The sequence below is a fragment of the Staurois parvus genome, unplaced genomic scaffold (genome assembly GCF_062004578.1).
Source record: "Staurois parvus isolate SC_StPar_1 unplaced genomic scaffold, SC_StPar_1.0 ptg001302l, whole genome shotgun sequence".
Lineage (NCBI taxonomy): Eukaryota > Metazoa > Chordata > Amphibia > Anura > Ranidae > Staurois > Staurois parvus.
Window position 1 is genome coordinate 10,470,642 of NW_028319098.1, and position 131,793 is coordinate 10,602,434.

General features: G+C 42.8%; 2 protein-coding genes across 2 annotated transcripts; one reads left to right on the forward strand and one right to left on the reverse strand.

The window, feature by feature from the left end:
• Nucleotides 1–16,308: 16,308 nt before the first annotated feature.
• On the reverse strand, nt 16,309–66,928 carry RDH10 (retinol dehydrogenase 10). The gene is made up of 6 exons (XM_089661037.1): nt 66,322–66,928; nt 63,041–63,279; nt 30,494–30,592; nt 29,101–29,246; nt 23,026–23,157; nt 16,309–20,507 (listed from the first exon to the last, which is right to left on the reverse strand). The coding sequence occupies exons 1-6, from the start codon at nt 66,602–66,604 to the stop codon at nt 20,384–20,386; spliced, it is 1,023 nt and encodes a 340-aa protein (XP_089517163.1). The 5' UTR covers nt 66,605–66,928; the 3' UTR covers nt 16,309–20,383.
• A 35,591-nt stretch (nt 66,929–102,519) lies between these two features.
• Nucleotides 102,520–116,926, forward strand: RPL7 (ribosomal protein L7). The gene is made up of 7 exons (XM_089661038.1): nt 102,520–102,575; nt 104,823–104,925; nt 105,053–105,219; nt 107,355–107,492; nt 108,283–108,392; nt 110,300–110,511; nt 116,872–116,926. Exons 1-6 carry the CDS (start codon nt 102,562–102,564, stop codon nt 110,506–110,508), a joined length of 741 nt encoding a protein of 246 aa, XP_089517164.1. The 5' UTR covers nt 102,520–102,561; the 3' UTR covers nt 110,509–110,511; nt 116,872–116,926.
• Nucleotides 116,927–131,793: the final 14,867 nt, after the last annotated feature.

Here is a 131,793-nt window from a genome sequence, read left to right on the forward strand (position 1 = left end):
ACAAAAAAGTAGTGAGGTGGACTACTCAGCAGATCCCAGTAGGCATCGCATGGTTTTAATTTTAGAATTGAATGTAGTGTACCTTTAAGCAGAGCTTAACAGGGCTATTAATATTATCCAGTCTGAATGCAAGAGGCCCGGAAAATGAAACATATAGGAAGGTCTGTTAAAATAAGCTGAGTACTGGCACTTAGAGCCTATCATGGGCTGCTGCTTTAGAAGAACACACCAATTGTTATGAATACTCGACAGCATTATGAGCAAGTAAAAAAAAACGACAGGGATCCCATCATCTCTCACACACACTGTCTTTTGTCTCCCCCTGAAAGATGAAGAGTGGATGCACACAGACAGTCTCTGATAGCCTCTCATAGATGCTTTTGATCTTTGCAATTACAGGTGGGGATTTCTCAAGCCATCCGCTGACTGGAGGCAAAAGGCACAAATGATGTTCCCCAGAAACAAAAGACTCTCAAAACTAGTGTAATGGGATCTATCAAAATCCCTGGCAATTTGTAGACATCAAGAGACAAGGTTCTCATAAAGCTGATTATCTACCAGTCAGCCATTTTGGCAGATATTCCCATTTCCTTTCCTATAAATGGAGGCCTGCTTCAAAAGGATGGGCAAATCCAAGCAGATCCACCTGTATATACCTACAACATTCTTCAGCATTTGTATATCTGAATGGAAAATATCTGCAGTAAATGCTGTAAAGTTATTGGACAAAATTAATCTGTGAAGAATGTAATTGTATTCAGCAGCTTGCCTTGGCCCTATAGTTGCCAGCATAATTAATTACTTCCAGAATCAAATGGCTGAATGATTCTGCTCCTTCCATAAGGAACATTCACACTATTAGATTATTCTGTTCTCCACATTTACACCCAATCTTCAGATATTAATACCAAGTTTCAATGTCCATGGGTTTACAACATATTTTAATTATTTTTGTTATTACAATACAATTCAATACGGCAGGAATCAGGGGGCCCTGCTCCTTAGAGCTTACAATCTAAAAGGAAGGATCAAATTATATGATACAAATGGTAATAACTGGGGATGTGCTGATGGAGATAGTGGACACAGAGTTCTTAGGAGGAGGCAGGGTAGGCTTCTTTTAAGAGAAGGGTTTTCAGGAATCTCCGAAAAGTTGACAGAGTAGGAGATAGGCGGACAGATTAGGGTAGGAGAAGTGAGAGTGATATATACAGATTGTAGGGTAGAGAAGAGGAGTAAAGGAAACAGAGTTTAAGGAGAGAGGTCACAACTGTAAAAAGGAGAGGCAGAGAACACATGATATAGAGAGGAAGCATTGCTGAATGGAGAAATTAGTTCACCTGCAATTTGTATGGTATTTTGCAAAGTAGTTTGCTGTAGATTTTCGCTTTGTGCAATTGTGAAGTACAAAAGTGGAAGTGCTACTTAATTAAAGAACTTCACTTCATTGAAAGACCTCCAACATGTGCCACCCTAGAATGTGCCCCCCTAGCATATGCTCTTCCATAAAGGTGGTCTAGCTTCATACTGGGGTAGGTGTGGGTGGAATTTGACAATTAATTGAATTATTGTATAAATGCTGAGTTATTCACTGCTGCCTTATTTTACCTCATGGTGACATCAGCAATGAGGTACCCCTGTCAGAATTCTGGGTTCTACCTCCTTCCACCCACACATCATGGGAATCTTAATTCTGCATTGTGCATTCAATTAATATTTTGAGGAAACCTGAGACTCCATGATGCTGAGAATGGAGTCAGGAGCTGGCTAGCTACAGTGCACATGGACAGAAATAACATCATTAGTGAACACCCAATGGCTGAAGTAAGATGTCAGTCTGGAAGAAGTGCCAAAGAAAATAGCAGAGGTGGAGCAGTGACAGTGAACATGGATCTGTAAGTGCTGAAGCAGAGCAGACTGATGGCAAGATGCAAGATGTCAATTTCTACTTTAAAATCAGGGCCAAAATTAATCAAAATAATCCTATTCTGGCTAGTTCTTACTATAGCTTACAAAAAAATGCATGTGAAGAGGATCAGGTCCAGAGATATGGGTGAAGTTTTATGCATATCTTTTTTTTTTTAAACTGATCTTTTTCTAAACTGATCTTGGCCAAACCCCTCCCACCTCCAGATTCATTCTATTTGTAAATGTTCAGTAATAATAGCCTCCTTTCTTTACTTTCTTAGCACAAGTTTCCATTGAATTATATATCTTTTTTGAAATGTTTCTTTTTCTTTTTAAATAAAAACTACACTTCTGGCCTTAACCCCACTCTTCCAATAGTTGAGTTAGTTGTAAAATAAAATACCATTATAATCCTTGTTCCTGTGACATGCTGGGTCCTGAATCATCTATCTTCTTCACTGCAGAGAAGTAGAGCTATTGGCTGGCCAGCTGTGGGCTCCTCTAAGGCTGCATAGCATGATTGTGGGAGGGGCCCATAGATTGTTACCCAAGCTGGAAGAACGACACAGGAAATCCAAAGAAAGATTGAAGAGTTATTATTTTGTTGAGTGGCAGGTAAAACAGATAACAAGTTGAGCAATAATTAGCAATCACTAGCACTAGTAATAGGACTGTAGCAATTTTGACTGGACACTTGAGATAACAGTTCCAGATACTGTTGGAGTAATAGACATAAGTTCCATACACATGGGACAAAAACTGGGTGGTAACGGTGGGATCAATAGAAACCAGCTAACACTCCACAGCCGGTCTGACAGAAGCTGGCTGAATGTCTGGCTTCTGTCGAAGGGGCATGACCGAAAAAGGTCTGCCAATCAACATCTAGTCATCCCCTTGTCAGAACACAATAGATCAGCGGGGAGATCGCTGTATTAACATCAGATTGTTAGCACAGGATCTCCACCAGACCTCTTCAGTTTTGTTTTGTTCAACCTGCTGAGCTGAACAAAAAAAATGTTATTGTGTACTAGGCTTTAGCAGCATTGACAACACAAGTGCAGGAATGCTGATAGTGGAAGTAACAAGAATCAGTACATCAGGAGATTTATTTATTTATTTATTTCAGGTACTTATATACTTATGTCAATTTACGCAGCACTTTACATATATATTGAACATTCACATCAGTCCCTAACCCTCAAGGGGTGTACAATCTAAGGTCCCTTATGTACATTCATACATACACATATTAGGGCCAATTTAGACAGGATCCAATTAACCTACCAGCATGTCTTTGGTGTGTGGGAGGAAACCCACGCAAGCACAGGGAGAACATGCAAACTCCATGCAGGAGGCGCCATGGTCGGTAATTGAACCCATGAACCCATTGAACTTATGAGGAGATCCTTAGTATCACATATATTACACTGGCATTGTCTACATTACCAGAGCAGCATTTGCCAGCGGTCTGGTTGATAGGTAGAGTGGCAGAACAGATGGCACTTGGAAGATCTGTGCAGGTCTAATGAAGTAATACCAAGGACTGGAGAATAGTAGAGCAGTCAGTGGTGTCCCTAATCTCTCTTTCTTGAACAGAGATTCCTCTCCCTACACTAGTCACTCACAACTGTGCACCAAATGCAGAGAGGCACTGCTAATTATTAGCACTGCTCACACTAAAGATGGCTGCCAAGGTCACCTAGTGTTGCAGTGTCCATTCGAACCACTGCTCCCCTGGTGACAACTATGGAGTCTGCACAGAAAAAATGTTCCTTCAATACTCCACTCCATCTGTACAGTGGCACAGCAACACAGCAACACCTACAGAATGGAGGATAAACTGCACCTGCCTACATGATGACCTAAAAAAAAAATTAACTGCATCACTGAATCCACCAATGGTCCCTCATGGGACAGCACCAGCAAATGGGCAAGAACAGAAGATTTAGATAAGCAAAATAAAAAACTAATCAGAAGGGTTTTTTTTAAGCTGCTAAATAAGTAAGGGGAGTGAGTTACACTTAAAAGCAATTTGTTGATAGAATATACAAATGTTAATAAATTGCAACACCTAAATGTACAAAAAAAATGATTTGTTGGTATTGTTGATCATTACAGAACATGGGACACATTTTTCAAGCTGGGACTGACTTGTCAGTAGAAAACAAGGGAAGCTGACAACTATGCCCATATACTGCAGGCTATTGTTAGATCCCACTGGGGCTCCGTTTTGGCTTGGTTGCAATGGCTTGCTAAAGCCAGTGATAAAATATACAAAAGTATATTTTTTCATCTTATGTTTACTAAGGCATTAGCACATGCTTCCCAGACTGCTTAAACGGCAAAAACTTCAGTTACACTGCTGTGAAAACAGACCAGTAGTTCCTTTTAAACTGAGCCAATGCTTCATTTGTCATATCAGATGGGAATAACAAACCATATAAACAATAATCTAAAATTACCAAGATTTAAGGATTTTAACAATCTCTCCATCAGTAATATATAACAAGAGGCAACTTTTGTTTATGCTTGTTTAAGGTGCAGAAGAATACTATAGCTATAAATAACTGTACACTATAGCAAAATCTATAAATGGCTCACATTCCTCCTACTATTAAAAAAGCCCTGTCTCATCTTGCAACAGTTAAAGATCCCATACTACACCTTAAAAGAATAAGGATTGTGTGAGTTTGAAGTAAATTAAATTACACTCTGACTCTTTATATCATTCAGGGTTGGAATTTGTAAAAGAACAAAAAAATCAGTCATCAGGTGTGTGTTGGGTTGCATGATGTCTAAATGCAGCCCTGATAAGGGTTATTGATCATACTGTATATAACATTCTTATAGCTTTCTTTAAATCCCACACAGTTATCCTTAGAGTGATACTAAGAGAATTCTGTACAAGTACAGTATGTATTCTTAGCTCAGAAAGGTACAGCACCTTCTATTGCTCTCAGCCTCCGCCAAATCTCCAAATTCTTGTTTTTTTTTTTTTTGCTGCTGTGATGCAACTTTCTATTAGAGGGAGGCTATTTGTGTTCTCCATGATTCCACTGTAAGTACGAATTTAGCTACTCTTTCTTGCATGCTTCAGAGCTGCCAGTTTGTTCCATGCACAGAGCAGTGCACATGACCGCAAGTAACATGAACTGCTCATTCCAAACAAAGGAACTAAGAGGTTCGGAGTGTCAGGACACCATAGTGTGCGCCAATATGCATGCCAGTATTCTGCGTGGGCAAGCTCCATTGCATGACCCTCTTGTATTGAACTGTATTGTTGCTGTATTCTCTCCCGTTATATTGTAAAGCGCTGAGCAAACTGTCGCGCTATATAAATCCTATATAATAATAATAATGAAAATCAGGCACATTGTGTGGACATCTGCGCATCCAATTCTAGAACTGACACCTAATTTAAAAGAAGGAGTAGTGACAGATGGTTGCTGGATGATCTTCAGCTACTCCATGATATCTGTTCCTTGGTATCTTGATTTCATGCTTATGCTGATTTCCTTTTACCGACTGAAAACTTTCTCTGTACACAACTGTCATCTCTCCCTACCACACTAACACTATGGCTACTATGAGTCCACCCTTTGATAAAAGGGAGCTGAGTGTTCCATTCCTTCACATTTATTGGCCCTTATGAATTAGCTGACCATGAACAAAGGCTATGAACTGCATTGTAGGTTATTCCTTATTTCTTTCTGCAACCTTGTAAAATTTTTAGCCAAAAGGATAAGATTTACAAAATCAAGGAATGCTATGGGTTCACCATGAATTCATGGTATCCGCAAACCCAAACCTCGTCCCTATGTATCAGGTGTTTAATATGATAGATGAGCTATGAGCAACAGGTGATACTTTTCAAACAATCTTTTCTATTATCCGGCTATTCTCTCCGATCTCCCTGAGGATTGCAGTGATCTACAGGCCTCCTGGACCCGTATCCCGCTTTCTTGATGACTTTGCCGCCTGGCTACCCTACTTTTTTTCCTCTGACCTACCCACTATCATCCTCGGAGACTTCAACATCCCTATCAACGTCAATAACCCGGCTACATCCCAACTCCTCCACATAACCTCTTCTTTTGAACTAGCACAGTGTATACAGTCCTCCACTCACTCCGACGGGAATACCTTAGACCTTGTCTTCTCTCACCAATGTACTCCCTATAACCTCACAAACACCCCTTTCCCCTCTCTGATCACAATCTCATCACCTTCAAAGTCTCCTCTTCCTCTAACACCTTTCCCACCAAACAGCAAACAATTACCAGCAGAAATCTCCGAAACCTAAACCCGGCTCCCTTCCACACTGCAACTGACCAACTTTATGACAGCATCAACCCCCTGTCCTGCCCCGACCTGGCCACTGCTGTCTACAACAACTCGCTTTCATCCACTCTAGAGTCGCTTGCTCCCCTAACAACACGAAGCATCAGGCCCCGACCTCTACAACCTTGGCAGACTGACCACACCAGGAATCTCAAACGACACAGTCGCGCGCTGGGGCGAATATGGCGTAAAACCAAATCCCACCAAGCGTTCACCCGTTATAAATCTGCCTTCCTAACATACACTTCCTCCCTTCACGCTGCTAAACAAGCCTACTTTGTCACTCTCATCAATACCTTCTCTTCGAGTCCTCGTCGGCTCTTCTCTACCTTTAACTCTCTACTTTCTCCGCCCCCACCGCCACCCAGCGCCTCACTCACTGCCCACGAGATTGCAAACCACTTCCAAAACAAGATTGACGCAATTCGTAGGGACATCGCCACTACACGGACACCCACCCCACTTAGCATTCCTCATATCATACCTCCCTCAACACTCTCCTCCTTTGACCTCGCTACCACCGAAGAGGTCCTCAAGGTCTTCTCAGAATCCCGCCTCACCACCTGCCCCCTGGACCCTGTCCCCTCACAACTCCTTCGGTCACCCTCCTCCTCCATCCTATGCTCCCTCACTCACATCTTCAATCTTTCCTTCTCTTCAGGTGCCTTCCCCTCCCCTCTAAAGCACGCGCACATCACTCCCATACTTAAAAAATCCTCCCTAGACCCCACCAACCTGAACAACCTAAGACCTATCTCCCTGCTGCCATTGACCTCTAAACTCCTAGAACGCTTATAATAATCCAATATGTGACGAAACACGTAGAGTACACCGACGTCAAGCTGCAAACCAGAAGTGCACGTGCCACCATTTTGGATAAGGGAATCCTGCACTTCATCCTACAGTTACACAGTATAGTGAGTTTTTACCCTGCGGTGTCCCAGGTGGACACTTTTAAATGTGAGTGTATTGGATTATTTTAATAAAGTCAGTTTTATTTGGCAATACTTCACTCTATGGATCATTTTTTTCATATGTCTGTGGAGCGTTCTGGAGATTTTAAGTGCTGACAGCGGTGAAGATCTTGGTACCATTATACCCTCCCGGGTTAAAGGGAAAAGCGTAGTTTGACCTGGTATTTCAGGTCAAACTTGAAGGTGAGCACAATAGTGTGTCAGAGGTGGATGAGCACTAAGGGGTGACACAGGAGCACTTTACATGTGTACACAGTAGTGTGATCACACCGACTCACCTGGAGTACAGTGGATTTAAAGGGACAGTTCACCATTATTTTGAAATTATAATTGTGGGACACTTATTGATGGTATATTTGGTATACGATGCACAGGAGATATACCGTACAAGCACATGTGAAGATATTGGAGTGTTAAAGGGACAGTTCACTATTTAGAACAGTTCATTTGATATTTGTGTACACTATTCGTTCTGCACTGTTATATGCAGTTTTATGGGTATTCATATGTATGTGTTGATATATATTTGATGCAGCACACATTATTGTCACTAAGCACAATTGGTTTTACTATTTGTTTATACACGTTGGATATTAGTAGCACCGTATTTGAGTTTATAGTACTGCATTTTTTTGATTTATGGTTTACATGTGGGAACACATTACATGCTAGCTGCAATATTTGTCTCGTAGGAGGTCCATTGCGCTGAGGGTTTTTTTTATACACATATGGGTTCCAGAGTTGTTGTTTCACTTGATGCTGCTAAGGATTTTGACTCGGTGGAGTGGGGGTATTTATGGGAATGTTTATGTAGATTTGGATTTGGGCCTGGTTGGCGGGCGGATGTCTGATTCCTTTCCCCTTTCCAGGGGCACATGCCAGTTATGCCCTTTTCCCCCTTGTTGTATGCGCTGGCGGTGGAACCCCTAGCCATAGCTCTCCGACTGCACCCCGATATTCGAGGTTTGTGCTCTGCTAAACTAACCGAAACATTAACCTAAAGCAGATGACATGCTCTTGTACCTGGAGGATGCGGACCCCTCTCTAAGGGCCACTCTTGACCTTATAGACCACTTTGGACGCTTTTCCGGTCTTAGAAGAAACTGAGGGAAGTCCCAGATTCTCCCTCTGGACATTAGTGCTCCTACTGAATAACAGGCCCCTCTCCCTCTAGTTAGAGTCAACACTATTACATATCTTGGGGTTGTGGTTTCTCGCGTAGCCGAGGATTATCTTCGGCTTAACCTGGAACCTCTATACCCTATGCTGAAATCCAAATTACAGTCATGGGCTCGTCTTCCTTTAGGGGTTATTGGTGTATGAATTTGATCAAGATGGTGCTCCTACTTAAACTTCTTTATATACTTTGGCATGCACCATAATATTTACCGTTGCAGGTTTTTAAATCTCTTGATTCAATGTTCAAGTTCTTTATATGGGGCAATATGAGACATAAACTGTTGTGGCGTGCTCTTACAAATCCCATGCATTTGGGGGGGGGGGGGGACAACGCTTCCAGATTTTAGCCTCTATTATTTAGCAGCCCAATTGTCTCATTTTTTTTCACTTAGACAAAGGGGATAGAGACCGATATCTTGCTTTGGTATGCGCTTCAGTCTTCTCTTGGGCTACTCACCCCTTTCAACTTTTACTAAAGGGCATGCGGGACCCCTCAATTATGGGCGGCCACAGGGGATTGCTGTACCACCACTGGAAGATCTTGTCGTTGGCCTCCAGTAAGTTGCGGGTTCCCTGCATACATGCCCACACCCCATTATGGGACAGCCCGAACCTCCCTGAATTGCTTACCCTCCCCAACTTTCATCTATAGATCAATAGGGGGGTTTTGTATGTTTCCCAGGTGTTCACCAGTGCTGATATCAAGCCCTTTCAGGATCTTAAGTCGGAACTTGACCTCCCCAACTTTATGCTCTTCCACTATCTCCAGCTTCATCATGCGTTGCATGCCCAGTTTGGTGACTCCATCCCGCAGCTGGACTCTACATGCCTTATGGATGTGATTCTGGGTACGGAGGTTAAAAAAACTTAGATCCGCATTTTACAATGCCCTCCTTCTACCCCCTACATCGGATTATAATTTAAAGAGCAAAAGCCTGACCCTTGATAGTGCTGAAATGAAAACACTGGTTTAGATTTCTTCTCAGGATGGAGATTTGTCTCAAAAAGAAACTCCTGGGGTGGAAATTAAGTGAAGTATGCCTTCCATGTCAAATTATAGATTTTGCAGAAAGTGGACTTCCTAGTTTTTAGTAGTGTACATATCACAGACTCAGAGATGCCCCTCTGCCTCAAAACCTGGGCTTCAACAGCCATGCCAGTTAAAGCCAGAGACTGCGATGCAGGATTGCAAATTGGTCCTTGGAGCAGAAAATCCTGATTATATGGCTGTGCTCTCAATTCATCGGGCAGGAGTTTTACCAAGTTGGCATACCACATCTGCCTAGGCCAGTTTGGAGCAATGAGCATAACCAGCATGCCCTTCTTCTCAATCCTGTGAAGCAGACAAGACGTTTCAGGAGAGGAGATCGGGAGATCATAGATCAGGTTGCGCTGACCCCACAGAGCCCCTAGAACATCCACTGCTTAGAGGACCCATGTACCTGGAAACAAACCTGTCCTTTTTTTAATGTTAAACTTAGGAGGCCAAGAGGGACATTTGCCCCACCCCCCCACCTGCAACACAGCTCCTGGAACACCTCCTGGTATAGGGACCACTGAGAAATTATGCTGATAATTGGCTACTCCTGAAATATACACAGCTAACAAGGCTGGAATACAAAGCTCTTCCCAGGACAGAATTGGTTCTACCAATCTTCTGGTCCCTCACTGTATATCCACCAGCCCCCCCCCCCCCCCCATCCTGATGGAGAGTTAGAAACTCCAGACTTTCTGGTCTCAGATTCACGATGGAAGAAACAATCTGGCCTGTCCCGTGTGCAAATCTAGACCTAAATACTCCAAATGATGAGTCAGTCCCAGCAATGATTTTTAAAGGTTCAGGATCCATCTAATTTGCTGTAACATTTGGACAGTCAAATTTACATTATCTGACAGAGCCTGTGCCAACTGTTTTGCCTACAAGAGAGGCTGAAAAGGCAGAGCCACAAGCTGGAGCCCAACAAGAAAACATAGGAAATATTGATGCACTGCAAAGAAGGGGATATGAATTCCATGTGGAATTTCTGGACCCAAAATTAACTCCTAGTTTTATTGAAAGTATAACTAAAGGCAAAACTGTTTTTGTTTTGGATAGAGTGGGGAGGGATTAGAACACCTGCCAGATTTTATTGCTGCCATCTACCCCCAATAAGGATATTCACCCTATTTGTCCTGTTTACCATTGAAGTGAAAATAAAATCCCATTTTGGGTTGCACCAGAGAATAGTAACAGAGGGGCAATCATCAAATAGGGAAACTAGTTCTGGTAACCTGGGTGACTATCCCCCCCCCCCAAAAACAAAACCAAAAAAACCTCACGACGGGGGCATGGCGACTGGTAAACAATATGGCTGCATGAAGCAAAAGCTTCATGTTGATACCAAGGACTGCAGCTCATACAGGAGCCTTCCCATCAAGCCACCTATCCTGCCACCTACCTCACACCCTGCTGAATGTGTAGACATGCCCTGAAGTTACAGAGATCAATCGCAACTGAAGAAACTCTCGGGTTTCTTTCCGACATTACTGAAGGGGCTTAAAAAAATGGCGGTGGGTCCCATTTTGCCATGGCTGCCGGCTGACCTCTAGTGGCAAAACAGCTTTGACCCATTCCACTGTCATTCCATATGGCTCACTCTGTCTCCCAATTCCTACATTTCAGCTCTGTATTGATGCAAGTCAACATGTAAATCAGATTGCATGGACGCCCTCCGTGACAAAAGCATGTCTTTAAGAGTGCTATCAGAGATTGGTTGGCCAGTTGTGGGAAAGGCAGCAATGGGTTCTGAAACAGTAGTGTCCATTAATGGGGTATACTGTGACTTGCTCACCACATTCAGGTCCTCTTCTCCACTGGCTGCATGAGAGTCTCCCCTGGACTTTGATTTTACTGGGCTCCTAGTAGTGGGTGTAGATTGTCCAGATGCTGGAGGTATAGCACCTCCAGCATCTGGACAATCTACACCCAATACTAGGAGCCCAGTAAAATCAAAGTCCAGGGGAGACTCTCATGCAGCCAGTGGAGAAGAGGACCTGAATGTGGTGAGCAAGTCACAGTAGGAATTGGGAGACAGAGTGAGCCATATGGAGAACAAGATGACCAAGTTTTTCTTCATTTAACACAATGGTAGATGCACATGATGCTCAAGTTGATGAGATTTCCTGAATTAATCTAAACTTAGAGACATGGAGGATAGATCCAGGTGTACTAATCTCAAAATACAGGGGATCCTCATATCAATCTCTCTCTCTGTCTCTCAACTGCCTTACTTTGTCCATGAGATCTTTCTTACTGCACTTCCAAACCTCTCCTCTGCTGAACTCATTATCAAATCTCCAGCATCCCAAGAGATGTCTTCCTCAGAGTGCATTTCTACCACATCAAGGAAAAACTTCTGGAAACCTTCAGATGTGTTGATCAACTCCCCAAGATCTCAAATCTCCCAACTCTTTCCACATTTCTCACAATATATTCTGCAAAGACGCAACAATCTTTAGTGACAAAAGCTCTCTGTAACCACAACAATATCTACAAGTGGAAATACCCAGACAAGCCGATGATTACCCACCAAGGGACTTCAATGACTGTCCTCACTCTAGAAGATGGGTTGCACTTGCTGAGGAGTTGGGATATTCTGGCAGCCACTGCGCCTGACCTAGATCATTTCTCATGTCCTACGGTTTCACCTGAATGGTTGCAAGTGCTGTCAAGATTGCAGTCTCCGCAGTTTACTCTGCTCTAGGTTTTTTTACTGCAGGTCCTTCCTTTTTTAAGTGACCCTGTTTAGGGTGCTTGCTGTTCCTTTGTCCTACTTTTGATTGAACTGCTGTTCTGTATGCAGGTAATGCTCTCTACTTCTCACAAGTTCATACATGTTTCCCAGATTATACCATTTTACCTTCAAGCTCCATTCAACCTTACCAAGTTGTACGATCTCTTCTTTATGTAATTCAAGATATCCACCTATGACTATGCTTGCAGCTTACCCCAATGGCTACTACATATCCTTTGAACCATATCTGCCCTGGATTGATCTTTGTTGATGGGTATTTAACTACTGTCCCTTAAAGCTAACAGACTTAACCATCCTGCCAAATGCATGTCAATGTGGTCAGAAGCCCAGAAACACAAGGCGGACATTATAACAATACAAGAAACTAATTCCCAGAAAGGTGCAGTTCCTACTTGCACACAAGAACTGTGAAAAGTTCTGCCATAAGAGACTCTTTATCCTTTGCTTTACAGCATTCCAGCCTTGTTCCAGAAGGTAGATTTGTTATCTTCAAAATGTACTAATAACATACCTTTCACTTTCATCTCTGTATATGCCCCTAATTTGCACCAACTGAGATTCTTTCATAGGCTCTTTAAACAGATTTCTAAGGTGCGACAGGGTAATTTGATTATGTGTCGTGATTTCAACCTAGTGCTGAATATGCAACTCGATTCTACCATTTTGAGAAGAGGCATCCCTGAATGACCTGTCTCATAAAGAAGAGGTTTATGATGTGTTGTGCTGTCAACACACAAATGAAAGATCATACCTTTTATTCACATAGACATCATTCTTACTACCACTTAGATCTTTTTCTGGGCAACAAGTGGCTATTGCACCAGACCTCCTCTTCTTCAATCCATGAAATAACCTGGTCTGACCATGAGGTGGTCACTATCACCTTGGAAGAGAAAGGTCCCCGTTCTCCAATATCCACTTGGCAAAGTAACAACTCCATTATTCAAGCCCCTCATACCAATGGGTTACTTTCCCAGCATTTAAAAAAAACTTCTCCTGTAATGATACCAAGGATGTTTCTGCTTCCACATTATGGAATGCCCGCAAAGCCTATATGAGAGATTCTTATCCAATTAGGGGTTAGAGCAAACTTTTGTTGCCAGCGGTTTAGACATTAATGGCTGTGTGTTGTTATTTTGAGGGGACAGCAAATTTACACTGTTTATACAAGCTGTACACTCACTACTTTACACTGTAGCAAGTGTCATTTTTCAGTGTAGTCACATGAAAAGATATAAAATAAATATTTACAAAAATGTGAGGGGTGTACTCACTTCTGTGAGATACTGTAAAACTCCAAGCCCTCTCTGACTCACAACTCACTAACTTGAACTCCCTGTTTACTGCAGTAGAAATCAAAAAATCTATAACTTCTTTGCCAAATTGTAAATCACCTGGACCCAACCGTTTTACAAATTAATATTTCAAGTCCTTTAAGAATATAACCCCATACCCTCTCTCTTTTGTGAAGCTTTTACCCAAGCCCCCTTCACATCAGAAATGCTACAAGCCCACACAGTGACCCTCCCCAAACCCAGACACACCAGCCAACTTTCACCCTAGCTCCTTGCTAAATTCTGATATTAAGCAGATCAGATGCTATGCAACACACTGAATATTTTACACCATGCTGAGACCAGTCAGACGCCTTCTCTGCTCCTTTCAATAGATGCAGAGAAGGTGTTCAACTGGGTACATTAGTCATACATGGATGTAGTGCCCCGATCATTTGGTTTTCAGAGCCCTATTTTTCCTCAATTCTGGCCCTGTACTCCGCTTCATCAGCCCAAGTATTTACATTGGGTCTTCACTCAAAATCCTTCCAAATCACCAAACGGAACCCAGCAAAGATGTCCCCTTTCTCTCTCAATCTTTAATTTGATAATAAAACCCTTAGCAGAATCTATTAGGTTACACCCACACCTCTCAGGTTTTCATTTTCACAACTGGTCCTGCGTTACGAATCTTTTTTGCAGATGACATTTTTCTAATTAAACCATTGATATTCTTTTCTTTTGTACTTCAACTACTTAACTTCAGCACTTTATCATACTATAAAGTCAACTTCACCAGGTCATCGATTCTGGACTTGAGGGTACAAGAACATACAAAGAAACATCTGAAACAGCACCTAACATATTCCTGGACTAGTGAAGGTATCCCTTTATCTAGGTATCATTCTGACTTCATCAATATCATTGGCTGAGGCAAAAATTATAAACCTCTTATTGCTAAAATTTGCAAAGATCTAACCTAATACGCTCAATATGAGCTGTCTTGGGCAGGTAGACTGGTGGCATACAAAATGATAATCTTACCACAGATATATATCTTTCTAACCTTATCTCTCCCAATCCCGCATTATATCTGACCTCTTAATTCTCTTCTCAGACAATAGGTTTGGCAACAAAAATGCACCAGATGTTCCCTCACACACACTTAATCTCGTGAGTTAACCATACCAAAGCCACCTATTCGGTTGTTGTTCATTATTACTTGGCAACACAATTGGCTCATCTCAGACAATGGTTCCTCCTCTCATCTGATAGCCCATGGGTTCACCTAGAATCTACACTTGTGAAGTCACCTCACCTACATCCCCTCCTAGTGGATCTCTGGAAACCAATTCCACTAATAAACTTTACCAGTTACTGTTAAAGCCTCCATTGTGGCATGGAGAGCATTATTTGGTCAAACTCACAATCTCTAATGCCCAATGTATTTGCATGGCAATGTTGAAAATCCATACACCTTATCTGTCACAAAGTGACTTGGACAAGGCATTCAATGGGTTGATGGATTACTTGAGAGCCACTCATCCAGACTTTTCTCTGAGTTGACAAAATTGTATGATATACCCATCTCAGAATTCGATTCCTACAAATTGCACGAATTCTATCCAACAACCCCCTTTCCATCACATCAACTTCCACCTTCAATATGGAAATGTTTTCATGTCCCTTCTCTACCATGAAAGGGATATCCCTTTTCTACAATACACTGAACCAAAAACATGTGATCTGTAAAACTAATCCATTAGTCAAATGGGAAAATGATCTTAATTTCTCCTTCACTCCATTGCAATGGTCTGCAGCACTTAAATATCTGCCACTATGCCAATCACTGGAAGTTAGCACAAAAAAATAAATAAAAAATATATATCTATATATCTCTCTCTTACATTAGTATAACACTACCTTACAGCTGGCAGAATTTTGCCCTACCCAATCCTCTGTGCTGGCAAAATTGTGGCATATCACATTCTGGCCTTCCAAAAATATTACAAGTTTTTGGAACCAAGTATTCCACCTTATATCCATGGTTAATGATATCTTGACTCTACTTAATCCAGCCTTGATCTTGGTATTGGAAAGTTCCATCCAGCATACAGAGTAGTAGCCGCACATATTCTTCTAGCACCCTTGTCTGGTATAGCAAGACACTGGGAGGGAAGACCTAACTCCTAACCTGATGTTATTGCCTTTAGAATAACTCACAAATATGAACATTCCCTGTCATTATGTCTGGCACACAGCCCGAATTTGGACTATGTGGAAAGCATGGATTACTTGGCTTAATACTTGACCTCATATTAGTGCCTATTTTTACACTCACGATTTCTGATTCTTTTGCATGCATTGAATGGAAGCCCTATGTGGCTATGGTAATATGCTAATTTGTATTTTTTTTCTGTGCCATTTGGTTACTCATAACTTCATGGCTTTTCTTTACGTAAACGTTCTCGTTGTTAAAAATATCCATAAAATAACAAAACAATTCAAAGGATCCCCCCCCCCCCCCCAAACAACTCACAGGGGTTATAACCCTCCCTTATTCTATCCAAGAATGGAGAAAAAAAAAAGTTTTCTATAATTCTACTTTAAATCATTTTTTGGACCAAGCTGGCCCAAATGAACTATTCCATTCACTAACAGGTAATTAGCTGAGGTGGAGAGAGCGACATCTGCCCACATGTCCATCTCAACCAGTCAAGGCAACAGCGAGAGGAAGAGTCTGCATGCAGCTCATTACATCTCAATCATCACAGTTATACAGACAGGCACACATGCTACCAATCCACAGGCATACCCAAAGCTTGGCTGACAAACCACTTTCTTCAGTAAGGTAGTTTGCTTTAATAAAACCAGACACTGGTCAATATTTAAGACGTCCAAATGATAATAAAAAATGTAAAATCACAGAAGTCTGATAGTAATTTACAAGAAAAATTGAATATAGATACAGAGGTAGAAAGTCGCTATACAATGTTTTCTAACTATATTTTTACTTCATTCAAGGCACAACTGTAAAATGTTTTCTATACAAAAGAAACATAAAAAAGTAGTTTTATTTTGCAGCACACTCACAAAAAGAAATCTTTACAACTCTACATATTTCACATGTACAAGTACAGGGAGAAGAAGCTGATGTCCGTCTGCAAAACAGATTATGCAAAGTTTTCTATAGCATCAAGTGGTACATTACTATTCCATTCATTTTGTGCAAGTTCTGTCACCTTTACTGAGGCATGGTAACCATGACAGCAGCTATTTTGGATTGGACATAAGCAGACTAAAAGCCTATGGACTTACTGGTAATCAGGGACAATCACTGGAGCCCTTCCTAAGAAACAGCCAAAAGTCCTCATGAACAAACTTAGCTTTATTAAAGTGGACCTTTTGGTAATGTTAGCAGTCTGTAGGAATACATTCCTGTACATGTTCCAATATACAGTAAGTATAATTTTTCAAAATTCCTATTCCTTTACCATTAAACAGTAGTCCCTAAGCTCTGGTTAGATTACTTTGCTGCAGGTGGGAGGAAGCATTTCCTCAGTCTCATCTACCACAGTGATTAGACTGCATTACTCTAAGGGCTTGTAGACAGGTATTGCAGTTAAGGCCCTGTTCACACTTGCATCAGAAACAGGTGTTTGGGGAGCATATTTGCACCTCCCTAAATGCCTAGCAAAAGTAGCCTATAATGGATAACATGAACAGCAGACAGAGCTGTTCACATTTTTAAAAATGTACGCTTCCTGGCAAAAATGAAGCTACCAGTCTGGGAGGAGCTGAATCTGTTCGACTCCTTCCAATCAAGTCTAAGGTAATGCACAGTAAACGTGCTGGACAAGTGTTTATCAAATATCAGTGAGGTGGGGGGGGAAAAAAAAAAAAAAAAAAAAAAATTGTCACTTGGAGGGTGCCTGGAGTATATTTTTAAAATGCACCTTAAAACCGCATTAAAAATGTGTGATAACACTATAGGCGCATTGGTTCATTTTATTTTCAGCATTAGATTGTTTTATTTATTTATTTTTTTTGCAAATGTGAACTTAGCCTAAAAGCTGCCTTCTGCATTTGAACATAATGCTTCTCAAAGCATGTGTTTGATTGCAAACCGCAGCAAAAGGTTGTGTTGGTACTGCTTTGATTGCAATGCAAAAACGCATCTCAAAAAGACCTTCTGCATCCAAAGACACCCAACACAAAGCAGTCTCGGAATGGTCATCAATACCAAAATATTCAGGGAATGTGTAGTCTGTCGTGCATTTCAAAAACATATCAAATGCAGCAAACCCATGAGCACGAACATTGTAGTAAGTCACTAGGTGAAAGGCTGCAGCAGGGACTGATCTGTGTCACACATTTGTGATCACACAAAGAACTGTACAGGCACCAGGATTAACATGATTGTGTCCTCTCCAAGCAGATCAACACATTGTTAGGGGGAATATTCAGTGAGTGATTATAAATACCTACATGTCGTACAAACATATTACCATTTTACTTAACATGCATGGATCATAAAAAAAAAAAATATGATCCTAGGTCCACTTTAATAATACAGCAACACTACAGAGCAAAAACCTAAAGCAACCAATCACAGCTCAACTTTCAAGTAGAACAGCAAAGAAAGGAGAAAAAAAAAAAAAAGGTTTAGACTGGCTGCCATTGGTTACAGCACACCACTGAACCATGGGCATAAATGTCTCTGACATTAAAGCATAGTGCCCCTAGCAAGTAGATGCCAGTAATTACTTTTCTAGTTGAGGTTGAAAATGAAAGTATGAATAAAAGTTATTGCTACAGGAAAAAAACAAAAACCACATTCTTATAATTGTGTCATTATGTTAAAAAAAAAAAAAGTAATACAATTATTAAAAAAATAAATAAAATTAGCAGACAGACAGTCTTGTCCACTGTCCTTAAGCCTAGGTTCACACATATGCAGTGTGGGAAAATCAGCAATCCCTGCACATTTCCCACAACGCATTGCAATGGTGTCAATACAGTTAATGATACCCCAAAACACATTGCCTGCATTGGATTGCATGGTACAAAATGACCATGTGATGCGGTTGCAGTGTGGCTCAGGAAGAAGGAAAAAAAAAAAAGTGCCTGCACGTCTTCGGTGCGATTGCGATTTGAGCCCATTCAAAATGAATGGGCTCATTCATTCCACACATAAAATGCATATGAATTGCACAGAAATGTGGTGCAGTTACTGTACAATTCATATGCAAGCTATAGTGTGCACTGGGGCTTACTGTGTGCCCAAAGCTTACATACTTAACATGTATGAAATGCCCGAATGATTACAATTCAACATACAATACTCAATACACTGTTAAAAACAGACTTTTTTTTTTTTTAAACCACTGAACTCTGTAAATCTCTTCTGTTATAATTGCTTCTCCATGTTTTTACGCTGAAGTGCTCATGCACAACTTGGTGTACAAAGTCTGGACATGTTTCTGTGCCGAGAAATAGAACTCCTGAGCATGCCTGTGAAAGTTACTATCACCCTGGCAAGCATGAGGCTGAATGAAAGCTAGGAACTCAGAAGATGACTGGGAAAAGATGGAAATGCAAGCAATGGAGGGGATTGCTTGCAATGTAAGTCTGTCATAATGCAGCACACTGGCACCTTATTGCAAACCCCTCCTGAAGGCCCAACATTATTTTGTTATAGCAGATCATGTCTGCTAAAGTTTTGTGGGTATCATTACCATGAAGTTACATTTTTTTCTGATTTATATACCAGGTTAGCTGGTAAATATGTAAATATGTGTGGTACGTACATGGCCATTCAAAAAACTATCCCACAGTGTAATATATCTATCTCAAACATACAGACTCCTTTAGCTGTAGGTAGTGGATTTTAGATCATCTTCACACATAATTTTCTCAGTGATGACAAGACGGAAGCAGACATAAGAACAGTTACTGATTTGTCCTTTACTATTATAAAGGAGCCAGAAACCACACTGGGGTTGATTTATTAAACTGGAGAGTGCAAAATCTGGTGCAGTTCAGCATAAAAACCAATCAGCTTCCAGGTTTTTGTCAAAGCCTAATTGAACAAGCTGAAGTTAGAAGCCGATTGGCTACCATGCATAGCTGCACCAGATTTTGCGCTCTCTAATCTTAGTAAATCAACTCCATTATTCTTTAAGACCAGAATGGGAGAATCTGACTGCTAAATAGGACAAGTTTTCCTGCATGGCAATTCAATTCAGCAGATAAGGAATTACAAACATACGCCCAGAACAACCACATTTCTCGTTTCATTTCTTAAAGGAAATGAAAGCCGAGGCATGATTGGTTGCTTTGGATAAATGCTCTGGTTTTGCTCTGCAATTCTTTTCTTCAGTTTCTATAAAAGACCCAACTCAGTGTTTTACAGGTACACTTTGACAAGTTAAACAATAAACAAAAAGGTCTATATACTGTCAAGCAGCATATTGCTATACAGACATCTGAATTTGATCTAGGTTTTATATCTGCAGTTTTATTATTCATCTGTTTTCTTTAAAGCAAGCTAATGTAACAGTGCATTTGTAGAAAACTGGTTGTACAGTAGCTCTACAGAAACGGTTTATTGCTACATTTAAGCTCATCGTATGTCTTTAGTTGGTCACATTTTCAAAACTCTTGCCACATTTACAGTGTGTAAAACAAGCTGAAGAACCACGTATAAATTCAGAGTCCAGCCACGTGTTAAAGTATAAGTTGAGACGTAGTGTACGGGGGGAAAAAAAAAAGGGGAAGAAGTAGTCCCATATGTAAATCTGTTGCACAAGTGCCTTTTCTGAATCAGTCTTAAAATGTGTTGACTGTTCAACAATAAAAGTCAGTCTAATCACGAGACGAAAAAAAAAATACACTAAATAATTAAGGGAAATTATATTCCATTTTTAGCTTCATTGTTGTTTGTGGCTTGTTTCCGCTGAGCAATGAAAGGGTACATGCACTTGTCTGCTCCGAGGAACCGGTACATACAGACCACGGCTTCAAATGGCAGGATGCTGAAAAGAAAAAAAAAAAAAAAAAAAATGAAAAAAAGAGCTCATCACTAAAAGCAAAATAAACCATATTAATAAATATATACATAAAATTATATTTTCATTCCAATAAAACAGTTTAAAGGGCAACATGGAGTAGCACATAACCAAACTTTTGCTCAATAGACAGCTCCTACTTGGTCTGATTGGTGGCTATGGCATACTGTATGTTGAACTGCTTTGACTATGAATGAACAAGCCGACCAGATCACCTTTAAGAAAAGAAAAAAAAAAAAAATGTACACAAAAACCTAAAAAAGTATCCTGAGGTCACCTAATAGTGGCACTCAGTCAGAAAATATTGAAAGCAGACACACTGAGGCGACTACATGTATGTTCACATACACTGTAGAGTCCATCGGTAACCTGGGAATCTAGTATGCTCCATTATAGTAATCTCAACCAGCAACTGTTGTAGAAAGCTCAGAGCAACCCCTCAATCCCTCCTGCACATCACTACTGGCTCATAACTACGAATGGCAGCCTTACTGGAATATTTTAATAAAAAGTACAGGCTAAGGTCTTGACTACAGGAGCTCATTAAGGGTCTGATCACATTATGGAGTCGATTTACTAAAACTGGAGAGTGCAAAATCTGGTGCAGGTCTGCATAGAAACCAATCAGCTTCCAGGTTGTTTTGTCAAAAGCTTAACAAGTTGAAGTTTGGTGCAGCTGTGCACGGTTGCCAGTCAGCATCTGATTTTGCACTCTACAATTTTAGTAAATCAATCCCCTGTGCGTGGTGACTGGCATTTTATTATGACCGGGAAAATTATTATAATTATCAACTTGTAATCAAAAGTGCCTAGAATTTACAAAAGATTTTCCTAGTTTGCAAATTTAATTCAAGTTGATGGGTGGAACAGCATCAAGCCCAGAGGTTTAAAAAGATAAAGTTCACCTATCGTAACATGTAAAACCCTTATTCAGGGTGTAACAGGTTACAGTCTGACTAGCCCCTGCTGTGAAATCTAGTGGGGGATCATTTCCTCCCTGTAGCTGTCAGAGTTAAAAAAAAACAAAAAACGTGGCCGTGTGTGGCTCCACCCGCGTCATTAATTTACAGTATTTTGTGAATGAGAGAACTACAAGTCCCAGCAGCCATTTGCAGCTGTCGTCTTGTAGTTTTCAATGAATTACCATGGCACACTGCGCCATGGTAGTTCACTGAGGCTTCCTGTCAGAGACATATGCTTGCTGGTACTTGATGTACGAGGAAGCAGATATATTGACAGGTCGGGGAGACCTGGATGATACCAGCGATCTGCTTATCGCTGGTGAAATGCTTTAAAGGCTCCACAAACAAAAAAATATATAAAATGCACATTTTTTTTTAACTGCAAAAAAAAAAAAAAAAAAAAAATGTGCATTTATTTTTGGTTAAAAGGTAAACTTATCCTTTAAAATAATGGGAAACTAGCATTGTAGAAAGGTTTTCAGGAGCGCACATCTCTATTTCTCTTATGACAGGCATTCTTTAAAACACCTAAAGCTCCCACACTGGAGAAGGTGGCTTTGAGGCTTAGTTTACACTTATTATGGGGTCTGAAAAGTGATCTGCAGTGGATCACTTTTAAGAGAGTAGCACATGACAGTGGAGGTTTGTAGAACAAAGCAACTGGTCCACTTTAACGCAGCCCTTTCCAGGAGCATTTACAGTTCCTTTCATTCCCCTGTTGCTCCATTCAGCCAAGTCCTATGTGTGAATAAATAAATATTATACAGAAAAATGTATTTATTTTTACACAGGGCCATAGACTCCCATGTGACAGCACCAATTGGCTAGAAGTGTTATCACAGGAGCAAGTCACATGCTCCTCCATAGCCAGAAGTACTGGATTTTCTCCTTGGCTCCCAGCAATGACCTGTCATAAGAGAAATAGAGACATGTGCTCCTGAAAACCTTACAATGCTAGTTTCCCATTTTAAAGGATAAGTTCACAGAAGGGGAGCAAAGGAAAGGTACGTATAACTGGGAAGGATGCGGAATGGGCAAAGAAAAAATTTGTTTAGTCTGAAGTATATAGAACAGGGTGCAAGGCCAGGCACTTTTTATATGAAAAAAAAATCAAAAAACTCTACATTTGAACATAAGAATTTCAGCTGCCTATATTTCTGGATCAATTGGTTTGTGGCAGTTTTTCCCATATACAACCTCTGTATTTCAATCACATCCTCGCTTGGAACTGTCCATCTTTACACTAAAGATAGCCATATAAGAGAAGAATTTCACAAAAAAAAAAACAAACAAAAAAAAAAAAAAAGAGTCTTTTTTTAAATAGGTTTGTTGATTAATGTTTAACCGAGACAAATCCACAATCGTTTAACTCAAACAAGAGAAAATTTTCCATCCCTTTTGCCTTTAATTTTTCCCGTCACTATGATTATTCCTAACAGGGCTTTGAGGCCAGCAGCATGCTGGGTAAGCTGTCAATACGTTTCCAGAAAGCACAATGCACTGGGTGAGGATAGCCCCATTACCTTTTCATGCAGGTCACAATGTACATGAGACGAGGCGTGCAGATCATCGGCTGGTCTGTAAGGATGGCTCTCATGGCCTGCTTCACACAGTAATCTGGTTTCAAGGGCGGGAGAAAAGGCTCGATTTCTTTCCTGAAAAGATAAATGTTTCAGTGAGTTTTATTTACACATTCCATCTCCAGGTCTGTTTCAATCCTTCATAACAGCACAGAATAATGAGGTGCACCTGGATGAAAGCTGGTTGGCTGCCCATTAGGCATTGTCTGGTTTTGCTCAGCAAAAGATAAATTGGAAAATATTATATAGATAACATCCCCTGCTAACCAATTTAGAAATAAACTGTACATTTGTAGCGAACTAACATAACATACATTAAAGTGACAGATGCTTGGGAAATATGAGCTGCTGCTTAGTTTTCAGGTACAGTAAAATCTATAACAACCAAACACGTGCACAAGATAGAAGGAAGTATTGAAATTTTGATACATGCGGTGTAGATAAGGGGAGCTTTGCCTAGAATTGGTTGCATATTAGTTCCAGAGCAACAAAGCTGAAGATCTTCTGGGGCTTCACTCATGGAAGCAGCATAGGCACTGAAAGCCGCTGAATTATTATAACACAGGCTGTGGCTTCACCATTTTTGGGCAGAGGTGATGCAAGGAAAGAGCAAGACTTTGCAAGAATCAGCACTTTTGTGAACTGTGGCAATTACAGTCTCATTACCAGCATCTGTGTGGAAAACCCTTCACTCATACACAAATGCCAAACAGTATCTTGGCAGTAGATTAGTAATTGGCAAGGGAGTTTGGCCACCAAAATGTCAACACACCGAAGCACATATTATGATTTATATAGCGCCAACGGTTTGCTCAGCGTTTTACATTATAGTGGGAGACAATACAGTAACAATACAAGAGGGAATTGAGAGCCCTGCTCCTCGGAGCTTACAATCTAGGAGGGAGGGGCGAGTGGTACAATAGGTAAAAAATTGTGGGGGATGGAGTGGTTGGAAGCGTAGAGGATTCCAGTATTAGCAGAGGGCGGAATAGGCTTCCCTGAAGAGATAGGTTTTCAATGATCGCCTAAAAGGTAAGTAGAGTAGGTGATAGTCTGACAGATTGGGGTAGGGAGTTCCAGAGGATGGGTGACGCCCTGGAGAAGTCTTGGAGATGAGCATGAGAGGAGGAGATAAGAGAGCTAGAGAGTGGGAGGTCTTGCGAGGAGCAGAGAGTACGGTTTGTGTGATATTTAGAAATAAGATCGGATATGTAAATTGGGGCAGTGTTGTGGATGGCTTTGTATGCCATAGTTAGTGTTTTGAATTTTATCCGTTGGGCAACTGGGAGCCAGTGGAGGGATTGGCAGAGAGGGGTAGCAGATACAGAACGGTTAGTAAGGTGGATGAGTCTGGCAGCAGCGTTCATGATAGACTGAAGAGGGGATAGCCTGCGATGAGGTAGGCCAATGAGGAGGGAGTTACAATAGTCGAGGCGTGCTATGACAAGGGAGTGAATAAGTTGCTTAGGGGTTTCCAAGGTTAGGAACAGTCGTATCTTGGAGATGTTGCGGAGGTGAAGTCTACATGATTTTGTCAGCGATTGGATCTGGAAGGACAGATGGGAGTCTAGGATTACACCTAGTACCCTGGCGTGAGGGGATGGACTAATGATTGTGTTATCGATATTTAAGGTGAAGTCAGTGGAGGGGGCACGGGCTGGGGGGAATACTAGGAGCTCAGTTTTGGAAGGGTTGAGTTTGAGGAAGTAAAGTGAAATCCAAGCCGATATGTCACACAGTACGCTAGCGATGCGGGTGGAGACTGAAGGGCTGAGGTGAGGGGTAGACAGATAGATTTGCGTGTCATCAGCATAGAGATGGTAACTGAAGCCATGGGAGTTTATCAAGTGATCAAGGGAGGAGGTGTAGATGGAGAAGAGAAGGGGTCCAAGGACAGAACCTTGCGGAACCCCTACAGAGAGAAGGAGTGAAGAGGAGGTGGCTGCGTTATAGGCAACACTGAACGAGCACTGCGATAGATAGGAGGAGAACTAGGAGAGAGCAGAGTCTGAGGCCAAGAGAGTGTCATTTTTTTGAGGAGGAGGGGATGGTCAACCATGTCAAAAGCCGTGGAGAGGTCGAGTAGTAGGAGTATTGAATAGTGGCCGTTGGTTTTAGCAGTTAGTAGGTCATTAGAGAGTTTTAGTAGGGCAGTTTCAGTGGAGTGTACAGGGTGAAAGTCAGACTGTAAAGGGTCGAGAAGGTTGTTGTCGGTGAGGTGGGAGCTCAGATGATTGTAGACCAAGCGTTCTAGGAGTTTAGAGGTAAATGGCAGCAGGGAGATGTCTTTACGCATTACCTGAAGATAAAGCAGAGTTTGACAAAAAAAAAAAAAAAGGGTAGAGCCGCATGGTAGGCTGACTGAAGTTCTGCCTTAAATACACACAAAAAGTGCTTGAAATACACTCCTCAGCCACTTATACACACACACACACACGTAAAATACAAACAATAAAAATGCCTGAAAATAGCTTTGCTCAGGTGTGAATGCAGCTTTAATGTGGACAAAGGCGGTTATCCTTAAAAATGTAGGCACTCTTCCAACCAACCCCCCGCACTCCCAGATTTATAGTACGATTTCTGGAGGACCTGGGTGTGAGTTAGAAGTGAACTGTAGTGAAGAGGCATCAAAAGTGTACAGACTAGGTAGGCATGTGGTGATAAGACAACTATAGGGTGTGCCACATTTTACTCCTTTGCATTTGAGATACAGAAGCTGGCAGCCCAGATCAAAATGGCTTGCACCCATGGTGAAATTTTCTTGCCAACAAGTCAATGCCCAGCACGTATACATGTAAAGCAGCTCAGTCATTGCATACTGGGAGACTGATGCTGTCTGCCATTGCTGACCTCCTGAAAATGCTTGGTTGGCCGATGCTGGTTACAGTAGAGAAAGCAGTGTTCGGTCAGTCATTCAGAAAGCTCAATCAGCATGACAACCAGTCAACAAGCATTTTGAGAAGTAGAGGTAATCCATGGCATTTAAATGTGAACCTTTACCAACACCAAACACTTAGCCCTTAATGTGGTTGTAAAGATAACTTTTTTTGTTTTAATTTAATCCCAACCAGAGCACCACCTGCCTGGAGATTGCATGTTCTCCCTGTGCCTGCGATTCTTCTGCGTACTCCGGTTTCTTCCCACACTACAAAGACATGCTGGGAGGTTAATTGGATCCTGTCTAAATTGGCCCTAGTATGTGTATGCAAGTTAGGGACTTTAGATTGTACGCCCCTTGAGGGTTAGGGACTGATGTGAATGTACAATATATATGTAAATTGATGGAGCTATACAAGTGTAATAAATAAATAATGCATGCCCTGCATTAAAAGACAAAAAAAAAAAAAAACCACACACCTTTCAAAGGCTTCTCCCTCAGCTCCTCAAACACTTATCTGAGCCTGATACTGATCCAGCACCGTGCCCATCTGCACCAGCTCTCCTTCCTGCTCACCAGAGACTCAGCAGCTGAGGGAGCCATTGGCTCTTGCTGCTGTCAGTCAAAACATGGGAGGAGGGAGTGGAGCCGAGCTGGGTGTGTCTATGAACGCACACAGGCCAGCTCAAGATCAGGCCCACACAAGTGCCTCCACAGCAAGCAGCTTGCTATGGAACACTCGAAAAAGATGCGGAGCCAAGAGAACCGGCAGTCGACCCCAGAAGAGGATATTTGGGGCTGCCCTGTGCAAAACCATTGCACAGAGCAGGCAAGTATACCATTTTTGTTTTTGTTTTTTTAAACATAAGCCTTTACAATCAATCACTTTAATTGCAACTTGAAATGAAGGTGGAATTTACTGAAAATGAAAGCACTATATTCTAGAAATACACATTACCACTGTCATGGTAGCAGCAACAATACCATCATCCTAAAATCATCACTCAGTAGTCTGGGGACTGAAATCCTCACTCTTCTCCATGCAGTGCTTCCGGGACAGACCAGATTGATTCACTGTTACGGCACGGACCAGTCAGAATCAATATGATCAACCCTGGAAATATTGCAGGAAGAAGAGGGAGAAAAGTGGGCATTTCAAATCCTTAAACAGCTGGACAGGCTATAGGGGGTGTGGACAGCTCAGCAACCCTAGGAGGTAAGTGCAACGGGGACTGGGGGTGTGTGTCTGGTTTTATTGCATCTTTACATTTTTTCTTTTCTGTAAAAAGTGAACACTTTAGCGCATTTATGCGTCCATGGCAACTGAGGTTTCTATGTGGACAACAGGCTCGCTGCATGCTCCCAGCACACCGACAGCTGTCCCAGACAGCTCCTGGTCCCAGTTTGTGATCAGAAGCTGACAGGATGGGCTCCAGATCATGTGACCACTATGCAGGGTGGATAAAAATCAATGAACTTAAAAAAAACAAAAAACATTTTTTTTATTTAAAATCTGATTTTTTTTTAAATAAAATGCTTTGAGGAAAATATATTACCATCCAAAGGTTATTCCATCATGAAATAAAGATTCGTTTTTTAATTATGTAGAATAAGGCTGTATATGTTTAATTTGTTTGGTAAATAAATTCCATGAATCCATCCACAATGTCATGCTCTTCCAGAGGTTTTTGTAAGATTATTGGTCAGTTTCTCTGCCTACAAGATATTATCACAGATGTTTGGTTTACTTTTGCAGTTTTCAAAACTGAATTTGACTCAGCGGAGATCACATGCCTCTTCTTCACAGCAAAAATGTTATAACATGAACAGAGTTAAGAAAAAGACCTTAATCCTAACTTCTACAAACCTATGAATACAGAATCAACCCCTTCAGTGCTAAATTTCAAGAAGTTCAGTGAATAGAATAGAAACAATATTTTTCTGATTGTTTGGAGTGGAATAGATCTGCACAAGAAGAAAGTGAAACTAAGTGTGAGGAGGAAGGGGCTGACAGTCTAAGTTTCTTAAAAAATATATATATTTTGTTTAGCCAAATTAGTTAACAAATATGGATGTTTGTTTAAGCAAATAACATATGCTGGAATGTTATTGTTTCAGTTGAATAAATCTATTTAAATTGTTATTATTAAGGTAATGATTATTTTTCTCCTTCCTAAGTACAACAGAAAAGTTGTCCAAATATGAATGATTAACCTATTAAACTGGAGATAAAAAAAACTAATATGAAAAGTTGTGATTCTAAAAATCTTCATCTACTTGCATATTAAAGTTATACCAGCAAGAATTAGTCTATGTAGAAAACTATGATTTAAATCAAGCCTTAATGACTAGTGATTTAAATCAAACCCACCCTGCCAATATGTGAGCCAATCACAGTGATCAAGTGATAGGAAAGTTTGACCCGGCTCCTGGGGAGAAGACGAAGTTAAAAAAGGTTGCCAGGAGGGGGTGGGAAGGGGTTAAAATTGAACTCCAGGCAGAGATTAATGCTGCCCTGTAATCATTAAATGCAAGGAAAGTAGGCCACCTAATTTTTTTTGATGACCTCACTAGAGACTGCTCCTCCTTTCACTGTGAAGCCACAGGTTGGGGAGAAAACCTGCAAGTGAAAAATTCAACTGCAGTAGGAAAAAAAAAAAAAAAAAAAAAAAAAAAAAAAAGGAAAGGAAGATCAGGTCCCCTTTCCTGCAAAACAGGGCTGTGGGGAATCTCTTTATATCTCAGGACGGGATAGACAAATAGATATCCTTTGGCAAGTAAAGCCACCCTCATTTGTGTATTTAGCGGTTATCCTGGAGTTCAGCTTTAAAGATTTCCACCACATAAATGGGTTATTTGTCATGAGAACTAGAATAATCATCCTTTCACCCTATGTGTGGGTACCTCTGGTTACTAAAGTTCTTTGTTGGCAGCTCTCAATTGTGCTAAAATGAGAAAATTTTCTACAGAACATATTGTCATTCAGAGAGACACATGTAATCTAGACGTATTCATATGTCTGCAATGAAGGACACACGGCTTAGTCTGCTTTACGTTTCAAAATCATTTCCTAGGACAGATAGACACACAACACAACTACATCAAGGACATATTACTGAAAGGCTTCTATATGAACTAACCTGATTCTGCAACCCCGAAACATGCCCGTGTCCACCAGATAGGGACAAACTAAAGTAGTTTTAATCCCATCTTTGTCTGCAGCTTTCAGTTCATGGCTGAGAGACTCGTGGAAACCCACAGCGCCGAACTTGCTAGCGCAGTAATCCTGTGTTGTAGAGAGAGTGAGATATACATAAAAATTCATGCGTTGGCATATACATATATAAATTCGTGTTAAGGAGATAAAGACAAAGATAATCCATACGTGGCAATAAGAGACAAGATTATAAAAGAATCAAACAAAAACAAATATAAAAGAATCAAACAAAAACAAACAAAAAAAAAACCAAACAAACAAAAGCAAAAAAACCACTCCACTGTATATGGGGTACTTCACAGTTCTGCGGACACCCTTGGGCAAAAAGAATTTCTGGCACAGCCTACTGCCTGCCTCAAATGACAAGGTAAGATCAGAAACGTGGATGGTCACATAGATGTGTAGGTGTGTGTGTAATGGCTAGGATGTTTCGGTAACCATAAAATTTAAAACTACTATCAATTCTATAAGAGGGATTCCATACACATTTGAAAACCATTAGCCCCCCAATCACACCTTAGTATCTTTTTGCTCAATTCCCTACACCTGACTATGCGGAATCCTATGGTTTTGAATTGTCCCTTTTAACTTTTAAGCTGCCCATAGATGGATTGAAATTTGATTGGTTCAGCAGGGTCTGGCTAAATTTTTGATCCATTTATGTCCATTCCTGGTCAAATGTGACTGTTGGCAAACTCTTGCCCTTGGAACTTGCAGCCAATGTGTTTCAGCCACTGATCAGTGTATTCTGGACAGCGGAGAAGTCCCAATGTCAGAATACATTGGGAAAGCTGGGAGGACTCCTCCATCCACCTTGTATGTGTTGATGGGGAAATCCATTCATTTTGTTTTTTGGATCAGTCTGGTGGCTCTCTGTCAGCTCATTCCCAGACCATTATTACCTTTAGTATCACTTAAGCCAGCCATAGCTGGATCAAATCTTGGCCAGTTCAGCAAGGACCGGCTGAGCTTTGATCCATCTGTGGGCAGACTGGTTGTACCAAAGTTGATCCATTGATTGACCTGGGTACAACCAGCCTGTTAGATTGTTTTTTTTTTTTTAGCATGTGATTACGGCTGACTGCTATAGCCACTAGCAGTAATCATTGTGTCCTGCTGTCTGGGAAGGCTTCCCACCAGCAGAACACAATAGCACTGTGGGAAGGATTCCCCCATTAACACTGACTCATGAGCAGGGCCCACCTAATTCTCTTGTCTTGAATTGTAATGTAACTGTACGGTCTCCTTTTAATTTGTGATGCATTGAGCAAACTGTTGGCACTATAATAATAATAACAACAACAACAACAACTTACCTCTACACCTGCGGTACTAAATAACCCCAGCGAACTGGCCACAGTAACAATGTGTCCATGGTTCATGTCCATCATTTTAGGAAGAAATGCCTTTGTGGTCTGAAAAAGAAAAAACACCAACTGGAGTCAGGACAATTCCTCATTTACACTATTATCTAAGACACCACAGGCAGTCAAAAGGAGATTAGCTTAACACCCACTATCAATGTATTTACCATCTGTCAACTATACAACAATAGCCAGTAAAGTGACAGTGCCAACCAGCACAGTCAGCAGTGTTCCATATAAACCAGTTTCCTGGCACAGCACAAGTGGAGGCATAGAGCACAATGTTACAGGTAACAGAAAAAACAAGTGTCTTTTGCAATGTTTAATCACTTCGCTGCCTTCCTACGCCTAATTTGCAACAATTAAATGTCTGCTATAAATCTCCACTCATCTGGAGACGACCAGAACATAAAATAGCTTCATAATAGACTGACTGTTGATGGATTTTTAACATCTGAGAATTTTTTCCATTTGCTTTCCAGTTTTGGTTCTATTAAATATAAGATCTGATCAGTTACATCCATTGGTTGGAGGAAAGAGTCTACAAAATGCTGGGCTTTGCAAAGTACCGGTATTAAAGGGCTCCCCATGTAAATACTAATACATCCATTAAGGCTCACTCACACCATAGAGCACATGTAATTCACTTGTGCTGGCATACAGTTTTTAAAGTATATGTAAAGCCATACTTTTGGATTGAGTGGGAAGGGATTAGAAAAGGTTTTAAATTTGACAAACTAATGCTGAACCACATTTTCAAAAAGCACTGCAACGTGTTTCTAAATTTATTTTGTTTTCACCGCATGCTATTAAACTTGTGCTGTAGTGCACTGCAACACATTATAGTACGTTGGAATGTGCTGCAGCCCAATGCTGCTGGTGTGAACAAGCTCTTAGGCTTACCATACACTACAATTTTCTGTCCAATTTCCTTTAGATTTACCTTCAACCATGTAGTGCGAGAGCCTGCCTAATAGGAGGAGGTCAAACCAAAAAACACTTTCAATCGTATCCAATTATATGGTCTTTGGTAAATCTAAACCACAAATCTCAAGAAAATTGTATAATGTATGGCCAGCCTTAGGCTCTATGCACTAGCTTTTTTAAACAGGAAAAAAAAAAAATAAAAAAAAAAATACCCACCATTTTATTCTCCAGGGACTTTGCGTTCAGAAAATATATATTGTTTGGGGGTTCCAAGTAATTTTCCTAGCAAAAAAGCAAACTACTACATGTATGCGAGAAATATCAGGATATTTTTATTACACACATACACATTGCTGTTAAAGTGGTAGTAAAGTCTGCTTTATGACTTGAACATGCAGGTAAGTCTATGATAAAGCTTACCTGTAGATACAGTGAACATCTCCTATATGTGCACCGTTTAGGAGATATTCACATTTGAAGCAGCTCATGACGTCACCAGCGCATGCACACTGTGCTCTGAATGGACGGCATACTAGCGTATACTGTCCGCTTTGAGTGTTGTGTCATGACCACGACTCCCATACACATGCAAGGGAGTGACATCAACACGGCACAGCAAAACGGCCGGAGCACATGAAACCGGAAGAAACACCAGGTGAAGAAGGAAGCGCCAACAGCAGGCCGATTGAGACTTTTGTTTTAAGGCAAGTCTTTCAAAATGTGCTAGTATGCGGTGCATTCAAGCACACTATGACTAACAGCCCAGGGGCACCAATTTTTTTTGTCTGGGCTTTACTACCGCTTTAATAGCAGCCTCTTGCAGTCCCTGCACAGCAGAGCTATGTCTGGACAGGGAGAAGCAGCACAAGGCCAGTCAATTGGTGCTGCAGTTCTCATGTACTATCAAGGAACATGCTGGTCCAGTAAAACGTATTTGATTTGGACACAATAGGGATTTTAAACATGAGATTATGCATGCTGGGACTGCCTGAATAGAACAACCAGCATTGGAGATTCTTACATCCTCGGTCTAGTGTGGATAGAGCAATCTGTTAGATTTCTCTTCAGCCTATGGAGAACAAAAAAAAATGTAATAGTGTATGGCTAGCCTAAGGCTAGGTTCATATCTATGCAGTTAGAATTTGATCCGTTTCTGCAGTGTGTTATGTTGGGTAGATGGGTATAATTTTTTTTTTTTTTTTTTTTATTAGGGTGCATTTCCACACCAAAGCTGATTTTCTGAACCGGCACAGGGACTGTATTGAAGCGGAGTTCCACCCAATTTCACACTTTACCTGATCATGTTGTCCCTGTGAAATAAACAAGGTGTGTGTATATATATATATATATATATATATATATATATATATATATATATATAATATTTTTTTTTAATATACATACCTTTAAATCCACTGCAAGACTGCAGTTCCGGTCCCGGCTGCCTAGGCGATGATGTCGTAAGGCGATTTGCAAGGTCTCCTGGGATGTCGTTTCCTGTATCCCAGGAGTCCTTTGGTTTCCTGTAATCGTGGGACTTGGAAACTGAAAATGGATCAAATGGGAGGTATTTTGTGCCATTTTACTGGAGTTCAGATTACAGGAAGACGTGGATGCAGTATCCTGCTGCATCCTACGCTGTGCTCTATGCTGGAATTGCAGAGTGTGTATATCGCGTCTATTTAATGTGTATACTTTGTGTGGTAATCGACTTTTAATTGGATGTGGTGACTCTTGATGGGCTAACTTTCTGTACTGCGCAGACGTGAGAACGAGTGGTGCATGCTGGGATAGCTAGCAGCACCGATTCCTAGAAATAAATACCTGCGGGCTTCAGATGCCCACAGCCATCATGGCACCTGTGCTTCCAAGATCATGGTACATTTTTAATAATTACTAAGTAATTACAATGCTTTTACTATTGAATTATTCCAATTGTTAATGCTATTTGAAAGGTCATTGTGGATCTGCTTTTACTAAAAATGTATTAGGGGGGACTGGAGCTCCGCTTTAAGGAGGCAAAAATAGGCAAGTATAAAATTTTATTAAAATGGAGCCCTCTGCTAAAACATCCAGAAGAGGAATGGCTGCAAGAACCACCAGCTATACACAAAGAGGGTTTATCTTGTTTGCTTGTCTCAAGCCCTTTAAAAAGGAACTGTCGAAAAAAAAAATTTACTAAAATGTTCTTCTGGCTGGGCCAAGAAAAACAGGTAGTTTTCGGATCTCCTTGCACTTTTAAAAAGGATTTCCAAGTAATTCTTTGAAGCATTCTTAATTTCTGTCTAACAAGATTATCACTGCGTCCCCTGAAATCAAATCTGCTGTAATTTCTGACTTTGTTGGTGCCAACTGCTGAGCACAGAGTAATCATTGTAATTTAATCAACAAACTCCTGAGAACCATCTTGTGTTTGTTTAAGATCTAAAAAAATTCTGTGATCGCGCCATGTCCTTCCTTCCAGCACAGCTTCATTACAACACTTGCCAATTCAGAGAAACAAAGCACTAGAGAAGAGGGGGCTGCATGAAGATGGATCTTATATTAAAAATACATTGACACAAAAAGGATTTCATCCAAAGTGGGAACAAAATAAACATATTTGTACTCTACAGGATGATGACTAATACGAGATCTGCTGCATGCATTCCAAAATGCCATTTTCTCTCTAAACAGCCCCACATGTCCTTTTTTGCTCAGTGGGTTTGCAGGTGTTAAGCAACTAATCCATGCTGGCTAGCAGTGCTGAAAACGGAGAGAAGGCAGTTGTACAGATAGCTGGCTGCCAAAGGCAGGATTAGCAGAGATCTACAAAATGTTTTTTTCTTCTCCTTTTCATAGGGGCTGTTTAGACAGTTTAACAAATTAAACCCCCAAAACTCGATATTGCTGTAAAGTTAACCCACCCTAAAGTAAAAGTAATGGGAGATACCATGTTTAAATACCCATTTAGACTTTTGCAGACCACTATTGTTCACATGCGGATTTTCTGCTCATTAAATGTTGGATTAAAAGCAAACTACTTATTTTGAATGAGTCGTCAAGGCACCTCAATAGTGGATACATTGGACTGCTTTTGTTTTAACGTCTGAAACATGGAACTGGGTTTTCTACTTGTGTTAATTCTCAAATGCCCTGCACAACTTCCCATGTCTGCTGGACATCTTTAATGTGATTAATTTTTAAAGTTTATATCTTTATAGCAATTTTCTCTTTGGGGACTCAAAGGGCAAATGGTGAGACAGCCATGCTAGGCACACTCCATAGACTTGCATACCAAGACCAGTTTTACACAGTAGTCAATTAACCTACCAGCATGTCTTAGGAGAATGGAAGGAGGGAAAAAAAAAAAAAAAAAAAAAAAAAAAAAAAAAAAAAAGAGGAAGGAGTATACCTAGTACATATGAGTACCAGAGTGTCCAGAGTTGGAGAAGACCTCCAAGGCTAAACTGCTATCCACTAAGCCACAACTGCAAGTCCTCTTTTTTCTGTGCACTGTAGACCACATTCCTTTGTAAAACCTACTCACACCCATTTTTTGCCACAGTACGTGCCACCATCCTTATCCTGCATACCTGAAAAATATTCCAGGTTAATATCTCAAACATTGAGATGCTGTCGTCCTCCCCCCCCCAGATATGACTAGCAAAAGGATGTCACGTTAGTTTGGTGGTTAGCAATGCTGTCACTTGGCATTCTAGGTTTTTATGTTCAGATTCCATTTGCAACAATATCTTGCACATTTCCTGATACTAATGCTCAACAGAACTTGCTGCATTTTCCCTGAAAGATATTAGGCCTAGAACAAGGGGAGCTGGCTTTTTTTCATCAATGGTTGAGAGTTTGGTATATGTGGAGGTCTACCTTATTTCCAACAAAGTTCTTTATACCCATTGAAATGCAATCAAATAACACAGCATAAGCATAAAACTTTAGCGCAGCCTCTCGCCCTATTCAGCATGGAAGAACCCTTGAAATATTTACTATAGCAAAAGGTTCATAGTGAATTGGTGTGGTGGTCACTTAGAAGAATGTTCCTTACATTGGTGGTCCCTGGGAAGATTCCCCTCTAAAAATCGCTAAAAAGATAATTGCCAATTGTGGTTACTCATCTAATAGGGAGACTGTGCTCTCTGCCCATGAAACCCCTAGCAACCTCAGGGTGAACCCTAGTGGAGAAGAAAAAAAAAAAAAAAAAAAAAAAAAAAAATGCTCTACAGGCTCTTTTTCCCCTCCATAATACTCTTGAACTTGTCTATTTCATAGATTAAATGTTCAGTAGAGTACACAAGTTTCATTGCGGTGTGGATATTATTCTGGACAAAAAAAAATAAAATAAAAAATTTAAGCAAAAAGTGCATTTATTATTTTTGTTCAAAGAAGCCTGGAAAGCTTTGTACCAGCGATCAGCACTGATGCCATGCAGGTCTCCTGCAGACCTGTCAGATTATCTGCTAGCCGTACAGGATATATGAGCAAGCAGATATTCTGACAAGAAGCTTCAATGAACTACCATGGTGCTCCACAGCGCAAAACCTTAGCAGCGGTTGGGATTTGAAGTTCATTCATTCATGGAAGTCCATAAATGAATGATGCGGCCGTGTGGGCTGAGCCCTACGGCCACGCAGTTTTCAAATTTGACTGATAGCACGGGGAGAAGCCTGCAGCTGCAGGTATGGGAACGTGTTACACCCTAAAAACGGGAGGAACATGGAACCTGATCCCAAAGGTGAACTATCACATTCCGGAGAGCGGGATGTTGCCTGAACCATACTGCTTTGGATATAGTGGAATCCGGTTTAACATGTAAATCGGGTATGATGGTATGGAGAAATTTTTTTTTTTTTTTTTTTAAACAGAAAAAGGGAGGATTAGTGTCATAGCTAAGCATGCCTGTGGCAAGCTCTTGTTCAATGCACAACCATAAGGTGGCCCATAAAAAGGGGTTCAATTGTTAGAGAAGTTTAAATCAAATAAATTTCAACCCGTCTTGATCAGAACATGGAAAAAAAAAAAAAAAAAAAAAAAAAAAAGAAAAAAAAGGGAGAAGTATAGCCAAAGCTATTTTTTTTTTTTTTTTTTCTTTGCACTTCTGTAGGTCACAGGAGTACAGTTCATTCTGCACTTCTGGGACACTTTTTCAGCAAACAGTGGGCTAAAGTCACTCAGCCAGTTTGGGATCTGAACAGATCTCGACCATATGGTCGGGATCCACCCAGAAGCCTGGACTGGCACCTGGCTCAGCCTCTCAGCAATCCGCCGAGAACCGAATAAACTCCTCCCACCCACTGTACAGCCCAGTGCTGGAGCGGTGGTGAGAACAGAGTGATCAGTGGAGTTTGACTGCTCAGTTCTCACTGCAGAGCTGGCGGGGGAGAGATGCAGCATCAAATTGGCGCTCCATTTACATAGGCAAATATATATATATATATATTTTTTTTTTTTTTTTTAAGACCACACTTTTTAAAATTGATTAGGGCACCCACAACAGATTGTAGGTTCACTAGAAAATACTGGGGGAAAGTCATGGCGATTGTGAAAATGGCTATAGCTAGTTGAAAGTGCTTTGAATAGTGCTGTGCATGTGGCTAATGTTTTGGTATGGCAAAGATTTGTTTTTTATTCTTTATACTGCGGTAAATATGCACAAGCTCAGCTTTCTCTTTATAGGATGTTTCAAAACAGACTTGGCCCGGCTACCTAGAAATTGCACAGTTTAGGATGGCATTCATATGAACACACTGACCAGCAATTACTTATTAGGCACAAAATGTGTGAAAGTGGACAAGCATTTACATGTCACTTCATAGCTTTAGTAATTGGTTCTCAACGTCCTTGTTTATGGCAAATTAACTTCTAACAGTCTAGCACTTCTTCCCACCCAGTTCCAGAATTCTTTAGTGCTTTTCATGAAAACACAACAGAGGAAAGGTTTAGCCGCACAAAGGGCCGCCACAGCTGCGGTGTCAAGACAAATTAAGCAAAAGTAAAGCAAATGTGGAAAACAAGGAAATAACGCATTGTGAGCTACAGGCAGTGTCATAATTACATTTTAGGATAATGACTTTTACAGACAGATTAGCAGGGTTTTTATTTTCCTTCTTTTCAGCTTAACCCCTTACAGAATGCTTGTGGTAGTGAAGCGTTCCCATCATGTCTCCCCCCCCCCCCCACTCCCGTTTAGGAGACCCTATTTTCATACAGGTACAAACCAGCCCAAGCTGATCAGAGATCCAAGAACTTATTCACACTAACATGCGCGTTTAGGCACTCGTGTGTTGAGTTAAAGCAGAACCAAGGCCCCTTTTAACAAAATATATATATACACAGCGCTCAGCATAAAATGAGTACGCCACTTTTGAAAAGTAAGATTTTAATCAATATCTCAATGCACACAACAAAAAAAATTTCCAAAATTTTGACAAAAAAAAAAAAAAAAAAAAAAAGGAGTTTTATAGAACATTTGTTTAAATTATATATATTCTTTACCTTTCATGTAATGAGCTAGATTACAAAATCTTCAGTTTTACTAAAATTAGTTGATGCAAAAATGAATACACCCCACAACAAAAACTACTACATCTAGTATTTTGTATGACCTCCGTGATTTGTAAAGGACAGCATCAAGTCTTCTAGGCATGGAATGAACAAGTTGGCTACTTATTGCAACATCTATCTTTCTCCATTCTTCAAGAACGACCTCTTTTAAAGCCTGGATGCTGAATGGAGAGTGATGCTCACCTGGTTTCTTCAGAATTCCCCATAGGTATTCGATCGGGTTCAGATCAGGAGACATACTTGGCCACTGAATCACTTCATCACCCTGGTCTTCAGAAATGCAACAGTGGCCTTAGAAGTGAGTTTTAGATCGTCAAGTTGGAAAAGTGCAAAATGACCAAGGACATAGAGTGATGATAGCATCATACAGTCAGGTCCATAAATATTGGGACAATCGACACAATTCTAACATTTTTGGCTCTATACACCACCACAATGGATTTGAAATGAAACAAAAAGTTGTGCTTTAACTGCAGACTGTCAGCTTTAATTTGAGGGAATTTACATCCAAATCAGGTGAACGGTGTAGGAATTACAACAGTTTGCATATGTGTCTTCCACTTGTTAAGGGACCAAAAGTAATGGGACAATTGGCTTCTCAGCTGTTCCATGGCCAGGTGTGTGTTATTCCCTCATTCCAATTACAATGAGCAGATAAAAGGTTCAGAGTTCATTTGAAGTGTGCTATTTGCATTTGGAATCTGTTGCTGTCAACTCTCAAGATGAGATCCAAAGAGCTGTCACTATCAGTGAAGCAAGCCATCATTAGGCTGAAAAAAACAAAACAAACCCATCAGAGAGATAGCAAAAACATTAGGTGTGGCCAAAACAACTGTTTGGAACATTCTTAAAAAGAAGGAACGCACCGGTGAGCTCAGCAATACCAAAAGATCCGGAAGACCACAGAAAACAACTGTGGTGGATGAGCGAAGAATTCTTTCCCTGGTGAAGAAAACACCCTTCACAACAGTTGGCAGATCAAGAACACTCTCCAGGAGGTAGGTGTATGTGTGTCAAAGTCAACAATCAAGAGAAGACTTCACCAGAGTGAATACAGAGGGTTCACCACAAGATGTAAACCATTGGTGAGCCTCAAAAACAGGAAGGCCAGATTAGAGTTTGCCAAACGACATCTAAAAAAGCCTTCACAGTTCTGGAACAACATCCTATGGACAGATGAGACCAAGATCAACTTGTACCAGAGTGATGGGAAGAGAAGAGTATGGAGAAGGAAAGGAGCTGCTCATGATCCTAAGCATACCACCTCATCAGTGAAGCATGGTGGTGGTAGTGTCATGGCGTGGGCATGTATGGCTGCCAATGGAACTGGTTCTCTTGCATTTATTGATGATGCGACTGCTGACAAAAGCAGCAGGATGAATTCTGAAGTGTTTCGGGCAATATTATCTGCTCATATTCAGCCAAATGCTTCAGAACTCATTGGACGCCGCTTCACAGTGCAGATGGACAATGACCCAAAGCATACTGCAAAAGCAACCAGAGTTTTTTAAGGGATAGAAGTGGAATGTTATGCAATGGCCAAGTCAATCACCTGACCTGAATCCGATTGAGCATGCATTTCACTTGCTGAAGACAAAACTGAAGGGAAAATGCCCCAAGAACAAGCAGGAACTGAAGACAGTTTCAGTAGAGGCCTGGCAGAGCATCACCAGGGATGAAACCCAGTGTCTGGTGATGTCTATGTGTTCCAGACTTCAGGCTGTAATTGACTGCAAAAGATTTGCAACCAAGTATTAAAAAGTGAAAGTTTGATTTATGATTATTATTCTGTCCCATTACTTTTGGTCCCTTAACAAGTGGGAGGCACATATGCAAACTGTTGTAATTCCTACACCGTTCACCTGATTTGGATGTAAATACCCTCAAATTAAAGCTGACAGTCTGCAGTTAAAGCACATCTTGTTTATTTCATTTCACATCCATTGTGGTGGTGTATAGAGCCAAAAATGTTAGAATTGTGTCGATGTCCCAATATTTATGGACCCGACTGTATGTATATGTATATATATATATATATATATATATATATATATATATATATATATATATATACACACATATACACACATACATACATACATACCTATCTATATATACACACACGCAATCAGTGAAATGCAGCTCCCCGACACCAGCAGCACTCATGCAGCCCAACAGAAGGACACTACCGCCACGTTTCACTGTAGGCCCCAAGCTTTTTCCTTTGTACATCTCACCTTTGCAACACTATACAGTTTTGAAGCCATCAGTTCCAAAACATTTATCTTGATCTGGCAAATTCTAGGTGGGCTTCTTTGTACAAAGGCTTTTAGGAGAGGCTTCCTTTGTGGAAGACACCCATGTGTGCCATTCCTCTGCAGTGTACACAATCTATTGTGTCACGGGAAACATGAAATGGGAAGGGGTTCTCTTAAGCAACGCCTTTTTATAATCTACTGTCTGCTGGACACCGGTTTATTGAATAATTAGACTCACCTGTAGTTGAATTAGGATTTTGTCGTCTAAAATTTAGCCTTTAATGCTGGCCATACATTATACAAGTTTTCCTGAGATTTTTGCTTTAGATTTACCAAAAACCATATAATAGGAGATCAAACCTAAACAACACTTTCAATTGCATCTAATTATGCGGGCCCTTGCACTACATAGTGGAAGGTAAATCGAAAGGAAATTGGACAGAAAACTAAGAAATTGTATAATGTATGGCCAGCCTTAGACTTTCATTGGGGTGTATTAATTTTTGCAACATGGTCTTGAATGAATTTGTTAGGAAAAATACTTGTGTGTGCAAATTAACAAATCTTGTTCGCAATCAATGGCCCGCATTTGTAGTGTCCCATAGAAAATGTTGATTCTGAAAGGAAAGTAAAAGGTTTTCTGACAAATTTGTTGGGGTGTACTCATTTATGCTGACAGAGAACACAAAACACACTTTTTTTTTAATAAATTCCTAGAAGCTTCGTTATTAGCTTCTTTTTTTTATGGCCTACAGGCTAAATAGTGTTATCCTATGTGTTGATACACACTATTTTAGGCTATTAGTGGTTTTTGAGCTTCAGGGGGAAGAAGAAGAAAAAGTTTTTTTTGCAGAGTTTTTTTTGGTGCATTATCAGGTATGATCAGCATTTTTTTATCCAGTGTTTTTTGAGCGCAACAAAAAAAAAAAAAAACTGCTAGTGTGCATGGTGCCTAAGGCAGCCCATTAATTTTCAATAGGGTGGCAGGAAAACAAAAAAGCCACACCCACCCACACACCATATTGTCCCCAATGCAATGCATTGTCTATTTTTCTCTTTTATTACTACAGTATTCTGTAGGATCTCTCACAAGTCACTTCACCCATAACACCATAGCCAATAACCCAAGACTTACAGACCCCTCTACAGCATCCCCAATTTTCTTTATACTTACCTATTGGGCAAAATCTTCTTTGAAGTACAGATGAGGCACACATTCCCTACAACTCAGATTAGATGTAAATTACAGTTGTACTCTTGGAAGTTTTTATTTATGAGAATTTTAGTATCTGTGGTACAAGGACATGTCACGGAGTTGCTGTATTGCACTATTAGCTCCCCTCTTTTCTTCACCGCCATTATTGAGGTATGATTATTAACTTTATTTTTCTATTCGCGCTAAACTAATGGGATGCACAGGTGTAGTCTTGGTATCCTATCCCTTTTCATAGAATTCTACACTGCAAACTCTTGGCACCTCAGGTTATATTGCTGCTGCATATTTGTATTTTCTTGTCCCATATGCCCCCATGTGGGCTTTCAGCTGAGCTTTCCCCAATAGGCAATGCCTGTTTATTTTTATTCCTTTATATTATGATTTGTATGCATAGCCTGTTTTCTAAAACTTGTGTCAATAAAAAGTTTGAACAAGAAGATGTTAGTATAATCTGTAACATGCCATTAAACAGGTCTATCCCTCTACCATTATACCCCTTCACATACAGGTGCTTTACAAGGATTTTGGCATCAGTTACAGTGATGTTCTGAGAAGCTTAGAGTGGAACTTCACTCTCTCAATCAGCATGGACCATTTCTAATCCTTATGCAGCTAGCATTAGTAAATATGATATACTTTCCCATTTTAACCTTTTTTGTGCATTACTTCTTTACTTCCTGGTTTCCATGCCTAGGCCAATGACATCATACATTCCAGGAGTCTTCAGGGAGAGGAGGGAGGGTTCTCAGCTCAGCCAAAGCCTGAGCCAAGGACAGATAGATTCCAGGAAGAAACTGCTACATGCATCATCTGCCCTTACTCAAGATGGCCACTGCCAGAAGGTATTTTTCAAACTGAGTTGTCAGCAAAATAAAGCATGGGAGACATGGATGGATGTATGGAGGAGTTTGTTTTGAATATTAAAAATTACATAGCATTTTTGGTACCCAGATAAAGTGCAGTTCCACTTTAATGATGCTGGAGTCTCATGGATATAAAAAGAATGCTTGCTTGATGTGGCTCATTACTGGAGTGCCATATCAGCACAAGTGTTTACCGATCTGACAGTAAACAGTAACATTGGACTTCAAATAGGCATACTGGTTTCTTCTCTACATTTTGGATTTACAGTATCTCATAGAAGCGAGTACACCACTCACATTTCTGTAAATATTTTATTATATCTTTTCATGTGACAACACTGAAGAAATGACACTTTGCTATAATGTAAAGTAGTGAGTGTACAGCTTGTATAACAGTGTAAATTTGCTGTCCCCTCACCTTGCGCTCCTCCACCTTCTGTTTGAGGATGCCCCACAGATGCTCAATAGGGTTTAGGTCTGGAGAAATGCTTGGCCAGTCCACCACCTTTACCCTCAGCTTCTTTAGCAAGGCAGTGGTCGTCTTGGAGGTGTGTTTGGGGTTATGTTGGAATACTGCCCTGCAGCCCAGTCTCCGAAGGGAGGGGATCATGCTCTGATGTTACAGTACATGTTGGCATTCATGATTCCCTCAATGGACTTTAGTTCCCCAGGGCTGGCAGCACTCACGCAGCCCACGACTATGACACTCCCACCACCACGCTTGACTGTAAGCAAGACCCGCTTGTCTTTGAACTCCTCACCTGGTTGCCGCAGCACACGCTTGACACCATCTGAACCAAGTTCATCTTGGGTCTCATCAGACCACAGGACATAGTTCCAGTAATCCATGTCCTTAGTCTACTTGTCTTCAGCAAGCTGTTTTTGGGCTTTCTTGTGCATCATCTTTAGAAGAGGCTTCCTTCTGGGACGACAGCCATGCAGACCAATTTGATGCAGTGTACGGCATATGGTCTGAGCACTGACAAGCTGACCCCCCACCCCTTCAACCTCTGCACCAATGCTGGCAGCACTCATACGTCTATTTCCCAAAGACAACCTCTGGATATGACACTGAACATGTGCACTTAACCTCTTTGGTCGACCATGGCGAGGCCTGTTCTGAGTGGAACCTGTCCTGTTAACCCGCTGTATGGTCTTGGCCACCGTGCTGCAGCTCAGTTTTAGGGTCTTGGCAATCATATAGCCTAGGCCTTCTTTATGCAGAGCAACAATTCTTTTCAGATCTTCAGAGGAGTTTTGCCATGCTGAACTGCCAGTGACCAATAACACCAAATTTAACATCTGTTCCCCATTCACACCTGAAACCTTGTACCACTAACAAATCGCATGACACTGGGGAGGGAAAATAGCTAATTGGGCCCAATGTGGACATTTTCACTTAGGGGTACTCACTTTTGTTGCCAGTGGTTTAGACATTAATGGCTGTGTGTTGAGTTATTTTGAGGGGACAGCAAATTTACACTGTTATACAAGCTGTACACTCACTACCTAACATTGTAGCAAAGTGTCATTTCTTCAATGTTGTCACATGAAAAGATAGAATAAAATATATACAAAAATGTGAGGGGTGTACTCACTTCTGTGAGTTACTGTATATGATGTCAACATCTAGCTATACACTCGCCCTACAGATGGGTATATATGAAGTTTGTGTTTTGAGCTTAGATATGGTTCAGCTTTGTGATCCAGACACCTACAGCAACACATTCTGGTTAAGAGCGCTAGGTACAACACAGGTCAGTGAATGGACAATGATGCAGCAGCAATGCTAAGGCCACACCACTGCTCACTCCTCCTGTCAGAATGTACACTGCCTGTACATGCATGCAAAATCACCTGATTGGAAGAAGAGCCAGGACTAAAGCCAGCCATACATGGATCGAATCTTTGCTAGTTCAACAGGGACCGACTGAGATTAAACTGATCGAATAGGCGGGCTGGAAGTTAATCTAGCGATAGACTTTAGTACAACCAACGTGTTGATTTTTTTTTTTACATACAATAACTGCTGGCGGCTATAGCCACTAGCAGTAAGCATTGTGTTTTGCTGGCTGGGAAGGCTCCTCGCCAGCAGAACACAGTAGTGCTGCGGTAGGGATTCCTGGCTGTGTTGAATGGGGGGGGGAGACCCACATACTTTGGTGCACACCAATGGTTGCAGGAAATAAAATAGCATCATCTATGGCCTGCTTAACATCCAATGTCAGCATTATTATGCACATATAAGATATCAAATTCAAGCCACCAACAGCTGTTTGATGAACCCCTTTCACCATTCACAGGCCAGCCTGTATACTACTTGGTTCCCTGAAATCAGCCCAGTGCCATAGTCCAAGATTCTGCTCTTTCCCCACTATAATCCTCCATCCAAATAACAGGCTGCACACCGAAGATGTTCAGCGCCAGCCAAGGTTTTTTTTTCTTCCCCCCCAATGACAGCACTCCGCTCACTCCCATCCAAAGCCATACCCCTAATGCGTTACACTCACAGCAAGGTATAATCATGGGGAACCTACAACTGTTGCTTTCAAAAAAATACATTGAGTGTCTGTTCACACCAGAAACTGCATGTTAAGCACAGCAACGATTTGTGGTTCTTGTGCAATTCAAATGCAGTTCTGTGCAGTGCAACTTCAGCCCATTCATTTTGAATGGGCTAAAACTGCACCACACTAAAAGTATACATGCACTACTTTTTAAAACGTACTGTAACCAGATTGCATTTGCAACCTGTGTTTGGGGTCTCATTAAATTGACAAATGGAAATCGCAAATGGAGTGCATCTTGTATGTGGTGTGAATTGCACAGTGCAGTCCTATGAGGGCAAGGTGTGAACCGGCCCTTAGGTTAAATTCACACCCATGTAGGTTGCGTTTGAGCCATTTCTGCATTGTGCGCCCCCCCCTCCTCAATTCAAAAAACCACACACGCTTAGGTGTGATCCCAGGGTAACAGAATTGGAGCACTACAGAGTTATTAGCAGGCAGTGAGAATGTTAGCCTAGGTTCACACCTTTGCAGTTTGTGTTTGATCTGTTTCTGCATTGAGTTTTGCATTGCATTTTTTTCTTGTGGCTAGGCAGATTTAAAATGCATTAAAAAAATGCACTACATGCTTTTCCATTGAAGTCTATAGAACCAAAAACGCAACTTTCTGCGTTCAAAAAAGTCCCTGACCCTTTCCAAAAATCACACCGGGTGAAAACGTGGAGATGTGAACGTGTCCCATAGGAAAATCATGTTAAATGGACTACTGCGTTTCTGCAAAACACTGCGGAAAATGCTTAAGTGTGAACCTAGGGTTAAGGAATTTTAAAAGGAAATGTGACTATATTAATTGGCATTTTATATCTAGCATTCAGCATTATTAGCCTAGAATGATGCTGTAAACAAGACTGGAAAACAGGTTTCCTACCCAGAATATCTAGGTAGTACCATGTTAGGGCCCCAAAAAAGGTTTGCTGGTACTTGCAATTCAATAACTAACCGCAAGTCAAAGACTGGATGCAACAGAATGTCCCCTGAAGTGTCCCGTGTCACCCTGAGCTAGAACGTGCAGGCTACACCACCTGAGTGCTTCTGTCAATGAATGAACGAGCAGCCCTGAACTAGAAATCCTGTGCTACTGCCAAGAAATGACTAAGATAGCTGCTACTAGAGCCAAGGCATGCTCACAAGCAAGCATTATTCTATGACAAAATGCAGGAATAATGTAAAGCATCAGAAATGTGCAGATTGGATATGCTACAGGAGGCCAGCTATGACTGAACAGAGTTCCATAAATAAAACGGAATAGAAAAAGGGGGAAAAAGGGTGGCATGCTAAACCATTTATTGCTTCCATGGCAAAGCTATATGCTTATAGGAGAACTCCATCATGACCCAGGATGAAGGGACTACTGGGGTGTTGTACAATTCAGGACTCATCCCAAAAATCGGAAGCTGTGGTTACGTAACAATAGCACACCTCGTCCTTATCTAGTAGATTTCAACTAACATTACAGCACAACTCGCAGCTGCCGGGAGAAAACAATTCACTGTATGAAATAAACTAGTTACCACTGAAATTGGCTGCCTCCGTCCTACAGATGGCTCTCGTCATTGGAGGTGCTAGATGACATCAAGAGATGCTTGGAGACATCTGTTCTTTGCCCAGCGGAGCACATTCATTGTATTTCACAAATTTACGTCAATTTCCTTTCATTTGGGAGAATGCAGCCCTTAAAAGGCCATTGCTAAAAGTGACATATGTTTTGCAGTCATGGGACAAAATCTGGGGAAAAGATCAATTATTGCACAGCAACTCCAGCTCGTAAAAATGTTGCCCCTTTATCAGCAATAAATATCTCGGGCTTAGTTAGAAGTTTAATAAAGAGCAACTAAACCACGCGGCTTGTAAAGAAAAGGGAAGTAGGCCATTTGCCATCCGCAGTCATTAAAACTACAACAATAAGTATGCTCACAGCAAAACTACTCAACTGTGAAATACATTCACTGTAGTATATTGTTAAACATAGAAGGTCATAACAAGAGAAAACAGCAGATTGTTTTAAAGGCAAACTGCTGGTTCATTAAGTGCTCGGCACCATGGATATGAGGGGCTCCTTTAGGGTAAAGAGGCACTGCCTATTTTACTCGCTTTTCATACAGTACAACTGCCGTATTCCATGGAAACTCTCGCAGGTTACTTCACCCAGAACATGGATCGAACTTCAGCCGGTTCAGCAGGGAACATCTGAATTTTAATCCATGTGTGGCCACTGTGGTTGAAAATAAGTCGGTCTACAGATTGACTTCTGTTCAACTACCCTGTTGGTATATTTTTGATCGACCAACACTACAAGTAATAAGCTGCAGCGCTGAGCTGCGTATTCTGATGGCAGGGGAGTACTGCTGTCAGAATGTAATGACACAGTGGGGAGGATTACCGCATCCATATCAAAAGTGTGGGAGGGAATCGGGTAATTTTTTCCCCCAATCAACCCACTGGTTGGGTGGGGGGGGGGGAACAAAACAAAAAAGGAAGAAGTGTACTCCTTGCAATCAGCATGTTCTGCACACAGAGGACACCCATATAAAAGTCTTGGATTCCATTCCAAGTGGCAGATCTGGATGAAATTAAGGGGTTTGTATGAAGTTCAATGATGGCAAGACTGAATGCTCTGGAATTTTTTTTTTCATAGAATTTCTGTATGAACATTTGAATGAAATTTTACTGGCCAATTAAACAAATGCAGCATAAAAACCATGCAAGAAAATGCTTTTTTTTCTCTTTTTTTTTTTTTTTTTTTTTTTTTTTTTTTAAAACCGATAGACAAATATTATTGCTTCCCAGATTGGCCAGCAATATATTCTAAAAGGACAACTTATCGTTCGCTTTTTGTTGCATGCTAGTCTCATATCAAAAAGGAAGAGGTTACTAAAGTTATGAAAATTCTCGTACGACAAAAATTACAACTTCAGTAGTGATGTAATGCAGGGCTTGAAAAAGCCACTCGCCTGCTCGCCAAATGCGAGGAGAAATTCCTCTGTGGCGAGCACAGATGAAGCATGGAGCAACTGCACCTGCGCTCCAAGCCTCATTGTGAAGCCAAGTTCCGGTTTACAACTTCCAGTTTCCAGCTTCTGTGGCACCGCCGCCGAGGGGACAAGTGCAGGAGAGGTCCGCTCTCCTCCGCTGAGAGAAGACACCCTCTCCACTGCCGCGGGGGACTCGGGGGGACAGTAAGTACTGTATACAACATGTCCTATCACTATATTGGAATACAGGGGAGCTGGGATATACATTACCCTTTGGAAAGGGTCAGGGACTTTTTTGAACGCAGAAAGTTGCGTTTTTGGTTCTATAGACTTCAATGGAAAAGCATGTAGTGCATTTTTTAATGCATTTTAAATCTGCCTAGCAACAAGAAAAAAAATGCAATGCAAAACTCAATGCAGAAACAGATCATTACTGTATACATGTCATATAATGGAGTACAGGGGAGCTGGGATATACATTACTGTGTACATGTCCTATCACTATAATGGAGTACAGGGGAGCTGGGATATACATTACTGTATACATGTCATATCACTATAATGGAGTACAGGGGAGCTGGGATATACATTACTGTATACATGTCATATCACTATAATGGAGTACAGGGGAGCTGGGATATACATTACTGTGTACATGTCATATCACTATAATGGAGTACAGGGGAGCTGGGATATACATTACTGTGTACAGTTTTATATTTCGGACGATTTATTCTAAAGAAAAAATGTAATTTCATAAGCTTTAAGGGGGCGTGGTTGGAGGCGGGCCTGGGCAAGGTTGGGTGGGGCAACTGGTGGAGAGTAAGTTTTGTGACTGGCTAAGTCTGGACTCGAAATTCTAACCCCTGATGTAATGTATTCTTTTGTTTCCGAGCATGCTGATGAAAACAAAAACAGTTTGCGCTGTTATCATACGAGAAACATTTTCATGATTGTTACTTTGTATATTGTCACATGAACTGTCGTGATCGGCTGTTGAAAGCGGTGTAACAATCAGATTATTGTACGATCCCTCTGAATGCGATTTTTGTGATCAGACTTTCTGATCGTGTGTATGGGGCATTAGGCACAATGGAGACCTGGCCAGGTTGTAAACAAAAACTTGACACAAGTCTAGTGAGTGGCCCATACCGAGCTCCCTGTTCGTAACTAGGCTGGCCATTATTCTTTACCAGACACATGTGCGCTGGCTTAGATATGTAGCGAGGGAGGACTAGGTCCTAAAAGAACAGTTTGTCTGGTTCTGAGGTTTGCCATGTGATGTACTATTTACAAGCAAAAGGCGAGGTGGGACATAGTGATTTATAAATTCAGTTAATCTTAGGAACATTTGGGATGTTGCTAGCTGTTGTGCACCCTGTTGTTTTATTTACTTACTGACATCTGTAGGACAACTATAAATCCTCTGTAAAAAAGATGGTTCTACCATAAGAAATCTGCCCTGCAGTTACAACCAACATTCACAATGCATACAGAAATCTTGGCTAGATGCCTGCCTAGCGACAGGCATGCACAAAAAGGACAATTTGTGATCTCAATTGGGATTTTCTAGTGTGGAGCATCACTCTCAAAAGTGCAGCGCTAAAAAACAATAAAAGAAATCTTATCAGGCAGATGAACATAAATAGCAGATGCATTAAAATCATGAAATGCCTAAAAACACATGGAAATATAGTCCCTCAAGGGGAAAAAAAACCAAAAAACGCACAGGCACCTCTAATGCGTTTTGAAACAAATTGTCATAAAAATCTTAGTAAAATATTCCAGATAACTGTCAGGATAATCGTCAGGTGATTATGTAAATTCCCAGTGTATTGATCCTCTGATGAGTGTGCTAATAGATATATGAAATGCGCACTCACCAGAAGCGCATAAATATAGAAGCGTTGTATCGTGTACTGTGTGGAACAGTCAGGGATCCCTTCTTAGGGTGGTCTGGACTGCAGCCTGGGAGTGGATGGCCTTCCTTGGGTTACAAGATATTGGCAAGCCAGGGTAAATAGATCAACCTCGTCCAGGCTCTGGGACGTTCACCGGGGATTGCTGGGAAGTTAAAATGCAGTCCTTAGATGTGGTGACTGCATTCATTTTAAAGGCATTTTTTATTTTATATTTAGCGGTCACCTTTATTTGAGGGGCCCATTCCCCCAAGCGAACTATAGGACTCTCTCCGGGTTAAAGCTGCACAGGATGAGCATCACTCTGCTATCAGCTCCATTCAACACACTGAATACATGAAAATAGACTCTACTACAATGAGCACTATAGGGAGCATAGAACATCCAGAACTGCACTCACATTTTTTTCTACAATTTAGAGTGGAGAAGTGGTAAAATCATGTGGTTCTATTGTAACGTTGCCACTGAAATGTCCCCTACTTTCCGGTCTTGTTGACACCCTGTGACAGGTTCAGATCCTTACCCATTCCCTGTAGCCAATCTGTCAGTGCACCTTCCCAAAACAGATCTAAAGGCAAAGAGATACTGAAGCAAGAACAACTCAAGCATCTTATAGTGGCAGTACACACTTTGATAAGAGTGATGGGAGGAATAAATAGATATTGATCACTTCTCTGTTTTCACCATGTAAGATCATAATCTGCTCATGAATAGGATTGTATTTCAGTCGAAAAAAGTATCCCAGTGCTTGATAATTTTTCCCATCTGGCCAATTGACTCAGTTTAAGTAAATGCAATCTAAAAACTGGAGTCTAAAGCGATCAGGTTATGGCTAGTTGATTGTCTGCATGTCTTTAAAAAGGGAAATAAATGAGAGAGACACACACACACACACACACACCACTCTTTTTCCCTGCAGGAGGAAATTGGATCGTGCTTTGCTGGGGGTTTTTTTGCCTTCCTCTGGATCAATTGTGGGTGTAGGATTATAACTTTTTTTTTCTATGGTTGAATTGGATGGACTTTTGTCTTTTTTCTGCCAGACTATGTAACGATGCACTTGCAGTGCAGTGTAAAAACTCCTGCTTGCAGCATGTTTGGCGAGTAAAAAGACCCAAAAACTCCTCTTCCCATTGAAATCAATGGAAAGCGCCTGAAAAGTGCCTCAAAAATACCTCTAGGAAGTGGTTTTTAGTGCAGTTAAAAGTCACATGTCCTTTAAAAGCTCGGGAAAAATGCCTGTGCATTTTTGCAGTGATCAGTGTGAAAGTATCCCTAATGTAACCTATAAACTGTACAGCTCAGTTGAACAACAAACTGAAATCTTTTTTTTAGGTGGAAGTAAAAGTAAACTAAAATAATATGGTTGCATAAGTGTGCACACCCTTAAATACTTTGTTGAAGCACCTGTTGATTTGATTCCAGCACTCAGTCTTTCTGGGTATGAGTCTATCAGCATGGCACATCTTGACTTGGCAATATTTGTCCACTCTTCCTTGCAAAAACACTCCAAATCTGTCAGATTGCGAGGGCGTCTCCTGTGCACAACCCTCTTCAGATCACCCCAAAGATTTTCAAATCCTATTCAGGTCTGGCCTCTGGATGGGCCATTCCAAAACTTTCATCTTCTTCTGGTGAAGCCATTCCTTTGTGGATTTGGATGTATGCTTTGGGTCATAGTCATGCTGAAAGAAGTTCCTCTTCATGTTCAGCTTTCTAGCAGAAGCCTGAAGGTTTTGTGCCAATATTGACTGGTATTTGGAACTGTTCACAATTCCCTCTACCTTAAGGCCCCAGTTCCAGCTTAAGAAAAACAGCCCCAAAGCATGATGCTGCCACCACCATGCTTCACTGTGGGTATGACGTTCTTTTGGTGATGTGCAGTGTTTTTATGCCAAACATATCTTTTGGAATTATGCCCCCCCAAATGATTTCAGTTTGCTTTTAAATTGATTTGTACAGTTTATAGGTCACATTAAAAGGTGGGGGAAGTTCTGAAACGATTTATCTTGTGTGTGTGTATATCGATCTCTGTATATCTATATAGTGTGTAGGCATGTGCGTGCATGGCCACCTTTACTCAATATCTACATTTTTTGTGCAGATCAAAGCTGCTCATTAATTACTGCATAATATATGTATAGCCTTCATCTATAGAATGTAAAGCAGGCAACAGAACAATTGACTGTGCAACCTGAAAATGGTAGTGAGGGTTGATTTGACACTTGTCTATACAGGTAAGATAATAAGTCTTGAACCGTTTAGGAGATAGTCACAATGCAAGCAGCCATTGATGTCACTGTCACATGCGCAGTGCACTTATGGTACACCGAGTGTGCCATCCATGCAGAGTGTCGCAGTCGTAACTCCCATGCATACGAACGTATATGACAGAATCACAGCTCGACCATTCAAATGGCTGGAGCGTGCAGACCCGGTGAAGAGGGAAGTGTCTGCAGTAGTTACAGCACACCACTGGAGAACTCCATTTAAAAAAAGGCAAGTCTGTTATAATGTGCAGTATGTACTGGCACAGTATGACATGAACCTGCTGGGGGGCAGCAATTTATTTTTTTTTTTTTTTTGTTTTTACTACCACTTCTAAAATGGTCAATGACAAACCAGCTCCTGGACCATGTCTGAGCACATTCTAGCTGTGCAAAGAAAGGGGTCAATGCACCAAGATATATACACCGCATGGATTTTTGAGTTAATTTCAGAAGTAGTCAATTCACAAAAAAAAAAAAAAAAAAAAAGGGAAGAGATCACCTCTGATAAAATGTTACAATTTATTTTCATTCCTGAGCTCAGAGGAGACCATTTTTACACTGATACATTGTATATTTCCCACTTTCTGACCAGTGTAAAGTTTCTCTAATTGTTATTTTGTACATTTCTAACATACCGCCAGAAAACACCAGGCAATAAATAATGTGTGTGTTTAATGAATTGACTGATTTCTCTTTTTTTTTTGCAGTATTTGCCTCACCATTTTAGCAAATGTGCAGTATTTACCTTAGATTCGGTATTTTACTTTGATGAATTGACTCTTATTATCTCATGCGATAATTTATGAAATTGAGTCACATGACCATGTTATCGCATGTAGTAACCTTTAGTGAACTGACCCCAACACCCTGGTCACACCGATCCAGACTTTGAAAATCACACGACTTCACTGTAAGTCACATGATTTCAAAGTCGGGGGACATGCCGATTTGAGGTGTGATTTGCAAGACATCTGACACGGTTGTCTATGCAAATTGCACCTGAAGTAGTGCATGTATTACTTTAAAAATCAGTGCAGCTCCAAAAAAGTCAGAACCGCACCGATATGACCGCTGAAAATGCAGACAATAAGGTGCGACTTGCAAGTCATGTGGCATGTAAATCGCATGGCAAGTTGCACCCAGTGTGACTGGGGACTTAAGTAAGTTAAAGAGTATGCAAACCCCAACAATGAATGTCTCTCGCTGCCTTTTGGGCTGTTAAATATACTGCTGATATTTTGGGATATCGACTAAAAGAAAACACACACACACACACACACACACACACACACCCCCCCCCCCCCCCCCCAGAGAGCAGACATCTTCCTGTACACTCAGCCTTTGCTGAACGTCCCTCCCCCCCAAACAGTTTATAGAAATAATAAAAAAAAAAAAAAAGGGAAGAGCAAATCAGTGGGTTTAGTGTCAGAACACACATGATCGCACAAAAGGGTTACACGTTATAAAGATGTACGAAAAAGGGAAGGACCTTTATGATCAAAAAAAATTAAAAAGGTAAAATTACACCCATCAGTAAAACAGTATCAAATAGAAAAATGGCACATCATAGTATCCAAGCAGTCTAGAAAAAGTAAACGTGTTCTGTCAGGAACATGCAAGGGCGGGTATACACCGTCAAGGAGCCCGCAGCCTCTCTTGGATCCCACCCAGTCCCCATGCCACGTGTGTCCCTTCTTCTGTCTCTTCTTCCAAGGGGCAGTGCTGCCCCCCCTGAAAAATGCCACCCTAGGCAAATGCCTTGTGGTAAATACACCCCTGGGTCTCTGTGGTTGCTTCCTTGTGCAAAGAGTCTAGAATGGGGTTAAAGGCTTAGTCCAGGTTGTTGGCGGGCCATGGGATCTCAAGAAGTGTGATATTTGGGCATAGGTCCAGAATGAGATGTGCGGGGTGAGAGGCATTGGAGGGCCAAAAGGGGGAGAAGAAAAAAAAAAAAAAAAGTGTTCCCCACCTGAAGAACTAAGGCACCCAAATTTCTTCATGCGGCCAGATGGATGCCAGAAAAGGTAGGAGGCATGCCGAAGAAATCTGGGCTAAGGTGAAGGGGAGTTATTGGGCTGAACTGTTATCAGTTACCATTCTCCCCCCTTAAATTTTATCTGAACTACAAAATACCTCCGCTCGTAAGGACTACAGAACACATCTCCTTCTCTGCCTCTTCCAGGGCGAAGAAAAAAATAAAAAATTATATATATATATATTTTTTTTTTTTTATTAAATTTTAATAAAATGCTTTTGGAGTAAAAATGTATCTAAAAGATAGTTTTCTATTTACGATAGAATAATAATTTAGTGTATTCAGCATGAAATGCAGCCTAGTTATGTAGGATGAGATGTATATTCTGCAATATTTACATTTTTGGTAAACTCATTTATTGAATCCAAGCTCTGCAAGCTGAGATAACATGCACTGCATTGATGCATTCACACAAATTTCACAGTAACCGTGGAGCAAAAATAAATAAATAAATAAATAAATAAATGGTAGTAGTTTAACTGTGTGATTAACCTAAAATCGGTTCGGATATCGCTGTTTTACTAACCTTACAGCTTATTATTCTAAAAATGAAACCTTCATTTGGTTTGCAAATATTATTAGATTCTAACGATTAGCAAGAATGAGTGGGATTCCTTACATTTAAAGAGCACCTGTCATTTTAGATCCATCATGGCAGCGCCTGTTAGCGAGCATCCACTCACCTGCTGCCACCATGTCCCTCACTTTGTGTCACTGCCGCATCACCAGTCATCCCATTAAAGTGAATGAGCTGTCAGTGAGTCAACAGTGGGTCAGAGGAGGAGCCGCTGCAGTTGCTTCTTAAAAGTTATTATTTAAAGCAAGCCTTTCCACTAGTGATTTCAATCAAATCCACCTTGGCCTCTTCAGAACACTTTCTGTCCTATGGCAACATTCCCCCAGTACAGGAAGTGAATGTTGTCACCGTAGGACAGGAAGTGTTACTATCAGCATCACCAGAAACAAAACCAAAAAACCCATAACACCACACACACACGCTCCAACATATCCAATGACTAGTAAACTGCAGATTAATGTTTGCTCTTGGTTTGGATACACGGTCTTTAAATCTGACTTCATGACAACCACTAAGATGTAAAATACCATACATCACTATAGTGTTAGAAATAAAGGAGGAAAACTGCAGCTTTGAATTACAGATGATCAGTGTGTTGGTGTAATCCCAGCTACATCTCACGGACTCTGTTCACATTTTTCTCTCTAGCCAGTTTGTAAATTACTGTTGGGCTTGCAGCCAGCTGTAGTATTCTAGTCCTAACCTTCCTGAAAAAGTAATTGAAGCAAAAATAACCTTTGACATATTCTCAGAAATTCAGACAATAAGTCCTCTTCTACCCAGGAGATGTCACCAGCTTTCATTCATTAAAAGGTGGAACAAAGACAATGCAGTGCCGGAATATGACAAGCTCTCCAAGTTTCAAGGACAGCTGGGTACTCAATGAGCAGACATCCTTCACCGACAACCACTGCCTATGAAGGAAGGCACGCATTTTAGTCTTGAGGGTTGAACAGAGAACTTTACCTTCTAGAAGGCTAGGCTCACACCTATGCAATTTGCGTTTGATCCGTTTCTGCAGTGCTTTTTGCATTTTTTTTTTCTTGTTGCTAAGCAGATTAAAAATGTGCCAAAAAAGCAGCAAAAAACACACATGCTTTTTTGCAGCATTAACATTGAAGTCTATAGAACCAAAAATTCAACTTTTTGCATTTAAAAAAGTCCCTGACCCTTTCCAAAAAAAACGCACCAGGTGAAAACGCAGATGTGAAACATGTCCCATAGGAAATAATGTTAAATGGACTGTAGCATGTTTCTGCAAACCCAAAACACTGCGGAGAACAATTAGGTGTGAACCTAGACTTAAAACAGGATTAAGCTCCCTTTGTGAAGTCATGGCCATACCTGTCCTCTCACTGGAAAAAAAAAAACAAAAAAAACCCAAACAAACAAAAACTGGAAGACGTCAGGTTAAGCCATATTGTATGGTAAATAGGAGAACCGACATGTTTCTACTTATTCCAAATACTTCTATCCAAGCAGGTGCAGGGATGCAATACCATCAGTGAACACAGGGGACAGAATGACAGCACAATGTATTCAACTATCACTAGGGGACTTGAATGGCTGGATAAAAAAAAAATTGAAGCTGAGCTGGCCATTTATTTTATTGAATTTGGATTATGTGTACAAATCACAGTATTGAGAGACCAGTTTTGTGCAGATTTTCCACCTAAAATGTCAAATTCCAGGTATGGATATTTTTGCATCTTTACTTTGTTCCAGCTTGGACCAAATAAAAATGATTATGCCATAACTGGCCTAACCATGGGGAAGCAGAGAATCACTTTAGTAGCTACCACTACTTCAGCAATCCACTCTTCTGAATCCCACGTGGGACAGCTGCCCTGCTGCATAGCAACTACCAGGGATCGCTCACTCGGCACAAGCCCCGCTTCTCCACCTCGTCCAATCAGAGAACCTCTTGCCTAAATTGGAGGGTCTCTGAATGATGTCCATGCCAAAACAAGCAAGTGACCCCCTGTGATTACCATGTAGAATGCAGCTGCTTGGCACAAGAGCCAGAGGACAGCGAGGATCGCTGTAGTAGCAGAAACTACTACAGGGATTGTCAGCTTCCACAGGAGTCGCCCAGGTACAGAAGAATGTATACCTATAATCGTCCAAGACAGACCAATGGAACTAATCAAAAACATACATACCTAGACTTAACCCTTTAACCCCTAAAGAGTAACACCCCTTTCATTAACCACTAGCCTACAGGGCACTTATACCCCCTTCCTGCCCAGGCCAATTTCCAGCTTTCAGTGCTGTCACACTTTGAATGACAATTGCGCGGTCAAAAAACATTGTACCCATAATACATTTTTATCATTTTTTTGTGACAGATAGAGCTTTATTTTGATGGTATTTAATCACCTCTGGGTTTTTTATTTTTTCTTAAACCAAAAACCACTGAAAGTTTTGAAAAAAAAAAAAAAAAATGTTTTTCTTAGTTTGTTATAAAAATTTTGTAAATAAGCGATTTTTCTCCTTCACTGATGTGCACTAATGGGCATCACTGATGGGCACTGATACATGGTACTGATAGGCAGCACTAGTAGGCGGCACTCATAGGCAGCACTGACGCACACTGATAGGTGGCACTGAAAGGCAGCTCAGATGGGCACTGACATGTGGCATTGATGTGCACTGGTAGGCACTGATATGTGGCACTGCTGGGGCTACACTGATCATCAGTGCCCTGATGATCAGTGTACATGTCCCCTCCGTGGAAAGCAAATTACCAGCTTGAGAGGAGAGAAATGCAGATAACCAGCATTTCCCTGTTTACATGTGATTAGCTGTGATTGGACACAGCTGATCACACGACCGAAAAAACATCTTTGGCTCTTTCCGTGATCCGCTATGTCCGAGGGACACAGCGCACCGCTGATCGCCGCACGCTCCCTGAGCCGCGCATGCGCAGTGAGAATGGGAGGACGTCATATGATGTCCTCCCAGAACGAGAGAACCACCTTGCGCCCTTCATATTACTATATGGCGGGCGGGAGGTGGTTAAGGAAGGAAAAAATAAATAAAAAAATAAATATATATATATATATATATATATATATATATATATATATATATTAGTCCCACACCCCTTCCTCTCTAGGTCATCAATGTACATTGCAAGGATTTTAAAATTTGTTGCAGATACAGCCGTTTGTTTCTCTGTAACTATGTACAGAGTGAATATGTATGGGAGCGATTTTAGAATTGTCGTCAATCAGCTGCTGCAACTGCAGCGTTCTAATGAGGAAAGTGCAGGGTCTGCAACCCTTTAGACATGATTTCCCTAGCTCACCAAATATACAATTTTTGTTGCAGGGGATGCCAAAAAAAAAAAAAAAATATAATAATATATATCTGACTTGCATCTTAGTGCAGATTTCTGGGAAAATCAGTGAGCCAATCACACAAGTAGTAAATGACGTTTGTTGGGTGTTCTGTATACCATCTGAGTACAAAATGCCTCCAGGTAGCCATATTGAACATTACAGCGCCGTGAATTGAAAAGTAGTTTTTAACCTCTTAGTGCGCACGTCTCCCAGCCCTTTAAGGGCCTTTCCATGAGGCACCAGTATACGTGCTCGGAGCATTCACACTCTGGCACTCAAATATACAGCAAGTTGGAGTCAAGACCCAGCCACTGAGAGGCTGCATATTTGTGTAGAGTCGGCGTCAACAGGTTAATTACAATATGACTTGTTACAATTGCATATACTGCACCTTTAATTATGATTTGCCATTTTCTTCCCCACAAAAGTGGAGTTGCCCTTTAAGTGACAAATTAAAGTGGAACTAAAGTCAAAAAATTGCAAACAGGCTCCTTATTGCAGAAGAGACATGCAAAGTCTCTAAAATACACTTACCTGCCAGTTCGCAATCTGCTGTAGAATGTACACTGAGCTGCAAATGCACAGCTCCATTTACATCCAGGCACAGTGCCTGTGCTGGGATGACAGCACTCCTGCGCATGCATGGGAATAATGCCATCCAATCAGGACAGTTAAAGATTGGCACCTGGAAGAAATTGCAGCGCTAGTGAGGGACCTCATGGGCAGCAGATCGTTGGAACAAAAAGGTAAAGCATTTCTGACTTTAGTTCTACTTTAATAAAACCTGTGGTCTCTCTAATCGTAGCTGTGAGAATCACTCCACTACATCCTCTAGAATACAGAGTAGTCACCATTGTCCTAGAAGCATCACAGGCAAGTACTTGTAAAGCATCCATTGACCAGGAGTCCAGATAATGGAGGGGTCCCAACATATTTTTAATAGGGAAATAGGAGGAGCCGAACATTTAACATCCCTTACAGCACATTCACACCACACAGAAAAATGCAGACGTTGATGTGGTTTTGAAACAAACTCTGTATTTTAAATGCATGGTAAACTGCTCAAAATGTTACTAAGAGCCCATTCACACTTGAATCCCATTTTTCCCAATCAGTACCATTCATATATGACACAGCGACTTGAAAAGTGGTTCCTGCACTACTTTGGTCTGATTTCATGTGACTTGAGGGTCATAGACTTCAATTTAAACCCTCCGAAGTCACACTAGAATGATATAAAATGTGACTTGTGTGCGTGTTTGTACAGTACAATCATCCGTGGTCAAAGCCAAAGTCACACTGAAATACTATTTATTTTTTTTTTTGGTAGCACAAGTGTGAATGGAGCCTTTACCCAGGATCCTGCATTCGCAATATCTGGTCACCCAGAGTACACAACACATGAAAATGCAATTATTTTTAGTAAATATGAACTGCTAAATACTTTTTTTTTTTTTAAACCAGCAGTATATAGCAGTAATATGACTTCTATCAGTGTCCAGCCGAGCACTGGTTAAAGCTTGTAAGAGGAGTTCTCATTCTCCTCTCAGTTCTCTATGAGATTGCATAACCTCTGACCCTCTGTCTTGACAGCGCTGACTGGCCCTGTGCTGATTACATACACCCTTGACTCAACCCTCTAACTGCCACTTTGTCTGGACAGATTTGAAGTATAAAACTTCTTTTATTTTCACCTTGTGAACAAAAGCCAAAACAGAAAAACCAATGCAGCAATCACATCTAAGAACTGGCAATTTGATGAAATGTTTGTTTTGGGGTTTAATACCACTTTAAGACTTGAACTACAGAAAGAATGATTAAATATGAAGTCTGACCTCTCACCTCTGACTGGCAAACACCAGGCTCAGACATAGATATAACTCACGCGGAAGGCTCAGGTGTAACAATTTGAAGAGGAATTCCATGCAACAAACCACTGATTAAGCTATGGATGCGATCTAGCAAACATGAAACTTTTGCTAAAATTAGAAGGCCCACCCAGTCAGAATTTTGCATCATCTAGCCAGAATCCAGAAAGCACCTTAAAGAGTGACTTTCTGAAACCTGCATGGTCACTTCCTGTTTCCAGTGCCACCAATCACTTCCAAAAGCAGGAACAATTATGGTAACTGAAGAAACGTCTTAGACGGGGGGGGTGTAATGATATTCATATATACAGTATCCCACAGCAATGAGTACACCCCTCACATTTTTGTAATTACATTATATCTTTTCATGTGACAACACTGAAGGAATGTGAAGCAGTGAGTGTACATCTTGTATAACATGTCAATTTGCTGTCCCCTCAAAATAACTCAACACACAGCCATTAATGTCTAAACCACTGGCAACAAAAGTGAGTACACCCCGAAGTGAAAATGCCTAAATTTGGCCCAAAGTGTCAATATTGTGTGGCCGCCATTATGTTCCAGCACTGCCTTAACCCTTTTGGGCATGGAGTTCACCAGAGCTTCACAGGTTGCCACTGGAGTCCTCTTCCACTCCTCCATGACAACATCACGGAGCTGGTGGATGTTAGAGACCTTGCGCTCCTCCACCTTCTGTTTGAGGATGCCCCACAGATGCACAATAGAGTTTAGGTCTGGAGACATGCTTGGCCAGTCCATCACCTTTACCCTCAGCTTCTTTACCAAGGCAGTGGTCGTCTTAGAGGTGTGTTTGGGGTCATTATGTTGGAATACTACCCTGTGGCCCAGTCTCCAAAGGGAGGGGGATCATGCTCTGCTTCAGTATGTTACAGTACATGTTGGCATTTATGGTTCCCTCAATGAACTGTAGCTCCCCAGTGCTGACAGCACTCATGCAGCCCCAGACCATGACACTCCCACCACCATGCTTGACTGTAGGCAAGACACACTTGTCTTTGTACGCCTAGCGTGGTTGCCGCCACACACGCTTGGCACCATCTGAACCAAATCAGTTTATCTTGGTCTTCAGTAATCCATGTCCTTACTCTGCTTGTCTTGAGCAAACCGTTTGCAAGCTTTCTTGTGCATCATCTATAAAAGAGGCTTCCTTCTGGAACAACAGCCATGCAGACCAAGTTGATGCAGTGTGTGGTCTGAGCACTGACATGCTAACCCCCCCCCCCCAACCTCTGCAGCAATGCTGGCAGCACTCGTACATCTATTTTCCAAAGACAACCTCTGGATATGACACTGAGCACGTGCACTCAACATATTTGGTCGACCATGGCGAGGCCTGTTCTGAGTGGAACCTGTCCTGTTAAACCACTGTATGATCTTGGCCACCGTGGTGCAGCTCAGTTTCAGGGTCTTGGTAATCTCCTTATAGCCTAGGCCAACTTTATGTAGAGCAACAATTCTTTTTTTCAGATCCTCAGAGAGTTCTTTGCCATGAGGTGCCATGTTGAACTTCCAGTGACCAGTATGTGAGAGTGAGAGCGATAACACCAAATTTAACACACCCGCTCCCCATTCACACCTGAGACCTTGTAACACTAACGAGTCACATGACACCGGGGAGGGAAAAAAAATGGCTAATTGGGCCCAATTTGGACATTTTCACTTAGGGGTGTACTCACTTTTGTTGCCAGCGGTTTAGACATTAATGGCTGTGTTGAGTTAGAGGGGACAGCAAATCTACACTGTTATACAAGCTGTACACTCATTACTTTACATTGTAGCAAAGTGTCATTTCTTCAGTGTTGTCCCATGAAAAGACAGAATAAAATATTTACAAAAATGTGAGGGGTGTACTCACTTCTGTGAAATACTGTACATCCCATGGTGGTAGTTCACATACACGTGATCCACTTGGATGGCAATTTGATAGAGTTTGTAAAAAGGGTCTTGTGCGAGTTTGGTAGTATGAATTCTGAATTCACATCCCATAGAGTATAGTGATTAATCGGAGAGGAGAATTCACATAGCAATGCGATTTTAAGGCGGTCTTGTGTACTGGGGGGGTGTAAAAAAAACAAAACAAAACGCAACTGTAGTAAATCGCATTAAACACACTATGTTATTCAAACAGAGATCACATGCCTGCATCGTTTTGCATAAATTAGCAATTTTAGAAGGCATACATGTGAACCCAGGCTGAAGGTTTTTCCCTTCGCGCATAGAATTCATGAAGGTTGAAAACCCTTCACAGCCACTTTAAGTAGATAGGAGTCAACCCCATTCCCCAAAGCCTACTGACTGGACAATGAAGAAGCAGAAATGCTTTGGTGAGGATACCACCCTGCTGTAAGCGTGCCGACAGTGCAAGACTGACAGCACTGTAGAAGGCAAGAGAACCCCAAATCAACTTCTGATTCCCCTACCCCACCAGTAATTAACAAGAATTTTTTTTTTTTTAAAGATTAAAAGCTGGGGGGGTGGGGGGGGGGGAAGACAAGTGACAAATGTCCGTAGAATAAATTTGTCCAAAAAGTAACTGTTCGTTCCACTGTCCAAAACCATTCAATCAAAATGCTTTTTAGGATGTCCACTAACACGTTGCACCCCTTTGTCCCCTCATATCCCTCTCTTCTATTACAGGAATACATTTTAGTCGCTTTAATCACTAAACGTTACAGCATCTTCATAACTCTTTATGCACTCAGGTGTATGCCATAACAAAACACCTATGTGGCGCATATACGCGTGTATGATGTTACGTGTAAATGCAGTCTACTGGCCAGAATATTAACTTATTCCGGCCACTGGAATACTTTAACACACAAAAATGCTCATAAGCTCCTCTCAAGACACCTCTGCCACCTGTGTTGGAGAAAAAAAAAAAAAAAAAGCCAGATGCCTCCAGCAATGACTTTTTTGCCCGTGTGCATGAGGCCCAATATATTGCTCTAAAAGAAGAAGATTAGAGTTTGGAGTGATGATTCCAAATTTTGATGGCTCTTGGAACAAACAAGTACAGTAAAAGTGGTTAAATCTGTATACAAACATGTTACTAGAATACTAAAATAAATAAAACACCCATACAAAGATTTCATTGGGAATCTTACCCAAAAGTGCGCATGGCAATTAACCATCATAGTCCGTTCAATTAGTTCATCCGGGCACTCGAGGAGATGGTGTCCCGAGACCACACCAGCGTTATTGAGCAGCAGAAAGACATCGCCTACTTCCCGTCGCACCTTTTCGGCCGTCGTGTAGACGCTCTCTCGCTTCCCTACATCACAAGTGTATGTATAAACCTGGAGATTGGAGCTCGGCAGCACCTCTTCCTCAACAGGATTTCCCACTGTAAGAAGAATAAAGACAGGGTAAGTCTGGGTCATACTGGAGTGTTCTCATGTGATTTTGGAGCGTCTCTACTTTGTGCCCCCCCCCCCTTCCCATTGAGAGTTCAATGAAGAGCTAGTTACTAGGAGGAGAAGATGAATATTAGGCATTATTTTGTACATTTTCAGGCGCTCCTATTGAAGTCTATTGGGGCCACAAATGTGTGGTCATGCCCCAAAAAAGCTCCTGTTCTTCTTTGAAGTGTTGAGTGACAGACATCTCAAATGTGTACAGGCACACTAGAACAATATGGAAACTGCGTGTTGAGCGTTAAAGCGCTTCAACTCACTCAGGTACAAATGGGAACAAAAAAAGGACAAACTTGAATAATCCAACCAGTCTGGTTAGTTGATCTACAGGAGATTGTACAGTCAGATTGTGTAGTGTAGGGCCAGCCTAAGGGTACAATCTATCAGAGGGATCCAGATTTTATTCTGGCAGGAAGCATGTTAATCCACTGCTGCACCAGCAGCGTTCATTCATCAAAGCTACTACACTATTTACTTTAGTAGACCGCTGCTTGTTCCACCAATGACGTCATCTGGACGGGTGCATGGATGATAAAAATGTGCCGCTTTAAACATTATACTAATAACAGATGTAGAGGGCATTTATTTATGCAAAAGGGAACGGGATCTCGTCCAAAACAAACTGGGACTGTACTTTGATCAGCAATAAGACAATACGTAGCCAAACCGAGTGTTGTGCAATGTATGAGCAGAGCCCAGCAATGAATGTTGTACTGTACATTAACCGTTTGGGAATGCCAGCGTTCCAGCCAGCGCGGTGTACACCGCAGGACACCTGCAATCACCGACACCAATCCAGTATTTACACACTGGCCAGGTCTGGTCTACAAGTCATTACATATCAAGAGCCCGCTCTGCATATACAGATAATGTACACCTAGCTGTCTACCCCAGGTACAGTCACACTTGATCAGCTCTGCTCAGTGGCAACATCAGGTTTTCTGATTGCAAAAATCCCAGAAGTCTGCTAGTCTATGTCCCGCAACACAGCTGACACCTAAGATCACTGGAGAGTTTTTCATGGCAATGCATGTACTGGGGTCTTAAACTGGCAGCTGGGGTCTGCATAGGACTGAATCTTCAAATCCAGACAAATGGATATCAGAGAACTCCCGATCCCACAATTCCCATTACTAGTCCCCCCTAATCCCATTACTAGTCCTCCTGATCCTACTTCATATTATCCCTGATCTTAGATGTCCCAATAATATTATCAGAGATCCTAGATGTCCCCATTATTTGTCCAGAGCCTATATCTATTAGTCCTAATCCTAGATGTCCCAATATTATCCCTGATCCCAGATGTCCCCCATTCTTGGTCCTGATCTTACCTGTCCCATTCTTATCCCCACTCCTAGATTTTCCCCTTTATTCATCCTGACTCCAAAAATGTCCCTTTGATCCTACATGTCCCAATATTATTATTCCTCATCCTATGTGTTCCCACTATTAGCCATGAACCTATGTCCCTCATTCTTAGTCCTGATCCTACATGTCCCCACATTCCTCCTGATATTAGATAGCCCCACTACTATCCCTTATCCTAGCTGTCCCCTATTCAGAGTCCTGATGCTACATATCCCCATAATTCTTCCTGATCCTAGGATGTCCTCACCATTACTAGTCCTGATCCTAGGATGTCCTCACCATTACTAGTCCTGATCCTAGGATGTCCTCACCATTACTAGTCCTGATCCTAGGATGTCCTCACCATTACTAGTCCTGATCCTAGGATGTCCTCACTATTACTAGTCCTGATCCTAGGATGTCCTCACTAATACTAATCCTACGTGCCCCATTCTTATCCCTGCTCCTAGATGTTCCCATTATTACTCCTGACACTAAATGTCCCTTTATTAGTCTTGATCCTATGTGTCTAGTTCTTAGTCCTGATCTTACAAGTCTTGTTATTGGTCCTGATGCTAGACATCTTCCATTCTTAGAGCTCATCCTAGATATCCCCACTAATAGCCCTGATCCTATGTCACCAATTGTTAGTCCGGATCCTAGATGTCATAATATTCCTCCTGATCTCAGATGTCCCATTCTTAGTCCTGGATGTCACACCATTGCAATCTAATCAAGCACTGTCCATCCAGTGATGACCCTATGGGAGGGGGTGCAGATGGATGAGGACAGTAGATGGGTACAGTTGGTGTCCTGTACATAAAGTATGAGGGGGTGGGGGGTGTCATGTAGAATCATATGGGGGTGATGGTAGGCAATGCAGTTGGCAGAGTTGGTAAAAGTTTACAAATTGTGTAATCAGATTGGTATACGATCTTTGTTTTAGTTTGCGACCTGTGTGCATAGTGTTCAGTGTCTTTCAGTCATTGGTGAGGTGCATGGCGTAACGGTCGGAGGTGATCGGCGCAGTGCATGGCGTAATGGTCGGTGTCGGATGTGACCAGTGAGGTGTAATGGTCGGAGGCGATCGGCGCAGCGTATGGTGTAATGGTCGGAGGCGATCGGCGCGGCGTATGGTGTAATGGTCGGAGGCGATCGGCGCATGGTGTAATGGTCGGAGGCGATCGGCGCGGTGTATGGTGTAATGGTCGGAGGCGATCGGCGCGGTGTATGGTGTAATGGTCGGAGGCGATCGGCGCGGTGTATGGTGTAATGGTCGGAGGCGATCGGCGCGGTGTATGGTGTAATGGTCGGAGGCGATCGGCGCGGTGTATGGTGTAATGGTTGGAGGCGATCGGCGTGGTGTATGGTGTAATGGTCGGAGGCGATCGGCGCGGTGTATGGTGTAATGGTCGGAGGCGATCGGCGTGGTGTATGGTGTAATGGTCGGAGGCGATCGGCGTGGTGTATGGTGTAATGGTCGGAGGCGATTGGTGCACTGTAATGGTCGGAGGTGATCGGTGCAGTGTGTGGTGTAATGGTCAGTGTCGGGTGCTATCGGTGTAATGGTCGGTGTCGGGTGTGATCGGTGCGGTGTATGGTCGGTGTCCGAAGTCACTACTCACCCCTCAGGGCGTCGTCGGCCTGGATCTCCCGGTAGATGTGTCTCACCATGCCGGCGGTCTCCTCGTTGCTGTCGGGGTTGATGTCCCAGAGGACGAGCTGAGCCCGGCGGCGGGCGAACTCCAGAGCGAAGAGCCGTCCTAAGCCGCTGCCCGCCCCGGTGATGAGACACACCTGGCCGGCCACACTCTTCTCCTTGGGGCGGACCAGCCACTTGGCCCCGGCCAGCACGAAGGCCCACAGGACCTTGAAAGTGACGAGGAAGAACTCCAGCACGATGTTCATAGTCCCGGTGGAGGGGTCCGATGCAGTCCGGGTTGACGGCGGCGGAGGTGCCCGGTGGTGTCGGGTGCCCGGTGGTGTCGGAGAGGTCAGTATTCGGTGCTCCTCACACTCCCTCCACCCATGTCCCGTCCGCGGTGCTGTGTGCCCGGCTGGCAGGGAAGAGCCGGCCCCTCCCGTCTGACCAATGAGAATAGCTATACCGGGCAGAGAAGCAGCAGAGCTGGGGGCCCGTACACTGCATGTTGTGGCCCCGGGATCGCACTATATACCCGGCACCGGGACTCCTCACAGCCCCGCCCGCTACAGCCCGCACACACTCAGCGTACAGGGGGGCGGAACTAAGACAAAACTCAGCGCTAACTCCGCCCATAACTTCACATGCCGCCGGGGGAGGGGCCCTGCTAAACTCTGTGCTAACTCCGCCCAGAACTCAGCCACTGCCCATGACTTACACCGATCAGCCATAACATTATAACCACTGACAGGTAAAGGGAATAACATCCATTATCTGGTCACCATGGCACCTAATATTGGGTAGGATATATAGGGCTGCAAGTGAACATGCTGTCCCTGAAGTTGTTGTGTTGAAAGCAGAAAAAATAGGCAAGGATCTGGGTGACTTTGACAAGGGCCAGATTGTAACCTCTGGATGAGGGGCTCACAGCAACTCCGGAACTGCAGCTCTTGTGTGATGTTCCCAATCTGCAGTGGTCAGGACCAACCAAAAGTGGTCCAAGGATGGAACGCTGGAGACAGGGTCATGGTTGACCAATGCTCCTTGATACACATGGAGAACAGAGGCTGGTCCATGTAGATCAGTCCAATAGAAGAGCTACTGGAGCTCAAATTGCTGAAAACGTTCATGCTAGTTCCAACAGAAAAGTGTCAGAACACACAGTACATCAGTTTGTTGTGTATGGGATGTGTAGCCACAGACCGGTCAGGGTGCCCATGCTGATCCGTGTCCACAGCTAAAAGCGCCTACAATGAGCATCAGAACTGGACCATGGAGCCGTGGAAGAATGTGGCCTGGTCTGATTAATCACATTTTCTTTTACATCATGTGGATGGCGGGGTGCCGGTATGTCACTTACCTGGGGAAGAGTTTGTGTGATGCTTTGGACAATGTTCTGCTGGAAAACCTTGGGTCCTGCCATTCATGTGGGTGTTACTTGATATGTGTCACCTACTTACACATTGTTGGAGACCAAGTACACCCCTTCATAGAAACAGTATTCACTGATGGCAGTGGCCTCTTTCAGCAGGCAACACTGCAAAAATGGTTCAAGAATGGTTTGAGGAACAAAACAATGAGTTTGAGGTGTTGACTTGGCATCCAAATTCTTCAGATCTCAATCCATTGAGCATCTATGGGATGTGCTGGAAAAACAAGTCTGTTCCATGGAGGACGCACATCAAAAGTTACAGGACTTAAAGGATCTGCTACCGATGGCTAAGTGCCAGATATCACAGCATGCCTTCAAAGGGCTAGTGGAGTTGATGCCTCAATGGGTCAGAGCTGTTTTGGTGGCAAAAGGGAGACCTACTCAATATTAGGTGGCTGGTTACAATCTTATGGATGATCAATATATACTGTATCTACCAGGACCCCCGATGGCCAAGTTACCATTTCTACCCAACAGCCAATGACAGAGCCCATAATAATGCACAATAAAGAATTGGAAGGTCCAGATGGGACATTATAAACCATATTATTTTTTGACTTCATTGAAAAATACTTGGTGATCCAGATATGAAGATCTTTACTGAAGCACTTCCTGTTATAGGGTGACAACATTCTGTCCCCATCCCCCTATTGTGCTCCTGAGTTGTCACCCTGTCATATAGCTTTAGAGGGAGACTACAAGCAAACCTGTCAACACATATGATCAACTGTTGTCACCATCAGAAAACCCTCTCTTAGAAAAGTTATGCAGCCATCATTGGAGTACATGAAGACAAGAAGAGATGATGCAAATGATCAGTGCTAACATGCAATTAAGAAAGAAAAAAGGTGAAAAAGGGAATTCAGCCCCTTTCACACTCTGTCTTGCTTAGCCAGAGATCTGTCTTCTGATATCCTGCTGATCAGAGCAGAGCAGGCGGATGACAGGGCCGTGCCCGCTCAGTTTCTGCAGAGCAGACATGGACACAGCCCACTCTTCTCTATGGACTGGCGGGTGTAAACGGACTCCGCTGTCCAATTACACATGACTGCCATCTGCCCTGATCCGCCTAGACAGAGGGGGATGGTTCCCCTTTCTCTTGTTTTAGTAGACTGGATCGGAGGTAGGCGGGTGTTATTGGACTTTTGAATGTTTGATTATTATGTTTATTGTATATGTAATTTTCGGTAATAATGTTCCATAAATATTTGCAGTATGGAAAACGAAATGAACACTATATACTGTATAGTAACCTACCATAGCAAGTGAAGGCTCAGGTGTTGGGCTGTGAACTGTGGTGGCAGGGCATAGCTCTAAGTCAGGGTACAATCCATGGCATCTAGGCGGTCCCTGGATATACACACAAACTCTTTTGAGGGATTTAGAATGCAGGAATGCAGTATAGTGCCAGTACTTTGTGGGAAGTGTTTTATTGCCCATAGACATTAGATAGTGATTGGAATATATTATGCAGGCACAATGTGACCAGCCTCAGGGTAGCGTATCTCCTGAGTAATGCAGATTCCTTCAAAAACATGCAAAGTCCAATCTGCCAATCAATAAAGTTTATATCACTGTAGAGCAGCGGACGGAGGAGGAGCAGGTCCGAAGCTTCCACTAGGGGGCCGCCTAGGGTGCACTGCCTCCCAGGGGCACCTGAGCGCCTGGGCGCAGCACCTGCCGGCACTCTTGCTGTGTGGGATGCTGCCACGTCATGAATGATCCTTCAGCTGAGAGGAGGGGCAGCAGAGGGGAGGAAGAAAGGACAGAGGAAGATGTGTCTGGGGACAGTGTAGCAGCTGAGAAGCTGTTCCTTCCAGTGTTCCTCTCAGACTCAGTCCCTTACTGCAAGACGGCTGGCGGCTGCTGATCACTGTGCAGTTCCAGCTTTTCTTTTCCCATTCATCAGTGGAGGTGGAGCTGCACCTGCGGAGGAAGGTAATGTTTGACTCGTGTCTGTGTGATTGTGACCCGGCCGGCCAGACATTCATCACACGTGCTATGTGTCAGTGAGTGATGACATCATCATGATCCCAAAGCCTGCTCTTCTAGTGCCTGCTGGGCTTGCTGATCTGTATCAGTGTTGGTGGTAGTGTGTTGTGTCGGATCTGTCACTGTGCAGAATTGCTCAGTTCAGGTGCCTGCTGTCACACCGTTTTATCTCCCCCATTGCCTGGGGAATTCCAGCCTGGGATCTGTCAGAGTGTGGATCCATCATCCTCCACTCACTGCAACTGTCACCCTGCCACTGCCAGCCACAGATACAGTCTTTCCGTGATACTGATTTTGTCTTTAATATTGGTGCTGGTGGCATCTTATGGCACTTATTTTTGCAAGTTAACAGAAATTTAGCAGTTTCATGTTTGTTGATTTATTATTTTTTACTGTTTCTTTAAAGTAGCTGGTCTTGCCCAGGGTGCACAGGCCATGAGGAGGAGAGCAGACTCTGCTGGCGCCACTTATCTTGTCTGGGAACAATAGCAATTTGGACAGGTTTTCTAACCCCTCCAATCAATGTTTCCCGCAACCACTATCAGCTGGTAAGTATCTGCCTCCTACCATTGCCTTGGGAATATCACCCAGTATAGGCAAAAGCATGTGATCTCATGTCTGTGGCCTGCTATATTCCCCATTCACACTTGCATATGGGCCTTTCTGCAATTAGATGTCGAAGGCCCATTGGAGTAATTACCTGCGAATGACTGGCCCTGGATGCAGACTGTCAGGCATCTTACTGAACACAGGAGGGCACTCACTCAACATGGGCACCAATCAGAGAACACTTTGCATTTTCTCAATGAATGCAAAGTGTTCATTGATTAGACAAAGAGGAAATTGTGACTTCACCACCTTGCTTCCACAAGGATCCCATGGGTATAGCACATGCATACTTACATTGGTCCAAGCTTGACCAATGTATGTGAAAATTGCTGGACCTAAACTTCAGCTTTAAACATGTTATTACGGAATTCAGAAATAAAACTTGTTTTCTCACAAATAATGGAGTAATTTTAAAGCTCAACTCCGAACAAATAAAAAAAATAGATCCTTTGCAGTGGGGCTGCGTCTGCACTGAAAGGGTTAATTGCTCATTTATGGTGAACGATAAAAGGAAATATACTTACCCGATCCTCTGCTTCTCCCCACAGCTCAACTGTCCCGCTGTCATAATACAATAGTACAACAGGGCGGATTTCCCCATCCACCTGGAATGTGTGGATGGGGGAATCTGTTCAGTTTTTTTTTTGATCAGCCTACTGGCTGATCAAAAAGAACAAACTGCATAACCCTAGGTTCACACCTAAGCATTTTCCGCAGCGTTTTGCATTTTGCAGAAACGCAGCACAGTCAATTTAACATGATTTCCTATGGGACATGTTCACATCTCCGCGTTTTCACCCAGTGCATTTTTTGCAAAGGATCAGGGACTTTTTGGAATGCAAAAAGTTGCGTTTTTGGTTTTATAGACTTCAATGAAAACACTGCAGAAAAGCATGTAGTGCGTTTTTGATGCATTTTTGCCACGTTTTTTGATGCATTTTGCATTTTAAATCTGCCTGGAAACAAGAAAAATGAAAAAAAAAACACAAACCATATAAAAAACGCATAAAAAAAGCAGGTGCCAGAATGCAATACAAAACGCAATGCAGAAACGGGTCAAAAGCAACATGCATAGGTGTGAACCTAACCTAATGTATGGCCAGCATTAGACAATGAAGATGCCATCCCTGACAACTGCACAGAATGTTTTGTTAGGCACTGATTATAGATCTTCATGCGCTTGGCTAACTGTTTTTTTTTTTTCTTTTAAGCAGAACCCCATGTAAAAATTTTTTGCCCATACAGTGGTGATGTGCCTGCACCATATGGGTTAACTGCTCGTTTTGTCCAGGGGACCCCTGAAAGGCTATACTTACCCAGTCCTTTGACTTGACCAGAAACGGTGCTCCCCCACGTATAGCAGTGGACTGTTCCGTCCTCGCACCCGGAGCCAGTCTATGGGCGTGATGACGTCAGGAAGAGTCCATTCACAAGACATCTAGTGTGCAGGGGGGCAGAAGTAGCAGGAACTGGTCTTGCACTCAGAGGATCACCAAATTAGGTAAGTATATCTCCTCTCTTATCATCCCTAGACAAAACGAGCAGTTAGCCCATGCAGTGCGGGCACAGCTCCACTGCATGATACAAAAAATGTTTTGCCTGGAATTCTGCTTTCAATCTAAAAACTTTATTTTGGAGAAAGATTCAATATATAAATATTTCTGTGTAAGGGCTTATTCACACTTTTGCGGGGCCATGTCTTTGGAGTGTGGGAGGAAACTGGAGTACCTGGAGGAAACCCACACAGGCACAGGGAGAACATGCAGATTCCAGGCAGGTAGTGCCATGGTTGGGATTTGAACCAACGACCCTAGTGCTGCTAGGCGGAAGTGCTAACCACTTAGTCACTGTGCTGCCCAATTAACCATTAATCAGAATACAATGGCACAGTGAGGAGGATTCATTCTTTCACCTTGCTTGTGTGGATGGGGGAATCTGGGTTTTTTTTTCTGTTTGGCCTGCTGGTTGAATCAAAAACATGATAAATCTATGGGCAGCATTAAATGCTGCCTTCAGAGGAGCTGCGGTGCGTGGTTCCGTCCTCATCTGCAGCTCTGTTCTACAACTTGCAGCATGACATGACATTTATATATAGTGAGAACAAAACAGTTCTCAGCACTTTCACCAATCAGAATGCTGCCCAGAATGCCAGCCACAACTGACACTTCCTGCATGCTAAAGTAGGGCGTTCCACCACGCAGAAAATGCGAAGCAGCCATAAATGATTCCAGTTCTGTGACATTTTATTTTCTGTCTAGAATCAATGGAGTTGCATTGATTCTTCTGTACACATAAGAATGGATTTTTCATCATAGTGAAGAGGAAGTGAGAACAATGGATGGAGGTAACACACAGGTACTGAGTACACATTACATCAAACACAAAATCCCCAACATTTTAGAGTTGAATGAACTGAAAATAGAATCTTTGAAGTAAACAAAAGACTGCATGTACAAACTGAATAGGAAATAAGCGGTCAGGGCAACAAAAAGTGTGTAAAAAAGGTCTATGCAGTCTTATGGATGATATGTATAAAAAATCCTAGTAAGATAATAGAAACAATAGTCACACTTGGTGCAACATAAGTCACTATTCATTGTCAGGGGTTGGCTATATACAGTCCAATAAGAAGTGATAAGGAAGGAAAGCAAAAGATGTTTAGGTGACACCTAATTTGGGCCTATTAATAAAAATGACACCAATACTATAAATAGGACATATGTCAACATTCTCAAAGAACATATTTTTGAGGAAAGGTTTCCGGTTGCCATATGCGACTCAGTTTTCTTTTGTGCAGCCCGCAAACCAAACAAAAGAAAATCAATGGATTTCCCCATCTATGCTAACATCGTGGATGGAGGAATCACCACTGTTGGCTATTGTACTAGGACAGCTGTGGAACCTACTGCTCGAATGCGGACTTCATTTGATAGGACGCAGTCACTATTCTGCAAATAATTTTCCATTTGGCTCACCTGATTTTAAATCAACCATTGTTGAGTCAGGTAGTGCTTCCAGGGCCATCCACGGCCGGAATTCCGGTCAGTTCAGCAGGAATCATCTGAAATGTGATCTGTCCATAGGGGCCTTTTATAGTACTTCATCTTGTAAAGTACAGAATGAATTCAACATGTCTTGGCAAAGATAACAGAGTTTTGTCTACCAACTACACTGTGGGCATTTGACATGTTAGAGAATACATCAATTCCAAATGTTTCTAAGGAGATAGACTTTATCAGAAAGATAAGAGGATCAGCTGGAAGCACAGCCTGCTTATATAACAAGCACATATGCCTGACCCCTTGGATATACAGTAATTACAAATAATACAGTGGTGTCATTTTTTTCAATCTCCTTCATTATTTCACGTTTGTAATAGTCTGTCTACTTTATACCTTTTTTTCCCATTATTTTGCAGTTTGGCATAAAGACTGTACAAATTTCTTTGATCAAGATAGGACTGTAAGACGTTAGGTCTGCTTTAAAGAAGAACTTTTATTTCTTTTTTTCACTTTTCTTCCCCATGTAGAACAAAACAAAAGTCTCATGTTGCCGGGTGCTTCCTTACCTTACCTATGAGGTAGGATTGGGCACAAACCCTCTACCTCCATGGCCATCTGACAACATAGCTGGGAAGTAGACAGCTGCTTGTCTCAGCTACATCAACCTTCCCAAGACAATTGGCAGCATGAAGAATGCAGAGAAGCTAACATGCCCCCTCAGCCTTTACATTCCTGTTAGGAAGCCAAGAAAAGTGGCCGCTATGAAGTGGCCATCTCCTTCCCAGCTATGTTGTTGGATGGCCGTGGGGGAAGGGGGGGGGGTGGTTGGGTGTCCAGTCAAATCTCATAGCTAGGGCTAAGCAGGCCATAAATGAGTTGAAACCTGAATGAAAATCCTTGCCGATTGTCAAGTTGTTCGTTTTTCACACCATTAGTGTGCCAGCTGCGACACACAATTTTCCTGCTGCAATCAAAAGTGCCTGATCCAACATGCTGGATTTTTTTTTAGAAAAAGTAAATAAATGATGGCACAGTTAAATGCACGATTTTTGGTTTTCAATCAGCAGAACAGTTTTCAACTTGTCCAAGACTGGTATTAGGAAGCACCTAGCAATAAAGGACAAAGTTCTACATGTACTTTGTCACATGGGAGACAGAACAGTGAAAAAAAATTAAAGTGTTACTAATCCCAGGACCCTGCATTCACTATATCTGGTCTCCCACAGTACACAGAACATGGAAATGCAATTATTTTAGTAAATGTAAACTGCTAAATACCTTTTCTCACCAGCAGTATATATTAGTCTTGTGACTTCTATCATGTCCAGCTGAGCACTGGTTAAAGCTTGTAGCAGGAGTTTTCATTCTCCTCTCACTGCCCTATGAGATTGCATAGCCCCTCACCTCTGTCTGGACAGTGCTGATTGGCCCTGTGCTGATCACATGCACTCTCTCAAGAAAAAATCTATCAATACACAGCAAACTGAGCATTTGCAGCTTGCCTCCAAGGCTCTGTTCTTTCAGCAGATGGATTGGGGACTGTGGAAGCAGGAGAGGATCAGAGAATACAGGATCAAACATCACAATGCAGAGGATTAACTCCTTAGGTTCTACAGTGAGTATAACAAGCATGTTTACTGCATATACAGAATGATTTTACTGTTGTGGGTTTAGTAAAGTGAAAATGTGAAATTGTTCTCATAGGAATTCATGATTCTGACAGATTGGCTTATAGATATGAGACTGAGGCCGGCAGCTGTTTCAGGTCTGTTTTCGCTATAGCTCTGAGTGAAATATTCCACTGAAACCCTATTTTCTAGGCAGATTTTAAAGTTTAAATCTTTTGTGCCTGTATTTTTGCAAAAATGTTGCCAGCAATTTACATGATACTTTACTCAATGAAAGGAGGTTGATGAAGGAAGTTACCATAAGTTGGCATGATTTTCACCCCACCATGGCAGTTGCTGCAACTTTTATTTTGCCGATCTGTCTGCTTTTACTTTTTTTGCACTTCATTTGGTGTTGCAACTTGAATGTAAAATGTTTCTACTTTGGATGAAAGCCAAGCGAGATTGGGCAAAGTGTAGTAAAATGAAAAGCAATTATCTTGCTGATCTTTATACATAAACGTGGGACATATGTGAGAATGTGATGCTGATCATTGCCTGTGAGTGCAATTACGATTACAGACGTAACAGCTGGAGTTGGGAAAGCAGTCCCTGCCCTGCGTTTGTGTTTGTAGGAGGCTCCTGGGTATGGGAGCTCATGTCAGGACACCTGTATTACAGTCTGACAGGTGTTCCGCCTTCTCCTCATTCAGCATCTCCACCTGCCAAATGTCCTCACTAAGTGTGGGTCATTCAACTCCACCTTCTAGGAATCACACATACAACACATGATTTGGAAAATGAAGTGCCTGTCTTATGACAATGTAATTTATGAGGTGAGTCTGAAAAGTTTACTCCTTTTTTTTTGGTCAGCAACGAAATATGAAAACGTGCCAATGTTTCTTGATTCTTCTCCTTTGTAAGGAATTGCTGTAAATTGTATGCCAATTTTCTCCTTTGTAAGACATCAAAGAAATTGCTTTAAATTGTATGCTAACTTTCCTGATTCTTCTCCTTTGTAAGAGATCACAAAGACTTGTTGCCCTTGTAAACATGCTGCCCTGTGACTGGGAAGACCATTTTGCTTCATTTTGCTGAGATGTTGACTCTGTGAGCTGGCTGTGGAATCTGGTGCTTTACTGGTCAAAAACAAGTAAAAACTGCAAAGCTCCCCAAACTGCAGCATACTAGCACACAGGGGCGGACTGACCATTTGGAAACTCGGGCACTGCCTGCGGGCCCGGGGTCAGTAGAGATGCCCCTGGTACCTTTTTCATAGGTTTTTTTAGAGTTTGGGCAAGGACACAGGGGCCCCATGATCCCCTATTGCCCGTGGGCCCCATGAGTTGTCAGTCCGCCCCTGCTAGCACAGTATGAAAGACTTACCTGAAAATGAAGCCTTCCAGCAGTGAGAAGTCACCGCTGCAGAGGCTTCCATCTTCACCCGTCTCTTCTTCTGGGTTCACGGGCTGCGGCCACTTGAATGGCCGAGCCACGATGACGTCACTCCAGCGCATGTGCGAAAGAGTCTCAGCCACGGCACACAGCTCTGAAATAACGGCACGGGTATGTCGTTCCTTCAGAGCACATGTGTCAGTGACGTCAATGGCTGTTGCTCACTAGAATATCTCCTAAATTGTGCAGGAGATGTTAATTAAACTGTTTAGGAAATATTAATTTACCCTACAGTTAAGCCTTTTTTGCAAGCTTATCTACATATAAAAAAGAGAATTTACTACCACTTTAGAGGGTAACTATTCCCAATAACCACAAGTGTTAAAAGTATTCTTCCCAATGACCATCACACTAATGTATCATGAGTTGTAGATATAGTCATTTTTAGCAGGGGTTTCTTGAGACCTGAAAGTTATTTCAAGGGTTCCTCTGTGTTGAAAAGATTGAGAAAGGCTGGTCTAAACAAGAACCAAATCCAGTTACTGTGTGATTTACAAGCCCCATAAAGCTAAAGTGGAAGGCAAGTCAAAACCTAACCAAGGCAGGCCATACATGATGCGCTAAATTTCCCCTTGAACACAGTCAGTGTTAAGAGGATAATCCCTCCCATGGAGCTATTGTGTTCACACTGCTGGCAATAATCACATGAAAAATCCAACATGCTGGTTGTACCCAAGTCATACAACAATCAACTCGGGTACAATCAGTCTCCCCATAGATGATTCAAACCATCTATGGCCAGCTTAAGCTTAAAGCGGAGCTACACCCAAAAGGGAAAGTTCCACTTTAAAGATTGGTCCCCGCTCCCCCTTAAGGATTGGCACTTTTGGGGAGCGGGGGGGATGGGTATCCTAATCTGACAGGCACCTGCTCCCACTTCCGCTGTGATTGCCTAGGCGATTGGAAACGGAAGTTGTCCTCCTACCTTCCCTCCCTGTAGTCCTGTGGGACATGTGACAGGTCCCAGAAGATGACGGGGCCATTCAGGAAGCGCAGCGCTACTCGCGCGTGCGCAGTAGGCACTCGGCTGTGAAGCCACAAGCTGTTACAGCCAGGTGCCCACACTGAAGACTGCGGCCTCAGGACGGCCGGTGAAATGGGCTGCGGCAGGGGCAACACAGGATTGTGGGACAGGTGAGTGGCTGTTTTTTAAAAGTAGCTAGCTTCTGTTTTTGTAGCTGCTGACTTTTATTTTTTTACAGAGTGAGTGGAACTGCACTTTAAAGCGGAGCTCCACCCAAAAGGGTAAGTTCTGCTTTAAGCCTTTGTCCCCCACTCCCCATTAAGGATTGGCACCTTTGGGGAGCGGGTACCCGAATTTGACAGGTACCCGCTCCCACTTCCGCTGCGATCGCCTAGGCGATTGTAACCGGAAGTTGTCCCCCCCTCCCTGAAGTCTTCTGGGACACGTGACAGGTCCCAGAAGACTACAGGACCATTAACAAAGCGCAGCGCTTCTCACGCATCCACAGTGGGCACCCGGCTGTAAAGCCGCAAACTGTCACAGCCGGGTGCCCACAATGAAGATGCAGGTGCCAGGGAGAGAAGATGGCCGGTGAAACCAGCAGTGGTGAAGACACCACTGGACCGAGGGACAGGTAAGTGTCTTTATTTTAAAAGTCAGCAGCTACAGTTTTTGTAGCTGCTGACTTTTTTTTTTTTTTTTTTAGGTGGAACTATACTTTAAATGTACTTTCACCCTCCATTCGAAGCCTATTCTACCTACCCTCTAAAAGGAAAGATGTCTATACTTACCTATTCTGAAGTTGCTTTGGTCCAGTCATATGATCAGGTCCCAGCGCCGACTTAAGTGTAGAGGAGGGACAGCCGACTACAAATGTGCCATAGTAAGCCTATGGCTGACGTCATCACTCAGGCTGTCCCATTGTTGGTAATCTCTCCTCTACTCTTAAGCCAGCGCTGGATAAATATCCTGGACCAGAACAACTTCAGAATAGGTAAGCATGTACATCTTTCCTTTTACATGGTACATGGAATAGGTCTAGACCAGGTTCACACTAATGCAGTGTGGGAAACACAGCAAATCCTGTGCATTTCTGGCACTGCATTGCAATCAGATGGCATCCATGCGATCTGGCGGGGGGGCAATGTTAATTTAATGACACCCAAAACAGATTGCAAAATGCAGTGCGATCACCAGAATTTGCATGCAAGTCAGGTGCGGGAAAAATAAGGGTACTGCACCTTTTTGGTGTGGATGCGATATGAGCCATACAAAATGTATGGCTTAAATCGCACCGCACAGACATCGCATGTGATTTGCACAGGAATGTGGTGCGATTCTTGTGTGAATTACATGCGGTGTCCTGCACTGCACAAGTGTGAACCTAGACATAAACTTTGTTAAGTTCTGACTTGCCTTCCATTTTAACAAAAAACTTCCTGTACTTTCCCTGATTAAACCAAATTCTCCTTTATTTGTGTCTCCCATGCTCCCCTCACAGGCACTGCAGCTCACAGTGAGTGGGTTTCAGCAACAGAGACAGTGCTGTCAATCCAGAAATCAGTGGGCAGGGCTACGTGTGGCCAGGGGCTAATTAACAGGCTACAAGCTTTTGAGTCAGCAGTGATAATGATAATAGCCACACTCCCTGGAACATCTTCTCATCCCACTATAGCGCAAGCAGACAGCCTATATAAGAGTGACAACTCTGCTCTGAATTCAAAAGCAGTGCAGCATTGTTGCCACCCTAACACAGGAAGCTGCATTAGGTGGCCATTACTGGCAGAATCAACTAGTATTTGTGGGTATTTGCCATGGGACTATGAGAAAACATTAAGTGCTGATGCACATTTTTGTTTTTATCTGTGAGACTGACGTTCTACTTTAACAGTGAATCTAAACACTTTATAACTGACCCAGAAACTAAGCCATAATGCTAATGCAACCTCTACCCCAATTTACTCACCTTGTCTTCTGCCACACCAAATCCTCACAGTGCTAACAGACAAGAATGCTGAGGACATAGGATTCACCATTTTCATATAAGACTTTGGGGGGATTATTTACTGTATGTAACTGAATCAGCTGTTACCAAAGAGACATCTCTATGGTAGTTGGGGCAGTTAATATACAAATTATTTATTTATTATAAAAAGTTCATGAGTTATCAGTGCTGGCAATAATTACATGTAAAAATCCAATATGCTGGCTGTACCCAAGTCGATCGATGGATCGACTTGGGTACAATCATCATGCCCACAGATGACTATTTGTTTTACTGCTGTCTGTGTCCCTGTTGGGAAGGTTCACCCTCCCTATTTGTACTGATGACCACTGTCACCAAGAAAGAAATGAGGGAAAATTCAAAATGTTACAGTTGTCCCCAGGACAAGAGGTGAAGGGATATCTTCCAATGTAGACCCCTGTTCCTGGGACAGTTGTTTCAGAGGGGAATTCCCCTCACTGTTAGAGATTTGATCTAACTTCCTGTTGTGTCCCAAGGATAGGAGATAAAGGGAAATTTCCCTAGTGGTACACAGACAGCAAACCTTTGTAGTTCAGAAGGCAGGCTCTATGAAATGTGTGGCACAGCAGTGCCTACACACAGGGTATAGTGAATACGTGTCACAGAATCCAAGAAGTAAATATGTGGGGATCTATACAAAGCAACAAACTTCATGATCCTTTAGAATAATAGGAGTAGGCTAGAAATAATTGACAATCAATATGGAAATTAATATATGACTATCCTAGATAAGTTTAAAGTGATACTAAACACTCATTGATTAATTTACATTACCCCTTCTATTTATGTATATCAGTACTTTTTTCCTAATCAATATACACCTGTCACATGACCCAGTTCTTTCCTAACCTGTCTGCAGGGAAACTTAAGCAGCTTCTAGTCCTCTGCTGCTGGTCACATGTTCAAAATTAAAAAACAGCCTATGGAATACAGAGTAAAAATAATTAATATCAATAAACTGTTTTAAATTGTCATATAAATATATATTTAAAATCAAATCTTTATTATTTTTTGGCAAAAACATGGCGTGGGCGGATTTCTGCCATTAACAGGCTGTGTCACAGCCCTCCAGTCTGTGACTTAGAATAAAAGGGAAGTGAAGCCTCCGTCAATCAAGATGTAATATCCCACCCTATTGTGTTTAGCTGGTTAGTGGGCCCTGGAGGAGGAAGGAGGGAGTTGGCTGTCATTTACCACTATGTATACACTCACATGTGTGACTCTATAGTCACATGGGCTGCTTAGATATGACAGGGAGGAAATTCTCAGCATAGAAACTCACTGAAAGCTGAGCATGTGCAGAGCTGTCAACATTGATCTGCAAAATCCTTGGCTGCACTGGGGACTTGGACAGAAGGGCGAGATAGAGAACAACATGATCAACCAGGTTTTTTGCAGAATACAGAAAACTAATCTCATAGTGACTGAGTATGACCAGCATCTAATATAGCATTTATTGTAGTTTGTTATGATATGGAGTTTAGTAATGGTTTAAGACATTATGTATGGGTTTAAGTTAAAGCTGAATTCAAGTTATGATCTTTATTACATACAGTACTTACATTTTCCAAGCTTGGACCAATGTAAGTATACGTCTCATACTTGATGGGCCAATGGGGAAGCTGACAATCAGTGTAGTAGTTGGTAGTACTACAGTGATAACAACAATCTTCCCCGTCATGTGTGGAATGCTCACCCAGCGCCTCCACCGTTCACAGAATACCTTGTATTATTTTTTTTATTATTTAAGACATTATCTAATTGGATGAATTGGAGAGATGGGGCAGTGATGTCACAATCTCTTCCTCGCCCAGTCAAAGACCACTTTGTATTCAATGAAAAAAATGCAAGGCTTTCTGTGAATGGCAGCAGTGCTGAGCAAGTACTGTCTCTGTGCAGGTGGGAAGCTGCTCTGCACTGAACCTGGAAGAGCGCAGTGATCACTTAAGTAGCAGTGACTACTACAGCAATTGTCAGCTTCCCCAGAGATCATTCAGGTATGAGATTGAGATTTGCATACTTACATGGGTCCAAGCTGGAACAATGTAACTGTGCAATAAAAAGCCTACCTTTATTTCAGCTTTAAGTATACAGGGTCCAGGCAGGGGCAGGACTAAATGTATCACATTTCTGATCTGCCTCTTCATTGCCCTGGAAGTTCTCTGTGTTGTTCTGGAGGAAACAGAATATCTGGCAAGAGGCTGCAAGCCCACTCTTAGTTAATTCCATGAAAGTCCTCTTGGATCCAGTTTTCTGAGATCACAGGGAACTTTATAAAGTGAAATGATGGTAAATTGGCTGGATGTTCTGACTTATGACATAGTGCCATTACCTTGTGGATAAAGTTAGTAGTTCACTAATTGAACCTGTTTGTTGCCAGGATCTGCTCCTTACCCACTTTCCCTCCAGAAGTTTTACCCCCTTTCCTGACCAGGACATTTTTTGCATTATGGCGCTGTGTTACTTTAAGTGACAGTTACTCGGTCATGCAACGCTGCACCCAAATGAAATTTACGTCCTTTTTTCCCACAAATTGAGCTTTCTTTTGGTGGTATTTGATCACCTGTGCAGTTTTTATTTTCTCCGCTATAAAAAAAAAAAATGATGATGACAATTTTGAGAAAAAAAAACAATATTTTTGACTTTTTGCTATTAAATATGTCCAGTAGAAACAATTTAAATATCAAATTTCATCATACATTTAGGCCAAAATGTATTCTGCTACATGTCTTTGCTAGAAAAAATCCAAATATGTGTAAATTAATTGGTTTATGTGAAAGTTATAGCGTTTACAAATGGCAGTATATATACTGGGATTTTTATTTTCATTTTCACTATTGGCGATCAGCGACTTATAGCGGGACTGCGGGACTGCAGCGGACATTCTGATACTGAGTGGAACTGGCTTGGTGTCACTGACATCCCCAGTGACACCAATACAGTGATCAGTGCTAAAAAAAAAAGCACTGACAGTGTACTAATGGCACTGTGCAGGAAGGGGTTAACATGAGGGGTGATCAAAGGGTTAACTGTGTGCAGGGAGTGTTTTACTAGGGGGCGGGATGTGTGTGCTTCACAGTATTCACACTGCTGTGGATGGCTGTGCTGTGCACAGCCATCCACAGCAGTGTGCGTGAGCTGACAGGGAGGAGGACTGTTAGTAAAGAAAACAGTCCTCCTCCCCGCCGGAGATCCTCGAAAATCACCGGGCGCCGGCGAGTAATTACCTGCCAGGGCCCAGTGATTGACAGTCGCGGCCGCAAATGGCGGTGCAGGTAGGGGGTGCGCACGCCCCCTACCCGGAAATGCGAAGTCACGTATGTATACATGATTTTGCGCACCCGTGCCGCCCTGTAGCAGTATTTCTGCTATAGAGTGGTCGGGAAGTGGTTAAAGAGGTTCTTTACCCTTGAAAAGAAAAAAAAATTTAGCTGCTGATGTTTAATAAAAGGATCCAGCACTGTTCTCACCCAGACCGGTTCTTCACCAGTCTTTTGGGTCTTCCGTGCAGGCATCTTTAGTGTGGGAAGCTGACTGTGACTCCTTGGGGCTTCACAGCCAGCTCACGTAAGCCGCACTGCATTCTGTGAACAGGCCTGCAGCCTTCTGGGACCTGTGACATGTCCCAGAAGACTGCAGGTGAAGAGAGAGGGTGTACTTCAGAGCATGTACCTTTTAAAACTAGGTACCCCCCCCCAAAAAAAAAATGATATGCCATATGTCAGTGTTCATCCTCTTCCCAAATACTTGCAATCCTGTTCTTGTATCAGAGGTGACAGGTTCACTTTAGATTTAAAGTGTACATTGCACATACCCCATACCTCCAAGGGTACTGTGCAGTATACGGCCCTTTTCTGGGGTTATTCTTTAATATTCTAGAGACAGCTGCATTGTATATGGAACACTGAAGCTGTGCTCTTGGTTGCCATCTAGTGGCTCTAAAAAAGAAATCACAATACGATAATGGTGTTCAAAATAACAGGTGTACTTCATAAGCAACACAGAAACGCGCACATTTCAATACTTATGCTATGTTTACATGAACATTTTAAATATGGTATTTATATTGGTGTACCAATGTACTTTGTGATAAGAATGACTGCATAATGCATACAAATAGCACACTAAAATGTAATAATGCGCAGTTGAGATTTTAAATTCAGACCTAGCCTTAGGTTAGAGCAAGAGTCTCCAAAGTTTTTAATGCGAGGGCCACAATGGATTGTTAAAAATACTCGTAGGCAAAAAAACAAAACAATTTTTATAAAGATTCCCCCTTTCAATCTAGAAGTGCCCATCAGAGTGCCCTCTTACATCTAGGAGAGCTCACTAGAGTCCCCCCTTACATTCATGTGTGCTATTACTTCCAGGAGTTCCCATAAGAGCCCCCACTTAGATCCAGGAGTGTCCATCAGAGCCCCCACTTAGATCCAGGAGTGTCCAACACAGCCCCCACTTAGATCCAGGAGTGTCCAACACAGCCCCCACTTAGATCCAGGAGTGTCCATCACAGTTCCCACTTAGATCCAGGAGTGTCCATCACAGTTCCTACTTGGATCCAGGAGCATCCATCAGAGCCCCCATTTAGATCCAGGAGTGTCCATCAGAGCCCTCATTTAGATCCAGGAGCGTCCATCACAGCCCTCACTTAGATCCAGGAGCGTCCATCACAGCCCTCACTTAGATCCAGGAGCGTCCATCACAGCCCTCACTTAGATCCAGGGGCGTCCATCACAGCCCTCACTTAGATCCAGGAGTGTCCATCACAGCCCTCACTAAGATCCAGGAGTGTCCATCACAGTTCCCACTTAGATCCAGGAGTGTCCATCACAGTTCCCACTTAGATCCAGGAGTGTCCATCACAGTTCCCACTTAGATCCAGGCGTGTCCATCACAGCCCTCACTTAGATCCAGGGATGTTGATCACAGCCCTCACTTAGATCCAGGAGTGTCCATCACAGTTCCCACTTAGATCCAGGAGTGTTCATCAGAGCCCCCACTTAGATCCAGGAGTGTCCATCACAGCCCTCACTTAGATCCAGGAGTGTCCATCACAGCCCTCACTTAGATCCAGGGGTCTCCATCACAGCCCTCACTTAGATCCAGGAGCGTCCATCACAGCCCTCACTTAGATCCAGGGGCGTCCATCACAGCCCTCACTTAGATCCAGGGGCGTCCATCACAGCCCTCACTTAGATCCAGGGGCGTCCATCACAGCCCTCACTTAGATCCAGGGGCGTCCATCACAGCCCTCACTTAGATCCAGGGGCGTCCATCACAGCCCTCACTTAGATCCAGGGGCGTCCATCACAGCCCTCACTTAGATCCAGGGGCGTCCATCACAGCCCTCACTTAGATCCAGGGGCATCCATCACAGCCCTCACTTAGATCCAGGGGCGTCCATCACAGCCCTCACTTAGATCCAGGGGCGTCCATCACAGCCCTCACTTAGATCCAGGGGCGTCCATCACAGCCCTCACTTAGATCCAGGGGCGTCCATCACAGCTCTCACTTAGATCCAGGGGCGTCCATCACAGTTCCCACTTAGATCCAGGAGTGTCCATCACAGCCCTCACTAAGATCCAGGAGTGTCCATCACAGTTCCCACTTAGATCCAGGAGTGTCCATCACAGCCCTCACTTAGATCCAGGGATGTTGATCACAGCCCTCACTTAGATCCAGGAGTGTCCATCACAGTTCCCACTTAGATCCAGGAGTGTCCATCAGAGCCCCCACTTAGATCCAGGAGTGTCCATCACAGCCCTCACTTAGATCCAGGAGTGTCCATCACAGCCCTGACTTAGATACAGGGGTCTCCATCACAGCCCTCACTTAGATCCAGGAGTGTCCATCACAGCCCTCACTTAGATCCAGGAGTGTCCATCACAGCCCTCACTTAGATCCAGGGGTGTCCATCACAGCCCTCACTTAAATCCAGGAGTGTCCATCACAGTTCCCACTTAGACCCAGGAGTGTCCATCACAGCCCTCACTAAGATCCAGGAGTGTCCATCACAGCCCTCACTTAGATCCAGGGGTCTCCATCACAGCCCTCACTTAGATCCAGGGGTCTCCATCACAGCCCTCACTTAGATCCAGGGGCGTCCATCACAGCCCTCACTTAAATCCAGGAGTGTCCATCACAGTTCCCACTTAGATCCAGGAGTGTCCATCAGAGCCCCCACTTAGATCCAGGAGTGTCCATCACAGCCCTCACTTAGATCCAGGAGTGTCCATCACAGCCCTGACTTAGATCCAGGGGTCTCTATCACAGCCCTCACTTAGATCCAGGAGTGTCCATCACAGCCCTCACTTAGATCCAGGAGTGTCCATCACAGCCCTCACTTAGATCCAGGGGTGTCCATCACAGCCCTCACTTAAATCCATGAGTGTCCATCACAGATCCCACTTAGACCCAGGAGTGTCCATCACAGCCCTCACTAAGATCCAGGAGTGTCCATCACAGCCCTCACTTAGATCCAGGAGTGTCCATCACAGTTCCCACTTAGATCCAGGAGTGTCCATCAGAGCCCCCACTTAGATCCAGGAGTGTCCATCACAGCCCTCAATTAGATCCAGGAGTGTCCATCACAGCCCTCACTTAGATCCAGGGGTCTCCATCACAGCCCTCACTTAGATCCAGGGGTCTCCATCACAGCCCTCACTTAGATCCAGGGGCGTCCATCACAGCCCTCACTTAGATCCAGGGGCGTCCATCACAGCCCTCACTTAGATCCAGGGGCGTCCATCACAGCCCTCACTTAGATCCAGGAGCGTCCATCACAGCCCCCATTTAGATCCAGGAGCGTCCATCACAGCCCTCATTTAGATCCAGGAGTGTCCATCACAGCCCTCACTTAGATCCAGGAGCGTCCATCAGAGCCCCCACTTAGATCCAGGAGTGTCCATCACAGCCCTCACTTAGATCCAGGAGCGTCCATCACAGCCCTGACTTAGATCCAGGGGTCTCCATCACAGCCCTCACTTAGATCCAGGGGTGTCCATCACAGCCCTCACTTAGATCCAGGGGTGTCCATCACAGCCATCACTTAGATCCAGGGGTGTCCATCACAGCCCTCACTTAGATCCAGGGGTGTCCATCACAGCCCTGACTTAGATCCAGGGGTGTCCTTCACAGCCTTCACTTAGATCCAGGGGTGTCCATCACAGCCCTCACTTAGATCCAGGAGTGTCCATCACAGCCCTCACTTAGATCCAGGGGTGTCCATCACAGCTCACTTAGATCCAGGAGTGTCCATCATAGTTCCCACTTAGATCCAGGAGTGTCCATCACAGCCCTCACTTAGATCCAGGAGTGTCCATCACAGTTCCCACTTAGATCCAGGAGTGTCCATCACAGTTCACATTTAGATTCAGGGGTGTTGATCACAGCCCTCACTTAGATCCAGGGGTGTTGATCACAGTTCCCACTTAGATCCAGGAGTGTCCATCAGAGCCCCCACTTCGATCCAGGAGTGTCCATCACAGCCCTCACTTAGATCCAGGAGTGTCCATCACAGCCCCCACTTAGATCCAGGAGTGTCCACTAGAGTCTCCCCTTACATTCATGTGTGTGAATCAGATTTCCTCCTTACTTCCAGGAGTGCCCATCAGATCCCCTACTTAGATCCAGGAGTTCCCATTAGAGTCCCCACTTAGATCTAGCAGTGCCCATCAGTGTCCCCTGTATAGATCCAGGAGTGCCCATCAGAGCCCCCACTTAGATCCAGCAGTGCCCATAAGAGTCCCCTGTTTAGATCCAGGAGTGCCCATCAGAGTCCCCCATGTAGATTGAGGAGTGCCTGTCAGAGCCTTCCATTTAAATCCAGAAGAACCCATCAGAGTTCCCCCCTTCATCCAGGTATGCCTATCAGAGTCCCCCCTTACATCCAGGAGTGCCCATCAGAGCAATCTTATTAGATCCAGGAGTGCCCATCGGAGTCTCCTCTTACATACAGGAGTCTCTATTATAATCCCCTCTTAGATCCAAGAGTGCCTATAAGAGCCCCCCCCCCCCCTTACATCCTGGAGTGCTCATAAGAGCCCCTGTTACATCCAGTGGTGCCTGTAAGAATTCCCCTTACATTCAAAAGTGCTGCCTGGCAATGGAAGTGCCAGTCTCCACAATACGAAACAAAGACCACTGCCAGCCAGCTGGGATATTTTCATGGACAATTGCTGCAGGCAAGATAAAAGCTTGTAGCAGGCCAAATGTGGCCCACAGGTCATACAGATGCTGGATTAGAGACATAACAGGTATACTGTATAGTACTCTATTATAATTATTTATATATTCTTAAAATTGCAGCTTTAAAGATAGAAAAGGGTAGTGTGAGAAATGTGTTATGCTGAAAACTCTTTAGTACAACATGGAATATAGACATCTGTATAGCTTGTTGCTGCCATTCTATACATCCCAACACAGAACAAGATACTGTCCATATTACCAGCTCAAGGATATCCAGAGCACCAAGGACACCCTCTAGTGGCCAAATAACAATACCACTAGTATGAGAAGACAATTCAGCCACAGATGTGCAACAGATGTTATCCGAAAAATATTTAACACTGAAAAGCAATAATATTTTTATAGGTCTCATTCACACTACATGCAGCAAATCAGCAATTAAAAAAATAGAGCAGGTGGCATTTTCCTCCAATGACCTGCAATTTAAATTCAAGTCAGATGAATGGGGACTTTTGAAACACATGACTATGAATCGATGTGCAAATGTACAGTATGCTAAGAGTGTGCTTGGTGCAAGCAAGGACTTACAGGGACAGAAACTGACAGTAACCTATCAGTCTGGGAGAAGTAAACTACTAATGATAAGTAGGAAAACCAATCATTAGTGAGTGGTGTATTAAAGTGGAACTAATCTCTCTACTTTAAATCCTTATGTCACTAGCCTTAGTTAATACATAGGAAGGTATATTATATGTACTTGCTTTAAACTTTTTTTTTTTTTTTTCCACATTTCTTGTGTTTCTTCCTGGTTTCTGGTCTAGATATCATACGTCCCAGGAGTCTTCATGGACATTTTTTTTCTTTCACTTGGAGGAGGGGGTTTCTCAGCTACGCACACCCTCTTGCGTGCATACCTGAGCTAAGGGCAGATGGATTCCAGGAATTAAATGTGACAGAAATTATCTGCTCTTACTCAAGATGGCCATGGCTAGAAATGCTGTGGGGTGTAAAGCATGGAGACATGGATGGATGGGTGGGTTTGCTTTGACTATTAAAAATGAATTAAACAGCTACACCATGCTATGTCTCCTCCGCAATAAAACAAACTGCATGCACAGCTCTGTGCGCATTCTTGGCACACCTTGGTGTCAGGATGAATGAACATGCGCATGCTCGAGAGTTATATCATCCTGTTCTGTCCAATCAAGATAGCTGAAGACCCAGCACTTGGAAGATGCTAGAGAAGGGTTGCTTCTGACTGGGGAGGACGTCACATCACTGGAGTAGGGAACTTTGCAGACTTTAGTTCTGCTTTAAATGGAGCAGTATTTCTTGTCTTCAGAACTATATCTGCATGAAAATCCATAAACTTCTTTGGGGTTTCCTTGGATCTCTTCTTTACGACAATCTTCAAAGTTGCTGGAAAGTTAATTGGCATCTGTCTAAGCTAACCCTGCAAACTGTATGAGCTTCTGCGACTATGCAGAGGACATTTAAGTAGATATAAACCCCCACTGGAGGAAATTTAGCTTGCTAAAGTGCTGTGTTTTAAAAATGATAAATAATTAACTTTTTAAAAATATAAAATATGTATTTTAAACATTTTTATATCCATTGTTCACTGCATCTTAGGATTTCCTAGCTCCTGCAACTGCTTTCTGTCTCAAGCTTTCATTCCAGTTATGATTGCATGCTGTTTCTCAGGGTAGGTATCCTTGCAGTGATGACAGTGGACCATGCCTGGGTAATGGGTGTTGAAATGGTCCCTTGTAGTTTCCACAATGGAAACTCATGTGACAGGGTGACAACAGAGGAGCGGAATTGGGAGATAGAGCATTGTCATAAAGCAGTATTAAACGCAAAACCAAAAATGTATTATATTGCAGTTTACCAGGCATTAGATGGCTGCGTCAGTTTTCTATTCTTTTGTTTTTTTTTTCCTTTTGGCCCATCACATCTAAGAATTGGTAAGGTGCAATATAATAAATGCTTGTTTTTGGGTTTAATACCACTTTAACATGAGGTGCCTGAACAAGGACCTTCATTGCAGGATCAGTAGATCTTACTTTAACAAAATTGGAATATTTAAAAAAATATTAGAAATTACTTTTGAAATGACAATCATATGATAAATCTTAGTTGACATTTTAGTGTTTGGGATTACATGTATTTTATTTTTCTAGTGCGGAGACCGATGTGAGTAGTGAACACATCATCTGTAAAACTGTATAAATCAGTCTGCTCTATATCAATAAAGGAGTGATTCTGAGGAGAAATAGAAATCTTACCCTCAGCTGCCTTTGCATATACACTGCTCAAAAAAAATTAAAGGAACAATTTTTAATCAGAGTATAGCATCAAGTCAATTAAACACCTGGAATATTGATCTGGTCAGTTAAGTAGCAGAGGGGGTTGTTAATCAGTTTCAGCTGCTTTGGTGTTAATGAAATTAACAACAGGTGCACTAGATGGGCAACAATGAGACGACCCCCAAAATAGGAATGGTTTTACAGGTGGAGGCCACTCACATTTTTTCCCTCTACTCATGTTTTCTGACTGTTTTACACTAGTTTTGCATTTGGCTAGGGTCAGTGTCACTACTGGTACCATGAGGCGATACCTGGACCCTACAGAGGTTGCACAGGCAGTCCACTAGGTATCGGGATGAAATCTTTGGACCCATTGTCAGACCTTTTGCTGGTGCAGTGGGTTCTTGGTTCCTCCTAGTGCACAACAATGCCCGGCCTCAAGTGGTGAGAGTATGCAGGCAGTTCCTGGAGAATGAAGGAATTGATACCATTGAATGGCCCCCACTATCACCTGACCTAAATCCAATAGAACACCTCTGGGATATCATGTTTTGGTCCATCTGATGACAGCAGGTTGCACCTCAGACTGTCCAGGAGCTCAGTGATGCCGTGGTCCAGATCTGGGAGGAAATACCCCAGGACACCATCCGTTGTCTCATTAGGAGCATGTGCCAACATTGTCAGGTATGCATACAAGCATTGTTTGGGCCGTACAAACTACTGAACACCATTTCGAGTTGCTGCACAGAAATTTCAGCAAAATGGACTAGCCTGCTACATCATTTTTTCACTTTGATTTTTGGGGTGTCTTTGAATTCAGTCCTCTGTAGGTTGATAATTTTCACTTCCATCAAACGATGGGTCATCTTTATGTTCCAAACACATTACCCAGTCCATAGTAGTATAGATATCCAGCATGAGATTTTTGCCCATTGAGATCTGATGTGTTTTCCTTTAATTTTTTGAGCAGTGTATGTACTGCCTCATTTATGAACAAGGAAAAAGAACAATAGCTTCAATCACAGAGATCACAAGATCAAAAATATTACTAACACACACAAAGGTGATCTCCACATTTAATGTCCCCTTAAATAGTTTGTTTGGGCCAAGCTGGCCCAAATTAATTATGTACTGCTCTAACAGGTGTACTTGCTGAGTGCGCTGTATAAACTGTATGTAGCCTTAGCTATATACAGTATACAGCACTGTGTCCTGGTAGTGGTAATGAACCTCTTCTTCTTCTCACTCCCGAAACAAAGTTGACTCGGTCTAAGAACTGCTCAGCAATTCATTAGAAGCTTTGTATTCTATTAATGAATACAAAGTTTCCTCTGATTGGCTGACGCAGAGAGGAGGATGACATCACAGGTAGTCAGAATACAGCACTAAAAGAAAATAAAATAAAATGGAATTTGGAGGAGGCTGAGAGCAACAGAAGGTACTTTTCTGAGTACCATACTAAGAATACATACTTGAATGGAATATTTTTTTTAACCAGAGTTCAATCATCTATTATTTATTTATTGCATGCATTTATTTAGTGCCGACAATTTACACAGTGCTTTACACATTGTATATTCACATCAGACCGTGCCCTCTAGGAACTTACAGTCTAAGTTCCCTAGCTCACATTCATACATACACATACTAGGGCTAATTTGGACAAGAGCCAATTAACCATGTCTTTGAAGTGTAGGAGTAAACCAACGCAAGTACAAGCAGAACATGCAAACTCCATGCCGATAATGCCTAGGTTTGGATTCGAACCAAGGATCCCAGTGCTGTAAGGCAGGAGTGCTAACCACTAATCGCTGTGCTAACATTTGTGTGTATTTTTATGTCAGGAGCAGTGTTATGTCATCTGCAGATCTGGACATTTATTCTCAGAAGTCTGATTTTGCCAATTATCAAAGGCTACTCTTTCCCCATGATGAAGACAATACAGGGGCGGGTTGATGATACCTAGGCATGCACATTTTATGTATACGTCTATTACTGGAGGACAGACTTTGTTTATTGAGAGGGGCACAATGGTATCAGTTCTATATATACAACCTGGAATTATGGAAAAAAGGAGCCTTAGTGACTCTCCAATTTTATGTCTCTATGGGGCATTCATTGTTGTAATTATTTATTGCCAGACTTTATGTGCAAAGACAAGCACAATTCAGGTGATGTGTGTCCCTTCCAGTTTTCTACTTATATCTGTGTAAAGATATAAAAATAGTTTTGTAATACAAAATATTGTCTTAGGAGGATGGTCAACTTGAAATAGGGTTGTGGACACTCTAGAATATTTGTGGCACAGGTTAAAGTCCCCTACATATAAGACTATAAGGTGATCTCTCACAGATACACTCTCCTAGGCTGCATCCAGACCTGAGCAGAGAGATTTTCAGATATTTTTGAGTGTGTATAAGAGCATTTAGAAGTGTATTTCAAGTGTGTTTGATGTGTATTTAACCACTTGCTAACCGCGTTATATTGACCCACAGATGGTTACAGTGTGGCTCTCCAGTTCTAGATGGACGTCCATGGAAGGACATCCTCCCGCGTGCCGCCTGGGCATAGGGCGCTCTCTGTGATTGCTGCGTCCTTTGGACACAGCTGATCACAGATCGTGTTAAAAAGGGCCAATCACAGTGGCCCTTTACCATGTGATCAGCTGTTTCCAATCACAGCTGGTCGCATGTAAACAGACTTGCAGGCTATCGACATTCCTTTCCTCACATGCTGTCTCTGTGTGTGGAAATGAGAGCCAATAACTGGCCAGGCTGACAGTACATTGTTTACAATGATATTCAGGATTATCAGTGCAGCTTATCAATGCCCATCAGTGCTACCTCATCAGTGTAGCCTCATTACTGTACATCAGTTCAGCCTCATCAGAGCACATCAGTGAGGAAGAAAAAGTATTTTTTGCAAAATTTTATAACAAAAACTAAGAAAACATTTTTGTTTAATTTTTAGATTTTTTCCCTTTGTTTAGCAAAAAATAAAAACCCCAGCGGTGATGAACCCCTTCATATCTAAGGGTAAAACAAATCTTAATGCCTAAGCACAATTTTGCAACTTTGACGTGTGTTAGTAAAACCGTACATATCATCACAACTACTTTGTGCATCCAGGTGGATTGTACCGCATTTTTTTCAGGACAAATTGGGCTTTCATTTAGTGGTAAATGGTAATGGATATCTCCTGGTTTTATTTATTACCAAAGGAAAATTGGCCCAAATTAGTAAAAAAACCCTAATCTTTTTAAAATGTAGCTGTATATTTCTTGCTACTACCATAACCTACCACCAAAGAAGAACCCAAAATAATTTCTCCTGCTCCTGACGATCGCAGCCTTACCACTAGTGTGTATGTTAGTTGTTGTCTATAACCGGAGTACAGCGCAGAAACAATAGTGCCCATTTTGCTTTTTTCTTTATCCTGCCACTAACTGACACTGATAGTAATTTAAAAATTAAAAAAAAATCCTGACCCCCCCCAAAAAAACTGACCCTGACCTTGAACCAAACACTAACCCTGGCACAGATCTAGACCAAACCTTGATCTAGATATTTTTGTTTATTTTTAATTTAATTTATTTATTTTTACACACACTTGTTTTTTTTTTCTCTCTGAAAGGACAGAGAGAGATACAATGTACAATATAATGTGTATAATGATACAATGTATCTCTCTCCTCCATTCAGAGAGAGAAAAAAGGGGAGCAGGCTTCACAGTGACTGATCACTATGATAGCCAATCAGAGGCTATCACAGTGATCAGGTGACCCGAAATCGGGAGTTCGGGGTCCCAATAGTTAGAACAAGACTCAGGGCTTTCAGTGACACCCCAGTCATTGTGTTGGGAGTTTGCCATGCATTAGACAGACAGATACGCAAACTAGCAGCCCCACGGAAAAAAAGCCCAGTTCTGTGAGCCGCTAATTTGCATGCAGTCGGCGTCAAGGGGTTAAATACTGCCAAAAGAAAGCTAAAAAAATAATAAAAATATCATATGGGTACACTGTTACATGACTGCACAATTATCAATCAAAGTGTGAAAGCTAAAAATTGACCTGTGCAGAGAGGGGGTGAAAGTGCCCTGGTATTGAAGTGGTTAAGTTACATAATTAATCTGGTTCAGAGAAGACACAAGTCAATCTAGTTCAACCAACAGAGAAAAAAGGCACACACACAAATAGAAAACCTCCATATACACGATCCTATACCCATAGTTTATCCAGAGGAAGGCAAAAAATCCAGCTTAAACATCAGGCATTTTTGTTTTAGCCACTGGAAAGCACTGAGGGGAAGAGACCAGTCCTTACAGGCTTACAAATGCCTGAAATATGTGTGGAAAAAAATGCTGGACAACGCTTAATTTGAGCATTTTCAGATGTTCCCATTGAAGTCTATGGGGCCAAAAACGTCTAAATTTGCCACAAAAGTAGCGTTTGGAGCTCTAGGATTTGAGCTACATTCATCTAAGCACCAATATGTGAATAGTCACTATTTTAATACCTATGATCAGGGGCGTACTGACCATTTGAACACTCTTGCACTGCCCAAGGGCCCGGGGTCAGTAGGGGGCCCCATGAGATGCCCCTGGTACCTTTCATTGGCTTTTTCATAGGCTTTTTTGGGTGTTGGTGAGGACACAGGGGCCCCATGATCCCCTATTGCTCGGTGGCCCCATGAGTTGTCAGTCCGCCCCTGCCTATGATGTTGGATGTCCAGCATTTTGGAGCTACAAAACACTCAGGTCTGAATAGGGCCTTAATTGGGGAGAGACAGGACTGCAATAAAAAATAATGCCATCCAATAACTAAATTACAAGGTGTAAAATAGTGGAGTGTGAGCTATGGTGAGCAGAGGAGTGGGAATCTTCACGCGTGATAATGCACATACCACTAATTAATGAGATTAATTAATTAATTGCTTAATTCCTGTGTAGTGTTAAGGTGCTCCCCAGGAAAGCAATTTACACATTCCCTGCCTTTCAGAAGATAAAGACTTGGTAGCTATGTCAAGTCCCTTCTACCTTGAGGCCATGTGCCAGATCAATACATTAAGATAATTAGCAAATACTTGTGAATGCACACAGTTCAAGAAAAAGAAATACAAGGTTCCATGCAGTGAAAATGGAAATCAGGATAGACATATTGGACAGACACAAGGAAGATGTGTTGTGTATTGCTATTTACTAAATACAAATTGAAGTCTTTATTCAACTGAAGATCCAGACATGTTATTGTGAGGTGGGCTAAAAGAAGCCAAAAAGCCCCCCACTTCATTAGTCAGACATACATGACAAGCTCTCTTAAAACAGAAAGTATGTTCCTGGTCTCATTTCCATATCAAATCCGAAAAGTAATGGGTTTAATTCTCATTTTAGGATAGTGGGCAGAGCCATTCAAATCATTCCTTTTTGTTTCTTTGTGGCCAACTGCACATCTCAAACTGCTGGTTTATACAGGGTGTCCCAAAAGTCTCCATACATAGGAAAGATGACTAATCTCATATTATATTTTTAATTTAATACTTTTAATATTTTGTATATTTATTTTTTTTATACTTCCAGGCACCCAAAAAGAATGTTTTGTAAATAAAGGTACATTTAGCTACAATTTCCCATTTTCCCTAGGTATGGCGACTTTTTGGATACCCTGTAGTACACATCCAGCCTAATCTGCCCCAAATTACATCACCAATCTTGTCTCCAAATATCACCCAAACTGTACTCTCCGCTCCTCACACCTCACCTCCTGCTCTCTAGTTCCCATGTCTCCTCCCTTGTTCGTCTCCAGGAGTTATCCAGAGCTTCCCCCATCTTCTGGAACTCTCTACCCCAATTTATCAGACTATCGCCTACTCTGCTCACTTTTAGGCGATCTCTGAAAACCTATCTCTTCAGGGAAGCCTATCCTGCCCTCAGCTAATAATGGAATCTTCTACTCCTCCTACCAGTCCACAGTTATTACATTTTGTACCACCAGCCCCTCTCTCCTAGATTGTAAGCTCCAAGGAGCAGGGCCCTCCTAACCCTCTTGTATTGAGCTGTATTGTCTCCTGTTATATTGTAAAGCGCTGAGCAAACTGTTGGTGCTAAATAAATCCTGTATAATAATAATAGCATACAGCTATTTATTCCAACCTTCATATACGCTGCATAGTAGAGCCTTAGCAGGTTTTATGTAGGCCATAGATGGGTCGTTTATCAGCTGAATTTTCGTCCGCATGAAAAATTGGCCGATATTCACGCCATTAGTGGGGCAATGCCGTCGGCCGTTTTTCGCGGATCTTCTCGTTTATTTTTATCAGTCATGCTGGAAAATCCATGAAAAACGTCCGTTTTTCGTAGACATTGGTGGCAGTATCGGCAACAACCGATTTTCTATTTATCGGCCGATAAATGGCCCGTCTATGGCCAGCCTTACCTTCATCAGAAATAAAAAAGATGGGTCTTTAGCCTATTGTTCTATTTGTCCCTATTCCTCTGTTTACCATTATCACCGAAAGTGAAAGCAAATCCCAAATTTTGGATTGTCAACAGAACAGGAAAACTGCCAAAGGAGACACTAGTTCTGGTGACAATCATAGATTCCCTCCCTTTGGAGGGGTTTCCTCTCACTTCCTGTTTAGGTTGTGGAACAGGAAGTGAAGGTAAATCTGCCCAATGGGACACAGGTGGCAAAAAAACTGACAGGGATTGACTGTCTAAGGTTGGCTCTGTTGCTCCCTCATCTGGAGTGGAGACACCCTAATAATAGGAGGTGTGTTACTGGCCGGACCACTAGATGAAAATAAAGGAAAAGAAACCTAGAAAAAGAAAATTAATGCAGCCACCATATCTAAGGATTGGTAAGCTACAATATATTACATTTTGTGGTTTATTGATATAGATATACTAACGACTCCCACTGACATACAATATTTTTTAATGTTTTTGTTTATTTCCTATATTGTGTTTTTCCATTTTGATACTAGGCGTTTGGTTTGATGTCATTTTTGTGTTGTCTATGCAATATATTACATTTTTGTGTTTGGTTTAATACCACTTTAAGAGTCTTCAGTAGGCTGTAGGCTGGAAGTGGAACAGAGGGTGTCTAGGGACCAGGGGGACAAGAGCGCCAGCAGATGTTGTTTGCAGCTCTTGCAGTTGGAGACTTTGGAAGACTGATGAACCTTCGATTCAGGCACAGTAGTAATATGCAGAGCTGGTATGGTAGATCGCCAGGTGTGCACCAGAGGAAGGCATGAAGCGGAGACAGGAGCAGTGTCAAAGGAATAGTCAGGGTCATCAACGGGCGGACAGCAAGGTACCAAATCATAAGCAAGCCAAAGTCAGGAGCAGAGTCGAAGTCAGGGAGAAGTTTGAAGCAGGAGAGTAATCAGAGTCAGGTCAGGAACAAGCCGGGTCAGCAACAAGGAAATCACACAGGAACGAGCAGGAAACAGGGAACAGCTGAAGACCAGTCAGCACTCAGCACAGGCAGAGGCACCTTTTAAATAGTCCGTCTGGCGCCAATCTTCACCGAGCGTGTGTGCGATCGTGCATTTCTGTGCACATGCGCACATCTATTCACCAGCTATCTCAAGGGAATTCCCTTACATTGCCCCCCCCCTTAGGGGCAGCCTCCGGATGCCTACTAAAGCTTGTTTTTCGGGATGAAGATGAAGGTAAGCCTGCACTAACCGTGGAGCATGGATATTAGTGGATGGCTCCCAGGAATTATCCTCTGGACTGTAGCCTTTCCATTTGATGAGGAACTGGGTCTGACCACCCCTCTTTCTACAGTCCAGGATGGCTTCTACTTTATATTCCTCATTACCTTCGACAAGCAGTGGAGCAGGAGAGTCTGGACCTCGATCCGGAAATAGACTTGGAACTGTTGGTTTTAATAAAGAGACGTGGAATACTGGATGGATCTTCATATTCTTTGGTAACACTAATTCAAAAAGCTACAGGATTAATCTTTTAATTGAGGTCTTGTGGAGTCTGATGGCTCTGATGAAGAGGGGATCGCCCCTCGAAACATGTCAGCCATTTGAGGGCCTTCTCGTACTTTGGGAGCTGACTTGGTGATGTGATTTCTCCATATACGGAACTCATTGACATATTCATCTATAGGCCCTTGGCCTTGCTGTAGCTTGCTAAGCATAGATTCCGCAGTCTGACGACAGAAGGGATCAGAGTAAAGTTGGGACATCGCTGAGAAAAAAGTCTGTAGAAGTCAGAGCCGGATCATGTTGCTCAGGAAGGTGGTGTGCCCAGGATTGGGGTTCATTCTGAATTAGTGAAATAATGAATCCCACTCTGGTGCTTTGTGATGCAAAGGTTCTTGGTAGCAGAGAAAAATATAGCTCACAGGAGTTACAAAAGGTTTGAAACCTCCTGCGGTCTCCCGTGAAAAAATCAGGTATTGGAACCCAGGGTTCCGGTGGAGGAGAAATTCCATGAATCATGCTGAGCTCTGTCTGGGTAGTTATGTCTGAGACTGCAGAAGGACCCATGGCTGTTGAGACATCTGACTTGGTTGGTAGTTGGTTTTCCATGTGCTCAAGGTTTCTTTGCAAACTCTGCACCATGTAAGACAAGGCAGAGACAGATGTGCCCCATTGCAGAGGCCTCCCTTTCAGACTCCATCACTGGCTGACTGGTACTGTCACGTACCTGATTGGAGACTGAAATGACGAGGTTGGCCTCACTTGTGTCACTAGCCCTGACCCCACTGGAAGTGGAACAAAGGGTGTCTAGGGACCAGGGGAACAATAGTGCCAGTAGATGTTGTTTGCAGCTCTTGCAGTTGGAGACTTTGGAAGACTGATGAACCTCCGATTCAGGCACAGTAGTACTATGCAGAGCTGGTATGTGTCAAGGTCCTACCTTTTCCAGAGACTGTGCGGCTTCATGTACTGGCGTCCATCTTGGGTTTCTGCAGAGCATGGTGGGAGTCTTTTATGCCTTCAGGTCTCTGAGGTCCATCCCCCCTGAGGGGTGTGGCTAAGTACATATAAGCCTGTGATCCGCACATGCTCTTTGCACTTGTGTCTTGCTACAGCTCTGTGTATACTCTCGTGACTCTTCTGGTATCTGACTCGGCTTGTGACTAGACCATTCTCTGTGTTTTCCTTTGATCTGACCTTCCGTTGCAGAACCCGGCCCGTGACCTGTGATGCTTGTCTACTGTTCTGTACCGTTTTGTCCCGTTGTTGTTGACCCGGCCTGCCTGACTACGCTATTGTCATTTACTACCAGCTACACTCCATTGGTGGCGGCCATTACCGCAGCCGGGGTGTCTCGGGGGCCGCGACCTGGTTCCTGGCTGCGTCAAGTCCATCCCCACCATCAGGGGCCCTGGTGAAGGGCAGCCTGGGACTTAGACTCTGCGCCCTGAGGGACTTCGGTCTGTTGGTGGTGGTTGTCGTCAGTCAGTGCGTTACCCTGCCACTAGGCCTACCTTCCGTTCCACAGCCCTGCCTTGACAGTATGGTAGATCGTCAAGCGTGCACCAGAGCAAGGCGGGAAGCAGGGATGGGAGACAGGAGCAGTGTCAAAGGAATAGCCGGGGTCATCAACGGACGGACAGCGAGGTACCAAATCATAAGCAAGCCAAAGTCAGGAGCAGAGCCAAAGTCAGAAACAAGTTTCAAGCAGGAGAGTAATGAGAGCCAGGTCAGGAACAAGCCGGGTCAGCAACAAGAAAATCACACAGTAACGAGCAGGAAACGGGGAACAGCTGAAGACCAGTCAGCACTCAGCACAGGCAGAGGCACCTTTTAAATATTCCATCTGGCACCAATCTTCACCATGCGTGTGCGTGATTGTGCATTTCTGTGCACAAGCGCACGTCTATTCACCAGTCGTCTCACGGGAATTCCCTTACACTTAACCTGGAAACAACCAGGGATTCCCTCACTTTGGAGGGATTTCTTTTCACTTCCTGTTTTGGCTATGGGAGAGGTAGTGAAGGGAAATCTCCTCAACGTGACACAGATTGCAAAAAATTACCTGATAACCCTCCATTGCTCTATCCAACATGAAAATGAGTTTTAGCTTTAGTTCCACTTTGAAGGCAAAATTTTATTTTCCTATTAGTTTTGGATGAAGTGGAGAGGGGTTAGAACACCTATCAGGTTTTTATTGTTCACTGTAGAACAAGGAAAGAGAGGGCACACCAGCCTAGTGCATTAAATAAAAAGGTAACTTTATTAAGTTCAAAGGAGATACTTACAAATGACTGTAGTGACAAAGGCATATCTGTATGCAAAGAAATCATGTCACCAAGTCAGCTCCCAAAGTACGAGAAGGCCCACAAATGGCTGACATGTTTTGAGGGGCGATCCCCTCTTCATCAGAGCCATCAGACTGACTGATTTCCCCTGACCCTTAGAGCAGCCTTTCTCAACCAGGGTGCCCAGGACCCTGGTGTGCCTTGAGGATTTTTCAGGGGTGCCTTGGCAAAATGTCTAAAAATTGCCCAAAACTTGTATACAAGCCAGCAGATGGAAGAAGCCTGCCTTTTAGTTACACAAAGCCACAGGTCGTCATTGTGCAACATTACGACCTTCTAGCTGCCAGCATCTTGACAACAAATTACATCATCAGTTGATAAGGAGGATGTTAGCTGCCTGCACAGCATCCTCGTTTGCCCATCTCCATCAGTGCTGAGGTCACATTAGCTCAGTTATGGATAAAAACTGAGGGAGAAGAGAAACATTGGAATACTAGTCAGTACCAGTGTACAAAAGTGTATTTGCTTTGGAAGAATAAATCACCTCTAATATTGGGTGTCCTACATGTGTGGGTGTCGCTGTGGTATATAAAACTATTAGAATAGTTTTTCACATTTTAGAATGGGGTGCCCTTTTAAAATGGACAGTTTTGAGGCACCCCATTTTACAATGGGGTGCCTCGGGGACTGTCCATAATTTGAAAGGGTGCCTTGACTGAAAAAAAGGCAGCAAGGCCTGAGCTGATGCTGGATGTTTTTAAGGACTGGAAATATTTCCATCATCTTATAACTTTTGAGCACGGGAGACATTCTTCTTGTTCTTGGATTTTTATTGTTGTCCGTGAGCCTGTTAGGAAGATTTATTCTATTTGTCCTGGTGACATCTATTAAAAATTCCACATTTTTGGGTTGTCCTTATAACAGTAATAGTGGTAAATCCTCTAGTGTTCTGGTGACAACAGTTTCTCTCATATTGGAAGGCTCTCCTCTCACTTCTTGTTTGGCTATGGAAAAGGAAGTGAAATCTCCCCAAATGGGACACAGCAAAAAAAAGACATAGCGGATATCACCCTTCCTTACTCTATCCATGATAAATCAAATGTCTTGGACTGTCCATTTACTGTAATACAGCACTATTAGTTGATGAATTTGTGGAAGCCATAGTGATAATAGAGGAAAGTGCTGGAAGTTTGTGGATGGGAACTCTGTGGATCTGTCCCACACATCAGAAGTAGGGTTGCTACCTCATCCTTTTAAAGCCGAACACGTATTAATTCCACAGGTTCTGTGGCTGATTAAGGTGGTAATTAACCACTTGCCTAGCGGGCACTTCTACCCCCATCCTGCCCAGGCCAATTTTCAGCTTTGAGCTGTCGTACTTTGAATGACAATTGCGTGGTCATGCAACACTGTACCCATGACATTTTTATCATTTTTTTTACACAAATAGAGTTTTCTTTTGGTGGTATTTACTTGCCGCTGGTTGTTTTATTTTTTGTGCTATAAACAAAAAAAAAAAGAGCACAAAATTAGAAAAAAGTTTTTGTTTCTATTATAAAATTTTGCAAACAGGTAATTTTTCTCCTTCAGTGATGTGCGTTGATGAGGTGGCAGTAATATGCAACAATGATGGGCATTGATAGGTGGCACTGCTGGCTATTGATCATCAGTGCCAATCCGTCCTCTGACAATTGACAGTTATCGGCAGTACTTTCTTCATGCTGTGACAATGTAAGGAAAGTGTAGCTGATAACTGGCAACTGCACTTACCGGTGATCTCTTGTGTCACTGGACACAGCTGATCACTTGGTGAAAGGCTGCTGTGATTGGCCTTTTACCACATCACGTGATCAGCTGTGTCCTCAGCGATCAGAGATCCCCAGGAGCGTGCGTTCTGGGAGGACATCATATAACACCCTCCCAGAACTGGACAACCGCGTTGTAGCCGTCATTCAGCTATAGCACGGCTGGCAAGTGGTTAAACTGAGTGCCTTATGTACAATAAGTTAGCCTCAGAACCTGTGTAATTAATGTGTTCGGTTCAGTGGCCACCTTAATCAGAAGTATCTGTGAACATGTCGCCGTTCTCTGAACGTGCCTAGACTCCCTGACAGCACTGGCCGCTGAGGGATGCTGTGTCCGGAGACCAGAGACACTGTCACCGGTATAGTGATCCGCCTTCCCCATACAGAGAACCCCCAGCATGGACTCGGCACATCCTCCATACGTATACCGGCCATCCCCTGACACACCGAGCACAGCGTGTATCCACACACTAACATCAGCCACAGCACACCGGAAGAGGAAGCTTTCCGACCATTCCATGCTTCCAGCGCGGCCTGATGATGTCACTTCGCCGCATGTTTATCTGGGCTCCGCGCATGCGTGTTGCCCTCTTTTCCGGTGGTGAACATGGCGGGGACAGAGTGAGTAGTCAATGGCCTCTGTGTAATCGGCTCCCATCCGTGTGTCGGATCGCCTCTCCCCATGTTCACATCTCCTCCGCAATGTGGGGGGACAGTGCCGAGTAGACTGGGCGCCGTATTACCGCTGGATGGGGCGGTAGGGCGGTGTACGAGGGGCCCGGAGTTGGCTGCGGCCTGACAGTCTGTGCCCGGGGCCCCTCGCTTCATGTACGGTGGGCCTCTACTGGGTGAAGGGAGCGCCGTGTTACCAATAGAACTGGAGAGCCCTCCGTGTACTCCTCACCATGTGTGATCCAGTCAGTGCCGGGCTCCCTCCACTCTGCATAGACTGAGCCATGGGAAGTGTATGGGGGCAGCCAGGAGACATCAGGGATCACATGCTGCATGGAGATGGGGGAGAGTTAGGGATACTAGAGACCATGGAAGCCACTTACCTGAGACCACCCACCCCACAGCAACACCTGGAGTCATGGTGAGGTCTTGAACACAGGCAAAAATCAATGAGCCAGGATCAGTGGGTAGAAGGTCACTTATATCAGGGGGCTCAGCGGGTACAATGTCATTTGTATCAGGGGGCTTAGCGGGTAGAACGTCACTTGTATCAGGGGGCTCAGCGGGTAGAACGTCACTTGTATCAGGGGGCTCAGCGGGTAGAACGTCACTTGTATCAGGGGGCTCAGCGGGTAGAACGTCACTTGTATCAGGGGGCTCAGCGGGTAGAACGTCACTTGTATCAGGGGGCTCAGCAGGTAGAACGTCACTTGTATCAGGGGACTCAGCGGGTAGAACATCACTTGTATCGGGGCTCAGCGGGTAGGACGGCACTTGTATCAGGGGGCTCAGCGGGTAGGACGGCACTTGTATCAGGGGGCTCAGCGGGTAGGACGGCACTTGTATCAGGGGGCTCAGCGGGTAGGTTGGCACTTGTATCAGGGGGCTCAGTGGGTAGGATGGCACTGGTATCAAGGGGCTCAGCGGGTAGGATGGCACTTGTGTCAAGGGGCTCAGCGGGTAGGATGCCATTTATGTCGGGAGGGGGCCTTCAGTGGGTAGGATGCCCTATATGTTGGAGGGCACAGTGGGTACAGTGCCATTTACATTTGGTTGGGGGTTATAGGATGCCATTTACAGTGAAGTTTGAGTCAGTGGGTAGTAGGTCGCTTAGATTGGGGGGGGGGGTAGCAGCTCATTAACAGTGGGGGGCTTTATGGGTAGAATGCCTCTTTCCAGACCGCTGAATAGATGATTGGTGTCATTGGCTCTGCAGTGTTGTTACCCAGGCCTATGTAGGCACCTTCAGATGGGAGGCCTCAGCTCAAAGAACCCCTAGTAACCTCTGCAGAGAATGGCTGCTGTAGGAATCTACGCCTGGGAATAGATTGAAATCTAAAACACTGCAGCTTTATGATGTCCAGAAAGTAATCATGAGAGTGGATCCCAATATTATTATTATACAGTATTTATATAGCACTAAAAGGTTTGCTCAGCGCTGTACATTATAGTGGGGGACAGAACATGAGACAATACAGTGACAAAACAAAACGCGAGGGGGTCAAGGGCCCTGCTCTTTCGAGCTTACAATCTAGGAGGATTTCCAGGATTATTCCACTTTTGTGATCATGTTTTATCCATATTTAGGCTGTAACATGAAACATGGTCACGTTTCCCAACCCCCACCACCAAACTACCCCCCCCCTTACCTGAATTGTGGGGTACTTCTTCTTGCAGCCTTCTGTGGTGTGTTTTTTTTTTTTTTTTTTTTTGTGAATGGATACACATGATCACCCCACATGACCTGTGAATGGGAAGACTAAAAGTTGTATCTGCCACTGTGGGAGAAGGACACATAGATGTGAATGGGGCACAATCGCAGGGATATCATTACCCTTGTAGTCCATGTTTTTTTTTTTTTTTCCTCCTCTGGCACCCTAAAACTAGGTTTGTACCTCTGTACACACTTGAGGCTGGCATGAAAACTATGCAGGCGTCTGTGCATTGCACCCACCACACATTGATCATGGTTGCAGTGCTCTGCAGACTCCAGTGCAAACATTTAACAAATGCACATATTTTATTGTGCATTTATGTTATTGTATTGCAACAGGTGGATTCTGCCTTAAATTCTGAATTTTGACCATCTTTAAGTCTTGTTTGTTGTAGTGCAAGTAGTTCTAATTGGTGTGAAGTTTTTTTTTTCCTTATGTGTAAATGTTGAGCAAATGTTTTAAAAAAAGCTTTTAATTGCAGGGGGAAAAAGTTGCCATCCATTCCAGAAAGCCTTTTGAAAAGGCGAAAAGCCTTTGCGCAAGCCAAGGCCAAAAGGGTCAAGAAAATCCTGGCTGATAAGAAGGTGAGGGTTTTTTAATATGAACCTTCTAATGTTTGTATGGCTTACCCTGATCCGGTCCTCATTTTGTTTTCCTAATTCAAGGATGAAATTACAAGTATGGAAATTGTATTTTTTTTTTCCTGTTCAGGCCCGCAAAGCAAAAAGGAAGATCATTTACAAGAGAGCCGAGGCCTACTACAAAGAATACAGACAGATGTACAGGCGTGAAGTGCGTCTGGGTAGAATGGCCCGCAAAGCTGGAAACTATTATGTGCCTGCTGAGCCCAAGTTGGCATTTGTCATTAGAATCAGAGGGTAAGCAACTATAAAGCTGGAATATTAATGTTCTGTTCTCCTTCTCAGGCTTCACCACAGATATTAGAACATGCTCTGGGATTTAAAGGGGCCCTGTGAGAATACCCACTAAAAGGCTTTTGATGTAAGCGGGTCACAAGAGAAACCTGGAGCCTGCCACTGCTTAGTGATATTAAAGGTTCAAACTAAAGCAAAAAAAATAACAAACATGTCATTTTTGCCTGCTCTGTGCAGTGGTTTTGCACAGAGCAGCCCCATTCCCCCTCTTATCAGTGCTCCTGGCCCCTCCCACCTTCAGTTCCCCCAAGGAAAGCCGCGCATGCTATGGAGGCACTGGTACATGCTCACTCCTGAGCCCTCTCTGTGTGTGTCTGGCTGTGATTAAGCCTATGGCTCCCACTGTTCTCTCAGCCAATGAGGAGGGAGAGACCCGGGACAGCCAAGGCTCCTTTGAGAGGGGCTCGGGTAATTTTTGGGGGAGCAACTTGTAGGGTTTTTTTTTTTTTACCTTCATGCATAGGCAGGAGTAAGCACTGGCAAGGTGAGTATAGCAAAGACTGTTGGGTCCTTTTGCAATTGCATTGCTCTTTGGGCAAAGGTGCAGCTTCTACATCCATTTTAGAAGTATTTAAAGTGATCCTAAACACACATGGTTTAGTTTATATTATCCCTTTTCTTTCTGTATGTGGATGATGGCACTATCATTTATTTTTTTTACTAAATACTTTTCTTTCCTAATCGTTATACAGCTGTCACATGGCCCATCTGGTTCCTAGCCTGTCGACAGGAAAACAGTGGCAGGAGGAGCTTCAAATCTTTATTATTTTTTGGCAATAATATGGTGTTGGCGGATTTCTGCCAGTCAGAGGCTTTGTCACGCCCCTCCAGCTTGTTGTAGCCTCCTTAGCGGTATTCCCTAGTTTAGCTCGGGGTAAAGTTTCAGTACCACAAGCGGTAACCCCGAGCTACACTCGGGCTTACCATGAGTCGCTGCTCCGGGATCTGTTCTTCTCTTACCTTGTCCTGCGCTCCTGCGATGTCCCTCCTGCAGTGTCCCCTGTAATGTCCTCTGGCGGATGCCGGCATCTGTCTTCTGGGTTCCATTTCCTGGGACGTACAGGGATGGAACGGCGGGAAATTTGAAAATGGGGTGCCCCTGTCACTGTGGATTCACATTATAATTGGGAGCACCTGCATGAAGATTGTTGTGTGTGTTTCTTCACTTAATAGGACGGATCTATATACAGGGAGGAATCGCAGCACCACATTTTGATATAATCTTTTTGTATAAAGTTATGTGGATAGGGAATTTATAGCGCTGCACCGTTTGTAATTTATTAATGTTTGTGAAAAAGTTTCAAGTGTTTTTGCTAAATGTGTTCAGTCTTTACAAGTCCCAGTGGAGTAGACTGTCTTGCTCCTTTGCTTATTTTTTTTTTTTTTTTTTTTCTCTTTCTCTCCGAAGGCTTGCAGTTTGTATGTTTCCTTCAGACAGATTATGGGTCTATAAAAGAGAGTTGTCAGTGGTAGTTAACTTTGAAATCTGTAATGGTCTGGATGTTATTTGGGGGGGGTCTACGATTGTGGGACACAAGTAGATAGAAAAATAGGTGTTTGACTATAACCAGCTGCACACCCAGTCTATCAATCAGGTCTTTTTGTAGCATGCCAAGCAGAGCTACTGTAATAGTGCCTTAATCTCCTGTTATCAGTGTATACCTCGATAGTAGCAGGTTAATGTAACTAGCAAGGCTGAGATTTACAAAACTTAATTTACATCTCTAGTAATCAGGCCTGTACCCCAGTGCAGAAAATATTGTAGTGTACTCTTCATGTATCCTACTTCTTGAAGCAGCATTACAGCAGTCTGTATTCCGCAACCATACCTATTTTACCCAAAGTGCGATGAAACAAACTTGTGTATTCTTAAATTGGTAGGAAAAGTGAGTGCAATTCTCCAAAGTCTTGTGTTGCATACAAAACTGAAACTGATGGTACCCCAACATCTGCTGGGTCACATTTTCTATATTAGTTTCCACAGACCAATTTAGATCTACTCTACCCAATCTAGGCAAGATGCCTAGAAGTTGTTGTGTTAAAGCTTTGCTTATGTGTTTTATTTTTTAATTTTATAGTATCAATGGAGTTAGTCCAAAGGTTCGCAAGGTATTGCAACTCCTCCGCCTGCGCCAGATCTTCAACGGCACCTTTGTCAAGCTCAACAAGGCTTCTATCAACATGCTGAGATTGGTTGAGCCCTACATTGCTTGGGGGTGAGTGCCCTGTCTTGTGGCAGCAACCTAAAGTATAAAAGTAGTCGTCCTTTCCAGCCAGAGAAAAAAGCTTGTAAAAAGTGCATGCACCTTCTGCGGGAGCTTTCATGGAGCCCCACAATATTCCTCCAGATAATCAGTGGACAAACGCAAACACTGCCTAGAAGTGCCAAAACTTCACCCATTTAGAATGGTCTGCCATTTGGGTATATGGGGGGGGAGGGGGACATGCAATGAGTGCACATATATTTTATACCGGTTTTGTTTTGTTTTCCACAGTTAAAAATGTCTTTTTACATCATAGTAAATGGGTTGGTGCAGTTGGTACTAACTAGCCCAGCCTTTCTCAACCTTTTCAATGCAGAGGAACCCTTGACATAACTTTCCGCCCTCAGGGAACCCCTGCTAAAAATGACTTTATCTACAATTCATGATACATTAGTGTGATAGAGGTAAGAATGCTCCTTACACTTGTGGTCATTAGGAAGAATTACCTCCTTACAGATTGCCAAAAAGATTAGATCAATGGTGTCAGTGGGAACTTACCTGAGAGGCAAACATTGCTCAAGGAACCCCTGGCAACGTAGAGGAACCCTAGGGTTCCACAGAACCCTGGTTGAGAAACCCTGGTCTAGCCTATTCTCTGGACTTTGTAGAACATAATCTATGTGTCAAGGGCTTCACGCTTCTAGACATTTGTGCTTCTGTTCTAGAGTGGTTTGGTTTTCCCTGCCATTTGCATGGTGGTAAACTAATTTTTTATCTTTTTTTTTTTTTTTTTTTTTTTCAGTTATCCCAATCTGAAGTCTGTGAAGCTGCTTATTTACAAGCGAGGATACCTGAAGATCAAGAAGCAGCGTATCCCCCTTACAGACAACTCTCTGATTGAAAGATACCTAGGTATGCCACAATACACAATAGGGTTAATTTACTAAAATTGGAGAGTGAAATCTGGTGCAGCTCTGCATAGAAACTAATCAGCTTCTAGGTTTTATTGTCAAAACGTAACTGAATAAGCTGAGTTGTTACCGTGCATAGCTGTACCAGATTTTGCATACTCCAGTTTTAGTAAATCAACCCCAATATGTCCGCCCCCACAGAGAAGATAATTTCCAGAACCATCCACTTTAAAGACTTGAATGCAGGTCTAATAAGGTTCTTGTTTAGTGTGGGGGAAGAGCAGTGTAAGGAGATACTCCGTTATTAGCTATTAAAGTTAAGTGTTGACTACTACAGGTGTAGTGTTTTGGTCATTGCTGCTCTATTGGCTTGTTTAGGCAGGTCTGAGGTGTTCTTACTGTCATGTATATACAGCACTATTGCAGGTAAAATCTGCAGACACTTAATGGGTTGGTTTTGTGTGGGTTTTTTTTTCCTTTCTGTATATCCTTTTTGCCAGTGGGGTAGCCAAACGTAGTGATGGGCTAGTAGGAATGTGTTGTGGTGGAGAAAGAGCCTTTGTCAGAATGTCTCAGGATTTGGCTGTAAAAGCAATGTACAGGAGGCTGCTGCAAGTATGTGCAGGCACCATTTAAGTGTCTACACTGTATACCTGCAACAGTTTTTTTTTTTTCTGGTTTTTTTTTTGTGGGGGGGGGGGGTCCTATTTTGAAGTTCTTGACAATGTAACGGTTACCTTCCCTTTTTCTTTATTTTCACTAATGCTGAAGCAAAATAATATAAAGCCACCAGTGCTTTTTAGTTTCCTCTAAATGTGTACAAATGGTACATTTTCTTGAAAGTATCTAAACTTTGACCTCTTAGGTAGTCAGTTACTATAATATATTTGCTATTGGGTATCGTGTGCAAAATTTTTGAATTTTTTTCAATAAAGTTCCTGCAGCATCGCATTTAGATCTGATAAGATAAATATTGGGGGCTGTCACTGCTGACTTTCTGAAAATGCAAGTTGACTGGCTGTTACCAGACACACCATTTTTATTGTTTTGAGTTTGACATGGAACAGATAAGGCATTGAGCCAGAAGTCCCAGATCTGCTTTTTTTTTTTTTTCTTCATATTTCACTATGACCAAAGTAGTTTGTTACCATAGCAACATTGTACTACTTTGGGAAAGTGATCAGTATTTTTTTTTTTTTTTACACAATTTTCTTATAGCAAAGAATTAATTTGCTATAAGCAAGCATTTATCTGAATGAAATCAATTTATTCAGTTTTTTTTTTTTTTTGTTTTTTTTTTTTGATTAGCTGTGATTTGGCCACGGCTAATCACATGACACAGCTGGGCTGTGATTGGCCCAGCTTGTGCATGTGATCGCTGTGACCATTCACAGCTAGCCACACTTGTATACAATGGATAGCATGTAAGGAAGACATCCATTGTATACAACTGTCATGTGACCTGCTGTGATTGGTCACAGCAGGTTAAATGGTACTGACAACGGGGCCGGTACACAGATCTGTCATCAGCCATGTCCAAGGTACACAGGGACTGTGACAGATTGTGCTGCAGTGCGGCCCTGCGGGCAAGCGCAATGCATGTTCCGGAAAGGACACCGTGTGGCGTCCACCTGGAGGGACGAGGTGTTCGCCCAGCCGCCATCTGGCTATAGGCCGGGCGGCAAGGGGTTAATGTGCTAGTATGTGTTTGCATATTGGTACATTATGCCTTTTTCCTTGCAGGGGAAATTTTTTCTTTTCCTAACTTTACTACATCTTTAATGTTACCTTTTTACTAGCTATCTTCTGTGAACTGTAAAAACCCTTCCCCTGTTTAATTTGGAGACATTGTATACACTTCAGGGGTTCCAAAACTAAGACGACTAACCATATATTTTATTCCATTAGGGAAACGTAACATCATTTGTGTTGAAGATCTGATCCACGAGATCTACACTGTTGGCAAAAACTTCAAGGCAGCAAACAATTTCCTTTGGCCCTTCAAATTGTCCTCTCCCAGAGGTGGAATGAAGAAGAAAACCACACACTTTGTAGAAGGTGGCGATGCAGGCAACAGGGAAGACCAGATCAACAGACTGATAAGAAAGATGAACTAAAAGGTAAGGTCTTCTCCAAAAATTCTCTGATTTATATGAGGTAGACAGACCTAGAGTTTGGCAGTCAGTCTAGTGTGTTAAACGGACCTGTTGGTGGGGAAAAGGCTTTGTTAGAATTTGCGGTAATCTGCTTGCTACTGCAGCTAGAACAGGTTGCTGTTAGGACAGGACCTGTGTCAATGTGTTTTGTGCTTGTCAATGACATCAATTTGAGATGAGATTATTCAGAATTTGACTTGCAGTTCACCTAAGTAGTTTTTAATTCGTATAGATGTATGGCTGTTCACACAGGCCATTGTTGTGATGGGAATTATTGATATGAAATCAGTTTTTCCCTTCTTAGACGTCTGGCTGGAATGACAGCATATGTGTTTCTTGTGCAAGCCTTCATTAACAGAGAAGTATGGGAATGTTGTTTTTTGTTTTTTTTAATGCTACGTAGGTGGATGCAGCATCATTTGATACTGTATCTGTCGCCCACCAGGTCGAAGGGTGGGAAATGAGCAATTGGACACCGCTGATCGCTCAGTTGTCCCTGCCGCTCCGAACAGAGATCACTGACTTTCAGTCTCTGCTGTCTGCTCTGCTCCCCTGCAGCGCTCACTAAAGCGCTGGGCTGTGGAGGGGGAAGGAGCACCTGGCTTAGGCTCTCCGCGGGTTGCTAAGAGGCTGAGCCAGGTGTCGGTCTAGACATCTGGGTATATCCCGACTTTAATTTCAGGATCTTTCCCCATCTTGGACCTGACTGAGTGCTCTTAGCCAACAAGTGACTTTAGCCCGCTGTCAGCTGAAAACGGGTCACAGGAGTGCAGAATGGACTGCATTCCTGTGGTCCACAGAAGTACAGCCAAACAAGCTTTGGCTCTACTTCTTTTAATATACCCAATATCTTACACACCATGCTATTCCTGCAAGTACTTTTCTTGCACCATGTTGATTTTCTGCTTTAAACTAGGCGCTCAATCATACGAGAAGTACCCCTTGAAGAGCTATCTGCAATGGATCACATTTCAAAGGGCATTCGACAGGTGGTGAGGAGACAGTATGTCACCACTTCACTGCCTGATTTAATCCTATAAATACCACACTACCACATCACAGTAGTTTGTTGCAGCCCCATAGATCTGCATTAGTTGCATTCAGCAGCTTCAAAGCCTTCCAAAAGGGACATATCTCATTTTTGCTGCAGCTGCACAAAGCACAGCAACACACCAACGGTATGTGTACATTCATGAGCAGTTGGATGTCTCTGTTCAGGCTGCTGGTTGGGGGGGGGGGGGTGCACAGACTGTGGCTCGCCTGATATGACGTGTCGCACGTGTGAATGTTTTAAAGTTTTTCTAATCGTTAGTGGATAAAATTGACATTTGTCTTCCACTGCAGTGACGAGATTGGAAGAAGCAGGATGAAAAACTTCTCACTAAATAATTTGTAACATTATACAGGTGAAACTCGAAAAATTAGAATATTGTTCAAAAGTTCATTTATTTTAGTAATGCAACTTAAAAGGTGAAACTAATATATGAGAGGCTCATTGCATGCAAAGCAAGATATTTCAAGCCGTGATTTGTCATAATTGTGATGATTATGGCTTACGGCTCATGAAAATCCACAATCTCAGAAAATTAGAATATTACATGCAATCAATAAAACAAGGATTGTACATAGAACAGTATCGGACCTCTGAAAAGTATAAGCATGCATATGTACTCAGTACTTGGTTTGGGCCCCTTTTGCAGCAATTACTGCCTCAATGCGGCGTGGCATGGAAGCTATCAGCCTGTGGCACTGCTGAGGTGTTATGGAAGACCAGGATGCTTCAATAGCGCCTTCAGCTCTTCTGCATTGTTCGGTCTCATGTCTCTCATCTTTCTCTTGGCAATGCCCCATAGATTCTCTAAGGGGTTCAGGTCAGGCGAGTTTGCTGGCCAATCAAGCACAGTAATCCCACTGTCATTGAACCAGGTTTTGGTGCTTTTGGCAGTGTGGGCAGGTGCCAAGTCCTGCTGGAAAATGAAGTCAGCATCTGCGGAAGGAAGCATGAAGTGCTCCAAAATCTCCTGGTAGATGGCTGCGTTGACCCTGGACTTAATGAAGCACAGTAGACCAACACCAGCAGATGACATGGCTCCCCAAATCAACACAGACTGTGGAAACTTCACACTGGACTTCAAGCATCTTGCAGTGTGTGCCTCTCCATTCTTCCTCCATACTCTGGGACCTTGGTTTCCAAATGAGATGCAAAAGTTGCTCTCGTCAGAAAAGAGGACTTTGGACCACTGAGCAACAGACCAGGTCTGTTTTTCTTTAGCCCAGGTAAGACGATTCTGATGTTGTTTGTTGTTCAGAAGCGGCCTGACAAGAGGAATACGCCATTTGAAGCCCATGCCCAGGATCAGTCTGTGTGTGGTGGCTCTTGATGCACTGACTCTAGCCTCAGTCCACTCCTTGTGAAAGTCCCCAACCCTTTTGAATGGCCTTTTCCTGACAATCCTCTCCAGGCTGCGGTCATCCCTGCTGCTTTATGCACCTTTTTTCTTCCACACTTTTCCCTTCCACATAACTTTCTATGAATGTGCTTTGATACAGCACTTTGGGAACATGCAACTTCTTTTGCAATTACCTTTTTGAGGCTTTCCCTCCTTATGGAGGGGGTCAGTGATGGTTTTCTGCACAACTGTCAGGTCAGCAGTCTTTCCCATGATTGTGATTCCTACTGAACCAGACTGAGAGACCATTTAAAGGCTCAGGAACCCTTTGCAGATGTTAAGGCTTAGTTAGCTGATTAGAGTGGGACACTTTGAGCCGAGAATATTGCACCTTTTCACAATATTCTAATTTTCTGAGATTGTGGGTTTGGGGTTTTCATGATCTGTAAGCCATAATCATCACAATTATGACAAATCACGGCTTGAACTATCTTGCTTTGCATGTAATGAGTCTATCTCATATATTAGTTTCACCTTTTAAGTTGCATTACTGAACTAATTGAACTTTTGCACGATAGTCTAATTTTTTGAGTTTCACCTGTATGTGGTTTTTGTTCAGTAAAGTCCATTCATTCAAAAATCAAATGCTAAAAGCAAATAATCTTTTGAACAACATTCAGAAGTTCTGATCATTTTTGTCAGACTTTTCATTTGAAATTCTATCCATCTATGGTCAGTGAGCTGACCAAAAAAAATACCCCTTGATTCCTCCATCCACACAACCTGAAGTGGTTGGAGGGAATTCATTCCCCACCCCCACCTGGGCATGATACTGACTCAGAGCTGTCACAATACACTGATCAATGGCTGCAGCAACTGATCAACATGCTTTCCAATTTGTTTATTTTTAAGGATTTTTTTGGGGGGGGGGAAATAACATATTTTTACAGGAAAAGGTGCATTTATTTTTTCCCTAAGGAGCCTGGAAAGCATTGCATTTGTGATCAGTTGATCAGGGGTACAATGTTGAACTCCTGCAGATGAGCCCTGCAGCTTTCAGCCCGTACCTCTGATACGTGCTGTTTACAAGCTACAGGGCCTGTGAATGAATTAAGAGGCTGTTCATCAGCAACCCCACAGTCCATTCAGAACTACAGCTGCATTTGCTGATAGTAGTTGTAGTTCATGCATTCACAGGGAGCTGAGTGAATGAAGTGACCCTGTGGGCAGAGCCCCACATGGCTGTGCTACTTTTGAATTGACCTTTGGTGCAGGGAGAAGATCTTTTGACAGGGTGATCGAGGGGTCTGGCTGCTAGAGCTGGAATATGTTGCATGTTACAAAAGGTGAAGTTACCCTTTTAACAGTCAACTTCTGTCGAAAAGGGATGGCAATTGAGTGATCAAAGTTTGTATACTACCTGTTGAACCAGCTGAATTTCAATCCATCTATTTACTCCTGCTAATATGGCAGATTGACTCTTCTAATCAACAGAGCTGCATTCAGCAGTGTCTAGGCAGGTTGATGGATCCCCCAGCTATTAGGACAGTGCCTTTTGCGTTGCAGTCATTTATTCCACTATCGGGTAGTAAGGGTACATGCTTATAACATGCAGTCAGCTATTCTGTGCATGTTGCTTCATATATTTTTGTAAATATTTTATTCTATCTTTTCATGTGACAACACTGAAGAATTGACACTTTGCTACAATGTAAAGTAGTGAGTGTACAGCTTGTATAACAGTGTAAATTTGCTGTCCCCTCAAAATATCTCAACACACAGCCATTAATGTCTAAACCGCTGGCAACAAAAGTGAGTACACCCCTAAATGACAATGTCAAAATTGGGCCCAAAGTGTCATTATTTTGTGTGGCCGCCATTATGTTTCAGCACTGCCATAACCCTCTTGGGCATGGAGTTTACCAGAGCTTCACAGATTGCCACTGGAGTCCTCTTCCACCCCTCCATGATGACATCACGGAGCTGGTGGATGTTAGAGACCTTGTGCTCTTCCACCTTCTGTTTGAGGATGCCCCACAGATACTTAATAGGGTTTAGGACTGGAGACATGCTTGGCCAGTCCATCAACTTTACCCTCAGCTTCTTTAGCAAGGCAGTGGTCATCTTGGAGCTGTGTTTGGGGTAGTTATCATGTTGGAATACTGCCCTGAGGCCCAGTCTCCAAAGGGAGGGGATCATGCTCTGCTTCAGTATGTTACAGTACATGTTGGCATTCATGGTTCCCTCAATGAACTGTAGCTCCCCAGTGCCGTCGGCACTCATGCAGCCCCAGACCATGACACTCCCACCACCATGCTTGACTGTAGGCAAGACACACTTGTCTTTGTACTCCTCACCTGGTTGCTACACACACTTGTCACCATCTGAGCCAAATAAGTATATCTTGGTCTCATCAGACCACAGGACATGGTTCCAGTAATCCATGTCCTTAATCGGCTTGTCTTCAGCAAACTGTTTGTGGGCTTTATTGTGCATCATCTTTAGAAGAGGCTTCCTTCTGGGACGACAATGTGCAGCGTATGGTCTGAGCACTGACAGCCTGACCCCCCACCCCTTCAACCTCTGCAGCAATGCTGGCAGCACAGATGTCTATTTCCCAAAGACAACCTCTGGATATGATGTTGAGCACATGCACTCAACTTCTTTGGTCTACCATGGCGAGGCCTGTTCTGAGTGGAACGTGTCCTGTTAAACCTCTGTATGGTCTTGGCCACCGTGCTGCAGCTCAGTTTTAGGGTCTTTGCAATCTTCTTATAGCCTAGGCCATCTTCATGTAGAGCAACAATTCTTTTTTTCAGATCCTCAGAGAGTTCTTTGCCATGAGGTGCCATGTTGAACTTCCAGTGACCAGTATGAGAGAGTGATAGTGATAACACCAAATTTAACACACCTGCTCCCCACACCTGAGACCTTATAACACTAACGAGTCACATGACATCGGGGAGGGAAAATGGCTAATTGGGCCCAATTTGGATATTGTCACTTAGGGGTGTAGCAGTTTATAGACATTAATGGCTGTGTGTTGAGTTATTTTGAGGGGACAGCAAACTTACACTGTTATACAAGGTGAACACTCCTTTTACATTGTAGCAAAGTGTCATTTCTTCAGTGTCACATGAAAAGATAGAATAAAATATTTACAAAAATGTGAGGTGTGTACTCGCTTCTGTGAGATTGTTTCTGTTGTCCTAATTGTAGTTCATGTGCACTGAATTTAGCTTTATCCATTCATTATAACACATATACTTCAAGATCAATCAACTATAAAATGAAATACAGTACAGGTGTACCTCGGTTTATGAATTTAATGCGTTCTCCGGGACATTTCGTATTGCAAAAAAATTGTAAACAAACGTGGTTTCCCGTAGGAATGCATTGAGAACCAATTAATCTGTTCCGGAGGTCAGAAAAAAGTTAAAAAAAAAAAAAAAAATTGCTGTCACTATAGGTCAGTGCCGGTTTTTAAATGTAATTACTGGCTTCTTTTTCTTCAGCTGTCACCCACCCCTTCCCAGCTAAAAGTTTCATTTTAGTTTGTTTCCCAAGATAAAGAAACAAAGTATCCTTTAGCTCTGGGCAAAGTGAGTTAATTCTGTGAGGTATAGTGAAGAAAAAAAAGCTGGCAATTACATTTAAAAATCTGCACCGACCGACAACTAGGAAAATATCTATATATTTTATTCAACTTGAAATTACAATATACAAGCAGATGTCAGATTCTGTTCAGATTGATTTCGGATTCCTATGCTTTTACCAGAACACACCAAACTTGCAAATGTGTCAAACATATTCTTACCATAGTAATATAGAGTGTTGGGGAAAAACTGGTATCCTGCATTGTCCTGTTGTGTGTTGTTGTTTTTGTTTTTTCCCCCTCCCCCCCATTAACAGATTTTGTTTTCTGTATTTGCAGGTTTTCCGTGGATGCTTCCTGTCCAGTCTGTCAATAATAAAATCTACTTACAAAATCTTCAGAGTTGTTTTATTCTATGCAGCAATTGTGAATTCTGATATTGTGCATTCATTTTGTAGACTCTGTATTAGGGAAAATGTTTAGTGCTGTCAGCTTTACATTTTATTTTTCAAGTAGTTTTCTTAAAGGAAATCTGCAGTGAGGTTAATATGGAGGCTGCCTTTGTTGACCTCTTCTGAGATAAACAATTCCCTGTGTTCTGCCTTTTTTTTAAATTTTTTTATAAACGTATCCTGAGTTGAAGAAAATAAACCTTTTGAAGTAGCCACCCGTGAAATGGTGGGGAGTTAAGGTGGCAAGTGCTACAGTGGAAGCTTTGGAGGGAGTGGTGAAAAAAAAAATGATTTTAGATGTGGTGAGTGTACCAGTTCTATAAGAGGATATAAGGTATTTGAGTGTGTAGATAGAGTATACCCCACTGACTTGCTTAACCCAGGGCAAAGCACACCCACCCTAGTCCACATTTTATATTAAACCCTTCTGGGCCCTGTAAGAGCTTCTCATTTCTGGGGGGCAGCTATTATGGTCATGTGATTGGCTGACATTTATTTCAGGTACTTATATAGCACTGTCAATTTACGCAGTGCTTTACATATATACTGTACATTCACATCAGTCCCTAACCCTCAAGGGGCGGACAATCTAATGATTGGAAAGTTCCCGATCGGAAGTTTTCCGTTAACTGCAGAAAGCACACTCTTGGCATAGAAAAGCGTTTACAGAGGGCAGTATAGATGTTGCCTCTTGGCCTAAAGCCCAGCCACTGAGAGGCCTGCATATATGTGTGTTTCTGGTGAGAAGAGGTTAAGAGGAGTTATGGGACCAGGATGTGTGAGTTTCTCTAGCTGAGCATTTTGCAGTGTTTTGTTGCCTTTAGCTAGAATAGGTTCAATTGCTGATGATGGCAAATATCAGTAACTTAAAGCAGAGCTCCACCTAAAAGGGGTAGTTCTGCTTTAAGCTTTTGTCCCCTACTCCCCATTAAGGATTGGCACCTTTTGGGGGAGTGGGTACCTGAATTTGACAGGTACCTACTCCCACTTCTGCTGCAATTGGAAGCAGAAGCTGCAAAAATTTGTCAAATAAGACTGGTTTTAACCCTTGCTGGAAATATCCCGCAAGGGTTAAAACCAATAATATAAAATGTGGACTAGGGTGGGTGTGCTTTGCCCTGGGTTAAGCAAATTCTTGCTGGAAAAAAAGTGTTTATAGCTGTAATCAGTTATAAGTTTCATAGGGGGGAGGAAAAGTTAGTTTGAACTAAAAATAATAAACTAAAGATAAAGGAATATGTTGTCCTCCTTGACTAGATTTAGCCTTCTACTGTTTAGGCGGGAACAAATGGCACATAGCTTTGGACTTTTTCTTTGTAGCTTCCTGTGCATAGGGCACCTAGTTCTTTATTTCTATCCTTTTGGCCCTAGCTGTTTTTAGCAAACCTCTACCTAAACATAACTTTAGCCATAAAAACTTGGTAAAAAAAATGTTATTTAGCAGAGAACATACATTCCACATTTAATAATTATGCTACTAAAATTAGTATGTGCTGTATATTACCTCCAGCATTGTGCCTGGGGTTTTTTTTCCTTGCTGAAGGCTTCCATTTTGTTGAAGCCCCGAGCAGCAGTAAATCTTTTTAATTGGTTGTAAATGTTCAAGGTTTTTTCCCTTCCCATCTTTCAGGATTGTACCTTGAGACCTCACCTCTTCCCCACCTGAGGGAAACCCCTCCACCCAGCATAAAAGTGCAGCATCGCTACACTTACCTCGGTAATGTTTCCTCCGTGGGGGAGACAAAAGTCACGGAAGCCCTTCCAGGGTGGTCAAATGGATTGCATTTTGCCTGAAAGATGGGAGCGGTTTGGACTGGGTGTGGCTCATCAGGTGTCCATATCAAGCCTCCCCCCTTCTAATTTGCCAAAGGAGGGACCAAACCCCTTGGAGTAAAGGAGGGGGGTCCCTTTACCTGATCTTGCTCCGACCTGGCTCCCACCAGGGGAGGTTGGGTGTGCCCAGTGTCCACGCTGGGAGAAGTCCTGCTGCCCCACAAAAATTTGCCAGCAAATGGAGGCCAGATGATGGGGAACATCACTTCTGGCAGAGAAGTGTGACATGACTTCAGGCTTAGTCTCTTGAATCGTGGACCGGAGTGTGGTGGTGTTGAGGGCTGCATCCTGCAGAGGCAGACAATGCAGGACCAGGGTGGACCACCTTGGACCATGTCCAGAGCAGAGGCACCAGCCGTCCACAGGTAGGTGGCTCAGAGGAGCTTTTTTTTTTTTTTCCCTATCTGGCCCCTGACTTCAGGGGGTGCCCTCCTGGTGGTCAGAGGGGCTGGGAAGGTATCTTGGCTAGATGACTCCCACGCCCTGCCAGGAGGGGGGGAAGGGGGCCAGTCCCTGTTGTTTAATGGGAGCCCTGGTTTTGTGCTCTGTTTGCAGGTGAAAGCCAGGGAGAAGCCCAAGCCACACCACGGGGCTAAAAATAAGTGACCTTCAACGACTCCTGGATGAAGCTGCTGTGTGAGTCTTGTGGTGAGGGCCTGATCAGGGAGCAAGTTATTTCTCAGGAGACCTGACAGCTACCTTTTTGATTCCTTTAGGTCTCTGGTTGAGAATTTATTGCTGCCTCAGACACGGGATTCTTTTCCCCTCAGCAGATCGAAGTTTCTCTGGCGACCAGTAGGGAGATGGGGGGGGTCCTAGAACCAAGTTGGAGCAGGACCCATCCCTGGGTTTGGATTCCCTGGAAGACTCTGAAGGGGAGGGTCCCTTGAACAAGTCCAGAGGCGCCTCTAGATATAAATTTTCCCTGGAGGAGGTTGATGACTTACTGGGAGCCATTTATGCTGCCTTTGAGATTAAGAAAGATAAGAAGCCCCTCACATTGCATGATCAAATGTGTCTGGGTATGGAGGAACAAATGCATAGTCTTCCCTGTATTAAACATAAAGAGGGAGTGGCAGGATCAGGAGAGAAAGCCTTGGTGAAATCTCTCAAACACAGGTTCCTGCTTGATGAGGATTTGTCCACGGTGTGGAATAACAGCCCCAAGGTGGACACTGCATTTTCCCAGGTAGCTAGGAAGTTAGATCTTGCCTTTGAGGTCATGAGGGTCTTGTCTGACACCATGGATAGAAGAGTGGATTGCCTTAAGTCCTGGGACTCCACACTAACCAACCTAAAGTCTGCCATGGCCACTAAAGTGTTAGCTCGGAACATGGAATATTGGCTCACACAGCTACAGGCCCATATTGTGGCAGGGTGCCCGATGGACAAGATATTTTCCTCCTTCCAGACCTTACTACAGTGGGTGGGCTCAATTTTGGATTCTTCAGCGGAGTCAGTAAGGATGGTGGCGAGGTCAGCTGCCCTAACTGCCTGCAGAGCCCTGTGGCTCAATGCATGGCAGGGGGACATCGCCTCCAAGGTTAAACTTTGTGGCATCCCGTTCAGAGGGGATTTTCTTTTTGGCTCGGGTCTCAACAGTGCTGGATCGCACCACAGACAGGAAAAAAGCCTTTCCCCTTAAGAGCTCCAGGCACGGGGAAAAAATTGAATCCCCAAAAGTGGGTCCAAGCCATTAGGTCAGAGGTATAGGAAAGGCCCAAGGGCAAAAAGGAAGGGGAGGAGCAATTTTCTGTCCTGAGCAGCCCCAAAAATCGCAATGATGGTAATCCCCCGGTAGCAGGAACTCTCATCGGGAAGTGGTGTCCTCCAGTTCCTTTATCCTGGGTACAATGGGAAGGGGTGCCACCTGGAATTACGGAGACCGCTGCCACAGAGGTTGTTGGTGACAGCTTCCAAGATGTGCAGAGAAGGCATCGGCCCTGCTCTCCTTTTTGCAGGAGTTGGAAGAGCAGAGGGCTGCCATCAGGGTCCCCTCCTCAGAGATTAGCATGGGTTTCTATTCCCACGTCTTTGTGGTCAGAAAGCCCTCAGAGAAGTACAGGCTTATTCTGAACCTCAGGCCCTTGAATGAGACCATAAAACACAAGCGATTCCATCTGGATTAAATTTTTTCTGTCAGGTGTCCCCCCCCCAACTGCTTTCTGGCCTCAATAGCCCTAAGGGACGCTTACCTACATGTTCCAATTGCTGATGCTTTTCAGAAATTCCACAGGTTGGCGGTACGGGGCCCCAGTGGAATCCTTCACGTGCAGTTCTGAGCCTTGCCCTTTGGGCTTTCCTTTCACGCCCAGGATTTTCACAAGGATCATGGCAGAGGCCCTGGTGTCTCTGTGTGTAAGGAGAGTCTCCCTGATGGCTTACCAGGGTGATCTCCTGTTTGCAGACTCAGGAATAGCTGTCGCAGGACATAACTTTGGTGATGAGACACCTGGAGAGCTTAGGCTGGCTAATAAACTTATTCAAGTCGAATTTGGTCCTGGCCCAAAGGATGGTGTACCTGGGCTCCGAACTGGATTTTACCCTTCAGAAAACTTTTCTACCCCAGGAAAAAATCCTAACGTTAGACAGGGGAATCTGGCAGCTGCTAGGGAACCAGGCCGTGTCTCTAAGAGAGTCCATGTCGGTGTTGAACCTGCTAACCTTGTCCATTCCTGCGGTACAGTGGGCAGGTTTGCATTTGCGGCCCCTCCAGCTTTTCCTTCTGGACATCTGGGATCGCTGATGGGAGTCTTTGGATGCCTTGGTTCAGGTAACCCCCTGGGTGAAGAGGACCCTCTGGTGGTGGCTCAGGTGCTGTTTTGGTTCTTACCCATCTCCAGGGAAGTTGCAACAGACGCGAGCGCCAGAGGTTGGGGAGTGCACCTAGAGGGGTCTGTAGCGCAGGATTCTTGGCTACCAAAAGAGAGGGACAGATCCTTGAACTAGAAAGAACTCAAAGCGTTATAGCAGGCCCTTGTGGCCTTCCAGGAGCAGCTACGGGGACCACACAAGTGGGTCCTCTCGGACAACTCCTCCGTTGTGGCGTATGTCAACCGATGGAGAGACTCGAAGCAAGACTCTGTGGTCCCTGGCCTCGGAACTGCTCACCTGGGCAGAGACCAATGTAGCCTTCTTATCTGCTGCCCACCTGAGAGGGGATCTGGACCAAGTGGCAGACTTTCTCAGAAGGAGGCAGCTGAGGGAATCAGAATGGGTACTCAGTTTGGAGCTCTACCAAGCCATCACGGGAGTGGGGGTCCCCCATCCACAGACCTTTTCGCGGTGGGCCAGAATACCAAAGTCCAGATCTAAACTGTTTGGATGGGGCGTTGGCAGTGGATGCACTAGCGCAGCGGTGGGATTTTTCTGTGTTACACCTTCCCCCCAGCATACTTATTGCCATCAGTTCTGAGGAAATTCAGATCCAAGCGAACTTCCCTGATCCTGATAGCCCTGCACTGGCCCCAACAGGTTTGGTTTTTCGCCCTGGCTGTCTACCCTCCTTGGATAGTGCCATGCTGAGAAGACTTGCTTTCTCAGGGTCTGGTCCTTTGTCTGATCAGGTGTTTGAAAGAAAAAAAAAAAGTAATGCAGCTTTGTTTTGCATACTGTCACCAGTCCGTGTCCCTGATCCCTAACACACGAATTCTATGATGATACTGTACTGCCCTGGTGACAGTATGTAAAAAAAATAATGGGAAAATCAAATTTTTAAAAAATTTCTTAATTTTGAAAAAAATTACAACTTCAAAAAACTTGCTATGCCCCTTTCTAAATATCTTATTATTATTATTATACAGGATTTATATAGCGCCAACAGTTTGCTGAGCGCTTTACAATATAACGGGAGACAATACAGCAACAATACAGTTCAATACAAGAGGGAAAGAAGGGCCCTGCTCCTTGGAGCTCACAATCTAGGAGGGATTTTAAACTATTTTCCAAAAAGTGGTAATTTTGGGGGATATTTGTACTATCCTGGCAGTTTTGGGCCTCAAGAAATCAGAGTGGCCATTAGTAATGATTGATTTTCTCATATATATATATATACAGTATATCATAGTTTGTGGACTTTATAACTTTCCTACAAACTAAATAATATACACTGGTTTGGGTTATTTTTACCAAAGAAATATAGAATAAATTTTTGCCTTAATGTATGAAAAAAGATTGCTAAATTTTATAATCGATTTGGTCTTTGTGAATTTTGCAAAAAATAAACAAACCAGTGGTGAAAAAAATGATAAAATTTTAATTTGGGTACAGTGTTGCATGACTCCATAATTGCCATTGATTGACAGCTGAAAATTGGCCTGGACAGGAAGGGAGTGAAAGTGCCCGGTATTAAAGTGGCTAGTAATGTATGTATGCATAAATTAGGCCAACTGAAAAAAATATTTTATATAAACCATGCAAAGCAGTTCATAAACAGACTGTAAGATGCCACAGTAACCAACAATCAAACCCTCCTTTAAGACTGGTCTTGTGTATTGTGATAGTGGGAGCACTATACAGAATGATTAATTTCTAGTCTATAACACCTGTGTTGTCGTAGCGCTACCAAAGAAGGAAAACCTACCTACCTGTGTCCCACATTGCATTGCCTGAGTGACCTATTGCCCAGCCTGAGCATTACCAAATGGTTATGCTATCTGGTAGACTTTCTGAACAAGCGTGGCTGACAGAATTACAAATCTTTAGGCAGATAAAACCATTCTCATGTTTATCACCATTTTAGTGGTTTGCCAGGAGCTCAGTTTTCAATAAATCAAATATCATTTTTAAGGTCATCCCCTGGGTAACACTGGTCCCTAAACTAGGCTACAGTCATGACTGTTAAATTCACAAAAACGTTTGGGTTTCCCTGTGTCTGACATCTGAGTCAAGTGCAAGTGGGAGTTAAAACATAACTAAAAAAAACAAAAATTCATTGCATGTGGTGTTTTTTTTCTTTTTATTTGGAGGGGATCAGCCAGTAACACACCTCCTGTCTTAGGGTAGTCATTCACTCCTCCACTGTATCAATGGAGGAGCAACGTAGCCGCACTTTGATAGCAGCATTAATACAATTAAAGGTACAGCGCAATAAACCTATCAGTACAATTTGTGTACAATAAATACAAATGTAACCAAAGTCCAAAATTTAAACATCCAATTGAATCTTCACAATGCATGCACATCCAAACGTGACTGTGTACACTTCTTCCTTTCTTCTTTGCACAATTAGTGCACCTCCACCACACCAGGTGAAAAACCTGATCACCTCCAATATATAATTAGGAGCTTATCCCATCCACAATACAGCAGCCCTTCTGATCCCGAAATCCTTTTCTTATCCAGGTGATAACCCACTTGTCCTCCGCTAAGTCTCAGAGATTGATGGATATGTGACCATGTATTAAAAAGGCCAAAAACATAGTGCTCTCTGTTTTGAGACTTTATTTTCCCTACCATTAAAATAACACATAATATTCATGTAAAAACAGCATATATCAAAAATTGTGATGCTCACAACTCCACGAGCAAGATAGCAGTCAGCAATGGTGCCAAGGGTTGGCTCCTCCTCTCTAAATGTGTTGCGCCTACATACAGGCTTCTTCAGGGTTGATAGGTTTATTGCGCTGCACTTTTAATGGTATTCATTTTGTGAGGGTGATGTAAAATTCACTAACAAGTGTTCAGCTTGCATTATAATAGTGTGGTAGAGATTGTTCACTGGTATCTGTACAAGTACATATGTATATGTAGTTCTGCTGATTACAAAGCACTTGAATAGCAGCATTGTCAGTCAGTGGAGAGGGTAGTGTTGGATGCTAGGATGAGTTATGCCAACAAAATCCATCCTGATTCCAAATGCACCATTTGCTTTACACTCTGTATAGCGTTGGATTTTTTACATACTGTAGCCAACATACAGCATGGCCTAGGGTGGAAGTGCTGCATAGGGAAGCTCATAGTTACCCACACATGTTGCTGATTGTTTATAATAAATCGTTCCACACTTCCTTCCTTCCTGCCAGTGCAATCCAATTGGGTCCTGCATGTTTCTGTCCCTGCACATTTTTTGCATTTTAGTTGGCTAAACAAGTGTAGTTACTGCACTGTTTTAGTGGATTGTGATAGACAGTCCACGTTTTATTAGATGATCAGTAAAATGACAATTTTATAGTCTTGCTACTGTATGTTTCTTGCTCTTTAAAAAACAAATTTCTTACTCTCTTAAGTAAACAATCAGATATAGGTTGACAGAACAATGATGATAATTAAGATGGCACCTTCATCCGGAGTCTCACCCTTGGTGACTCATTAGGAGAAAAGTATCTTTTAATGTAAACAACCCCCATAAAAGGGAATGAGTCTCTTTGGGGACAATGATTGGAAGATATCAACACGGATGGACGAACACGCAGAAACCCAGTGGACTTTTCACCCAATCAATGTATATGCTTTGCCTGCATCATATGCCCTATAAATGATACTGTTAGTTCCTCAATAAAACAGAATTTTAGGAAGTTGGCAAACTGCGAAGTGTCAGTGTCTTACTTCCACGTGCACGTATTCTCATATTAATTTGGCTCACTGGTAGATCACGGTAAATGGTCTGTAAGTGACCGAGTCCAAGACACTGTATTGTCTCTTTCTACCAGCCCACCCCTTATACCCATCTGTCTCCAATCAAATAAGATATCGCAAATTAAACTGCAGAGCCACTTGTCAAAATCATCTGAGCTGGGCTCCTGTACACACAATATACTTTCCATTCAATCCTATGGAACTCTGTTGCTGTAGCGGAGTATAAAGCCTCCATGGGGCTGAAAGAGTATACTGTGTATGTACAAACAGGGCTGCCTTTAGAAATAATGGGGCCCCATACAACCTTCTTGATAGGTTCCCCCCTCTTATGCCCTGCTTAATATGACACTAGTTTCAGTGTAGAGCAGTACATAGAAAAGTGCAATGAGTAGTCTGCAGTGCAGGGTAGTAAGAAATAACATAGCAGAGCTATGGAGTGTATGAAATGCAACAGTAGAAGAGTGCAAGGCAGTCAAGTGAGCTGTATGTAATGACAGGGCAGACTGTCTGCCCTGCCACTACACACTGCTCACTGACTGTTCACCTCACCCCAATATACTGTCCACTGTTTGTCTGCCCTGCCACTACATACTGCTCACCGACTAACAGTGGACAGTATATTGGGGTGAGGTGAGCAGTCAGTGAGCAGTGTGTTGTGGCAGGGTGAGCAGTATAAAGTGGCAAGGCTGGCAGTCAGTGAGCAGTATGTAGTGGCAGGGTAAGCAGGCAGTGAGCAGGATTTAGTTGCAGGGCAGGCAAACAGTGGACAGTATGTTGGGGTGTGGTGAGCAGTCAATGAGCAGTGTGTTGTGGCAAGCCTGACAGTCACTGAGCAGTATGTAGTGGCAGGGCAGGCAGTCAGTGATCAGTGTGTTGTGGCAAGGATTTCAGTAACTGAGCAGTATGTAGTGGCAGGACAGGCAGTCAGTGAGCAGTATGTGGTGGCAGGGCAGGCAGTCACTGAGCAGTATGTAGTGGCAGGGCAGGCAGGCAGGCAGTCAGTGAGCAGTATGACGTGGCAGGGTGAGCAGTATGAAGTGGAAAGGAGGGCAGTCAGTGAGCAGTATGTAGTGGCAGGGCAGGCAGTCAGTGAGCAGTATTGAAGTGGCAGGGTGGGCAGTCAGTGATCAGCATTTACTGGCAGGGCAAGCAGTCAGTCACTTACTGCATGGCTGGAGATGGACTTCCTGGGTTGCTATCTCTGCTTCTCCTCCCGTCCCATCTTCAGCTGCTGGATTGACCAAAATGAAGCAGGCACCTGTTTGAGGAGGGAAGGAAACAGACACAGCCTTGACCCCATCCACCAGCTCTGACTGCAAGAGGAGAAGTTCCTGAGCACTCCCTGGCTTCTGGTCCCAGAATACTCTGGCAGGGCAATGAAGTGGGCCATAGACAGCCCTCTATGGAGCCCAGGGCCCAGTACCAGAGGACTGCTTGTACCACCCATCCGTGTGACCAAGCCTGGCTCAGACATTTTTGACAAGTAGTTTAGCTCCTTCGTGGACGCTGTCTTGCTGGATAAAAGAAAAATTATTGTAAGAGTTGCAGTGGACAAGGAACAGTAAAATATAGGAGTAACAGAACCAAAGGGGCAGTTGCTGTTTATTTCTTTCATACAAATGCTCAAAAATTTACTTTAACCACGTGACGACCACCCCATAGCAGACAGACTGCTACAGGGCAGCTGCACTGTGAAAAATCATGTAAACATATGTGATTTCACATTTCCGGGTAGGGGGCACGCATGCTACCTGCGCTACGATTGGTTCTTGAGGATGTCGATCATGGGGTCCTGGCTGGCAATTCCCGGCCAGGACTCAGTGATCGTTGGCGAAGCTGAGAGGGAGAGATCTGTGTGTAAACAACACAGTTCTCTCTCTTGTCAGCATGGACATGCTTCTTTCTATCTCTGCACAACTGACAGCAGTATTTCTCCTTAGTAAAAGAGCAAAAACGTTTCACAGTAAAACACAAGCAGCACACTGTTAACCCTTTGATCCCCTTCGATGTTAACCCCTTCCTGCCCAGTGTCATTAGTGTCAGTGCTTTTTATTAGCACTGATCATTGTATTAGTGTCACTGGAGATGTCAGTGGCAGTTAGTTCCCACCTAGTGTCAGAATGCCCACCACAGTCTACGTTGCTGATCACCACCATTACTAGTATATAAAAAAATGTAAAACATTTTTAGCAAAGACCTGTAGCAGAATACATTTTGGCCTCAAGTTATAAAGAAATTATTATTTTTTTTATTTTTTGATTATATATGTTTTATAGCAAAAGTCAAAAATATATTTTTTTTTTTTTTCAAAATTGTCTTTTTTTTGTTTATAGAGCAAAAAATAAAAATGCAGAGGTGATCAAATACCACCAAAACAAAGATCTATTTGTACAGCGTTGTATGACCACGCAATTGTCAGATAAAGTAACAGCGCCGTATCGCAAAAAAATGGGCTGGTCAGGAAGGGGGGTAAATCTTCCAGAGGGCAAGTGGTTAAAATAAGACCTTTATGACATTTGAATTTTATGTGAACTAAAACATTTAGATGAGCAAGAATAAAGAATAGCTAAGATAAATAATCTTGGTGGATTTATCTATTATATATTTAGTAATTCAAGCCCTTTTCCATTGTTGCAGTTGTCCGCCCTATAGCAGACTTACTGCTACAGGGCGGCCATTCTGTACAAAATCATGTATATAAATGTGATTTTGCACTTCCGCCACTGGGTTGCACGGGCCTGCGACAGAGTGCTTCATCTGCTGTGATTGGACACTGCAGAAGCCGATCAACAGGTATTGGCCAATGGATGAGCGCGGCACTTGTTGATCGCTTAGGAGACTGACAGAACATACAGTAGCTCTGCCTATGTAAGCAAGGCAGAGCTGTGTTATGTCAACAGCAATCTGCTAGATTTTATTCAGGGAATAAAATTGAGCAGATTGCCTAGTAAAACCAGCACACTGTAAACAAAAACACTGGCTAGGCACACAACCCTTTGAGCACCCTAGATGTTTAACCCCTTCCCAGCCAGTGTCATTAATACAGTGTATTCACTGCATTAGTGTCACTGATTCCCACAAAGTGTCAGTTAGTGTTAGACTGTCCGCCGCAATATCGCAGTCCCGCTATAATTTGACGATTGCTCCCATTACTAGTATTAAAAAAAAAAAAGAAATTCCAGTATATATACAGCCATTTGTAGACACTAGAACTTTTGCGCAAACCAATCATTATACGCTTATTGGGATTTTTTTTACCAAAAATATATAGCAGAATACATTTTGGCCTAAATGTTTGAAGACATTCGATTTTTAAAATTTTTTTATTTTTATATGTTTTATAGCAGAAAGTAAAAATGTATTTATTTAAATGTTGGTGTTTTTCATTTATAGTGCAAAAAGGCCACTTGACCTAATACACACAGAGGCTGCTACTGCTGCTGTATTTTCACCCTAACCAGAAGCAGAGACTAATAGGCAAGCATTCCTATGTTCTAATATTTTAAAAAGCTGCCCATAGCTTCTTGAGTGTGTATTTAAATCCTTTTGACAGACATGTCTCTGTCCTATTGTTATTATCTCACATGCACGGTGCCAGATAGCTAGATCTGTGCTATTATACTGTATGTATGTAGTAGTCACCTTCCAGTATATTAGTAGGCGAACCTGTTTATTGCAATTGTATATATGCAGCTCCTGTACATTTTAGTTAACCCTGTTCATTCTGGTATGGGAATCTATAGCTAGTTTTACTTCAGAACGTAATAAACAGCATAGGCTAGAGACAGGTTAGACATCCACTGTTGACTTTTGGTAGTTAGAAGTCTGGTTGCATGACAGATCAGACGCTACTAGGGGCTAAGCGCAGAGTAGATAGGTGGACTCTGAGTTCCAGTGTCACACCTCGGCTTCTGCTGGGGAAAAGCTGCATTCCAGGCTGGTTGGACAATGGCAGCAAGGTCCCCTCATCACCACAGATATTGTTTTCAGGTATCTGACACCAAGACAAACGCCACATTGAGATCAACCTCAGGGGCCCCTGCAACTGGACTTTGCTGCAACATTTATCTAGAAGCATCTCTATAATTAACTACATATATAAACGGGTATATGTGCACAATTCCACCAGGACTCCAATCGGGCACTGAATAATACTTAATTGCACCTTGGATTTATGTATTATTATTTGTCTTTTGTAATATATAGTATGTTATTTCCATACTGGTGTGTATGTAAGTACTTATGGTTAATGTTATATGCTAGTTGCAGGAATTCCTGTACTCCCCCTATTCTCTTGATTAGATTACTGGTTAATTTTCCAGGAAGGGAATATCCTCTGCTCACAGAGGCACTGTCCTGAGTGGATGATCTGCCAACTTTATTATGAAACCCACTCTTCCACTTAACAAAGGTTCTGGTTCTCTTATTTACCAATGGGTTTATCACAATATCCTGTTTGAAGAGGGCCATTTCTCATGCCCCGCCCCCCCTCGCCCCCCTTACACATATTCACTAAGTTCCTTTTGATAGTCACTGCTGTGTCACAGAGTTAACAGAGCCTGCCTTCTAAACTACAAAAGTGCGAGAGGAGGAGTTTCAGGAGGCGGAGTCCATACAGAGATCACTGCTTGCAGGCAGTAAAGTACCATGGGATATATAAACCTTGGAATTTGAAAGTAACCCAAAGGAAAGAGCGGGGGGAGAAGGAGCAAAGCATGCAGGGAATCCAGGAAGTTGTGGAAAGAGATGACCAGGAGACAGGCAGAGCTCACAACATGAAAGGATATTTTTTTTTGTATTTTTTTTATAATGCTGGTGTTATAAAATGAAAATATATCTGTGGTCATAGAACTCCTTTAACCACATAAAGACCGCCCACAGTACATTTATTGCTGCAGGGAGGCTCCTGTGTGCAGGATCACGTAAATATTTATGTGATTAGCTCTCACTGTTTTCGCGGGCCGGGGGGGGCGCACATGCGCCCTCACCGACCCGCGGGTGCCCCAATTTGATTCCCGAGGGATCAATCATACAATTTATGCCAGTGATGTCCGGCCCAAGTCGGATGATTGATCCCTGTCCTATCCTGTCCTGTGTTGACAGTTACACAGGACAGGAAGTGATGAAATCTTCTTTCTGCAGGCACACTCCATCCCAGAGAGAGAAGAATCAACACAAACGTTAGTAAAAACACTACACAATTACAGTTAGAACACTCTAGGACACATTTAACCCCTTGATCTCCCCCCAGTTAACCCCTTCACTGCCCTGTCACCAGTGTCATTAGTACAGTGTACAGATTTTGTGCTGATCACTGTATTAGTGTCGCTGGCGACTTCAGATAGCGCTAGCGTCAGTTAGTGCCCCTCCCAGATAGCGTCTGATTGCCCATTAGTACGCCAGTAATCACATTTAACTCCTTGATTGCCAGGAACACGCTCACATACACAATAAACCTCCACTGATAATATAGTGTCTACACGGATCAATATCTTTGATCAGATCAGCACTATACTAGCGTTCATATTAGTATAGCATCCCCAAAAAAACAGCGTTAGCGGGATAAGCCCTGGCACCTGCCAGCACCTCTGTTTAGCCCCTATGCTTACCCTCCCCCCTTCTCCCCCAGCAAGTGCAGTTTCAGTAGGTCACTGTCCCTTGATACATTGCACACAAAACCGCAATGCTCGCAGAATCAAAAAATAAAAAGCGCACAGGTGATCAAATACCACCGAAAAAAAGCTTTATTTGTATGAAAAAAAGACATAAATTTCATTTATGTACATCATTGCATGACCGTGATATTTTCAGTTAAACTATCTCAGCGCTGTATAGCAAAAAATGGCGTAAATTACAGTATCTATACCATAGTTTGTAGACGCTATAACTTTCACACAAAGCAATCAATATACACTTATTGGGATTTTTTTTACTAAAAACATGTAGCAGAATACATTTTGGCCTAAATTTCTGACTATCTTTGAGTTCATTATATATTTTTTATAGCCAAAAGTAAAAAATATAGTTTTTTTCAAAATTTTCAGTCTGTTTTTGTTTATAGCACAAAAAATAAAAAGCACACAGGGGATCAAATACCACCGAAAGAAAGCTCTATTTGTGTGAAAAAGGACGTTAATTTTGTTGGGTACAGCATTACATGACCACACAATTACCAGTTGAAATAGTGCAGCACCGAACAGCAAAAAAAGGGCTGGTCATTAAGGGGGGTAAATCCTCAGGATGGAAAGTGGTTAAACCCACAATGGTGGGAATAGGATCCTATAGGGGAAGAGCCTCCCTTTCCATAACATGACTCCTTATATTCATTGTGCATACAGCATCTAAGCTGCAATTTGTCATGATCCATGATAATAGAATCACATCTGCTCAGGATAAGTTT

Excerpts from the sequence above, each read along its gene's own strand:
- RPL7 (XM_089661038.1), top strand. Across the intron at positions 105,220-107,354 it reads TTTGTCATTAGAATCAGAGG|TATCAATGGAGTTAGTCCAA; the intron begins GTAAGCAACTAT and ends TTAATTTTATAG. Across the intron at positions 108,393-110,299 it reads TCTGATTGAAAGATACCTAG|GGAAACGTAACATCATTTGT; the intron begins GTATGCCACAAT and ends TTATTCCATTAG.
- RDH10 (XM_089661037.1), bottom strand. The coding sequence starts at position 66,604 with ATGAACATCGTGCTGGAGTTCTTCCTCGTCACTTTCAAGGTCCTGTGG. Across the intron at positions 29,247-30,493 it reads TTAGTACCGCAGGTGTAGAG|GATTACTGCGCTAGCAAGTT; the intron begins GTAAGTTGTTGT and ends TCTACAACACAG. Across the intron at positions 23,158-29,100 it reads TTTCGGGGTTGCAGAATCAG|GAAAGAAATCGAGCCTTTTC; the intron begins GTTAGTTCATAT and ends TTATCTTTTCAG.